At 44.5% G+C, this 144,179-nt stretch overlaps 1 protein-coding gene and 1 non-coding gene across 3 annotated transcripts; both read right to left on the bottom strand.

Moving 5' to 3' along the window:
* Nucleotides 1-47,278: 47,278 nt before the first annotated feature.
* On the bottom strand, nucleotides 47,279-122,084 carry St8sia2 (ST8 alpha-N-acetyl-neuraminide alpha-2,8-sialyltransferase 2). Of its 2 annotated transcripts, XM_076848824.1 has the most exons (6): nucleotides 121,987-122,084; nucleotides 85,079-85,141; nucleotides 81,193-81,321; nucleotides 77,308-77,565; nucleotides 71,280-71,573; nucleotides 47,279-47,564 (listed from the first exon to the last, which is right to left on the bottom strand). In XM_076848824.1, exons 1-6 carry the CDS (start codon nucleotides 122,082-122,084, stop codon nucleotides 47,279-47,281), a joined length of 1,128 nt encoding a protein of 375 aa, XP_076704939.1. The 2 variants fall into 2 exon arrangements, with proteins under 2 accessions (XP_076704939.1, XP_076704940.1); XM_076848825.1 differs by lacking the exon at nucleotides 85,079-85,141.
* Nucleotides 98,166-98,303, bottom strand: LOC143396198 (small nucleolar RNA U109). Its single transcript, XR_013091064.1, has one exon. It is a non-coding gene; the product is annotated as a small nucleolar RNA U109 (small nucleolar RNA).
* Nucleotides 122,085-144,179: the final 22,095 nt, after the last annotated feature.

Raw genomic sequence — 144,179 nt, 5'->3', positions numbered from 1 at the left:
GAGGCATCTGTGTGAGGTTTGCTGTGCCTGCTGCCATCCGAAATTAGTGTTCAACTGCTGGAGAAGCTCTGCCATTCTGATTAAGGCTAAGCTTTAACTTAGCCTAAGTGAAAGGACTGTGGACTTATTTAGCTGATTTTGACTTAGTGGGATTTTTCCTATGCCCATATCTGTTATTTCCTAATGCAGGCATTCTGCGAATAGAGGCCTAGGAGAACAATTGATACGTAGCTTAGCCTTGTTGCTGGGTCTCTGTTTTCCCAGTCTGCAGCCAGCGCCTTTCTTAAGACCATTTTTGTTTTACTTGTCATGGTCATTTGGAGTTACTAGATCTTTTGTTCACCAGAAAACTGAGATTCTGGCCATGGCCATTCCTGTGGGAACAACTTCTTGAGCAACTTAGAGTCTTCAGGAATGGGGTAGATTTTAGAGCTTTGGAAGTGTTTCCTGATGGAGGTGGGAGGGCTGGATTGCTCTGTGTGTTTAGTGGCTCTCCCAAGCCTCACAAAATCATTCTGCATGATGTAAAGCTGTCTCCATTTGCTACAGCAGGTTTAACATATGAGTCAAAGACACACACACACACACACACACACACACACACACACACACTGCTTCCCCAAGCCTGGTCCAGGCTTCTTTATTTAGCTCCAATCTTCTTTCTTTTTATTGTTTGCTACCTTTCTGCTACAAGGATCTTGGAAAAATTGTGAAATAAGGGATAATTTTCTTTCCAGCCTGTCTTTGCTATATCCCTTTTTTCTCATGGAAACTTTCTAAAATATTCTGTGTTGTCTTCCATTTCTGAGCACCTCCTATGCATCAGACTGGTAAGGAGACCCATGTTTGTGTTCAGACTCATTTTAATTCTCAGCGAACCTCTTGCTATTTTAAAGATGCGGGGAAAAGAGGCCAGGCTAGTTTCTTCCATGGTGAGAACCTGGATTTGACCCAGGTCTAAAGTCTGATCTGTACAGTGTCCCCTCGACCTGCCCTGTCTTCACCTCCTTCCATTACAAGAACCACCTTCTGCAGGCTATATTTGTCTAGCCATGATCATTATTGTTCTTGTTGATTTCCTATTCTGTGATTTTTCCCCATGGCAGACTGCTGCCTCTTTAAATCACAAATCCAATCACATCTCCCCGTGGTACAAAATTATTTCCGGTTTCCTCTTGCTTTCCTGACAGAACCTCAACCTGGCCTCTCGGGCTGGTGCAGGCTTTGCCAGCCACACCCCTCCATCGCAGTCTTCACCCTGCTCCCGGGAATTCCAACTCGCCCTGTGTCCTGCATGGAATCACTGGCCTCACCCAGCATTCTTTCCGTTCATTCTCTTTTTCCATCATTTCTTTGCACTTAATATTCTCACCTGCTTAAAGTGAGCATCTTTCTGCCCATCCTTAAATATTTCTCTGAAGAGGAACTCCTCTGTGAAGTCCTGGGTCACACTGCACAGGACCCTCTTATAGCAGGACAGCGGGCCTCTGCCCTGGGTTCAACAAGGGGAGACCCCTTCTCCAGGGGGCTCCTGCCCACCCAGCATCTGCACCCCTCGTCCAGACCCCAACTTGGGTATCAGGACCCAATAATTTCTTGCCCAGATGGCCCCAGCCTATTTTCAGGGCTTGAGGGGTTGGGCTGTGCCCCCTGAGGTCAGAAGGACAGCCAACTGGAGGGCATTTTGGGTACAGAAGGGTGGAGTGTGAATGGAGCTAGGACTTACAGACAATGCTGGACACTCACACATGGGGGTGGTCTTTTATTATGCCTTATGAAGTCAGGAATGGGATGGGGGATGGGGGAGGACAGAAAGGAGCCATGCTGGGGCCAAGAGCACTCCTTTCCTAGGCCCTATAGATCCACATAGCCTGTGCTGACCACTGTGCTTCCTTTTATTTTTCTTAAGAAAAAAATGCTGAGGCTTGAAGTGGAGCCCCTTATTGCAAGCCACATGGAGGTGTTCTGGAAGTCAGATGAGAGGTGAGAGCTAAGGCCAGGGAGTTCAACTTTGCTCAAGAAAGAGTTAAGTCTGGGGTGGAGGGTCAGTTCTGGGTCAGCTCAAATGCAAGGTCAGAGGACAGTGCCTTCAAATTATTGTCAACCCCTTGAAAAGAGAACTGTAAGTTGGGTTTCAGGAGGCTGTGGCAAGGGCCACATCCTTTCCAGGGCCCTGTTGGCGAGTGCTGTGCCATGGGAAGTCACATCCTTACCTGCCTTTGCTTGTTCCCTTGCCTGAGCTGTGCATCCCCCATCAACACACTCCGGCAGGGACAGAGGCAAGCTGGAATTTTCAAGAGCTAAGTGAACAGGGGCCTGAGTATGTGCCACAGAATCTGGAGATGTTTACTTGGAAGAGAGGACTCAAGGGGCAAGGTAATTATCTTCAAATCAATGTTATTTATAATTCATATAGTGAAATACTCTGTAAATAACTGGTCAAAGGCCCTGCCATGCGCTGTGAATTCAAAGAAGCAAGTTGCAGAATAGTGTGCTTAATGTATTCTTGTGTTTTGTTTAAAAGTGTTAACAAAGATATGTGTATGTGTTCATCTAACTGCCTGTCTGTCCATCTATTTGTCTGTCTATCTATCATCTACCTATTCTATATTCATATATTTATGTGTATGATTGGCTATCATGTGTCAGAGGTAGGACAGTTTAAAAACCTCAGTTTTTCAGTTTATGAAAATGAATTTGCATTCATCTCTATGTCCAAACTCAACTTAGAATAAGAGTTCCCATTTTCTATGAAGAAAATCTGAATCTTACTGCCACAGGGCATGCACTTATTTCCTTTCTGGCCTGATCTTTGATCCTTGGGGAAATGTTTATTGAAGGCTCTTACTTGACATTTTCTCCTCAGGAGGGGGCAGCTGACTGCAGGGGAAGGGTAATATCCTGGTGGAGGGGGGCAGCATGTCTGATTAAGGAACATCTCTGCTAGTACAGTACTACTAGATCTCCTCTTGCTGGTCTGGGGAGGGAGGCACCTACCCTCTTGTCCAGATGGGTCCGGTAATGGGGTCTGTCGCTGCACAGTGGTCTCTGCTAGGCAGAACTCATGTTTCCCTTGGGTCATGTTGGCTTTTGCTAGTTTCCTGGTGCAGATTCCTCTCAGAGGTTCAGACTTGGCTCCTTTTGGCCTCTGGCAGTATTGAATGAAGTACTACTAACCCTCTCTCATGTCCTGGCTGAGCACGGACCCCATTAGGGTAACGGGGAAGTGCTGGGTCCCTTTCCATGGGCCCTTGAACTTCAGGGAATTAATGATTATGATAACGTAGGGTACAGCAGCCAGCCCTCTCAGACATACTGTGGAGGGCCACTTTGGTGAGACTTCTGCCTTCAGGCACAAATTTCCTGTATTCAGAGTCACCCGTAGTTTCAAGGGAGGCATGGGTGAGAGACACATGGCTCTTACTTCCATTTCAAATCAATGACTCCTTGTCCCTGTCACAATTGTTATTGCTAAATATACAGTGTAGCACTGTATGAATTTATCACAATACACACAGGACATGTAGCTTGTTTCCTTTTCTTTCTTTCTTCACACACACACACACACACACACACACACACACACACACACACACTACAAACAGTACTTCTTGAACATTCTTGTGTCTCCTGGGGTATATTATGCAAGAGTTTCTCTAGAGTTGTTGTATAATAAAAAGAATTTGTCTGGCTTTTGTTCCTAGTTTCTGGCACAGAATGTCAAAAAATTATTGGAACTTCCCACTTGAAAGTGTCTTTGTTATGCTATTGAGGTGACTCAAGGTGGCTTAGGATGGGAACTGGCCATCAGAAAGACTAATGAGCTGTGACTTTCAGTAGCTTGAACTTTTGGGAGAAGGGAGGAGGCTGAAAACTGAATGCAATCACCTTGCCAGTGACTTAGTTAATCACAATTATTTAATAGAACCCCAATAAAAAATGAACGCTAGCCAGGCGCAGTTGGCGCGCCTGTAATCCCCACAGCTCTGGAGACTGAGGCAAGGGAATCGCGAGTTCAAAACCAGCCTCAGCAACTTAGTGAGGCCATGAGCAATTTAGTGAGACTCTTTTTCAAAATAAAAAATAAGAAAGGGCTAGGGATGTGGTTCAGTGGTTAAGAAGTGCCCCTGGTTCAATTTCCAGTACCAAAAAAAAAAAAAGGAAAGAAAGAAAGAAAAAACAAAAAGCAAAACTGAACACTGAGTGCAGCTGAACTTCCTGGTTGGTGAATACCTAGATTTGCTGGGGGAATGACATGCTCTGACCCACAGGGAGAGGGATAGGTGCTCTGAACCTGGGACTCTCCTAACCTCTCTCTTTGAGTATCATTTGCCATAGTTGTTAAGTATAGTACTTGCAGTGTATTCCGTAAGTCATTCTAGCAAATTACCACAACTGGGTATTGAGAATCCCCAAATTAATATCTAGTAGTTTGGTATCATGAATGGAGTTCCATGGTGGACTTTGCCCTTAGCCTGCGGGGTCTGCACTAACTCTGGGTGGGTAGCATCAGAATTGTATTGCAATATACTCAGCTGGGAGCAAACACAGTACCAGGGCATACTCTTAGGAGTGGAATTTCTGCCAAGATGTTTTCCAGATTGTGGGTCCAATTCATATCCTATAAGTGCAGTGGGGGGTTTAGTTATTCCTCACTCTTGACAAATGACGGACTCTCTAATTTGTGCCAATCTGCTGGGTTCCATTGTTCTTGTTTTTCTTCTTCCCTCACTGTGTTTTAATTTGAATTTCCATTTTTCCCCTAAAGAGCTTAAACTCCTTTTCATGTTTCTAGACTATTTTGTTTCTTCTTCTGTAAAATGCTTCTCTATTTGTTTTGCTCATTTTTCCTATTAGATTGTATTTTTCTTATTGATTACATATATATGATATTACTCTCTGTCTTGACTTGTCATTTTTATTTTGAAGAATTTTAATATAGTTATGTTTATTAATACTTTTCTTTGTGATTTAGGCTTTCTAGGTTTTGCATTAGAAATAAATCATTATCTTCAAGGCGTTAAAAACTGTTTTTGTTGTGTGTGTTTGTTTTGTTCTTAAAATCTTGCTTAAACTTTTAAACATATTTTAATGTTTCAACTACCTGCAATTTCTTTTCATATATGATGTGAGGTAAGAGCTCAGTTTCACTTTTTTCTACATAAATAACCAATCAGCCTAGTATAATTTATTTAATCCTCTTTTGCTATAGAAATGCTAGCTCTGTTATAAATACATTTTCTAGACATGAGAAGTTTTATTTCCAGCTCTCTCTTCTATTTTACTGGTCTATTTGTCCATTTTGTGCCAATACCATATTGCCTTCATTGTTCTTTTTGGTATCTGCTGAGACAAATTACTCTAAATCATTCTAATATCTTGATTATTCTGGGCCCTTTGTTCGTCTGAATATACATATTAGATTCAGCCACGCAAGTCCTATTAAAATACAACCTCTTGGAATTTTGATTAGAATTGTATTATAGCTGAAGGTCAATTTAGGGATAATTGCCATTATAAGACATTAATTGATATTAATATCAATCTATTAATATTGTATGCCTCTCTATCTGCTGAGGAATTTTTTAATAACTTTCAATGTAGGCCTTGTACAATTTTTATTGCATTCATTCTTAGATACTTTATATTGATCTCCATTGTACATAGTGTATTGTTCTAAATTGTACCATTCTGTCTTCAGTAGATACCCCCAAAGCCTCTTTGCCTCACAAATAGAACAACAGTGTACATCTCTGTGTATGTTTCTTGTAGACTTATATATGAGCATATCTGGAGTCCATATCCAGGACTGTGTGCTCACCGGGAATGCACATTCCCAATTTGATGAAGTCACCCACTGGCACTTCAGAACAGGTGTCTCCAGCAGGATGGAATTTTTGTGTCTCCACTTTTCCTCCAGCACTTGGGGTTAGCCACCTCCCTAATTTTTGCCAGTCTGAAAGGCGTAAAGTAATGTCTTTTGTTACTTCAGTTTGCTTTTAACAGGTCTGAGTATTTCTTCATATACATATTAGTTTCTGTTTTATTTTATTTTATTTTGTAAAGTGTTTATTAATATTTTTGTTTATTTTTGTTCTGTTTCTTCTTTCTGAGGTGCAGAAATCCATTATGTATTCTATTTTTTTTAATATTTATTTTTTTTTAGTTCTCGGCGGACACAACATCTTTGTTTGTATGTGGTGCTGAGGATCGGGCCGCACGCATGCCAGGCGAGCGTGCTACCGCTTGAGCCACATCTCCAGCCCCATTATGTATTCTAAATATTATTCCCTTGTCAATTTTAGTCATTGCAAATATCTTTTCCCAATATACCATTTTTATGTTAAGTTTGTTCGTGATGTCCTACATTGAACAGACATACTTTATTTTAAGGAAATCAGTTTTATCCCTTTGTTCTTTGGCCATATGATTTATGTTTTTGAGAATTAGTCTTGCAAAAATCTTTCCTTGCCCCATTTAAATCACACAAATATTCACTTGCAGTGGCAGGGGGTTGACATTATATCCATAATATCTTTCATATTCAGGTCTTTGATCCATCAGGAGCCCACTTTTGACAAAATTAAACAGGATCGTAACTGCCATCATGATAAAGATGTATAGAGCATTTCCACCCCCTCAAGAAGTTTCTCATGACTGTTTGCAACCAATTCCCTCTAGCTTCCCCACCGGTCCCTGGCAACCTTTGATCTATTTTCTGTTTTTATAGTTTTGCCTTTCCAGGATGTCACATAAATAGACTTATGTAGTCTGTAGCTTTTTGTGTCTGGCTTCTTTTATTTAGCATAGTGCTTTTGAGATTCATCCACACGGTTCCATTTATTTGTTATGGTTTTGATATGTGGTATCCCCCGACAAGCTCATTTGCTAGACAATGCACGGATGTTGGGAATTGTAACCTAATCAGTGGACTAATCCATTTGATGGATTAATAATCTGAATGAATTACTGGTTGGTAAGTGTAGGCAGGGGAGGCATGGCTGGAGGAAGTAGTTCACTGGGATTGTGCCATTAGAGATTAGATGTTTTAATTTGCTTCTCTCTCTCTCTCTCTCTCTCTCTCTCTCTCTCTCTCTCTCTCTCTCTCTCTCTCTCTGTTTCCTGGCTACCATGAGCTGAGCAGCTCTCCTCCAACATGTCCTTCCACCATGAAGTTTTGCCTTATCTTGAGCCTAGAGCAATGAAGTCAACAGACCATGGACTCTGAAACCATGAGCCCCAAATAAACTTTGCCTCTTCTAAGCTGTTCTTGTTGGATATTTTGGTCACAGCAACACAAAGTAGATTGACACAGCATTGGTAGTCCATTTCTTTTTATTGCTGAAAAGCAAACCATTTTATGGTTGAGTCAGAATTGTTTATCCCCTTAGCACTTGACAAACGTTTGTCTTTTTCTCTAGTTTTTAGTTATTATGACCAAAGCTACTATGAATATTTGCATACAGGTCTTTGAGTGAATGCATTTTTTATTTCTTTCAAATAAATATCTAGAAATGGGATTTCTAGGTTTCTGTATACTTACCTGTAATACACTACCAGAATGTTCTCCATAGTTGTCATACCATGTTGCACTGGTAGTGTATGAGAGCTTGACAGCACTTGAGAAAACTGTCAGTCTTTTTAGGTTATCCATGGAAGTAAGCATGTAGTATTTCTTTTTTGGGCACCGGGGATTGAATTCAGGGGCACTTGACCACTGAGGCACATCCCCAGCCCTATTTTGTATTTCACTTAGAGACAGGGCCTCACTGTGTTGCTTAGTGCCTCACTTTTGCTGATGACTTTGAACTCCTGCCTCAACATCCATCCCTGGGGGCATTTTCAATTTCAATTATTATATTTTTTCATTTCTGGAAGTTCTGTTCATTTTTTTTTCAAATCTACGTAGTTATTTTTAGATATGCATTCTCTTTACTCATTTTTTTCCTTTACTTCCCCCCCATTTGGACTTTACCTATTTATTTTTAATAGACTTCATTTCTTTTTTAGAGCAGCTTTAGATTCACAGCAAAAATAAGCAGAAGGTATGGAGCTGTCCCATATGCCCTCTGCTCTCACATGCAGAGTCTCATACTATCGGTGTTCTGTACCACAGTGTTACATGTGTTACAATCAATCTACCTTGACGTGTCATTATCACTTGAAGTCCATAGTTCATGTTAGGGTTCACTCTTGGCATAGTACATTCTATGGGTTTTAATAAATGTATAATGACATGTATCTGCCATTAGAGTGTCATGAAGAATACTATTTATCCTTCCCTTTCCCCAAATCCCTGGAAATCACTAATCTTTTTACTGTCTCCATAGTTTCATTTTTTTTCAAAATATCATAGTTAGAATCTCACTATATAACCTTTCAGATTGGCTTCTTTCACTTAGCAATCTGTATTTAATCTCCTTCACTTTAATACACATATAATAAACTTCCCTTATATTTTACGTTTTAGAACCCAGGAGCTATGGTATTTGCAGGTCTCATTCCACTATCTGTTTTTTCAGCTGCTCTGGTTCACAATTTCTTGTTGATTTTGAGCTCATGTAACTTGGCACTTTATCTGAAGGAATGCTTTGAGGGCTGGGTTGAGGATGACTTCCTTCAGATAGGAAAGGTGTTGTTTGCTGTCAGCTGTCCAGAGAATTACCAACCCACGACTATTTGAACTGCATTTCCACCTTGCTGTTTTTCAGATCAGCCAGTTAGTTTGAATTGGCTTGAACTTGAATGAATCTGACTTAAGATTACAAACTCTCAAGGGGGATTTTTTTCCTCTTCTATTCATCACAAATTAGTGAGTAGCTTTTAAGACAATATTTCTTGCAGTCCTGGAGAAGTGGGTTTGCTTCTAGATCAATCTCAGACTACGGGTTTAGTATTTAGAGTTTCAGCTTTCTGTTGTGGGGGGCGTCTCCTGTTATACTCTCCAATTTGACAGGGACCTGAGCTTTGCTTTGCCAACAGGAAAAACGAAGGAAGGAAGTGGAATTGGGCAGGCAACCAACATTCTCTACTATAAACACTATCTTAAATAAAAATCTCATTGAAGTTATGAATGGAAACACATCCCCAAAGTGAGGAAAAGCAAGGGCAAAGAAACAGGTATAAAATCCTTGCAGGTTTACCTGAAGACAGACTCTAAGGCACACACCTCTTCCTATATTAAGATTCACCCATCATTTTCTGAATATAGAAATGTTCCTTCTGTTTGTGGCAGCAAGCCTGCAGAGGTTAACTAGCATAGCATTTAATTTATACAGATAACAGATATTACTAGTGTATAGTAGAAATATGGCAGAAATGAACATACTCCAAGTCAGATGTAAGCAAACATATGGAAGTGTCAATTATTGCCAATGCAGAGACTGAAGGCTGTTTCACAGTAACAATACTCCATAAGCATCCTTGTGTTTATTTTTTTCCTGTCTATTTCAGTTCATTAGTATTGCTATAACAAATACCTGAGGATGGGTACTTTATAAATAAAATAAGTTTATTCATCTCACAGTTGTGGAGGCAGGAAAATTTAAGACCAGTTGGTCTTGTTTGTGATGGCTTCATATTATCTCATGATGATGGCACCATTAGGCAGGATTGGATGAGACAGGGAGAGAGGAGAGAGGAGAGAGAGGGGGCGGGGAGAGAAAGAGGGAGGAAGAGATATCACAGGGCAAGAGAGTGAGCTGAAGAAGCCAAACTTGCTAAGAACCCACTCTTAGGATAATCAATCTGATCCTATGAGACCTGACCCACTCATGCAAGGCAAGTATTAATTTTTGCCAAGGGTGACCCCTGAAATGACCTAATTGTTTCCTTCTAGGCCTCACTTCTTAAAGGTTCCAGAACCTTTAAGTATCATTACATTGGGCAGCAAGCCTCCAACACATGAACACTTAGGGGGCAAACTATATCTAAAACAGAGTGCTGTCTGATGAACTCATAAGGATAAATTACTGAAAACAGAATCACAGGGGGAAAATACATAATGATTTCAAATTTGGGGAGGTGTTGCCTAATTTTTCTTCAGTTGCTTTCTTATCACCAGAGCATGAGAGTTCTGTTTCTTCCATACCCAGGCCAATACTGGATATAATTAAAAAAATTTTTTTTGCAGTCTTTAAGTAATCTTACAAAAGTTCTCCTATATTAGTTTTAACTCTCATCTATGAATTTCCAATCAAATTCAATACTCAAACATCTACCAATTTCTCTTCTTTCAACTATTTTCTCTGTTCTCCCACTGGGGAAGATGGTGTTTGGGGATGAGGGAGAACATGCGTGATTTCATGGCAGAGAGAATAGTGACTAGACTATGGATGGAGCCCTTTGCCTCTGGATCCTTGGTGACTCCCCTGCAGAGGCTCTTTGTCCTGCCTGCTCGGTGAGCAGCCTATTTAAACCTGCTACTTTCTATTGTTGAAGTGAGGTCCAGTTATACCCCTGCCAGGGGTCCTGGCTAGGTCCCATCAAGGCTCTCTTTGTAGATCTTGAGTTTCAGCCATAGTTTCCATCTGGCTTCTGGCTCAGGCCATCCTCTTGCAACCTCAGCCTCTTGTGGCTCATCTTGTCCCTTATGGCTGATCTCTCACTGCAGGCCTGCTGACTCCCAGCATTTTACTACTTCCTGTAGTCCCCACTAGTAAGTGAGTGTGAGGATTCTGGCTGCCTTCTCATTGGGAAACATCCTGGAAGTGTCCCAAACTGTATACACTTGGGCATGTAGATAAACCGCTCATCACAGATATCCATCTCCAGACTTTCTTCTGTGAATATCTGTTCATGTTAGGATTCGGGTAGGGGGAACCTTCTTTCTCCTCTCTTCATGATTCCAAAAAGTGGGATTGCCATTACAGTAACACCCCATCCTTTCTCTATGCTCACTTAATTCTCTGAGGTTGAAAGGGGACTTGGAGAAAGAGAAGGAGCTGAATTTGTGAAGTTCAGAAGCTCCTCTTTACTGGGATACCAGAGAGTTGCCCTGGTGTTCCCTCCTGAGAGCTTTATAGGGACAGAATCTGGTAGTGGTGAGGGAGCCTGTGTTTGTCCAATGATGCCTATGAATCCAGTAGGTGAGGCAGTCCATAGTGGAATTCTGTATCGAAGCCAGTAGTATTCTCTCTCTCTCTCTCTCTCTCTCCTCCATATATTGTTTAATCCCCTAAGGATGGTCATGATGATATCTCAATGTTTCAGTGTTAAATCACTCTGCTTTGTAAACCTTCTTGTGTACATATGTCTTTTCTGCTTGTCTTCCAAACATTAGGATGAATTACTAGAAGCAGAATTGAAGGGTCAAATGTATGCTGATTTTAAGTTTGGAGAAATATTACCTAATTTTTTTCCAGTTACTCTCATTAGCACAGTGTGGGAGTTCCTTTTTTTCCATACTCAGATAATTAATTATAATTAATTTAAAAAAATCTCACTCATTTGCTAGCTGAAATATTGTTTTAATTTCCATTCATTTTATTACTAGTGAGGTTGAACATCCTCTTCAGTTTGTTTCTCTTTTTTTAATTTCTTTGTGCATGTTCTTTGCAAATTTTTCCATTAGCGTAGTTCCCCCGCCACCCAACCCCCCACCATTCCTTTATTTGTGAGAGCTATTTTTGTGTTAGGGAGCTCAATCCTTGGTTGAGATGATGGCAGATTGGTGTCATGATTGAGAGCTTGGGTTTTTTCCACATGTGAATCTGGACTAAGTTATTGAGATTCTTCACCTCTAAATTAGTTCATGTTTCACAGGTTTGAAGTGCCACTGCTTTCCTCTTCTACCCCCACCTCAACTCTACCCCTACAGTCACAGCTAGGAGAGGTAACATAGGTAGCAGCGCAGAGGACTGGATGGCAGTGTTAGTCAGCTTTTCCTTGCTGTGACCAAAATACCTGGCAAAAACAACTTAGAGGAGAAAAAGCTTATTTTGGTTCATGGTTCCAGAGGTTGAGTCCATGGTTGGCCAAGTCTATTGTTCTGGGCCCAAGGTGAGGCAGAACAGCATGGTGGAAGGGCATGGTAGAAGAGCACTGCTTCACTCATGACAGCCAGGAAGCAGAGAGAGGGAAGAGGGAAGGGGACACAGGGAAGAGGCACCCTTTCAGGGTATGCCACCAGTGACCCACCTACTCCAGCCACACCCCACCTACCACCCAGTCAGTAGTCAGTCCATTCAAGGTAGGATGGTTAAGATACAGCTCTTATAATCTAATCATCCAAATATTCTTGCATTAATGAGGGAGCTTTGGGGGGATACTTCATAACCAAACCATAACAATGACTCCACATAGTATCAACATATCCAAAGAAGGAAGGAATCATAAGGGAAGAACCAGTCAATGTTTTGGAGGACAGATGTATAGCGAGAAGATTAGGAGCCTCTGCTCTACTCTGTGTAATCAGGGAGATAGATGAACTAAACAAAAATTTCTGCAAGGAATTTTTTTTTTTCCTGGAGGTTATATCTTCCCTTTGCTAACGCTGACTTATTTCCCTCATCCTCTTCCAGAGCAATTTCTAAATATGGTTATTTTTCTGAGGCTTGACTCAGAGCTGTATTTCTTTCGTGTCTACCTCTGAGTGGCACTGGATTTAAAGAAGACTCAGTTGACCTGGCTGTTTGCCCAGATGGGGCATGTGAAGAAGGTGCACATGGCAAATGGGTTCCCTAATCTATTTTTAGTCTTTTACTGAGTGTATGAAATATTGTCTTACAGAAAAATGGCTTTAACTTTAATATTTACTATATTTATATTAGTTAGGATGCATTTATCTGTGGTGAAAACATAACACAGAGGGGCTTGAACTATTAAATGTCTTGGCCGTATCACATAAAGGAAGCCCGAGCAACTGGGGGAGCCTCAGACCAAGGGCTTGGATCTTGCCATGTTTCTAATCAGTGATATTTTAAGTCTGATTTCTCTCATAATTAGTGAATACCTTCCAGTAGTAGCCAGAACCTCATTCCCTCTTGTTCATGTTCAGGGAAGATGGAGAGAAAGTCTTTCTTTTAAAAGGACAAAATTTCCTTCCAAAGTTTTCCCATCAAATATTTTACCATGTCCCAGATAGGAAAGGTGTCCCATCTCTGAAGCTGTCTTAGCAAATAGGAGGGATTTTCTGCACTTGGCTTCTACTAGGGGTCCTCAAAGTGTGGTCTCTAGACCAACAGCATCAGCCCTTTGAAGAGAAAACTCTCAGGGCCCCATCTCAGACTTGAATCGGACACACTGGGATTTAGTACACCCTCCAGGTTCTTCTGATGAAACCTCTAATTTGAGATCTACTGGGTCAGGGTCCACCACTGGAGCTGGGTCAATTTATGCCCCTGGAGACACATGGGCTGCTGAAGGGAAGGATAGGCCCCTGAATAAAGCTGTTTCTGTTAGGAGGAAGAAAAGTTACCAATGATGTCCACTATGTGGGACAAATAATTCAAAGTCCTGATGACCCTTAACCCTTATTCTTTAAGTTGAATAATTAATGCATGCCTATGGTAAAAGTTTCTCATTATAGAAAGGTATAGATAGGCATACAATGCTCATGATTCTTTACTTGCTCTTTTCATTTAATATATCAGGGAGATGTTTTATGTCCACACCTATAAATCTCTTTCATCCTTTGGAATAGCTATTTTTCCATTTCATGAATGTTTCATAATTTATTCAATCAGTCTCCTGCTGATGGACATTTAGGCTGTTTCTAATCTTTTGCTAACATAAATAATACTGCAATGACAATTTGTGTCTGTCTATCTCTGTGTGGGGGCAGATATATAGAAATGGAATTTCCAGCTCAAAGGGAGGTCCATTTTAAATTTTAATCAATATTTGCAACTTGCCTCCCAATGTAGTGGTACCAGTTTACTGTCCTACCAAGAATGTATGAAAATTCTTGTTTCCTTATGCCGCGCACCTCTCCAACTGGGAGTACTACCATGCTTTTAGACCTTTGCTTATTTGATAAGGCAAAATATAATTATTTTAATATGCATTTATTCACCTGCCATTACAATTGACATATTCTTTCCTTGAAGGATTCTAGCTTCAGCATCAAGCAAAGCAATGTCCTCTCAACTCTAAGATGTTAAAGCAACATTCTAATACAACAGAAATTACACACAGCATCCCTGGAGAGAGAAAGAATGCCAAGGCTATTCCATTTGCAAAAAGGCGGCTTGTTCAGAGCTGTTCAGCACTGCGCCTGCACTTTTTGGGCACAGAGTGGCACACGCAATATTTTCTTCCCATCAGATGCCTGGTTAAAATGGTTGTTAACCCTTCCATGGAACAACTATGAATTGCTTCCAGTCCGAGAGATGTTTGCAGCTCCAGAGGGCCCAGGGCTCTGGGGCAACCATCCACAGGACACTCCCTCCCTCTCTGCTGTCACCTCTCATTCCTCCATAGGTACCTTCCAAATACCAGCTCCTCAGGGTCTTGTTAAGGTACTTTATCAATGGCCGTCTTTCTCAGCAGCGTGACCTTTAACTCAGCTTTGCTGTCACTACCTGACTTGGATAACCTCCAAAGGAAGGTTGCCATGGCGATCCTGCATTCAGCTCAACCAAATCTGGCATCTGTATCTTATTAAATGTTCCCTAAAAAGGAAATCACACCGTGACATGGAGGATGAGGGTCACTCGCGTGGAGCAACAATGTTCTCTGGTCCTCTCCCCCTCCAGCCTGTCACCAGTGGAGTCACTGTCCTGCTGGCTGCCCCTTTTCCTAATCTCAGTTGTCTTGGTAAGTGCTTACATTTTAGGAGGTCAGTGGGTGGGGGATGGCCATGACAAATGTCAATTTGCCTTTCAAAAGACTTTTTTATAGCTCAAATCTAACACTGCTGGCAAATGTCAGGAGTGGGTACATAATGAGGCCAAGTTAGAGACACTAATTGGAAGGTTATTCTTTTCTTCTCCTTTTTCTTTTTATTGTGATATTTCCCCCCTATCCTGGAGACACTGTTTTCACAGTGACTCTCATTAAATCTGAGCAGATAATCTCCTTTAAACTACAAATTCCTTGCTCTGGGAGAAGAGCTGGAATTCACAATAGCTGCTAGTGACTTTCAAGAGGGTGTTTTATAATAGGGGAGGGGAGGGGAGGGGGGATAGGAAGGGGATAGGAAAGGTAGTAAAATACAACAGACACTAGTATGGCAGTATGTATAAACGTGGGTGTGTAACCAATGTGATTCTGCAATCTGTACACGTGGGAAAAATGGGAGTTCACAACCCACTTGAATCAAATGTATGAAATATGATATGTCAAGAGCATTGTAATGTTTTGAACAACCAATTAAAAAAAAAAAGAGGGTGTTTTGTTTTTGCCCCTGGTTGGAAGAAGAGAGGAGAAAGTGAGGAATATGTGGCACTCACAGAGCCGGCAGGAGGGTGGATCAGGGTTCAAGTCCTCTGGCAATTGTCTAGGGAAAGGGAAGATTGGACACCCGAAGACGAAGATGCTCTTGGAAAGGACAAGTGCTGCCATTTATCCCATGGGAGTGTCAGTGGCCTTGGCCTCCAGAGGCAGAGGCCCCAAATCTGCCCTGAGTAGAGGGAAGGCCTGGTCCTCTGGCCAGCTATGGGAAAAGGGGATGTGGGTGGGGCAGGGGAGAGGGCTGTGCTGGGTGGGGAAGGGCGCCTCCCCTTCTTCTGGAAGGTCTTCCCCACTGTATTAGTCGCCTGGGTCTGGGGCTTCCATACACTGGGCTTTAAACAACAGATATTTATTTCTTCATAGTTCTGGAGGCTGAAGTCTGAGATCAAGGAGCCAAGAGGCGGAATTTCTCCAAGTCCTCTCTCCTCATCTCACAGATGTCATCTTCCCCCTGCCGCCTCCAGAGGTCTTCCTTGGGCATGTCTGTGTTCATTTTCTTATGATAAGGACATGGTCAGATTGGGTTACGGCCCACCCTGACCACCGTATCTTACCTTCATCCCCTTTTTAAAGACTCAACTTCCAAATATGGTGCCTGTTCCGAGGTTTTGAGAGCTAGGACTTCAACATATGAGCATTGGGGAAGCATGGTTCAACCTAGAATGCCTACCTGCTCCTGACCAGCCCTTTCTTCTGGGCCACTCTGGGTCTCTGTGCTGTGCCTGTGGAGGGAACAGCCCAAGTCCTGTTCTGGAAGGATGTCTTAGTGGTATGCAAACCCCAACAGTGTCTGGACCCCTGTTTTTCCTGGATGTCTGTTGCTGCCATGACAAGATGGTAGCAAAATTTGATGTTCAAGTAATACAAGAATCTGCTATTCAAAAATATAATGTTCTAATAAAACAATAAAAGCCTTTGGTTAGATGGTTCATTATGTTCAATCCTAGCCTCTTGATTTTTTTTTCTTTTAGTCACTTAGCAGAACCATAATTAATAATTGTCAATAGAATGATTAGTTTATGGAACATTTCACCACATAAGCTCCATTTGGGCAAGACGCAGGACTGTTTTCTTTATCCTGCAACCTGACCAACTCACACAAACACATTGTGAATAAATGAATTGATGTGCACTCTTATTTCTTCTTGTTAGAAAACGAATGACCATTACATCCATTACTCCTACAGGTCAGTGTCCAGGTTCCACATATACCCGGAATGTCCACCCATAAGCACTATTTAGAGCTCCACTACAGAGGGTCTTTCTCACCCAGTGGTCTGCCTTGACCCCAGAGTTAACACTGGTCCTTCCCTTTACTTCCTAAGAGACCGACACAAACGTTGATCCATTTTAAAAAAATTACCAAGGCTTGAAGGAATTATATTAAATAAATAAGACTTTAAAACTGACAATGGGATTATATTTCCCTCAGAGCTCATCAGACCTGTGGTCTAACAGCGCTGCCCCCTCCCATCTCATCAGTCTTTTTGCTGAGCCCTAGGCCTGCATCCATGTAACAAAACCTCGCCCTCCACAGACGGCCAGTGTCATGTTCTTGTGTCCTTACCCTAACCAACTCCTACACCCTCAATCCCCACCACCCTTGTCTGGGCCAGATTGAAGCTAGCAAAAGTTAGCTAACATCAACATCATCTTTGGAGAGAGGTTCCCTGACTCCTGTCACGATCTCCAGTGACATGATTAACTCTGAAGGTCTACACCCCAATGGTAGTATTTGCATCTGGATTATTCCTCAGGTGCAGCACTCTCCCAGCTTCAGGACACCTGCATGGGGACTTACTTTTGCAACCTGTAAAAGAGTCACCAGGGGAGTCTGTCCAGGCACAAGGGAGACAGCGTATGGCTTAAGAAATACCCCAGTTCCTGCCACAAAGCCTTTGGAAATAATGTTCCAGGCTTTTTCTTCTAGTCCTTAGTACCTTAGAAATAGTGGGGTTGATGTTGGAGATTCTGTTTTGTTAATGTCCTTCAACTAGACCAAGACATAAGGGACAGTGGACCAATTCCCAAAGCCTCAGCTTATACTAGAATGCTGTACAATTGTCCAGGGAGATGTGCCTTTGATGTTTACTTGGATGACTGCGGACACATCCTCCACCCTGAATGAAGACCACTAGCAGGCTATAGTGGAGTAGAAGGGAAAAGAGTGCCTCAACCCCAATTCCCTCTCTGGAACTCACAAACCCAGAACAAACTCAAGGCCCACTGAGTTGGGTAGTAAAGACGGGGATTCCCTGGGGCCTGGGTCATGAGACCTATGCCTCTGTGCTCAGGGGAGGGAGGGAGTCCTGAGATCCCTTCCTCTGGATGTGCCTGCCCAGGAAGAGGGCTGAGGAAGGCGGGGGTTGGTGGTGCAGTTGTCCTGATAGCACAAGTAGAGGAATGCTCTGTGTCCTTGGCTCTCCCCCTGTGTCAGGCTCTGCATGGGGGATTTCATGTAAATGCTCTCATTCAAATCTTACAGAATACCTGTGGGTTTGCACAGATCAGTGGGAGCTTCTGAAAGGTCCAGATCACACTAGTAGGTTGAGTTGCAGCCACCATTTGAACCTAGATGGCCTGGCTCCCAAACTTGCCCTCTCCATGACACTGGCCCATTCATCCCCACTCTCTACCCTAGGAGGCAGGGCCCTGGGAGAGAGCGCTCCTGTTTTGAAAAACTCACACCTAAGAAGACTGAAAAATAAGAAATCCCTCACAGGAACAGCAGCCACAACTCTAGTTCAGAGTTGATGGAGGAACCACAGGAGTCTTGGGACACTGTCCTGAGAACAGGGTGGAGGAAGGTACCACCCCTAGATTTTCCAGGATGTTCAGCCAATTGGCACAGAAATGCCTGGCGCTCTGGGGAAGGCCAGTTCTACTGCATGAAGCTCACTCTTTCAAAAAATACCCTTCTACCCATTCCAGCTCACACCCTGTCTTCTGGAGAGGAATCTGGGTTGTCTCCACCCTGATCTGACCACAGGCTTCCCTGTCTACAACCCACTCAAACTTGGATCACCTTTCAAACAGGGTGAAAACTAGTTTGGACTGCTGCTGTGGGGCCACCAAGAGGGTAATGTCCAGTTGACCATTTCCAATCCTTGATAATTCCTGCCTTCAGCTCTCCTAAACCACCATGATTATCCTGCACTCTGCAGCAATAACCCAGGGCATCAGAATAGGAACCAATGAGCAGTGATGACCGTCTTGGGGGGTGGGGTCCCATGGTGACTGCACTTTTGTAAAGAGCAAGAATCACAGACAGCATATTATGAAGACATTAAGAATAGAAACTGGAAGCTGGTATGATTACCCCCCGTCCCACCTCAAAGCTCCAGAAGAGCAGAATCAATAACTAGCCAGTGCAGACCCAGCAGGGGAGATCCAGGAAGGCTCTGGGGAAATGTTTGAGTTGACAGTTGACATCAAGGACCAGATGGCTTTCTAACCCCCATGCACTGGCGGCATGTAAGTCCCCAGGATTCAGCACAGCCACAGGGAGTTTTGGAGATTCTGAATTGACCAAGTTAGACTTTCCTTCAGTTCAGGATGGATGAGTGATGGCCCCAAACTGAGATAAACTTAGTTACAGAAATAAGAGGCAAGTTTTATTATTTGCACATGGAACAGGGGACTACGATTCGTGTCTGCTACACATGTTAAATGATTTAAAGGCCCTATTTTTCAGGCAGCAGGACTCTGGCTTGTTTGAAGATTGGATGTTGAAAAAAGGGCAGAAATTGGCTTTGGCTTAGGGAGTGGAGGGAGAGAGGATTTTATAGGGCAGGGACAGAGTGGGGACCCAGAGGGAACATGTCAGAGGGTGTTGTTTGGCTTTCTTGTCCAAGGAAGGAGGTAAGCAGACAGGGGTCAATGTCTCAGCATAAAACAAATTACCATGGACATTGGTTTCATAGCAAATTTTCTTTTAGAAGCAAGAGATGACTCTGAGCACGGGTAGCTGGGACTAACTCAGCACCATGTCTCCTACTTCACGTTGCTTCTTACTCTATATCCATGCCCCTGAAAGTCACTTCCACTGGCACTTGCTGGGTCAGCTGCTGACAAATTGTTCCACAATGAAGAACTCTGATGTGTGTGTGTTCTGAGACTGGGAACCTGAAATAAATTGTGCTAAGCCTCATACTGGGTGTTGAAATGAAGAAAGAGAAGGAACACCACACACACACACACACACACACACACACACACACATTCTTTATGATGTTCCAGCAAAGAAAGTACCTGATCCACCTTTTCAAGGAATCCACATTTTATTCTTTTACTGAGAATGGATACTGGAAAGCTAACCGTCATCTTTTAAGATTTTCTTTGTATTTTTACCCCTGTCTTAAAAGCAGCAGAAGTCACATAACAAACAGATGCAATAGCTTCCATGACCTTCAAATTCTTCAATAAACGAGGCACAATTGCCTTGCACACACCATGTGATCTGCTACAAAAGAAAGGCCACTCCTGACCCAAAGTTTCCAATAATACTTTCTCTTGGGAATGATTCAGGCTTGGGCTCCCTTGAACTCCACCTTCTATGATCATCTGAGATGTAGTTTGCTTAAGGTTTGCACTTATGAAAATGGCCCTTGTTAACAATATCCTGTCAGCTTCCCACGACAGTTCTGCCTCCTAAGAATAACTGAGGAGCATGTGGCCTTGACTCAGTCATCCAGGACCCTCACAGGAGGAAGTAAAAAGTGGGTCTAATGCAGCGGATTTCAAATGAGGATCTTTAGAGCTCTTACATTTCTTAGGCTCCTCAGGTTTTGTTCATAGAAGGAGAAAGAAACCATGAACCCCCATTCACTCTTTAAATGGAGAGGATTCTATTTGCCATTTTCATCTTTTTAGATGTGGCTAGTACAGTTTTGAAAAATCATGGACCAACTAACCAAGATTAGAACTAACAGTACTAAGAGTACTGAGCCTTCATTCCACAGGGAATATGAGGTGTTTGTGAAGTTTGGTCTTCATCACCTGTGTCTTGCTTGGCCTGGCATTTAATAAGGTGTAAAGGAAGCCGACGTGGAGATCATCTTTTTAGGGCCAGTCCCAGTCCAGTTGGGAGCAACCCTACTGAGATTTCATGCAGACTCCTGTCCTCTGCTTTGAATAAGGCTGGGACTGGAGAATAGCTGCTTTTCCTGTCAACTCTAGCTTGGGTTCACTAGTACTTCTAACCACAGGGTGGCCTGTCCCCTCGGGAGATGCAGCAGCTCAGATGGGCATTCATCATGGCAATGGAGCTACATTTTCCTCTGTAGTCTCAGCACATGCTTTGGGGCAAGAACACCGGTTTGCATCCTGGTCTGCTGCTTCTTGGCACCATGACTCTGGCAACTACTCTTTGTACTTCAGCTTCTTCATTGTAAAATGCAGAGGACAGCACCTACCTCCTAAAGAGATCATATGAATGGAACTGGATGATTCACACTTATTGTGTAGCATGATGCCTGCTGTAGGGCAGAGTTGGGCTGTGTCAAATTGCCACCACCATCACCACCATTATCATTAACTAGGGAGTGAGTAGGAGGTAGTTCAGTGATCAAGCACTAGGGGGTGCTGCACACGAGCCTCTGTGATATGCCAGGGAAATGTGGGACACTGAGGCACAGTGCAATTGTTCAAGGATGAACTCTTAAGTTCTCTTTCACTACACTCAGGAAGGGCCAGGTCTCCTGCCAACACAGAGTTCTTGGAAATTTACTATTTACTGAAAGGGCATGAAATTCTCTCCCACTCATAAGAAGACTGCATGGAGTCAGTTTTATGCAACCACGTCTTTTTGGGTTCTCTCTCCCATCCTGGACATGGACTGTTGAAGCAGGACCAGCTGTGGCTAGTGTTGTGAACTTCTTGAAGTCTGGTCCATTACAGAAGCAAAAATATTTAGTGGAGTTCTTGGAAGGAATGACTCCAAATAACTTAACAGAGAGTAGCTTGAAAGAAGGAAGAAAGGCATTTTGTTCCTTCAAAGAGACTATCAAATACTCAGTCCAAACACCCCCATAACTAATTCATTACTTTACACCAAGCAGACATCTTTTAAATTAGGCAGAATACAAATGAGTCTTGTTTTGTGCCATTAATTTCAATGGTTTTACACAAAATTGGAATCACTGGCTTTTCTTTTTCTTTGGAGGCAGACCAAATCAGGCTGAATCTACTTGCATTAAAAGCCATTCATGAGACCCAGCCAGCCCCATCTTGCAGATGGAACACCATATGTTTTGACTCACCCCTCATATGGAGCAGTAATATGAAATCCAGGAATAGAAAGCGGCATTTCTTTACCCCCGCCTTCCCGGTCACCTCTAACCCACAAGCACTTTCCATTATGGACAGAAGTAGCCAAGTTCATCAGAAAAAGATCCCGAAATGTGCTGAGAGTCTGAAGGGATGGGCATTGTTTTCTCTGCCCCCTTTCTAGACTCAAAGAACTTAAATGCAATCAGTTTTAAGACTTCAGTGCATCCACGATATGGCACTCAGAAGTATTCCATTTTCACTTTTCCAGGAATATGTTAGGCCTTTCGTCTCTAAAGCATGACATTTGACAGGGCTGGGAATGTAGCTCAGTGGTAGAGCACTTGCCTATCATGTGTGAGGCACTGGGTTTGATTCTCAGTAAATAAATAAATAAATAAAATAAAGGTCTGTCAACAACTAAAAAAAAAAAAAAAGGCATAACATTTGACTTTTTACAATGGTTGGGAGTTTCTAGAAGGAGTGAGCTAAGTGGTTTGGTCCATATAAAAGTTTTTGTACTTTGTTTATTGGGAAGACCTCAGAATGGAAAACTAGAATTATTGTGGTTTTGGAAAGACTCTGATGAATATGGAGTATGAGTCACATCAACAACTAGAATAAGGCTTCAGCGTTTGGAGAAACTTCATGAGAGGAATGGACCAAAGGTGATAGGTAAGAGCTCCTTTTCCCCTTTATTTAGTGTTTAGGGTGAAAGAACACTGAATGAGGAGTCTGGTCTTTTCTCTGCTGTTGACTTGCTGTGTGAGCTTGAACAACAAAGTTCCCCACCTGTAAAATATGGAAATTAGATGGAACTGGTGATGACCAGTAGAGCTCATCTCTCGTGCCATCTCACATTGCTGAGTACTGCTGAGGCTGGGCTCAGTGGGCAAGGTGGAGAGATGAAACAGAATGTTTGCCATGAAGTTGGAATCAGAGAACGGGTGTGCTTACCACTTATTTGGACTAGACTATCTCCCAGGTCCCTTCCAGCAACAACATTCTGTGACAATGATTTAGTGTGTTCATAATGATTTAGTGTGTTCATAAGAAACCTGGGCACTGTTTGGAAACCTCTTGCTGACTGAAGGACACCTTGGCTTCCAAACCATTCCTCAGAAAGCCCCTGTATAAACTCCCATATCCATTTGCCCGTTGCTGTGAAGTTCCCTGACTTGGGAATAGTTCTAGCAACAGACCACTGGGTGTCATGGAAACATGCTAATGTGGATTTCTGATTTTAATGGGATTGTAAACCAGAGGCAAGGGGGCAGATGATAGAATATAATCTTGATTTGCATTGCTGAGACCGGGCTCACCTCTTCTTCCACTTATTTATGTTTTAATCAGCCATAATTATGGCCCTTGAGTTATAAAATGTCTATTTTCTGGCACATTGGAGATTGAGCTCTAAGGAATCTTGGCCTCTGAGAATTTCTGACCCCTGTAGGAGGGCTTTCAAGCAAACTCCCTGAATTCTTACCTAAAACAGCATATTAAAATGGGACCTTCTGCCTGTTTTAGCTGAAATGCCCAAAGCCAAGAACAAAACAAGGATATCCAAGAATCCTCACGTGGAAATCAGACAGGGTTTAAAATAATTAAAATTGGAGACAAAGAGAATTTTGGAGGGACAGTTGTTGGTGTGTGATATGGTCCATCCCCTCCCCCCACCCACACACTATAGGGAAGGCAAGGCAAAAGTGACAGAAGCCATATGCCAGAAAAACTATTATCACCAGAAAAACTAGTCTTCTTTGGAATCAGGGGACACAATGTCCTGGGGCCTGACACATATCTGAGTTAGAGACAGGTTCTCAGAAGAAGCACCAGATGGGGAGAACTGGGGCTGCTGGGTGGTGATGCTGTGGGTTTCCTATGAATCAAATGGACCTGAGGAAGAGATCTGGCTGGCGATGCCTTGAAAGGGACTTTGCTCAAGAAGCACAACTGGAAAGGTGATGAGGATCTATCAGAGAGAGTCTCTAGAGGGTGACTTCTGGGTTCCCAGAGATTAACAATTGAAACTGTAAAGGACCAGTCAGAGGAGCTATCTGCCATGGCTAGGAAAGTAGGGGCAAAGAAGACGGAGACAGGAGGGGGCAAAGTTGAGTTTTCCCATTTCCCCTTTCTTCTCCACTCCCTCACACACAGGTTTGAAAACAGTAAAGATAATTCTTTTCTTTTTATCACTGCATAACATTTCATTGCATTGCTGTCTCACAATTTGCTTATTCATTCTCCTATAGATCAAGATGTGGATTGTTTCCAGTCTGGGGTTATTAGAGATTAAGCAGCTCTGTCTGAGCACTGGTGACAAGTCATTATGGGGACATATGTCTTCATTTCTCTTGATTAAATACCTAGGAGGAGAACTGAGGGCTCATAAAGTAACTGTAGGTTTAATGTATTCATCCAAAGACGATGCTGCTTTTTTTCCTTTCCTGTTTTATTCCATTTTAGTACATACACTCATAAAGTAAACTCTGCTTGGGTATTTTTGATTGTATGCTGTTCATTTTCTGGGAAACCTTATTTGTGGGGAATATTTTTTGGACTAGGATGAAACTGTCTTCCTTTGGAGAATATTTACTTTGGCTTTGCTGGGGCACTTGGGGCACCACCAGCCCAGGATCACTTTTAACTGCATTCATGGCTTGAGGTTGATTTTAGACCATCCATGTGATGCACATCTGGGCTAAAAATCTACATTTTTACAAGGCCAGCTTGTGGTCATGATTACTCAAAGAGGGCTTTGAGATTTTTATCCCTTATGCTTTGTGGAGTGCCAAAGCACCTCTCCTTGCAGGCCCTGGGCATGAGGGTAGGTGAAAGGAGCCTCGCTCCTCCTGCTTACCCCATCCTGGTGACCTCAGTGAAGCTCAGTTATACTTAGTTTGGCAAATAGCTTCAGGGTAAAAGTGACCTCAATTTACCTCCCTGTAGTTCTGCTTTTATTTAGGTTTTTAATTTATCTCCCTGGATTTCTGCTTTCATTTAGTATTTGGATGGAACATTCATTACTTTATTTTTTCAGTACCAGGGGCATTTAACTACTGAGCAACATCCCCAGCCCTTTTTACTTTTTATTTTGAAACAGGGTCTCGCTAAGTTGCTTAGGGCCCTGCTAAATTCCTGAGGCTGGCTTTAAACTTGCAATCCTCCTGTCTCAGTCTTCTGAGTCTCTGGGATTAAAGGCATGTGCTACCACACCTGGCTTTGTTACTTCTTATTAGTGTTTTTGTGAAGATGATTTTAAATTTTAATTAAGCATTTTTAGTTGGAAGAGGAAGGTTGACCCAAATCATTTCTGCCATATTTCCAGACAGAGAGGATGTAGGTCTATTTGCAGGGCCATTGGTGAACTTTTATGTTTTTTTAAATTTAAAACGTATTTTCTTCTATTCTGGAGAATTTTATTGAATTATCTATTTCATATTCTTTTCTATCTTCAATTTTCAATGTTGTCTTCGGAGCTACAATTATCTGGATGATGGGCCTATTGAGGCTTGAATTTTCTTATTTTGTGTCCTTTGCCCTGTTTGCTGAATTTCTCAATGTTCTTTTCAAATGCTTCTATTGAACTTTTGTTTTTTGCTAACATATTTTTAATTCTAAGAGCTCTTTTTCTCCATGGTTCTCTGAATGCACTTTTCTTCCTTCCAGCATTTTTGGTCTGAGTGATACATCTTCTCCCACTTCATTGAGATTGTTAGTAATATTTTTCCTTCTCTGGCTTAATCACTATTCCTTCAAGCTATCATCTTCTATTTGCTGTAGCTTATTTTTCACATTAGAAGTTTCTTCAGATGTCGGGTGACCCTTGAGTGCCCATATTTTAGCATTCTGCACCAAAATGGTAATGAAAAAGTCTGTGTGTGTGTGTGTGTGTGTGTGTGTGTGTGTGTGTGTATGTGTCTTTGTACTGGTCCATAGAAACCAGATTTATGCTTTGAAATAGTTCTTCAGTGGTTTAACATGATAAAAGTTAATTTCTTTTTTTAAAAAAATTTTATTTGTTCTTTTTTAGTAATACATGGCAGAATGTATTTTGACATATCATACGTACATGGGATATAACTTCCATTCTTGTGGTTGTACATGAAGTGGAGTTACACTGGTGATGTACTAATATATGAACATAAGAAAGTTATGTCTGATTCATTCTACTATCTTTCCTATTCCCATCCCTGCTCTTCCCGTTGTCTAATCCAGTGAACTTCTATTCCTATGCAACATATCCAGTGAGGGTTGCTTTAGAACTCTGCTCCACACTCTGCAACCCATATTCATGGAGGGGTTCCATCATTTCGTAGTTGTTTCCTGGGGATCATGTAGTCTCTTTGGGCACCTTCGTTGGGGCACAGAGTGGCGACAGTTGTGTGCTGGTTCCTGTGTTTGGGTCCAGTGCTATGCCACTTCTGCCTCCAGCCAATTGTCCAGATCTAGGTACAGTTAAGCTCTGCCTAACTGCAAGTGGACTGGAAAACGCGGGATAGCAGGTGGAATGCTTATGGCTGTGTTGCCTTTGCCACAAGGTTTTTGACTGTGGGCTACAGTATATACTCATCTGGCAGCCCTGGAGTAAGTACCTTTATGTTTTTTTTTTTTTTTTCCCCTCTTTAACGGGTTCAGATTCCCAACAGACGTATCTTCTAATCTCTTACCTAGGGGATGAGTCCTGGCAGCCAATGTTCTGAAAGCAAGACTGGAGCTGGGGTTAGTGGTGGGGCTGTCTCAGCAGGCAATTCACATATAGTCCCTCAGTACTGCTATTACTAGTCGGTACCCTGTCCTATACCTGCTCCCGGGGTCCTCGATTCCTGTATCCTCTCCAGGGTTAGGTATATGAAGAGTCATCATCCAGTTTCCCAGAGGGAAGAGGCAATCTGAGGGACTAATTGTTTCTTTGAAGTCTTTTTTTTTCTGTTTTTAGTCCCATTTACCGTCCTCACATTCACAGGCACCTGGTGCCACCTTCCCGCTGCCAGTTACAGTGCAGCCAAGTCAGTTCCCATTCGTCTACCCACCTTTCATCTTCCAAATATCTCTGCTTCTTCTCTCTTCCATTCTTTACGTGCCAGTGGATTTGTATCCTTTTTCGTCTTTTTAGTGTGATTTCTGGAGAAAGAAGAGGTAAATAAAATGCTTTCTATTCTCTTATTTATTCAGAAGATCTTTCTCCACACTTTCAAGAAAACTCTTATTGGATGGTTGTGCCTAGAATCTTACATACATATTATCATTCCAAGTTGTTTTCACTGGAACTTGGGATGGTTCTGTCCTGCTGCCACTAATGTAAAGTATATATATATATATATATATATATATATATATATATATATATATATATATTTTTTTTTTTTTTTTTTTTTTCTTACTCATTCTACATTTCTTCCCTTTGGTAAGGGTGATAAATAGAATTTTTGTAGATGGCAGAATGTAGTTCAAAGAAGTTTGATAGAATGGAACCATTAAGTACATGGAGAGAATTTTCTTTCTCACCATCTAAGAACAAAAATCTATCCACCAAATATGCTCTTAAGGCCTGGCACTTTTGTTCTGTAACTCTGGTATCATAAACCTTCAGAGTGTGATAGTGATAGAGTACCTTATTGTGAATTATCATGGACTTTCTCAACTAGAAGAGGCATAGTGTTTCCCAGGAAGAGCTCATAACAATTCCAGAGTGGAAATCACGTTGTTCTCAAATTCCTCAGGATTGGCAAGGACAATGGCAAGGACAACGGCTAAGTTCAAAGCAAGCAGGGCTCTTTTTTGTGACCCAGCTCTTGAAGGTTAGGGCCTTGCATGGTACATGCTATTTATTTTTTTCCTTTTATTGGTGCATTTTAACATACACAATGGTAGAATTTATTGTTACAAATTAATACATGTGTGTTGTTTTTAAATGATTTAGGTTTAAAGTCACCATCTGGAGTAGAGAGAAATGCAGAGAAAATCTCTCCCATGGGGGAGAGAATGTGGGACAAGCTCTGTTAGCATCTATGTTCTTGGTGTGAAGTTATAAGCATTGATACAGCACCAGTATTTAACTAGGTGTCTCTATGTTTTGATTTCTCCTTGCTTCCTCTAACAACTTTTTAAAAAATCAGTCTTAATTATTGTGATCTCAGTGTATTACTTTCTCCCTGTCCTCTATTGCCCCCATCTCCAGATATAATCCTGGATAGATCCTTCTTAGTCTGTTCTCTAAGAAAGCAAATTGTGAGGCATCCCACTATTTACCATGCTGTATTTTTTTCACCTGTCATTCATCTCTTACTCTTGTAGGAGAGGTTCTCATGTTTCATGCATTCTTCATGTCCAAGGACAAGGTAAGAATCCTGCCCTTATTCAGAATGGTAAACCAAAATCCTTGAAGATCATAGCAACTTTGGCGGGATACTGTTTTGTGACATCATGAGATGCTGAGACCCTGCTCCTCATGTCAAAAAAAGATCTTTTTCTCTATATACCAGAAAAAAAAATGCAGTGCTTTGCTAATCCAGCTTAGTGTCTGCAGACCTCCCAGTGATTTTCTCCTCAGCAACTCTTTTCTGACCATTTTGATTCCCACTAGACAGCGGCAAGATATTTCCATTGTCACTGACAAAAATCAGGTGAAAACTGCTCTATAATTCAATGACCTATGTAGTTGACATGAATCCTGGGAGAGTCCATAGTGGTTCCTGGAAGACTGGACTGGTGAATAGCATATCTTTCTCTATGTGCAGAAGTACCTGGAAAGTCAGTACACATGGCCACTAGGACTCTTCTGCTGAGAGCCACAGCCGAGTCGGAATGGCCTCTGGCATTTTGCCAGAAGTAATGGTTGAGAGGCGAGCCATTAAGATGATGCTGGATTGATTCAATTGTATATTAGAACTTTACTGTCTGCCTAGGGCGCCCACTACTTTGGAGTTCTCTAGAGGATTGCCTGGGGAGTTCGTGTTGGTTGGTGGAGAAGTTCCGGGAGAGGGAGTTCGGGTTGGTGTGTGCTGTGTCCTGGAGGAGCCGCGTGGGTGGCATTCGGGAGAGTTCCCGGGGTGTGTGCGTGGAGTGCTGTGGGAGTTCGGAAATAAAGTTTGTTCCTGCTTGAGTGGCTCGTGATTTGTGCCCAGCCAGACTGCAGCACTCTTCCTCTGAGCTCTTGCTCAAAAATGAACATGTTAATTTGAAAATAGGAAAAAAATAGGCTTTTGGAGAACTCCAGATAATTAGGGATAATCGAAGCTGGTGGAAAAGACATTGACAGCCAGCACTAGGACCATCAGGGGAAGAATACTGATGGGGGGTGGACAGAGGTACACGAAAATGCTATAAGGACAACTGAACTGACTACCCTTGGGTTGGGAGAAACGTGTTCCTGGAAAGTTTCTGAAGGTGGACTGCAAAAAAGGACATGCTAGGTCATGAAAGTTTATGTCCTAAACATCATATGAAGTAGGAGAATGTTGTGGAAAAAGCATGAACTTGGAAGGAAGTCAGACTAGTGGTCACTGAGTGGTTGCATGCCCTTGGAAAAATAACCTAATAAGTCTGAGCTCCCTTTCCTTATGTGAAAAACGTGGATGATATTCACGTTTGCTAACAGTGTTTGGAGAATTGTGGACCCCTGAGTGTTGAACTTAGGAAACTAACATTTATCCCAACTCCCATCAAAGCTGACTGCTATATTTGTGGGGCTGGAATTGTAAAAGATGCATTTCCTACCATCACTTACCAGCAGGATTCTGATTAAGATCTCACCAATGGGAAGGACTTGGGCAACAATTGAGAAGGTAAGAGAAAAACAGAAGCCACTGTTGCTCCTACAACATGGTGGGCAATCATGTGGGGCTTCAGGAAGCAGTAGATATGAGGCTTTACCCATGGCTAAGGGTTCTCCTGCTACCTACACTTGTCCTCCTTGGGGCAGTGGGGAACACAAATAAGTGGCAATTTCCTGAGGTATCTGTCCTTTCTAATTTTCTAGAAGTTGATGGTGTCTTACTTTTATTCTCTTAGCTCAATTAACATGCCTTATGTCTTTCATTCCCTGTTCTGCCTCTTTTCTTACTGAAATATTTCTGTTTTCCAGATTGACAACTTACTAACATATCTGAGTTTTAAAAATACAAAAACATTAGAATTAATACCTTAAGTCTTCTTAGTAATAATTAACAGGAACATTTGGAAGTCTGAAAGATGGACTCTGGGGGCTTCCATAGTAACACCTAGGTTAATTTGAGAATTGGGAGAACTTGACCCAGAGTTAGCCAAGAGAGCTTGAGGAGGAGAGGATGAGAAATGATAGGCATCTGGGGAAGAAATTAGATTTCAAAGTGACCCATCTTTCCCCACCTCTGGGCGAGAGATTCCTGACAACAGAATGATCTTGAGCAGAATAAGTTGAACAAAGAAAAATGTAACTCAAATGGGAAAATAATCTTCCTAATACTGATGCACATTAGACTGTAGGTGGAAAGGAGGTGATTGAAATAAAGAGATTCACTCCATAATAGACAGAAATGTACACATATAATCTACGGGTAGAGAAAGAAACCTGTAATCTCAGTGAAATGATAGCTTTTTAATATTTTACTGGACATACATCCTGACCCCTTTTAAATAATGTTATGTACACCACATTCAACTAACCTTTTTGGAGTTTGTTACATGGTATGATTTGTCTTCCCTTGATTTGCAGAGAAGCAAGAAGTCCTCCTCCTGTGCAGACCACAAGGCACTTCTCAGAGAAGGTCTTAGGGTGGACCCAGAAAGCCTATAATTTTAATACGTTCAGCAGTGAGATTGTCAATAGAGTTTTGCTTGTGCTGTGAGTGTTCCCTTGTCGCCACCTTTCATGCAGGTTTTAGATAAAGCACAAAACGCAAAACCTTATTTTAAACTCTGAGTCTGTTACCATTCTTCCCATAATCAATCCAAATAAGGGAGCAAGTATAAAGAGAATTTATGGAGCCATAGGGATGTATCTCTTTATTTTCTATGGATGGCTGCTCAGATTGGGGTGAAGAAAAGCAATGTCAGCATGAGGTACGTTGAGATGGTTCCTTCTGCTTGAGTTCTCACCTTCTTTTGAGGTTTACTTGCAATTCCTTCCTGCAGAAACTCCAGCTGGGGTGGAGTGAGTATATGTGGTACCTGAGAAGTTCATGTCTTTACCCACCTGGGTTGCCTAAGGAGAGATTCCTTTGGTGACACCTGAGATGAGCCAAGGATCAGTCACTCTGGGGTCCACTCAGTGGACTGAGGCAAGAAGGCTGGGAATGCCATGGTAGAGAACTTGCCTAGCATGCATGAGGCCCTGAGTTTGATTCCCTACCACTGCCACACCAAAAAAGAAAGAAAGAAAGAAAGAAAGAAAGAAAGAAAGAAAGAAAGAAGGAGGAGGAGGAGGAGGAGGAGGAGGAGGAAGAAGAGGAGGAGAGAACACATGAATGAAGACAGGCAGAATGAAATATGTAGTCTGTAGCTGAGAAAGAAGCACACTCAGGGCCCAAAGAAACAGGAGGCCCCCTTGAACAGACTCTGGGGACCTATGGTTGGGCCTGGCCTTTGTGTGTCTTTTATTTGTGACTTTGACTTCCCATCTCAGACTGCAGGTGATAACATAAGGTTTCCCTCTAACTCCAACTCTTTTTTACTGTTGGTGGATTTGATGAGAGAATTTGTTATTTTGAAGGCAGCACTCTGTATTTGTTTAGAAACTATTTAAAGGGTTTGTAAAGGTATAATGTTGTCCTTCTATATGTGAGGCCATAATTTTTTTCTGTTATGTTAGTAGAATTAAGAGTGTTTGCACCTAACAGAGGAAAAGGTAGGCTCAAATCTCCATCATGTCAGATTAGGCCCTGACTTCCTTAACAAGACTCCTATAGCGCAAGAAATAAAATCAAGAATCAATAAATGGGATGGATTCAAACTGAAAAGCTTTTTTCTCAGCAAAAGAAACAATCAACGAGGTGAAGAGAGAGCCTACATTTTGGGAGCAAATGTTTGCCACATGCGCTAATCTCCAGGATATATAAAGAATTAAAAAAACTTAACACCAAACACACACACACACACACACACACACACACATGACCCAATCAATAAATGGGCTGAACAAACACTTCTCAGAAGAAGATATACAATTGATCAACATATACGTGAAAAATGTTCAACATCTCTAGTAATTATAGAAATGCAAATCAAAACTACTTTAAGATTTCATCTCATACCAGTCAGAATGGCAGTTATCAAGAATATAAATGACAATAGTGTTGGTGAGGATGTGAGGGAAAAGGTACACTCAAACATTGCTGGTGGGACTGAAATTAGTGCAGCCAATATGGAAAGCAGTATGGAGATTCCTTGGAAAACTTGGAATGGAACCACCATTTGACCTAGCTATCCCTCTCCTTGGTCTATACCCAAAGGACTTAAAAACAGTATACTACAATGACACAGCTACATCAAAGTTTATATCAGCTCAATTCACAATAGCTAAACTGTGAAACCAACCTAGATGCCCTTCAGTAGATGAATGGATAAAAAACTGTGGTATATATATATATATATACACAGTGGAATATTATGCAGCATAGAAGAGATTAAAATTATGGCATTTTCAGGTAAATGGATGAAGTTGGAGAATATCATGTTAAGTGAAGTAAACCAATCTCCCAAAACCAAAGGCCAAATGTTCTTTCTGATAAGTGGATGCTGATCCATAAAGTGGGGTGGGGGTGGGGGTGAGGGTGAGCAGAGAATGGGGAAAACGGAGGAAGTGTGATTGGGCAAAGGGTAGGGAGGGGAAAGGAGGGGGTATGGGGGCAGAAAAAGGTGATGGAATGAGATGGTCATCATTACCCTAGGTACATGAATGACTGCACATACGGTGTGACTCCACATTGTGTACAACCAGAGAAATGAAAAGTTGTGCTGCAATTGTGTAAAGTGAGTCAAAATGCATTCGGCTGTCATATATACCTAATTAGAATAAATAAATAAATAAGAATTAAGAGTGTTAAAGCTGGATGCAGTGGCACATGCCTCTAATCCCAGTGGCTCCAGAGGCTCAGGCAGGATGATTGCAAGTTTGAGGCCAGTCTCAGCAACTTAGTGAGACCCTGCCTCAAAATAAAAAATAAAACTGGCTGAGATGTGACTCAGTGGTTAAATGCTCCTGGGTTCAATCCCTGGTACCACAAAGAAGAAGAAAAAAGAAAGAAAAGAAAGCAAGAAAAAGTGTTAAATAAATTAAGAGACTATGTATGTTTAATAAGGACTAGGATCTGGGGGCGGTAGCCCAGGCCCGTAATCCCAGCACCTCGGGAGGCTGAGGTAGGAGGATCACAAGTTCAAGCCAGACTCAGCAAAAGTGAGGCACTAAGCAATTTGGTGAGACACTTTCTCTAAATAAAAAATACAAAATAGGGCTGGGGATGTGGCTCAGTGGTTAAGTGCCTCTGAATTCAATCTCTGGTAACTCACTGCCTCCTCCCGCAAAAAAAAAAAAAAAAAAAAAAAGAATAAGGGCTAGGAGAAAGTGATGAGATTAGGAGGAGGGGGTCACAGAGCACAGCTACTGGTGAGGAAAGCTGAGCGCACAGGTGGACACTGACCCAGCAGAACAGAGGGTGTACCTGAGAACACACAGCAGCTCCCATCCCGTGTTACTCCAGTTGCCCTGGTTGGAGAAAGTGCAGGCTTCTGATCAATGGCAGAATGCGATAGGGAAAAGTCAAACCAAATAACTGGGGGGATTCAGAGCAGGATCCACAGAGCAGCCTCTGCTTTCACCCAGCTCCCCCTTTCTTTCCAGTCGACTCTCATTAGAGCACTTAGTAACTCCCCCTTCCCTGAGGCAGACCAGGAGAAAGCAGACATGCCCCTTGGTGGCCTACACCGTTGACAACAATCCTGAGAAACTGCAGCAATTCCTCAAAGACAGGTCTGGTGACTGGTATTACAGTGAGGAGAGATGAAAACAAGTCAAGGAAACTTAATGTGGAGAACTCAAGTCTTGCCAGCCATACCTGGGGGGGGCAGGGTGCATTGGAAAGAGGGCATGGGGGGCAGACAGTCTTGGACTGGAAGAAAACAAGCTGAGAATGGGAACCTCAGTGCACTCTGGGTGGCCACCTGTTTGTCTCTCCTTCACCCCTGACCCTGTTGGTAGCATGGTTGAGACCATTCTCAAAAAAACAAGGGTCTTGTGAATCCAGGTGTCCTCACCTGACATAGAGGGGAGATGGTGGTAAGATGGTGGCAAGCCTTGTTCCCTCGGCAACTTTTGTGTAGTGGTGGGAGTTGGCAACAGTGTGGTAGCCAGCAGCTTGAACACGTCCCCTGCCCTTTTGCCACCAAGGAAGGTGGATCCTTCCCAGGGAGTTTAGGCTTGAGAGTCAATGCCCAACTATCAAAATTCCACTTGTTCTTCAAGGCTGAGCTCATCTGTCACCTCTGTGAATCCTGCTCTGAATCCTCCCACTTACTTGGGTTGACATTTCCCTATTGCATTCTGCCATTGATTGTCCATAATGTCCCTCCCATTACACATAAACTTCTCAAGGCTGAGACTATGTCCCACAATGTCCCGAGAAGCCCCCAGTTCATTGCTGGCTCTCAGAGGTATCCACAAAGTAGGACAAATAAATGGAATCTGATGCTGTTGGATAAACCCATGGAGTCTTCTCCTTGCCCTGGGTGGCTTCCAGGTGGTGTACTTGTGTGTGTAGTACAGCCCAGAGCCCCTGAGCTGGAAGTCGCCAGACCTCAGGGATGGCGGGTGAAGGTCAGAGTGCACCAGCTTTCACTCTTTCTTTGCGGTCCCTGTGTCCACATGGGAAGGGAGAGCTGTCTGCACAGGCACATGGATTCAGTCTTAAGGCTTGTTTCAAAGTTCTACTTCCCATCCCAGTAGTAAAGATCATCACAGAGGGAATGGACAGGAGGAAGATTTCGTCCCCCCTCAAGAAACCCTGCTGTGGGTGAGTGGGAGAACTAGCAGCAAGGGAACCTTATTTACTAGAAATACAAATGCTTCCTCTCCTCTGTGAAGCTTCCCTTGAAGGGTTCTTTCTGGGGTGCCCTCCTACAAGTGGACTTCCTCGTTCCTCTCTCCCCCCCACCTCTGTGTGTGTGTGTGTCTGTGTGTGTGTGTGTGTGTCTTTGCTAATTTCTCTACAACAGCCCAATAGTGCTGTACCATATGTCTGCCCTCCTTCCTATTCTCATGGGCAATAAGCCATATGGAGGAAAGACAGGGTGTCTACATGTTATGACATCGAGTGGACACTCTTTGATAGTGAGTGGTTGAAGAGGTTCCATGGATGGAGAGTTTCTGTCCTCTTAAAATTTATATGTTGAAATCCTAACCCCCAATATAGTTATATTAGGAGGTGGGCCTATGGAAGATAATTAGGTCACGAGGGTGGAGCCTTCACCATGGGATTAATGCCTTTATAAGAAGATACCCAAGAGCTTGCCTCTCTCTCTGCTCTCTGCCTTATGAGGGCACATGGTAAACCATCTGCAAACCAAGAAGTGGGTCCAGACCAGACACTGGGTCTTCTGGCACATTGATTTTGTACTTCTAGTCTCTAAAACTATAAGAATTGAATGTTTGTTGCTTCAACCAAGTCTATGGTGTATATACATGTGTCTATATGTACACACACACACACACACACACATACACACACACACACACACACATTTAGGAGTGGAATACTGAGGATTGAACTCAGGGGCACTCAGCCACTAAGCCACCATCCCCACCCCTATTTTGTATTTTATTTGAAAACAGGGTATCATGAAGTTGCTTAATGCCTCACTTTTGCTGCGGCTGGCTTTGAACTCACAATCCTCCTGCCTTAGCCTCCTGAGCTGCTGGGATTACAGGCATGTGCTACCACACTCGGCTATAGTATATCTTTAATAGCAACCTGAACTAAGACCAAGGTGAATGAATGAATGGGTGAATGAATTTCAATTGCTGTGTAGATTAGGGAGACAATAAAGTCATAGAAGGAATTTTTGTCCTGAGTTTGACCCTTGCTCTGCTACTTATTAGCCATGTGACAAACCATGGGCCTTGTCCCTCATCCATACAATGGGAATAAATAATACCAACCTCAGAAGCCGGGTGAAGGAAGGAGACAATCTAGTCAGTGTACACTGCAGTGGCTGGCACATAACAGACAATAAATAGGAGGTACTGTGACAACTTAGGGTGTTGTAAGACACAAAGCCATTTGGGAAAAAGTACCTCTTCTGATAGGCAATGGGGGTGGATTTGGTGGTGCCAACCTTAAATTAGGAATGCCTCTATAGATTTCTATGATCCAACTGCAGCTCTCAGTTAGAGAGAGGCAGAGAAACATCTATTTTGTTCAGGCATGGAAACCAAGGCCTGGCAAATCCCTAGTTGAGTAGATGGAGAGAAATGACTTCAGGAAAGTGGGAAGCATTCATTCATTTCATTCATTATGAGGTACCTATTGCATGCCAAGCCTTGCCTAATTGCTTCCATGATAGTGAAGAAGGGCACAGGCTGACTCAGGTGGATACTTAACAAAACTCACTTCCTTAATCTGAGAGAGACCCAGAGGAGACATGAGTGAGTTGCTGTCATCTAATGCCTTCAGTTGATGCAATGATTTAAATGTGTCTCCAGAGTTCCTGTGTTGGAATTCCCAGAGCAACAGTGTTAGGAGGAGAAAACTACTAAATAGCAATTAGGTTATGAGGATGCTGCCCTTATGAGTGGATTAACGTTAATATTGTGTGATGGATTAGTTATTCCAAGAGTGTATTTGTGAAAAAAGCAAGTCCTCCTGCCTTGCTCTCATCCACTCTTGACCTTCTACCTTCTGCCATGGGATGATGCAGCCACAGAGGCCCTTGCTTAATGGGAGGGCCCCTTGATCTTGAACTTCCCAGATTCCAGAACAGTAAGAAAGACATCTATTATTTATAAATTACCTGGTCTCAGACATTCTATTACAGCAGCACCAAATGGATTAAGACAGTAGGTGAAGAAATAAGGTACTTTATCTGCTTTAAGCCCTGGAGTGTCTGAGCTAGACAGGCTTTCTTATTCCCAGTTTACCAATGAAGAAGGAGATAGGAGGTGCGTGGTTAGATCCTTGCTGCTCAGACAGCAAGGGAAGGGCTTAGGGCTTTTTAGTTCCCCCACTTTCCCTGATGTGGCAAAAGAGGCTGGAGATCACTTCCTTGCTGTGATGTTAGAGTCTGTAAACAAGTCTGGATGGCGCCTGGCATTTTGCCAGAGGGAATGGTTAATGTTAAGGTCTGTAAACAAGTCTGGATGGCGCCTGGCAAAATGCCAGAGGGAGTGGTTTGTGAAGTAATGCCAACAAGCCATTAAGTGTGGAGATTCCTTATTGATTGACTGCTGTATCTAGTTTATATTAATTAAGATAAGCTGTGTGGAATGTATAAATACCTCTGTTGTCCTACAATAAAAGGCTCTTACTCCTGCTGTATCAATCTACACAAGTTGCTCGTCACCCCCAGCCCCTGCCCCCCCGATTATTTTGCTGCAGCCGGACTGCGGCACTGTGACCCATTCTGGTACAAATACCTAAATTTGAGATAGGTTCTTGGAACAAGGGCCCTGAGTAGGACAGCTGCCTGCTCTTCGTTCATTTGTTCTGTACTCTGTTTCATTGATTTTTACTTCTTGTTTCCAGTATGGCTTCTCCCAGGGAGCAATTCCACATTTCCAGCAGCCTACTATTTGGCTTCCTCCCCCATCTTATCCCCAGACAATGGGCCAAGTGATCCCATGTGTGTGGAGGAGGATGTTCAGCTTCGGTTTTGGGTCAAGGATGTGTCCATGGAAAACAAGAAAGAAAAAACCAGTCATTTCTTCAGACATGGCTACCACAAAACACCCATGGCATGAGGTTTTGGTGTTCTGCTTTGTGGTCCAAACACCAAGACAGCCCTTGTTCTCTCTTGCTTTATGCCTAGAGGGCCTGGGAGCAGTAGCTGTAGCCAGAAAGCCTGGGACTGTGCAGCCCAAACCTACCACGGGTGCTGCTCTAATGAGCATTTCTTGTGGACCTGGGGGGACAGTGGGAGATGGGAGAGCTAGAAGCTGAGACTGGTGTGGGAACAGCAATGTGGGAACCAGTTGCATCACTCACTGGCCAAGGCTAATGCAGCCCCTGGTAGTGTGCTGGTCAAGGCTGAGCTTAGGAAATCCTTGTACCACTCTGGGACCCCAAGGGCTTGGGTTTAAATCCCAGCTCAATCTCTTCCTGTTTTTTTTTTGGGGGGGGGTGGAATTGGGCAAGTTAATTAACCTCACTGTCTCAGTTTCCTCATCTATGGAGTGGGAATAATAACAGCATCTAAATACAGAGGGTGGCTCAAGAGTAAGCGAGTGAGTTCCTGAGAGGCATTTAATCAGTGCTCAGTAAACAGGACCTGCTCCCTTCTGGTCCCCTACCATCCCTTTGTCTCCTGGTCGCCCTCCGGCCCTTCAGTGAGTGCCTCAACTATTATCCAAGGCAAACATTTACCTGTTGTCTGTCTTGACACACTGTCAGAAGATGCCTTTCCTTTTCATGCCTCCCACATTTTCACAATTGAATTTGCAATATGAACTCTCATGAGCTACACAGAACATCTGTTTTGGGTCAAGGATGTGTCCATGGAAAACAAGAAAGAAAAACCAGTCATTTCTTCAGACATGGCTACCACAAAACACCCATGACATGAGGTTTTGGTGTTCTGCCTTGTGGTCCAAACACCAAGACAGCCCTTGGTCTCCCTTGCTTTATGCCTAGAGGGCCTGGGAGCAGGGGTTAAGCCATGAAAAGAATTTAACAACCCAGAGGGTCCTGGTCATCAGAATAGACTGTGACTATAGGGCTGGAACAAGGGCACTCAGGGGGCTCAGAGATGTAGCTCTTGACAAACTGACAAGAGAACATCTTATCCGTTGGCATTGTTCCTCAGGTATGTTCTGGGTCTACATCGGTTCTGCCAATGGGAAGAGCCAAAGCAGAGCTTAGCCTGTGAGAAGTCTGGCCAGTAGGCAGGTGAGTCCCGTCCTCTTTCCTTCCCTGTGCGGGCTCACACAATGACCAGATGGCTGAGGGTTGATAAGTGGCCTTCAGAGGCTTGCAGGGTTAATAGTGTTAGTTTTGACATTAAACCATCCACTCATGAGCTTTGGCATCTTGAACAAGTTTTTAATATCTGAGAACCTTTATCTAATTTGTGTAAAGGGGGCAAGACAACACTCAGGGCTGTGGTTAAGGATAAGCGTTATTTAGAGCATCTCATGCAGGGTCCAGAACACGTGGCTTAGCTGAGAAAATGGGAGCAATTCCTGGTCCTCTTGACGAGATCCTGGTGTTCTTCCCACAAGGTGGGCTCTTCCCCACTCTGCAGGTCCATGGGGTGCAAGTCTTCCTTCAAGGTACTCATACGTCCATAGAGTTCACCCTCATCCCTTTGTTCACGCAACAGGAGTCTATTAATTGCCCACTGTGTGCCAGGTACAGTTCTACCGGCTGAAGAAGTCTTAGTGAACATGCTCCTCATGGTCCCTCACAAAGTTTGGAAGGAGAAGTAGGCAAGCTTTGGACAGGCCTTTCCTGCTTAGCCAGCACACAGCCGTCCAGAAGAGCAGCAGCAGCAAAACCCATCAGATAAAACAGGCCAAGTTTCAAATCAAGGAAGGAAAACTTCAGAAGCCAGAAACAAAAGATCTCATACCAGAGGCCCTGGAGGGGCTGCCTGTGGAAGACATTGCAGGGTTTCAGGAAGTGGGTGTGGGTTGTGTTTTCCAGCAAGGGCTGCCCCTGAGCGCCTTGTGGGAACTACAGGAGGTGCCCAAGCTGCACAGCAGACCAATCATATCAGAATTCCTAGGGGTGAGGCCCAGGTTTTAAAATTCTCGTGAGGCTTCCTGTTATGGTTTGGATGTGAGTTGTGCCCCTAAAGTTCACATATGAAACAGTGGGAGAAGGTATAGAGGAGAAATGATTGGATTGTAAGAGTTTTAACCAATCTGTGAATTAATCCTCTGATATGGATTGACTGAGTAGCAACTGAAGTGGTGGGGTGTGGCTGGAGGAGGTGGGAATTAGGCATGGCTTTCGGTACACATATTTGTATCTGGAGAATGGACTCTCTCTCTGCTTCCTGGTCACCACGATGTGAGCTGCCTCCCTTCGCCACCCTCTCCCGCCATGATGTTCAGCCTCATCTCAAGCTCTGAGGAATGGAGCCGGCTTTCTATGGACTAGACCTCTGAAACTGTGAGCCCTCAAATAAACTGTTCCTCCTCTATAATTTTGCTGGTTGGATCCTTTAGTCACAGTAGCAAAAAAGCTGAAGAAAACACTTCCAATGTACAATGGAGCTAGTAAAGGTCTTGTGGTGGGGTGGGGTTCTAATGGCTGCTCAGGTGGGAATGGAAAGGCAAGAGCCATAAACTTCTTTGAAGGGGGAAACTGGGAACTGGAAAAACTCTACCCATCAGCTTGGCTCAAGGGATGAAGGCACTATCCATCTACCTGGGGCTTCAGAGGAAAATATGTCACCTGTGAGAAGTTCAGAGCTGGTCTGTGCCACCGGAGAGTGCCAGGAAGTGGTCATGTGGCCAGCACCCAGGTAGAGACATCAGCAGTTATGCTGCAGGCTGGCAACTTCCACCACCCAGGGCACAGAGACCCTTATGGAAAACAACGCCCTCTGGAGCATTCTAGAAGGGCAGTGGAAAATAAACAAGAAAATAATTAAAGCCTATTTTTGCAATTGTTCTATTTTATTTTTAATTGTTGTTAATCTCCCACTACACTTCATTTACACAATGAATTTTATCATAGGTATGTAGGTATAAGAAAAAATAGTGTATATGAGGCCGGTACTATTTGTGAATTCAGGCATTCATTGAGGGTCTTGGTGTGTGTTCTTATACACAAGCTATGTGTGTGTGTGTGAGCTGGGGGGGGGTACAGTAGTTTATGAAGAGCACTTACCAGGATAAGGTGACATGCAATAGAAAGTGAATAGCTAAGGGAGACCAGAAGACTCTCCAGGAGGTGACATTCAATTTGAGGCTTCTAAGGAGGAGGAAGCAGCATGCAAGCAACAGAGGGGAAAACAGTGCAAGGGCCCTGACACCAGAATAATTCTGGAAAGTTCTTAATAAAACAGAAAGGTCTATGTGCTTGGAATGCAGTGAGTCAGAGGTGAGGAGAGCTCAAGACCTTTTAAGCAACATTAAGGTACTTGCAATTTTCTTCCTAGGGTGAAGGAAAGCTATTAATAGGTTTAACCAGGGCAATGACATGATCGATGTTGGATAAGCACAAGTCTGAAAACTCATAGCTGCACACATTTCATTTGCTCCATAGCCCTGAGCCTCTCCACACCTCCCCACCCCAATTCTCCAACCCATTCTTGATTTGCATTTTCACTTGCTCCCTGAAGGAGGTAGGTGGGTGTCTTCTCCATTTTACAGATGAAAAAATACTAGAATCAAGGGGCCTTATCCATGTCCCCTGGGCGCTAGAATGACAGGTTCTGGGTTATCTGGTACTTGTCCCGGAGCTCTTGTGCAGCATGTGGTGCTTATGAACACAATAGTCAGCCAAGCAACCCATCCTGTAGTTGTTACAGCAAGTTATATTCCTGCAGACCTTGGCCACTGGAACAAGAAAGCACAATCCTGTCTTTCCTAGAGCCAATGAGCTTGCCTCAGAGCGGCCGTCCTGCAATATCCACCCTCCATCAATAAGGGTTAATGATTCAGATGGTCCCTTCACCAACTCTGTCCAAAGGCTCTATCTTTACCGTCTCTTTTTAGTAAATGGAGGCACGTTAAACTTCACTGAAGGGTGCTCCTGCATCTGTCCCAACTTGACTCACCTGAATATGATGCAAACGAGCCTGCACCCTTCCTCATGGTAGGGGGCCCAATGTGCCTCACTTCTGGGCTGTCAAATTTTCTTTTAATTCCTCAAGGATTGGCTGTTCCTACGTGGTTCTAGGACAGTTTTGAAGAACTATCTTCAAATTTCATATTTGAAAATGTTCTCCTGGCTGGGGCAGTGGGGTCTTTCATGACATAGTTCTTGGAACCTCTTTGGAGCCCCATTTCCCATGCCAGTTTCTAGGGGAAGTTGGGGTGGCTGAGAAAGTGGTAAGGAAGATGTAGAAAGGCCACCAGAGCCCTTTAGTGTCCTGGTTGGGTGACTCTATTGGGCTTTGGCTAATGACAACTGGGGTGATTCTAGGCAAACTCTGATTGGGGACTGGATGGCTCAATGCACCATACATGGAAACTGCCCCACCACCTGGACTGCTGAGAATGGAAATTAAGCTACCCTCATCACAAAGCCCAAAGGCAACTATAACATTGCTTCTAGACAGTAACCATGGAAACCTCCTATTGTTGTGGATGGGCCACCACCAGAACAGAAGCCAGTCTGTTTTTTGCTTCCCTGAGGGATGGCATCAAGTGCCCACTTTCCCCAACCCCTGTCTTGTTTCCTTGTTGGCATTTCACAGCATTGTTCCAGGTCAGGGCTCAGGTGCCAGGAAGAAAGCCTGCAACTTGGTTGTCTGGGTTCCCCCTGCCAAGGAGAGCGCTTTGGGGAAGGGAGGGGACAGAATAGGAGGGAAGGTGGGAAGAGATGACATCAGCATGGCTGGGAGGGACAGCAGGCGGTGCAGGCTGTTGGTGTCATTGGGAATGCTATTAAGGGCATTCATGAAGCAGCAGGCACGTCTGGAGTCCCATCTGACCGGCATCAATAAACCACCCTGTTCTATTCATTCTGGAAGGGGCGCCTTAATTAGGCATGGAGAGATTTATCAAACAGCAGCCCCTCAGAGCTCTTGGTCTCGCTGCCATCTGGACAAATGGTTTCCTACTCTGTGACCGTGGCAGGAGGAATGATTGATGAGGTCCTACAGCTTCACCCCCCAGGCCTGAGAAAACCCAGATAACTTTCGTCCTTCTCAGAAAGGAGTAGATTCTGTTGTACTGATGGGTACAGGGGTTGGGGTTCACACTGAGGTTTGCCCTCAACCTGAGAAGGAGACACCCGTGGGCAGCCTGGCCTCTATTGAGGGTCAGTTTTCAGTTTGCAATGACTCAACCACAAGGTTTAACAGAAAAAGCCCTGGAGTGAGGGTAAGAAAACCTGGGTGAGAATTCTGCCAGTGAGGCAGGAGTCCCTAGCAGGTTTTTACTTTAATTTTATGATCTACATAATAGGGATAATTATTTCTGCTTTGGCCTGAATTGTATCATTCTTTGGGAGTTCTTATGGCAGTAAAATAACTTCATTAATTATAAAGGCCTCTACAGACATTCAGGATTTAATCCAACAAACATTTATTGAGCAACTGCTGTGTGCTAGGCACCACACCTGGTGCTGTGATGGAGTACTGATGAATAAAACAGTCCCTGCCCTTGGCGAGCTTACAGTCTAAGAACAGTCATAGGACAAGTGCACAAATAACTATAATACAAGGCAGAATATGGTAAGTGCCATGAGAAAGGTACAAATAAAGTGCTACGGTGGTTCAGCGGAGGGAGAGATCCCAGCGGTTGGTGGATCAGGGGCTTCATGAAAGATGTGGTCTCTGCGTGGGCCTCGGTAGGAACTCAAGAGCGGTCCAGGGGATGAGAGCTGCAAGACCAAAGGCACAGAGACAGGAAAGGCAGGTGTCCCTTCGAGGAACAACATCTTTTCTGGATTGGCGGATGTAGGGTGTAAAGGAAGAATGGAACCTTATCGAGTGGTCGGTAATATCAGGACAAAGACTTGCACGTTTGATTGTGGGCCAGGAGAACTTAGAAAGGATTGTTGAAGAGCTGGAGGTGGAAATCACTGGGCGTGCTCAGGAGGGACTGGAGAACATGGAAGCATGCACAGGGAAATGTGGGAGAGGAGGGGCTGGAAGATCCAAAGGACAGTTAAAGAGGTGAAGTTGATGCTAGTGAGAAGGAGTAAGAAGGGTATACGTGGAGGAGGAGTCAAAGATGATTTAGGGTCTCAGGCTGCATGGTTGAAGGAGTCATGGGTCTTCCAACAGAAAAAGGAGGGATCATGGAGGAAGGGGAGACAGAGATGACTCCCTTACTTCAGAACATGCTGAGTCAATCGTGCTGCTTCCAGAGCAGACAGGAGGAGTCAACAAGCTTCTCACACAGTAAGTATGGAGCTGGGGAGAGGGGCTGGGCTGTGGAGGGGAGTGGAGGGCAAGGCGCCTGGAGAGGGGTGATGGCTGGATCTAAAGGAAGGTGTGAGGCTGCTGATGGAGTGTTTAGGGGACCTGAGGGGAGGCTATCAGTACAAGGAATGTCTACACTGTGGCGCAAGGAGAAGAATGGTCAGATCTACCTTGATTGCTTTTTTTTTAGATCAACGTAGGAGTATCAATAAATAACTCATAAATATATAAATAAATACATAAATAAATGGTCAGGAAGGGTTGGGAAGTGAGGGGAAAAGCTACCAGAACATGGCATCTGCATCCTGGTCATTTTGATGCCAGGGACTATCCAGGAGGGGTCACTCTAGATTTTTTTTTTTTTTTGGTGAAAAGTGACCTTTCAAGTTGGCAACATGGAGGGTGCTGAGACATTGGCCTCAGAGTGGGCTAGATGTGGAAGGTGAGGCACACTGTCAGGAGGAAGGGCAGCAGTGGGTGCTGGAGGCCCTGCCCAGGTCTGGTGGTGAAGGGAGGTGAGTGAACAGGCTACAGGAGCCAGGATGTGTGCAATGATCACGTGCTGAGACATACAGGGGACAGAGATGGCAGAGAGGCGGGGAGCGGGTGAGAGAAAACACATCTGGCCAGAGGAGGAACCTTACTTCCTCAGAAATGTGAGGAAGAAGGTGAAGGGTGAGGGAAGAGCCCAAGAGATTTTGAGGACAGATCTCATTCAGAGGGCTCCATCTCTTCAGTAAAGGAGGAGGCTGAGTGTGGGGCTTGAGGCCAATGCAGAAAGTCTGAAGGGCCTCAGGTGGGTGATGGTGGGCACCTAGAGATGTGACTGAGCCAGCTGAGGATGATGGAAAGCCTGGCTGTAGCGACGAGGCAGCAGATCATGGTAAGGGGGACAGACTGTGACTCTCTGGGTCCACCCAAGGTGAGCCAGTCTGTGCCAGAGACTGCAGAGGAACCTTGGCTCCAAGTGAGCTTTAAATAGGCAGGAAGGACAGCCAGCCTCCTGGCTGTGCTTGCCCAGGTGGAAAAAGATGAGGAGAGAGGGAAAGCGATGTTCCCTGGCGCTCCTGTCACCACACAGCCAAAGCATTTTGGCAGCACAAGACTTGCTCTGTTAGGGAGCGGTACATGTGTGGATGGTCCTGGGGCCTCTAGTCTTTTTTTGGAAAGAACCTGTCTATGAGGTTCTCCAAAGGGCTCTGGCCCTCTAACTCTCCCGCAGACAGAGGCCACTGGCCTGGTGGACAGATCTCATGGCCAACTCTAGGATTTGACATCTGGGATCACCTGGGAACTTACCATGGAACGTTCTGGAATCTAAGGCCTTGGCTAACCCAAGGCTTGGCTGGTAATTCTACCTGCTCCCCGGGGCACTGTAAACTTTAGAAATTAAACGTTCTTCTAGGGCCTTTGAGAACCTCAAGACGAAAGGCTCTGGAGACGAGTAAATTATGATACTAATTATTTCCACTGCTCATGAGGAGGTTGAACCACTCAGTTCCCACCGAGGCCATTAGAGAGCTTGCCTTCTTAAATATTCATTTTATAATGCAAATCCCAAACTTCAGGCTTCAAGCAACAACAAGAACAAAGGGGACAAAAGCAGAGATGTATGGAGGCTGTCCTGGTTTCGGGCTGGAGTGTCTGTGTGTGGGTTAATGGTTTGGGTATCCTCCCCCACTTCCATTTGTTTCCCATCAGCCATTCTTTGCCATTGATTAATTATGTCCAGTCTCATATGCTTGGGAGCAGATCTTGATTACTTTCCTTAACTCTCTTCACCTTCAAGATAATGGTTTTTTACTTATCTTTCAAATATGTTTTAAAACACTGTTATTTATCAGGCGAGGGAATACATCTAACAAATCAAGCTGACTAATGCTTCTCTACGTGTGACCTGTGATTCCAGCCCCTAAATTATTGGCATGGAGCCCAGATTTCTCCAGGAGATTATGTCCAGCATTTGACTTTGGATTTTCATAAAAACAAAAGTCTTAAATGAGAATCTTAGCAAGAGGGAAAAAAAAAAAAGGATTTTGCAAAATTCCACCTTCACTGCCTCTGTGGGAAGAAGAAGGTGGTGGGTGTGGGGTGGACATTGGAACCTGTCCCTGCAGAGTTGAAAACCTCCTCCAAAAACCTCATGAGGAGCTCCGTGAGGGTGAGTATGACCATCAGGATGCGATAGTGGCAAGAAAGTGACATTGATACAGCCAGTCTGGCTGCAGGGGCCCTGCAGAGCGCAGGATGCAGACAGCAAATAAAGAGAGTGGCTGCAGAGACACGGGGCTGGAGGCTGCACATTCTTTCAGGTCTTACATTCTGGGGCTCTGTGAGGCCCCCAGAAAGGCAATCAGATATATTTTAAAAAGGATGACATTTATCTTGACAGTGCCCTTTCAAATTTTTTGTTGAGTCTCCCCTGGTGGCACAAGGGACATACAGTCTCTCGTGTGACATTCTAAGAGGGTGAGATGGAGGCTAACCTAGAAGGTAAAAATCCCATGGTGTCCTTCTTGGCAGACCTCAGTTGCTTCAAAAAACACCCAACACAATGACCACATTTTGGACACTCTTCCTCATTATTCTGAGGTGGAGCACGCCCTTGGAAGAGTTCTCAATTTTTCATAAGCATGATTTAGAGCACTCTACCTCTTTAGGGTCATCTGCCTGCTCCACCCGAGGTTCTTGGTGGTTCTTGCTTAGCCAGAATATGGACTGCCCATCGTGTCTCTTTTAGCCTTCTCTCCATAGCTGTGGAGGCCTGTCGGGGACATGTATGTCACCCATGGCTTGTCCCTTGGGCAATCAAACTCTAAGTTCATGAAGTATGGCCCTCAGCTCTGCTGTGGCCTCTGCTTGGCTTCTTTGTGCTCCTTTGCCCAGCTAAATTCTCTAACCGCTCCTCGGTGAACAGCACGGCTTTAGACTGGGTCAAACTGTCCTCTCTGGGTCTTGGCTACCCAGAATCCACATATCCCAGAGGTCCAGGCAGCTGACAATAGGTGGCTCTCCATTCATCCACGAGCCCAAAGATCCTCCCAACTGAGGAGGCAGGTTGTCATTCAAAGTCATGGGACCGGCTTCTTTGCATGTCAAGTCTTTCCGCCCCCAAAGATGGACTGAGTTTCAATCTGGTTCAGGTGGGTTCTCCACACCTTCTTCCTGTGGCTTATCTGCCTAATGCTAGATGAACACCACACAGTTATAAATACTCAGGTCAATATATATATGCAGGTACAGATATATATATTCTGGTCACTGTTTTACACTTTAACAAAGGAAACCACTAGCCTGCTTGTTCTATTGTTTGTGCCACCCGACTCCCATCTGCCTGTGGTGTAGCTGGCAGGAAATGTGAGCCACTGAGTCTCATGGGGTGCCCACCTTACGTGGCCCCGTCACACCGGCCGACAGTCAGTTTCAATGCCCCCTGCTCGTGCAGGTTCTTGAGGGCCTTGAATTCCAAGGGCATGGTGTGGGGGCTGGCCTGGGAGGTGTAGCCATATTTGAGGCTGTCATAGTAGTGGTACTTGACGGGGTTCTGGTTCTGATCCAGTGGAAAGGGCCAGAAGCCGTAGAGGTAGATCTGATTGCAGAAACGTGTGGCCAGAGTATACATCAAGAGGCCGGTGGTGGGTCTTTTGATGTGGACTTTGTTGGTCAGCCAGTATCTGAGGAAAAAAAAAAGTAAAAAAAAAAAAAAAAAAAAAAAAGTGAAAAAAAAAAGAAGTGTTAAAGAAATGTGAGTTTGCCCAAAGGTCAGATATTTTCTCTGATATGTGGAAGCTATCCACAATAAAGAGTGGCGGAGAAAAGAAATTCAGTGGAGTCGACAAAGGAGAAGGAAGGGAAGGGAGGGATGGGGTGGGAAAAGGAAAGACAGTGGAATGAATCTGACAGAACTTTCCTGTGTATATATATATGAATACACCACAATGAATCTCACCATCATGTACATCCACAAGAAATTAATTAAAAAATTAGGTAAATTGCAGAACCATCAATAGAGGGAAAGGAGTGGTGGTGGGGAGAAGAGGGGTACTAGGGTCATTATACAAGATACAGTCCATGCTTGTATAATTATGTCAAAATAGATTCCACTGTCACAGAACTAAAAAGAACCAATTTAAAAAAAAAAAAAGAAAGAAATGTGAGCTTGTGAATCATCTATTCCAGGAAGAGGGAAAATTTTATCCTGCCCAAAAGCCTGCCTCCTGTCACTCCAGAGACCAATCAAGTGATGGATCCCCAGTGGCCTTCTCAGGGGACTTACACTCACCATTGATCAAGCAACTGAACTGGGTGCTTCACACCCATGATTTTATGGTATCATAAAACAAGTGTGTCCTTAGTGCAGATGCAAAAAATGGGTCTCAGAGATTAAAAGTGGCTTACCCAAGGTCACACAGGTAAACCACCCACTTTGGCTTGAACTCAGGCCTGCCCACAGCTGAAAAGAAGATTGGCAACCTTTTTCTATAAAGGATCAGATGATAAATACCGAGCAGGCTGGGAGGAAGGAGGTCCAAAACTCGACAGTTCTGTCACTCACTGTCTGGGTGCCTCTGGGCCAGTCATTTCTCCTTGCTGGTCCTCGTGTTTCCCACTGATGTAATGACATGGTGCAGTCCCCATACCTCCAAGGCAACCTCTGGGTTCCAACATTCCAAGACAATCTAGAAGTTTCTCAAGAAGTGGGGAAACACCCATTCTGTCTGTCATCATCCTCTGTTTCTAGTTAAAGCTTCCATCCACCCTGGGCTGAATCTCTGCAAAAGCAATGCTCACACCCTGGCAGGAAGACTTTTTTGACCACAGATTCCTGAACACCATGTCCCTGGACCAGATGTGGTCCACGTTTTTCTGTCCTCAAACAACCTCCATGGGACTCCGTCCCACAGTCTCCCATCTGCCTCTGTAAGAAACATCTGTTCCTCAACCGAAGCAAAGGTCAATGCAGCTTCTGATGACAGTGCAGCCCAGAGATGCACGTAGTTTATAATCAAATGCTCCAATGAAATTCTTGCCGGAAGCGAAGGTGTGCTTGTCAAGAAACATTTACGTATTCTAAAAGATGAAACCATTTTGTATTATTCAGAGTATTTTTAGTTAAAGTGTTGGGATGGATGGGGAGGGGCACTTTCTCAGAAGTCCAAATTACCCCCCCCCCTTTTTTTTTCAAAATGGTTTTCTCTGCAGTTCAGAAAAGGGAGATCCCAAAACATTCCAGTGTTAATCTTAAATACTTTTTTTTTTTTTTGCTTAATTTTTTTAGAGGAAGCTAGCCATCTTTGAATCAGATGAGGTTTAGGATTCCTAATAATCCACATAATACTAGGTTAAATAAAATGCACTTTGAGGATCCCTACATTCACACTCACCCCTTCAACTCAACAGTGGGAGCCTCCTAGGTGACTACTTAGACAACTACGGTTGTTACACAATTCTGTCACTTGGAGATCACTTTCTTGTACTTCCTTTTATTTTATCTTAAGCCAAGAATTTCCTAGAGTCTAAATTTTCCAGCAGGGAATAAGATAGAAGGACAAAGGCAGAGAACAGGACAAAGACTCTAGTAACTGTAAACACAATGCAATGGGAATAGAACAGGAGTGAGTGTTTGTGGGCAGATCTCGTCATTTCTCCCTGCACCAATGAGAAGTTACTATGGAGGCAGCCCACCACTGCCATGTACCCTCTGCTAGTAGTCCTCCGAGTATTTGTCTCTGAAACTTCTCCCTGATCCAGGACTAATGCAAGTATCATAGCATAAACACAATCTCTTTAATAACTAGCCCCCTCCCACTCCAGTGTGACCTCACCCCACACTGTACCCACCTTCCCAGTATACATGGCACAGCTCCCCAAGACACTATGCTATAGCAACTCCACCTCTCAAGAATCACATTGAGACTCCTTTGTTCTTTTTCCCTGGTCTCTGGGCTGTACTAAGTGTGTCCCTCTGGGCACCTGCTGTCACTTGTGTACCAGTCTCTTCCTGGGGCAGTGGTTTCCTGGGGCTGCAGTGTGCATGTGTGCTTTTGTGCTTTTCTTGCTGTGCTGTGAGCTCCTGGCAGGTTCACTGACTTACTGTCTCTGTGTTAAGGGGCCCATGTTGGCTGAAGAAGTGAAGAGACCGCTGCCCCAGGAGATTTGGAGATTTCTCCTGGGCCTCCCCTGTCTAGGAGGATGGACAAGTCAAGCTCCCAGGTCATGCTTGGTGTTGGGTTGATGGGGCATCTGGTATCATCTGGCCCAACATCAGATAAGAGAACTTTCCCAGGATCCTGAGGTTGGGGAACTTCTGACCAGGTGGAGAATGGTGCATTCCCAAAGAATTACCATATTGTTAGAAGAACTGATTGTAGAAGGTGGGTGTTTTCAGATGTCTGCATTGTGAGCAGACTTTTGTGTAACTGCCCCACAGAGCAACTCAGCTCTGAGCTCTACAGAAGTTTTTAAATTCCTGGTTTGAAAGGTCCACTTCATGCCCACTTCTCCCTCTCCAAACCTTCTTAACTGTACTTCATGGTGACTCCCCTCCTTCCCTGCCACTCTCCTGAGGTCTGCTCCTACTTCAGTGACATCTCTCAGCATCTTACCCAGCACTTCACAGGGTATGTACACCACAGACAGAGGCTCCAGGCAGAACATAAGAACTGATTCCCAATTCATATTCCTTCTCCTTTGTGATTCAGTCCCCACAGATACATGGGTAGCCAGGAACATAGCTGGTCTAATGTGATGGTGCTGGGAGAGCCCCCTGTGGTCATCTGCTTAGTCACCAGCTAACAATCAGGAGCTGCCATGCTAGCTCTGGGATGCTGGATGCTGAGGCTGGGGCATACTGAATAAGGAGCCCTTCCTTAAGCCACCTCAGCACTCTATGCTCAGTGGGCTAAGTTGAGCTTGGGAGAACTCTGGGGAACAAAGGTGGGGGAATATAATGAAGAGAATTCCAGAAGAGCAGCAGCTGACGTTTGGATCCTCCCATACATCCTGGCAAAGAGCTCTTCCACCTTGCCTTACACACATCCAGTGAGGGGGAGCTCACCCCTCCTAAGCTAGTCTGTTGGATTTTCAGATCAAATGCCAAGGATCTCAACTTGGGCTGCAGTGGATCACCTGAAGCTTTGTTGGATGCCTGGATCCCACTCCCAGGTGCAGTCTGAACACTGGGATTTTTGCAATCTTCCATAGAAATCCGAACATGCAGTGGTAGCTAAGAATTCCTGCTCTGATTGGCTTCTTTCAGTTCACATAGGAAAAGGCAGGCGCTCCGGGTGAGTCAGCCAGATAAGATATAGGCTTCCCAACCTCTGCTTCTTGGGTATTTTTATTGTCATGTCATACCCCCATGGGATAGGGGGAGTGGTCAGGGTGGGGGTGAGGTGGCTGCAGATGCAGCTCATGCCATCCAGTGACAGGTGAGCCAACCAGTGGTGTCCCCACATGAACACTCACAGAGGCTTGCTCTCTGAGCACATTTGAAAGCTAACACCAGACAAATGCCATGCACTAGGGATTTGTGGTTTGTTTACTTTCTGACAGTGGGGTCTTAGCAGGGAAAGGCTTTCAGAAATGAATTTCTTTTTTGGGTCATCAACACTATATTCAGGAAGGGGAAGAGAAAAATTTAATCAGTGATATAACATCCAAGTGGCTCACAGGTGAATCTGAGGTGACAGAGATGTGTACTGGGCTCTCCCCTGGATTCCTTTCCTGACATGTCCCTTTGGTGAACTCTCTCCTATCCCCCCACCAAACTAAGCACATGCCTCCCATCTTCCTGGAAATCTCCCCTTTGTTCCACCCTCTCTTCCTCGGCTCATACTGTTTGTTAATTACCCCTACCTGATTGCCAGGACCTTTATTTCTGCTTCTCTGACTGTGCTTAATAACCTGGGCTGATAGTTCATTACCACATGGGTTGTGGTCTCCTATGTGAAAATACTGTGATCTTCCCCAGAATAGGGACCACAGGATTCAAATACATCCCACCCAGTGCATGCTCCTTCCAAAACCCTGTGGCAGAGACAGAAGCACCTGACAAATCCTCCCTCATCTCCTCTCTGCGTCATCTCCCAGCTGAGCTGGAAGCATGATCAATACAGCAATAACTGAGCTGGGGTCATGCGGTCTGTTCTGGCTTGAGGGCTGTGACAAGAGCAGGTTCTCCCACTTTGTCTTCCCCTGACCTGGAGAACTTTAAAGCCTTCTGCTAAGATGAGATGGCTTAAGAAGGATGAATCCTAGATCCTGGAATCGCCGATCAAAACAGAGCCCCTGACAATTCGCATCACACTTGGCGAGGGTGAGAAATAGACGGCTGTTGGGCTGAACCACTGGGGTTTAAGGGTTTGCTATTGCAGCCTAGCCTAGAATTGATTATCCTGAGTTCAGTTGGACTCAGCAAACATTTGAATCAAATGGAATTGGAAAGACACAGAAAAGAAAAAGGAAGCTAGTAGTGCATGCAGTTTTTAACTGTGACCAGCGGGGAGAGGAATAGAATGTCCAACCCCTCAGATCTGGTTCCACCCAGAATCACTAACTGGGAAAGGTTTTTAGAGCAAATGAGGTTCCAGAATGAATCAAGAGCTCAGTGGCTGTCAGGAGAGGGACCCACTTATTTCTTATTCTGCCTCCACGGGTAAACAAGAACTCCTGAGCGATGTCTGACAGGGACACAGGGGTGCCATTTAATGAGCAACTTGTAATAGAAACTGACTGAGTTATACAGGAACAAATCACTCTCGATTTCTTTTCTCTCTCCTCAGTCACTCTGGCCAATTTAGAGACTGTTTGTGTGGCTGACTTGTAGACTATTTCTTTCCTTAGGATAACAGCTGGGTGTTAAAACACAAACTAATTAATTTTGCCTTCCCAAATGAGGTTAGCTGGGTGCATCCGGAATGCCGTATTGACAATGCACCTTTAATATCCCAGTCTTGAGATTTTAATTAGAAGGCAAAGTAATCTCAAAGAAGGCAGTAATTATTTTTCAAATTGGCCACCCCAATTGCTGTGACGATTAAGCGCTGTATTTTATGAGCATGGACAGCAATCAATGAGGATTGCCAAAACTATCTCCAGAGCACATTCATCCATCTCCCTGGATTCCTGGGCTCAGTATGTGGTGAGAACAGAGGCTACCATTGTTGGAGAAAGAGACCAAGAGGACTTTCTCCAAAAAGTTGAGAACACCGTGAGACAGAGCTTAGATATCCTTAACGAACAGGAATGTCTCACAGAAGGTCACTCAGAGATGCTTTGTGTACAGGAGGTCACTCAGAGATGCTTTGTGTCAGCTCAGCGGCTTTCTCTCCTGTCTTCTGCCTCAGCAGCCTCAGGTTAGGGGCTCCATGATCTATTGCAATCCTATTCTTGGGAGCATTATTGAGGGCTCTGATGTGCTGTGGGATATCTCAGGGTGAATCTACCCAATTTTATAGTGATGGAGAGCTGAACCTTTATGTCTTAGAATTTGGGGTTCTTGTGGAGAGGTAGTGAAGCCATGGGGAGACTGGAGATTGATTTCTGGTCCCCAGGTGTCCAGGCTCACCTATGCCAATGCTCTCGCTCAAGTACACCAGTTAATCTCAGATATGACCATGCCACCCAAAGCTCCACAATGACTCCAGGAGTTTACAAGATAAAATTCAATAACATCAGCCAGGCTGGGGATGTCCTCAAGATCTGGGTCTGCAAATCTCTCCCACCACTGTCCCCAGTGCCCACAGAACTCGTTGGGTTATTCCAGGATACTTCCCCTGAGCTCTGGCTAGCAGTTCTTTACATGGTCTCAGCGGTGGGAAGCTAGAACCTACAGGAAGCTCTGGGACATCCCCGAAGGGTTTTTGTCCTGTATTCCCCATTTAAAGCATTCATCATGCCACATTCTAATTCGTTGCTTGCCTGTCTTTACTACACTTTAAAATTCTGTAAGAAGGTGGATTGACGACCTGTTTTTGTATAACCTTAGATCCTAAGGTTTGTATAACCTTAGATCCTAAGGTTTGTATAACCTTCATGCATAGGGCATGCATGAAGTGGGTGCTTTGCAGATCTTTAATGAAGCAATGAATGAAAACTGGCAAGCAGAGGCTGGAGGTTCACTCTGGAGGCAGAGCTAGGAATGGTGAGCAGGCCCAGCTTCATTCTCAACCCTTCTAGGCAGCCACCGGAGCTGCACATGTGAAGGGCAGGCAGACACCATCCAGACAGCAAGTTTGCTAAAAAAGAGGAAGAATACATGGTGCTGGTTATTCTAGGGGTTTCCTGCTGCTACTGGGTGGGTGCCTCAGTTGCTCATGCCCATGCATCACCGCTGGTCCTTGAGGCCCAGCAGATGACCTCGGGACCATTTGTTGGGAGCTTAAACTTCTTGGCTGAATTCTGGAGTTTAAATTGACGCCACTACAAACAAACAAATTATAGTTGGCCTCATTCAAAATCTAAGGGATCCAATTTCAAACGACCATCAGAGTCTGTTCACTAGATTGGCAACGTTAACAAATGCTGATATTGCATTTTGGAGAGGTGACAGAAAAACAGGTATTTTCAATGATCGTAGATGAAAGTGCAAATTGGTACCTATCTCTATAGAGGGCAATTTGGCAATGTCTATAATAATCAACAACTCCTGTATCCATCTCTACTTTTAAAAAAGGCACTTCTGAAGAGTGAGCCTAGAGAGGTATGTATGTCTGAGGTACCATCAAAAGAGTGAGTGATGTAACCTTGATTACAAGAGCAAAAGACTGGAAGCATCGTTAGCATCTTCCATGGCTTCTACTTATGCAAACCTCAATCCGGACACATGCTGGACTGCTAGGCTGTCGGGTAGCACAGTGAGGTGGTGTATGTTGACATGGAGTAATTTGCAGAATTTAGCAAAGTCCGGTGTAAAACATATTCCCTTATGTGCAAAATGGAATATTTCTGGAAGGGTACACACAGAGAAAACTGGCTTCACAGGTTGCATCTGTGAAGGGAGACCACCTAACCAGACTATTAGGGGTTGAATCATATCTCTGCCACTGGTAGAAATCCTAACTCCGAGAGGTATGGGGTGAAACTGGCTTTTTGACTTTAAATCCATTTATACAATTTGGGTTTTTCTGTGCATTGCTATTCAAATACACAATACACATCCATTAAAAATAAACAAATGCCAGTAGCTGTCTGTGCCTTTACACTATTGACATTGAGCCAGTTCTTCTCCAGGGAACATGTTTCCAGAAAGGCGAAACTCGTTCCCCTTACTCCCTGTCCAACAGAGAAGACTGGATCCAGCAAGAAGGCACCAGCCTTAGGATACACACTCTGGACAGTGAGGGGCATGCCTGGAGGGAGCCCTGCCAGCCCATGCTGGTCTCTTCCTTTACTCTTTGTCCCTTGCTTATTCTCTCCCTGGGCCTGCTCTCTGGCCCTCAGGTTTCTGCTTCCATTGACAGGCAGCAGGGCCTGCTCTAGAGCTCTGTCCTCTCCAGGCCTAGCAGGAGGCAAGCTGAAATTGTGCCATCCATCCTAAGGCAGAGGCTCAGCACTCCTGGTGCCCAATTAGGCACCAATTCACAGGCCTTGTGTGCCCCAGGCCAGCAGGCTGCTGTACTGCCAGAGGGGCGGCCCTTTCTGTGGGTTGCATCCTCCCTCCTTGTTGTAATTGAATTACAACCATTCACTACCAGCTGCTGACTGGTTTTCCACTTCCTGTGCCATTCTCAATTACCTTGCTGTCCTTCCCCTCTGTTGCTCTCCTGCCTTGCCAACAGCCAGCCAGAGCACTGGGTCACTCTGCAGGCCAGGGGCCCCCTGGGAGAGCTGCTCAGGGTAGGGCCCACTAAGGCGCCGAGGCTGAGCATGGCCAGCTGCCAGGCTTTGCTCCATGATCTCCATCTTGTAAGTGTCCTGGGAGGCAGAGACCTTCCTGGCACAGATGTGTTGAATCAAAGCAGCCTGGAATAAGAAGGGAGACCACCTAACCAGACTGTTAAGGGTTGAATCATATCTCTGCCACTGGTGGAAATCCTAACTCCCAGCATCTCAGAATGTGAGCTTAGACATGGCGACTTCACAGAGGTAGTCAAGTTAAAATTAGATGGACCTCAGGGTGTGCCTTAACCCACTCTGACTGATACCTCTATTAATGGGGAAGTTTGGTGACAGTTGGGTACACGGGGAGAATGCCATGCGAACAGGAAGATGGCCATCTACAGGCTATGGGACAAATCTGGGACAGATCCTTCCCTTAGGGCACTCTAAAGGGACGAATGCTGTGGATCCCTTAATTTTGAGTTTCCAGTTTCCAGATCTGTGAGACAAAATATGCCTGCACTTTAAGCACCCCGTCTGGTACTTTGCTAGGCAGCCCTAGCTCTCTCCATATGACTTGTATTTCCCTCTCCACAGCCCCGGTAAGGGGGATTCACTCCTGCCTGAGCATCTCTAAGGATGCTAAATTCATCACCTCTAAGAGAGACCAAGCTTGTCTCAGAGATCTTATGTGTTGGAATATTCTCTTCAATGTGCAGGCAGAATCTGGCTTCCTCTCCCAAGTCTATTTCTACACCTGGAGATTCACAAGCCAAATCTATCAATCCTTCAAGAACAGAAATTGTGTTTTTTTTGATTTTTGTATTTCCCCAGCACAGAACATCTTGGAGTCCTTAGATACCTAAGGAGTATTTGCTAAATGAAGGAAAATGGCTCTGATGTTCCTTAGAGACTTCGTCTCTCCCCAAATCTTTCAACTTTTCAATTTCTCTATTACTGTGGTTCCTTTCCAGCCTGATACCCAAAAGTAAATGTGATTCTCCAAGTGGGATCTGACCAGGCAGAATAACACAAGAGCTCCTAATCTCCCTGACTCTCAAAGATGTTACAGGTTCACTGTTGCAACCTAAGGCCACATTTTCCTTCAGAGCCACCACTCATCCACTGATGGTTGGTACTTTACATCCCTCTGTATTTGTACAGAGGGATGTAAAGAACCTAAGTAAAGAATTTTTAATTTGACCATATTAAATTTCCTCCTCTTATGTTGATAAGGACTTAGCTCTGAGACCCTGAATATTGAGAATTCCCCCTAAGTATTGCCATTGGTGAATTTGCTAAGCAGATCATTGATACTCTCACTTAAGTCAATCAACATTAGCCTAATAATTAGCATACTTTGGGCACCAGTGGTCAATAGGTAGTGGTCATTCTATCTGTCTAGTACACAAGAAGGAGGCATTGGTGGGAAGAACAGAGACCTCTGAAGCATATACATGTGGACTTGAATACCAGCTCCTTCCTCCTTATCATCTGCATGAACCTGGACAAGGAACCTGACATTTCCAAGTCTTAGTTTCCTTATGAGTGCAAAGGGGATGAAGCAGGAATATATCTTATAAGATTATTTTGAGAAGAAATCCATTCCCTGAATTGTCAATCAGGTCACAGTTCTCAAATTGCCCAAGAAATGCTTTACCAAAGTAATTGACTTTTATCCAGATGTAACATGACCACCCATGCTATGTGTATCTGTCTGCCACCCCCCTCACAGAGAGCACATCCTGCTTGTGATATTACTTCTCTGTCTTTGTGTTCATGAGCTATTGAATTGATAACCTTTTAAAACTCTGGCTTGGAGTAACATCAAGCTCACTGGTGTCCACGTTACCCCATGTTTAGAAAAAAATTGGAGCAAAGATTGCCCTTTTCCAGTGCTGTATGATCAGGAGAAGATCATGACCAGTGGTTCAGTGATCTGACTGAAGTTTTCTCTGGCATGTTAATTGGTCTTGATTTTATTGATAGCAGTTATACTGTAACTTATGCTAGGCATCAGAAATCATTTGGAAAGTCTGTTAAAACACAGATTGCTGTGCTCCAGCCCAGAGTTTCTGGCTCAGTAGGTCTGTGGTGGGCCTGAGAATCTGTATTTCTACCCAGGTCTTGCTGATTCTGCTGGTCTGGGGATCATATTGAGAACCACTTGTTTAGAGCAGCAAATTGAGACTGTAGGTAAAGATATCAAAGACCTCATTTCCCTTTCCAGGTAAAGGACCCACGCTTTATGATGAGATAGCAAATACGGAAAGGAATTGAGGCATTTACGTCTGTTCTTTGTAACCTCACCACTATTTGCACCTACGCTTTTGGTTCTTCTTACTTGAAACATGCATCCTTTTGTTTTTTCTTGATATTTTCATAAGTTCAAACCTACTCTGGCTTTGGCTTCCCTGACACTGTTCTTCCAGTGGGGAGGGATGGAGGAGAAAGGGAGAGAGAAAGGGGCTGGGGGAATGCCTCACTGACCTGTTTCCTCCACAAGTTCCACTGCCTCATTTGCACCACCTCCCAGCGGTTCACTCAGCTACAATGGACTAATCCACTGATGAGGTCAGAGACCTCATGATCCAATCACTTTTCAAAAGTTTTGCCTCTGGACATGCTGCCCCGGGACCAAGCCTTCAACACATGAGACTTTTAAGGACACTTCTGATCCTGATATTATGTCTTCCTGCAGGCTGGGGACATACCCTCAGTGACCTTACACTCAGCTGTCAGGCTCATATCCTGAGCCAATGACTTAAATGAGGGTATATGCATACAGGCAAATGGGTGGTGATCAGGAGCAAGAGAAGAGCCTGGGTCTGTCCCTTTCCAGATCTGGGAACTTGTATAAGTTACTCCCTGAGGCTCAGTTTTTCTATCTTTAAAATGGGGATAATGGTAGTAGTTCTTTCATTCCATGAGAAAACAGTTAGGCTGGGTTTGGCTCATCAGTATTTGCTATGGTAGCCTGTGCCCCCTTATATCTTTCCCTGTGTGTCCTATTTCAAACCCTCCATGGTGGCATTCAGAATGTGTAATTGCATGTCTGTTTTTTTTTCTTAAAAGATATCTTGGATGCAAAGAAAGCCAAGCAATCTGAGAGAGCAAAGTCAAAGGCCTGCTTGGTCAAGGGGCAAATGAGTTTTAACAAAATAGAGTAAAAACCCCAGTGCTGGTGTCTGGTGAGACCTTTCAGCTCGCCCTGCTGGGTGGGAACGCTGTCCCATGTTCTGAACAACTGCTGAGTCTCCATAGACCATTAATTTGCTACTAACAAGTGTGGCAACTCCCTGTCCACTAAGCTTCTGCACTCCCCACCGATCCAGAATGGTATATGTACAAGTTTGTGCTGCACCTGGTACTTTGAATGACAGTGAACACCACTCCATTCCTGGTCATTCTACTTACTGGTTGACTGACATCATACAAAACACCTAACTTGTCTAAGCACTAAGTTCTTCAATTGCAAGATGGAGATCCTAGGGTGCCTGAGAAGTCGATTTCATATGAGATTTTCATCAGCAAAACCAAGGGTTTAAATTTCTCCATATTCTCACTAATATTTTTTGTTGTCGTCATTGTCCTCCTCCTCCTCCTCCTTCTCCTCCTCCTTCTCCTCCTCCATATGAGCCATGCTGGTGGGCTTGAAGTGGCAGTATCCCATTGTGGTTTTACTTGTGTTTCCCTAAGGATCAGTGATGCTGAGCATCTTGTCATATGCTCATTAGCCACTTGTATATTTACTCTGGTAGAATCCTTTGGCATTTTTGAATTGGGTTATTTTTTCATTGTTGAACTGTTTGGGAATTCTTTACATATCCTGGATGTTAATCCTTTATCAAATATGTTATTTGTAAATATTTTTCCCCACTCTATAGATTTTCTTTTTACACTCTTGCTAAATTGTCTTTTATGCAAATGTTTGCAAATGCTTTACATTTTGATTTTGAATAATTTATCTATATTTTTATTATTGCCTGTGCTTTTGGTGTCAAACTTAGACTACTGCCAAACCCAAGGTGATGAAGATTTTCCTGTTTTCTTCTAAGAGTGAATTTTATCTAAGTGAAATGTACCCTAAAATTATTAATAGTAAATTTTATGTTTGGCATATTTTATCATGATAAAAATATTTATCTCCCCACAGATACCCAATAAACAAAGGGTTTGATGGGCAGTAGATTTTATTTATTTATTTATTTCCTTTATTAAATTATTTATTTATTCTTTTTTTTTTTTTTTTTTTTTTTTAAATTAATTTTTATTGTAGGTTGTTCAAAACATTACATAGTTCTTGATATATCATATTTCACACTTTGATTCAAGTGGGATATGCGCTCCCATTTTTATCCCATATACAGATTGCAGAATCACATCATTTGCACAACCATTGATTTACATATTGCCATTCTGGTGTCTGTTGTATTCTGCTGCCTTTCCTATCCTCTACTATCCCCCCTCCCCCCTCCCCTCCCCTCTTCTCTCTCTACCCCCTCTACTGTAATTCATTTCTCCCCCTTATATTTTTCCTCCTTTCCCCTCACTTCCTCTTGTATGTAATTTTGTATACCCCTGAGGGTCTCCTTCCATTTACATGCATTTTCCCTTCTCTCTCCCTTTCCCTCCCACCTCTCATCCCTGTTTAATGTTAATCTTCTTCTCATGCTCTTTGTCCCTACTCTGTTCTTAGCTACTCTCCTTATATCAAAGAAGACATTTGGCATTTGTTTTTAAGGGATTGGCTGGCTTCACTTAGCATAATCTGCTCTAATGCCATCCATTTCCCTCCAAATTCTATGATTTTGTCATTTCTTAATGCAGAGTAATACTCCATTGTGTATAAATGCCACATTTTTTTTATCCATTCGTCTATTGAAGGGCATCTAGGTTGGTTCCACAGTCTTGCTATTGTGAATTGTGCTGCTATGAACATGGATGTAGCAGTGTCCCTATAGTGTGCTCTTTTTAGGTCTTTAGGGAATAGACCGAGTAGGGGAATAGCTGGATCAAATGGTGGTTCCATTCCGAGCTTTCCAAGAAATCTCCATACTGCTTTCCAAATTGGCCGCACCAATTTGCAGTCCCACCAGCAATGTACAAGAGTACCCTTTTCCCCACATCCTCGCCAGCACTTGTTGCTGTTTGATTTCCTAATGGCTGCCAATCTTACTGGAGTGAGATGGTATCTTAGGGTGGTTTTGATTTGCATTTCTCTGACTGCTAGAGATGGTGAGCATTTTTTCATATACTTGTTGATTGATTGTATGTCCTCCTCTGAGAAATTTCTGTTCAGGTCCTTGGCCCATTTGTTGATTGGGTTATTCGTTATCTCATTGTCTAATTTTTTTAGTTCTTTGTATATTCTGGATATTAGGGCTCTGTCTGAAGTGTGAGGAGTAAAGATTTGTTCCCAGGACGTAGGCTCCCTATTTACCTCTCTTATTGTTTCTTTTGCTGAGAAAAAACTTTTTAGTTTGAGTAAGTCCCATTTGTTGATTCTAGTTATTAACTGTTGTGCTATGGGTGTCCTATTGAGGAATTTGGAGCCCGACCCCACAGTATGTAGATCATAGCCAACTTTTTCTTCTATCAGACGCCATGTCTCTGATTTGATATCAAGTTCCTTGATCCACTTTGAGTTAACTTTTGTGCATGGCGAGAGAAAGGGATTCAGTTTCATTTTGTTGCAAATGGATTTCCAGTTTTCCCAACACCATTTGTTGAAGATGCTATCCTTCTTCCATTGCATGCTTTTAGCCCCTTTATCGAATATAAGATAGTTGTAGTTTTGTGGATTGGTTTCTGTGTCCTCTATTCTGTACCATTGGTCCACCCGCCTGTTTTGGTACCAGTACCATGCTGTTTTTGTTACTATTGCTCTGTAGTATAGTTTGAAGTCTGGTATAGCTATACCGCCTGATTCACACTTCCTGCTTAGCATTGTTTTTGCTATTCTGGGTCTTTTATTTTTCCATATGAATTTCATGATTGCTTTCTCTATTTCTACAAGAAATGCCGTTGGGATTTTGATTGGCATTGCATTAAACCTATAGAGAACTTTTGGTAATATCGCCATTTTGATGATGTTACTTCTACCTATCCATGAACAGGGTATATTTTTCCATCTTCTAAGATCTTCTTCTATTTCTCTCTTTAGGGTTCTGTAGTTTTCATTGTATAAGTCTTTCACCTCTTTTGTTAGGTTGATTCCCAAGTATTTTATTTTTTTTGAGGATATTGTAAATGGGGTGGTTGTCCTCATTTCCATTTCAGAGGATTTGTCACTGATATACAGGAATGCCTTTGATTTATGCGTGTTGATTTTATAGCCTGCCACTTTGCTGAATTCATTTATTAGCTCTAATAGTTTCTTTGTAGACCCTTTTGGGTCTGCTAGGTATAGAATCATGTCATCTGCAAATAGTGATAATTTGAGTTCTTCTTTTCCTATTTTTATGCCTTTAATTTCTTTCGTCTGTCTAATTGCTCTGGCCAGTGATTCGAGAACTATGTTGAACAGAAGTGGTGAGAGAGGGCATCCCTGTCTTGTTCCAGATTTTAGAGGGAATGCCTTCAGTTTTTCTCCATTCAGAATGATGCTAGCCTGAGGCTTGGCATAGATTGCTTTTACAATATTGAGGTATGTTCCTGTTATCCCTATTTTTTCTAGAGTTTTGAACATAAAGGGATGCTGTACTTTGTCGAATGCTTTTTCCGCATCTATCGAGATGATCATATGGTTCTTATTTTTAAGCCTATTGATGTGGTGAATAACATTTATTGATTTCCGTATATTGAACCAGCCTTGCATCCCTGGGATAAATCCTACCTGATCATGGTGCACAATTTTTTTGATATGTTTTTGTATCCGGTTCGCCAGAAGTTTATTGAGGATTTTTGCATCTAGGTTCATTAGAGATATTGGTCTGTAGTTTTCTTTCTTTGTAGTGTCTTTGTCTGGTTTAGGAATCAGGGTGATGTTGGCCTCATAGAATGAATTTGGTAGTTCTCCCTCTTTTTCTATTTCCTGAAATAGCTTGAGAAGTATTGGTATTAGTTCCTCTTTAAAGGTTTTGTAAAACTCTGCTGTATACCCATCCGGTCCTGGGCTTTTCTTAGTTGGTAGTCTTTTGATGGTATCTTCTATTTCCTCAATTGATATTGGTCTGTTTAGGTTGTCAATATCCTCCTGACTCAATCTGGGCAAATCATATGACTTAAGAAATTTATCGATGCCTTCACTATCTTCTATTTTATTGGAGTATAAGGATTCAAAATAGTTTCTGATAATCTTCTGTATTTCTGAAGTGTCTGTTGTGATATTGCCTTTTTCATCCCGTATGCTGGTAATTTGAGTTCTCTCTCTTCTTCTCTTCGTTAACGCGGCTAAGGGTCTGTCGATTTTATTTATTTTTTCAAAGAACCAACTTTTAGTTTTGTCAATTTTTTCAATTGTTTCTTTTGTTTCAATTTCATTAATTTCAGCTCTGATTTTAATTATTTCTTGTCTTCTACTTCTTTTGCTGTTGTTTTGCTCTTCTTTTTCTAGGATTCTGAGTTGAAGTATTAGATCATTTATTTGTTGGTTTTTTCTTTTTCTAAGGAATGAACTCCAAGCAATAAATTTTCCCCTTAGAACTGCTTTCAATGTGTCCCATAGATTCCGATATGTTGTGTCTGTGTTTTCATTTATCTCTAAGAATTTTTTAATTTCCTCCTTGATGTCTTCTATAACCCATTGATCATTCAGTAACCTATTGTTCATTCTCCAGGTGATGCATGATTTTTCCTTACTTCTTTTATCGTTAATTTTCAATTTCATTCCATTATGGTCAGATAAGATGCATGGTATTATCTCTACTCCTTTATATTGTCTAAGAGTTGTCCTGTGACATAATATATGATCTATTTTTGAGAAGGATCCATGTGCTGCTGAGAAAAAAGTGTAACTGCTTGATGTTGGGTGGTATATTCTATATATGTCAATTAAGTCTAGGTTATTAATTGTGTTATTGAGCTCTACAGTTTCCTTATTCAACTTTTGTTTGGAAGATCTGTCCAGTGGTGAGAGAGGTGTGTTGAAGTCTCCCATGATTATTGTATGGTGGTCTATTAGACTCTTGAACTTGAGAAGAGTTTGTTTGATGAACATAGCTGCACCATTGTTTGGGGCATATATATTTATGATTGTTATGTCTTGTTGGTGTATGGTTCCCTTAAGAAGTATGTAGTGTCCCTCTTCATCCCTTTTGATTAACTTTGGCTTGAAATCTATTTTATTTGATATGAGTATGGACACTCCTGCTTGTTTCCGAAGTCCATATGAGTGATATGATTTTTCCCAACCTTTCACCTTCAGTCTATGTATGTCTTTTCCTATCAAATGTGTCTCCTGAAGGCAGCATATTGTTGGGTCTTGTTTTGTGATCCATTCTACTAGCCTGTGTCTCTTAATTGGTGAGTTTAAGCCATTAACATTTAGGGTTATTATTGAGATATGGGTTGTTCTTCCAGCCATATTTGTTTATTTATGTTACTAAACATGGTTTGTTTCCTCTTTGATTATTCCCCCCCCCCTTTACTGTACTACCTCCCGCTGTTGGTTTTCATTGATATTTTCCATTTCCTCTTCCTGTAATATTTTGCCAAGGATGTTTTGAAGAGATGGTTTTCTAGCTGCAAATTCTTTTAACTTTTGTTTATCATGGAAGGTTTTAATTTCATCTTCCATCCTGAAGCTTAATTTCGCGGGATACACAATTCTTGGTTGGAACCCCTTTTCTTTCAGTGTTTGAAATATGTTATTCCAGGATCTTCTAGCTTTGAGAGTCTGTGTTGAAAGATCAGCTGTTATCCTGATTGGTTTACCCCTAAATGTAATCTGCTTCCTTTCTCTTGTAGCTTTTAAAATTCTCTCCTTATTCTGTATGTTGGGCATCTTCATTATAATGTGTCTAGGTGTGGATCTCTTATGATTTTGCACATTCGGCGTCCTGTAGGCTTCTAGGATTTGGGATTCTGACTCATTCTTCAAGTCTGGGAAGTTTTCTCGTATTATTTCGTTGAATAGATTGCTCATTCCTTTGGTATGGACCTCAGTACCTTCCTGTATCCCAATAACTCTTAAGTTTGGTCTCTTTATGTTATCCCATATTTCTTGAATGTTCTGCTCATGGTTTCTTAACAGCTTTGCTGAGCTGTCTATGTTCTTCTCCAGTTGAAATACTTTGTCTTCATTGTCTGATGTTCTATCTTCTAAGTGTTCTACTCTGCTGGTAGTATTCTCAATTGAGTTTTTAAGTTGGTTTATTGTTTCCTGCATTTCCAGGATTTCTGTTTGTTTGTTTTTTATAACCTCTATCTCCCTGTATAACTGATCTTTTACTTCTTGGATTTGTTTATGTAATTGATTGTCAAAGTGGTCGAAGTGGTCTTTCATTGACTGATTTTGCTGTCTAATGTCTTCCTTGAGACTCCAGATCATCTGAAGCATGTATATCCTGAATTCTTTATCTGACATCCCATCTGCTGCAGAAATTACCTCTTCTAAAGTTGAGTTGACCTGCATTGCTTGTGGTCCTTTCTTTCCTTGTCTTTTCATATTGATCGCGTTTCTTTCTGCTTGGTGAAACTGTTGTGTTATTGATTTTTCCCCCTATATATTTATATTGCTCTTGTATAGCTGCAAAGTCTCCCTCGCAGGCTTTGGCGGTGGTTCTTCCCCTCCTCCAATTGAGGCAATGTGCCTACCACGCCGGGAGGCCGCTGTGCCTGTACTTTCGATGGGCCTGTTCTTTCGGTGGTCACAGGTCCGTCTACCTTGCAGGCGTGAGCAGTGGCTTTGCCCCTCCGCTGGCCACTAGGCCTGTTCTGTCTGTTGGTTGCAGGTCTGTCTACCTAAAAGGCGCTGTTGGCGGCTCTGCCCCTCCCCCAACTGGGGCAATGTATCTGGCGGGCCACTGGGCCTGTTTTGTCAGTGGTCACGGTTCCGCCTACCTTGCACGTGCGTGGAGCAGCTGTGTCCCTCCGAGAGTTGCTGGGCCTAACCTGCCAATGGGTGTCAAGTGCACCTACCTTGCAGGCCCGGGGGTAGCTCTGCCGCTCCGCTGGTTGCTGGGCCTGATATGCTGGTGAGACGCAGGTTTGCCTACCTTGCAGGCACCTGGCGGCTCTGCCCCTCCCCCAACCGGGGCGGGGCGATGTGTCTGGCCGTCCTCTGAGCCTGTTCTGTTGGTGGTCAGGGTACTGCCTACCTAGCAGGCTCGTGGGGCAGTTGTGCCCCTCCGCAGTTTGTTGGGCCTGACCTGCTGGTGTGTGGCAAGTGCGCCTTCCTTGCAGGCCCGGGGGTGGCTCTGCCGCTCCGCGGTTGCTGGGCCTGATCTGTTGGTGAGTCGCAGGTCTGTGTAACTTGCAGGCGCCCAGCGGCTCTGCCCCTCCCCCAACTGGGGCGGGGCGATGTGTCTGGCCGGCCTCTGGGCCTGTTCTCTTGGTAGTCAGGGTTCTGCCTACCTAGCAGGCTCGTGGGGCAGCTGTGCCCCTCCGCAATTTGTTGGGCCTGACCTGCCAGTGGGTGGCAAGTGCCCCTACCTTGCAGGCCCGGGGTGGCTCTGCTGCTCCGCGGTTGCTGGGTCTGATCAGCTGGTGATTCGCAGGTCTGCGTAACTTGCAGGCGCCCGGCGGCTCTGCCCCTCCCCCAACCTGAGCGATGTGTCTGGCAGTCCACTGGACCTGTTTTGTCGGTGGTCACAGTTCTGCCTACCTTGCACACACGTGGAGCAGCTGTTTCATTAGTGCCTGGGCACACTCTCCTTGTTTGCCTCCCTCAGGCCCTTAGTTTGTAGAGCTTGGTGCTGAGCACCCCCAGCAAACTTGCTTACCTTCTGGTAGCCACGCCCCCGTATCTGATGCAAGAGACCTCAGTTGTCAGCACCGGTGGGAGCTGTAGCCGTGAGTCCCATGCCAAGGCGAGTCGGTGCAAGAGACCTCAGTTGTCAGCACTGGTGGGAGCGGTAGCTGGGAGTCCCGCGCCGCGCGGTTCCCGCCGGCTCCTGTGCCAGCACCGCCGCGGCTCCCACTGGCTCCCACGCCGCTGCTGCGGCTCCCGCGGGTTCCGGCCGGCTCCCGTGCCGCTGCCCCGGCTGCCACCGGCTCCCTCGCCGCAGTCCCAGCTCCCGCCGGCTCCCTCACCGCAGCCGCCGCTGCCGCCGTCTCCCTCGCCGCAGCCGCCGCTGCCGCCGGCTCCCTCGCCGCAGCCGCCTCTGCCGCCGGCTCCGTTGCCGAAGCCGCAGCTCCCGCCGGCTCCGTGCCGCCCTCGGTCTGGCTATTGCGCTCACAGGAGAGCTGGGAGGGGCCCTTAAGTTTTCCCCGCTGATCTATAGCTGAAAGAGCTGTGATCCTATTTATTTATTCTAATTTGTTATATATGATGGTAGAATGAAATTCATTTGGGCAGTAGATTTTAAATAAAAAAAGAAGATCATTCTGCAAACTAGAGCTCATTCATGAAACTTCAGGCTGAAGAACCTGTGACTGACAAGTTTGACTTAGTGGATTGCTCGGACTCCTCTAGGGTATGGTATCAACGTAGGCCTAACTACACTTTGCTTCTTGTGGCTCCACTGCCTGCCTAGTTCTGCCTTGTGAATCCACAGGATAAATCCAATCCCTTTTCCAAGTAGTAACTCTCCAAGTGGTTGGTGGCAGCTGCCATGATCACAGAAGTCATGCTGTTTGATCACATGCTTCCCTGTGTAGAATGGGACATGCATTCTGAGGAAGGCGGGCTTCCCAGGAAAGAGACAAAGAAAGCAGGGCTTGGGGCTGGGAAGACAGGTGATACAACCAAGCAACAAACGGAGCTGGGATTTGAACCTTTTGGAGGTGTTCCTAGAGCAAAGGCTGTATTTTAGATGCCAGGCAATGCTGCCTCTTGGCCAGGTCCCAGTTTCCCCCTTAGCCTTCTTCTCCACAATCCCTTGGTCTTTTCTTATATGGCTTTTTTCTATATCCTCTCCAGTCTATTCCCTCATTTGCAGTGAATATCAGGCCAGGCCCCACTAAGGCAGAGCCAAGCCCTTTTCCTTATTACACATAGGCCCACTTTTCATGGATGCCCTATTGGACTTAGCATTCTACAAGGTCCAGTGGCCCCACAGAGGGGGAGGATCATTAGAGGAAATCCATTCCAAGGCCCTAGCAGACTCCTTTTCCCTACCCCCATCATTTGCTAAAAGCAGGGGCTGGCCCCACCTGTCTCTCTTGTAGTATCCTCCCAGGAGTTCCCGCAGAGGAAGATATTGCAATCTCAGGATTAACAGCCTGTTTGTTTAAAAGGCTTATTACTGGTTCTTAATGCTATTTTGACAGATGAAAGTGAGTCAATTAGAGCTGGAAATAGCTCTGGCTGCTTAGGTTTCTTCCAGGTGGCTGCCCATTCCCGATCCATGGAACTTTTTCTCTCTTCACCAAAGAGAGGTTCTTTTGCTTCTGTTATCCCTTTGACCCCCCAAAACCACTCAAGAGTTTCCTTCTTCTGCAAAGAAATGCTGTTGAAATCATGGATGAGGGCTGCTGTGACAGACCCTCTCTGTGACAGGGTCAAAGTGAAAAAATGCTGATGGGAGCCCTGACAGGTCAACCTCCGGGGTAAGGAATATGAATGGCCTGTGTTTTTAGGTATCACTCTGGGTCCATCAGCCACAAATGCAGGTGCCCTGTATTGAATATCTTTTTAGGGTCTTTGGAACAATGGGTTCCCTGTGTCAACTCCCACCAAAATGCATCCAATGTTGGTCACAGGCTTGGGTACCTCAGAGTCAGCATCTTTATGAGGGCAAGAGTCTTTTGTGGGTGCCTCACAGGGTTTCCCAGAGTTTTGCTAAGGCCCCAGTGAAGGGCATGCCAATGCCTCCTGGTTGATAAGGAGTCGTACAGTAGACTTTGCCATGTCCCTGGAGCAAAGGTGTGATCTCCCATGTGGTTTGTTGGACAATTGGGTACAGGATAAGTGGTCAGAGTATTTGTAAAAGGCACCTCAAATTTATGCCCAAGAAAGAACTCTTCCTTAATGCTCCCAAACATACACTGACTTCTCTGGGTTCTCTTATGGAATATAATGCCACTATCAAACTGTTTGCTCACACTTAAATCCTAAATCATCCTGGATTCTTCTCTTTAGTTCATGCATAAAGGTCCTTAAATAGAAGGCATCCCGTCCCTCCACATTACAGAACAAATTGGACCAAACTGATATACAGCCCATGCTACCATTCTCGTCTAAGGCATACCTATTTTCTGTCTGAGCTATCACAACAGCTCTCCAACACCTATTCCAGTTTTCACTATTGCAAGAAAGATCTTCTAAAGACATAAGTCAGATCTCCTCTACAACTTCCATGGCTGCTCCTAAACATTTAGAGTCAAGACCAAACTCCTTACCATGACCCACAATGCTAAATGTCTTCTAGTCTGTCTCTCTTGCCAATATCATTTCCTATCTTTTTCTCCTTGCTCACTCTGCTTCAACCACATGTGTATTTTTGCTGCTCCTTGAATATATATTCCCTGGGTCCTCTGCACTTGAGAATCTTCCTTCTATCTGGAAGGTTCTTTCCCAGAACTGTATGTGGCTACTGTCATCTCATTCCTCAAATCTTAGCTCAAACCAACTTTATTCCAGAGAAAACCTTTCTGATAGCACTCTCTGTAAGTATCCTATTTATTTGCCTATCTATCATTTATCTTTCTCCATCAAAAATTTTGGGTGCTAATGAGATTAAGAATTTTATTTTTCACTATTGAGTTACACTATCTAGACTAGGATATTGCACATAACAATCACTCAATAAATGGTGCTTATATTTTAAATATGCTCATGAATCGTTTGGTACTCTCCCATTGAGAGGTGGGGTCTGTGCCCACTCCACTTGACTCCGGACCTCCTTAGTGACTGGTTGTCTAGTAGAGTATGATAGAAGTAACACTATGTGGTCTTACAAGGACAATCAGTATCTGCCTTGGTCTCTGGACCATTTGTACTAAAGCCTGAGTCTCCATATAAGTAGTCCTACTGCTCTGAGGCCATCATGCTGTGAGGAAGCTCAATCTAGCCCATGTAAAAAGGCCACATTGAGAATCCCTGAGATTATATGAAGAGAGAGATGCAATCAGTCCCAGCTGTTCCAGTCCCCACTGTTCTACTGCCATCTACTATCTGACTGTTAACTGCAGAGACCTTGACAAGAACCATCAGCTAAGCCATTCCTGAATTTCTGATAATAGAAATTGTGAAAAATACCAAAAATAATGCTATTTTTCAAGTCATTAAGTTTTGAGGTGATTTATTTCATTGTAATAGAAGACTAGAACAGAGAGAATGGTTGCTTAACATCCAACTATTCTCTGTGGCTGCTATAATGTGTACTATTCCTAACCAATTTACTGGTCCAAGTGCCTAGGCAGTCTATGCCAGGTCTCATGGATGGGAGAAAAGAAATGAGAAGTTGAGAATTACTACTTGTTTGGCTGAACTTTGAAGAGCCTCATCTGGGTGACCATGAGTCTCTTTACAGGAATAGTTCAGAACCTTCCCAACATTCTCTGGCTTTCTTAATTCTTCAAGTCCTTTTCTAGAATTAGACACCTAGTCCTAACCCAGAGAACCCCTACTTGATTATTATTATTTTTAATTTTTTTTTAGTCGTAGCTGGACATAATACCTTTATTTTTAATTTATTTTTATGTGGCGCTGAGGATTGAACCCAGTGCCTCACAGGTGCTAGGCAAGCGCTCTACCACTGAGCCACAAACCCAGGCCCACTACTCGGTTATTTATATCAATCTTGCTCAAAACTCTTATACCTCTTCCTATTTCTTTCTGATTTCCTCGGTGAAGTTTGTCCCTTGTTTCAGAGAGAGGAGCTGGTGGACCAAATTATATCCCATCAGACCCTCTTTTGATCTTTTAGCTTAATAAGCAGGAAATGTTCTGCACAGTCAGAGAATATTACACAGGGAAGTAGAGGTGATGACCACGGACAATGATACTGGAGATAGCACTGAGTGTTTCTTCCATCATGGTACACTAAGCGTTTCCCAAATACTATCTCATTTAGTCTCCACATCCTTCCAATGTAACCATCCCATCCCTATTTTACTAATGAAGAAACTAGAGACATTTAGGTGACATATTTGAAGCCAATTCCATTTGATCCTGATTTCCGGAGAAATCACCTACCTGGGATGGCAAATATTTGATACACTAGCCACTTTCTCCCTTCCCAGGTTCGTGGCATCTGGTCCCACAGAACCTCTAGATCATTCTTACCATAGCTCTCCAAGTAGGTACGACCAATTGGTCAAAACTGACATGCCGGATAAGACCCTTTTGCTACCTCCCCAATTTCTCAAGGAAAAGGGACCCAGAAAGGTCAAGTGACTTTCTAAGGTCATCCAGCTAATGGTTGGTAGTGCTGGGATGGAAATGCACTTGAGAAAGGAATATCGCCTACAAGGTATGTCCCATATTTAGTGACAGCCCCCTGCGCAGGGAGATCGCTCACCCGCGGACAGCGTGCAGCAGGCGCAGCGAGGGGTACGCAGTACGCACGTTGACGTGGTGCTTCAGGATGAGCTCGTTGACCCACTCCACACGCTCCTTGCCACCCCTGGCCATGAAGGCAGGGATCCACAGGATGCTGCCATTGAGGCTGTGCAGTCGCTGCAGCAGCTTCTCCCGCCACGTGGCATTGACCAAGTCCTCAAAGGCCCGCTGGATGACCGAGGGGTTCATGGTAACCAGGTCGGTCTTGAGTCCTACATCCCGGGCATACTCCTGCACCGGAGCCAGGTTGCACCTGAGGAGGAAAAAGGCAACAGGGTCCTTTTAGAAAAGGTGAACCCTATTGTTACATGTAACCTTTTTAATTGTTTCCCTCTCCTTGCTTCAAACTCATCACCAAAGATAAACCCAGGGCATCTCCCTGAATGACGGACTTCTTTTGTTATCCTTATCCTCCTCCTTCCACAAATGTTTATTAAGCCTCTACCACATAGTTAGTAATTTACTAGGCCCTGGGGACACAAAGTACCTCCATTCTGGAGTTCAGGATCTAGGAGAGGAAGAAAGGGGCAAGAGAGGCAGCCCTCATATGCAAGATTAAAATGCTGTTGGCAAGTTGACCTGCTTGCAGGTGGCAGAGGGCGGGCTCTGAAGGCAGACACCCAGGTATAAAACTCAGCTCTGACGTTCTCTACCTGTGATTCTGGGCAATGTACTCATCTCTCTGTGCTTCCTGAGGGCTATGCAGGAGATCAGAACAGCAGCCCCACAGGGATTATTTCAGTTACACATACCCAGTGCCTAGACCACAGCTGGGCCACACTAAGAGGCCCATGACTTCATCATTCTTACAGGGAGGAGAAGAAGTAGTAGGGGCTGATGACTGAGGGAGTCTAGAAGGATGAGCGGAAATCCAGTGGTAGACATGGAACAGGAAGAGAGTCTTTCTCCAATTTGCTAAAACAGAAGAATCACCTTGGGTACTGGTTAAAAGTACAGATTCCTCAGGTCCCTTAGCTAGAGAGCCATTCAGCTGGTTCCAGAGCTTAAGAATTCACACACAAACACACACACACACACACACACACACACACACACACACACACTCTTTTTGCAGAGGGTGTGAAATAGCCTGAATGTTCAGAGGAAGGCAAGTGATTTGGTCTAACTGGGGCAAGTCATGTGAAGGAGATGGGGCTAGAGAGACATGCTAGACATGTGAGATATCGAAAGGCCTATGTGTCAAAGTCTTCGTTCAGAAGGAAACAGAGACTACTAAAGGTTCTCGAACAGGAGAGTGATATGGGCACATTTGTATTAGGCAACAAACAAAAAAACAAAGTTGTAGGATTTACTGGAGGGAAGGAGTTGGGTATCAGAGGATGAAATAAGAGGTCACTGAAATTGCTCATGAATTGGTCAGGCTGCCAGGATGGACAGCCTCTATTTAACTAGGGACTATCTTGGGGGCCTCTCCCATCCTCAAGGGTTCTGGTTTATATGAGCATACTTGGGCTTCCTGACTGTACCAAGGACCTATGGAAGGCAGCAGGGGGCGCTGCTGGGGAGCCTTCCATGCTGCCTGGGATTTGATGGAGGAAATAAGCTTGAGAAATTAGAATGAGTATGTATGGAACCCAGGTTGTGAAGATGTGAAGACTGGGGGCTATATGCCGTCGCCAGATGATGAAATCCAGAAAGACACTATTTACTCCTGGCTTTAAGCAAGGACTTTTCTTCTGCAACTGGGTAGAAAAAGTAGAACAATTAGAAAGAAAATGAACATTATGGAGCCCCTGGTGTGTGCCAGCCACTTGGCTAGTCATCAACAGAGATCAGTTCATTGTACTGTGACCCATTTTTAGTCACCCTCTTTTTACAGATGAGCAAACTGAGGCACAGAGTGTTCCAATTAAGTTGCCTAAAGTCCCAGGGTTAGTAAGGGAACCACCAGGATTCGAACTCAGTTGTGTCTGATTCCAAAGCCTGTATAACTCTTTCCAACTGAGCCCCACCCCCTCCATTCCTGCCCTCAGGCCTTGCTATCTCTGATTGTAGTTAAATATTGCAAGGAAATAGAATTGCTGGAGGATACCTTCAGGAGCCCCTGCCACAGGCTGCAGAGATTGGAGTATTATTGCCAGCACATTATCCAGTCTGGGGCCACCTTGGTCTTAGTTACCTATTGGCCTTAAGCTGTACTGAGCCAGGATTCCCAAACCTTCCCTGATGGCTGGGGCCTCCTCCAGACCAACCTCCAGTTCATAAGAGCAGGGCCAGGTGGACTCAGTGAAGTTGAGACTTACTGAAGTCAACTGAGGCCAGTAGGAGCTGCGGGGAGGCAAAGAAGGAAGCAGACAGCAGTGTGGTATGCCATCCTCTGGAAGGTGCTATGAAACACGGAGGCACACAGGCTCCTGCTCACAGTGGAGGCTGGGAGGTCCAGGCTATTCCAGTGACCAAGTCTCAGTGAGGATGCCTGGGGGCTTGGGGGCAGGGGGCAGCTGTGCCCTAAATGGATGCTTTAGGTGTACTTCTTCCCCACCAGGTATAAACTGCTTCATTTATGGAGAAAGGGCAGAGTCAGGAAGGGCTTACACCTGGTCTAGGCTCTCTTCTGTCCAAAGAGAATTCTGGGTGGGCTGTGAGAGGGCTTGGTTCTGGGCAGAAAAGGAGTGAACCTTTTCCAGAAACAACCATATTCATAGGTCTACACTGAGCCATCTGCAGAGTGAGGGAGGCAGGTGTGTGGGCTCTGAAGCCAGACTTCCTGGTCCATGGCCTGGCCTTGGCCCTCACAAGCTATGTGCCTCTGGGCTTTCTGTGCCTCAGTTTCTTCTCTACAAATTGGGGATAAAATAAAATATGCCTGTTCTGCAAGAACTAAATAAGATAATACTGGTGAAGTGTGTAGAACAGCACATGGTACATGCTAAGTGCCCAGTGAATGTTCAGGGGTGATCTGAAAGGTTATTTATCTGTGAAAGGCCATTTGCTGGTAGGATTCTCCCTGTGGAGGGGCTGTGCTTGTGTGTGCACATGTGAGCACACAATGAATTCTTGATCCCTAAACTTCTGGGAACTCCCCCTGCACACATGGCCCTGAGTCAGCCATGGCCTCCTCACCCTGGCACTGCAGACTCCTGTCATTCTCCTAGGACCAGCCCTCCTGCCCAGCCTGTCTCAGCAGCACCTCGTGCAGCCTGTGCTTGCTCAAGTCGTTGCCTCCCTGATCCCTGAACCTGTCTTTCTGCCTCCATGATTTTCTTCATGGCCTTCCTTTCTCCTCCCCACTTTCGTTGGTCCAAGTCGGCCACACTCAAATGCCACGTCTTCCAGAAGCCCAGGAGGTGCCATGTTTTGCAAGCTCATTGTGTTTATGTGCTCTGTGTCTCACCAGAACCCCCAGCTCATGTTTCCCATTCAGTTTTCTTAAAGGGAGTAAGGTTCTATGTGTCTTTGAGACTCTCACACAAAGGAGGGACCCAGGGTAGACTGATTTAATTGAAGACTCAGATTAACATGGACAGAGACATCTCCATCAGGACTGTCATGGCGCCTGTCATCTTGGCAGAACCACGGGGAGCTTATTGGAATAGCAGAGTCTCATCCATGTCAACCACATGCAGGCCCTCCCCTGTGCTGCACACAGCCTTGGTCTGGACATAGCTAGCTGGGTGCAGTGGTGCACACCTTCAATCCCAGGAGGATCACGAGTTCAAAACCAGCCTCAGCAAAAGTGAGGTGATAAGCAACTCAGTAAGATCCTGTCTCTAAATAAAATGCAAAATAGGACTGGGGATGTGGCTCAGTGGCTGAGTGCCCCTGAATTCAATCCCCAGTACCCCTCCAAAAAATAAGATGGCTTAGCTATTTTGCTTTGGAGGAGCTCACGGTCTAGGTGCATGCGTGTGGTGGAGACATAGGGTAGACAAAGAATTAACAATAAATGTGCCACACCACAACGGGACACGTTGTCTGAGGAATTTCCAAATGTCATCCCTTTAATGCTTACAACCTCATACTCTCTTGACTGTGTGTGTGTGGCAACAGAGCATGCTATGGCCCTAAGTGCAGGCTGCACACCAGCAGCAGTGACATCCTCTGGGAAGCTTGTTAAAAATGCAGAGCCTTAGTCCCCACCTCAGACCTGATGATTCAGACTTTTAATAAGCCAGGTGATGCACACACGTTCCCATTTGAAAAGCACTGGGCTAGAGCCTGGACAGGATTCATAATGGAAGAACTCAAAGCAAGCCCAGGCCACCCATTTTACAGACAGTTAAACTGAAGCCCCAAAAGACAATTCAAGTGATGTGCTCTGAGCCATGGGCATCAGAGCCAGAAACCACACTATTTACCGTGTGTGCCAAAGAGGATGCTGTGAGCCAAAATCAGTCATTGCCTCCTGAAATTCCTGAGGCAAGGTTTGGTGGAACACAGAAAGCTCGCTGTTGAAAGTCATTCTTCGTGGCAAAGAAAAGAGGCATGGCCTATATGTGTTCCACGAAACCAGCAAGGCCTCCCTCAAGCCTGCCCGGCACCTTGGAGGGCATCTGGCCTTACCAATAACACCCACCCCACTTTGTTCCTCTGGCCTCCAGTCAGACAGATCCACCATGCTTCCTTCCTGCCTTTCCTCTCCCCAACCAATCTTTACCCCTTTGTAAACTAGGGGCTGAGCCTTTGGTTATACCAGAGACAAAGAGACCTGCCGAAGATGAACAAAATGGAAGCCACTTTGGCTACCAGACTGCGTAGCTCTCCAGTCCTAGGGGATACTAAAGTAATTAGACCTGTTCCTTCCCATGTCCTTAGGTTCAAGGAATTCTATGATCAGATCATTTCCCAAAGTCCAGGGACAACACTTTCTTTGCATCAGGACAGTCCCAACAGAAATATGAGACACAGTGTGAGGTTCTTCCTGAGCCAGGAGCTATTTGGAATGAAATCCGAGGCTCCAAGTGCCCTACTTTTGACCAGGGGACAGCAAAGCCTTGTTTTCAAGTCTGAATGGGCTGGGGCCAGGTGTTCTTGGCCATGGGTCCAAACTGAGTCCAAACATCCCCAGAGATTGAAAAATGAGAACTGATATTTTAGAGAAAATCATGGTCAAGTACAAAATCCAAGTTACTCTGTCACTCCCTCACTTCAGACTTTGACTACAGCATGATGAAGTTACTAGCAGAGTGCCACCCTCCAGGACGCTACAAAGAGCTTTGCCAATTTGGACCAACAATCCAAGTCAGCCAGGAGATTTTCTTACTAACCTTTTGTGCCAGGCTCTGTTTAGAGGTTAACAAACTTTTTCTTGTAAAGGTGCTAGATAATAAATATTTTCAGCTTTGCAAGGTATACGCTCTCTGTGTTGCTTTAGCAACAACGCTTCAGCTCTGCCCAACTACTGAACTCTGCACCATGAAAAGAAAGCAGCCATTGACAATGTGAAAATGAGTCAGAGTGGCTGTGTTCCAATAAAACTTTATTTATAAAAATGGGGGTGGGGGCGGCAGGATGTGGTGGTACATAATTATTATCCCAGCGACTTGGGAGGTTGAGGCAGGAGGATCACAAGTTCAAAGCCAGCCTCAGCAATTTAGTAAGGCCCTAAATCACTCAGTGAGACCTTGTTTCTAAATAAAATACAAAAAAGGCTGGGGATGTGGCTCAGTGGTTCTGCATCCCTGGATTCAATCCCCAGTACCCCCCAAAAAAAATATTTAAAAAAAACAACAGGCAGTTTGCCTCCCACTGCTCTGGGTTAGTGATTCTCAACCTTGGCTGTGCACCAGAATCCCTGGAGCTCCCGTGGCCATACCGGCCCTGACTCCCTCATCCCCCAGATGATTTAATTGGTTGGAGGTACAGTCTGGACCCTGGAGATAAAGATCCTCAAGCAGCTCCCATGTGCATTCAAGGTTGAGAATAGGGACTAAGCCCACCAACGTGTCTTGTTTCAATCTTTTGGGACAACTGCAATGCTCAGCGTCAGTATACCTGCTGCTCTGGGCACCAGTGCAGGTGGTTACCTGATGACGAAGCTGTGCGTGTCAATCTCCTGCCCACAACCACTGTTCAGCAAGACCCCCGAGTTGCCCACAATGGCACAGGTCCGGAAGTGCTTGTTCTTCAGGGGCGAGGTTCTGGGGAGGAGCTCGTACAGGTTCTGGGACACGTTCATTGTACTGTCACGGTCAAAGATGTAATGAATAATGTCTCCGGGCTTCAGGGTCCCCTTGAGGACGGAAATATCCTTCTCAGCATCCAAGAACTTTAAAATTTGCTTCCTATGGAAACCAAACATGCATGAGGAAAGTCTCTATGTTGCTAGATGCACTTTGCCAAACCAGATTTTCCTGTCCTATGTCACTGTGTGGGGGCTGCTGCACCCCAGCAAGCAGGTAGAGAATAGCAAGAGTTCAGATACCCTCTAGGATGGGTTCCAGGACTGACAGAAGGCCCCAGGATAGAAGGAGGTCCACCATCCAGGCTTACGTATGGCACTGAATGTTCCTTGTCCCAGAAATGTTTTAGTTTGGGGTAAACTCAGACATCTGGCCCCCCTGCATCACACTCCTCTCAGAGGGATTCAGTGCCACCATGTGAGAGGGAGTCCTGAACTAGGGACATTAAGCCAGGATGACCCAGGCCTTCGATCCTCATTGGCTTATTTTCTTTCATGGGCAGAGAGGCCACATGGGGGTGAGTGGGAACATGGTACTAGGAGGGGTACCACCCCTTCCTCCTCTGAGACACTGAGGGGGTGGCTTGCCACTTTGCTGGCTCGTCCATTGTGTAGGGTGTGTCTCTGGCTCCCCCCACCTGAAACAGGGTTGGTGAGTCTCACCATCTCCCTGGTCCACAAAGGAGAAAGGCTCCTTTGTGGTGTTTCAGAACAAAGGTGATCAAAGGACAGCTCTCTAGTCCTGGGTACCTTTGACTTAGAAGGCAAGTTCCAGAATCATCTAGAAAAGCCCAAGAGAAGGGATGGGGTTGGATTAGGGAAAGAATGGGTGTCCTTATGGAATCCCCAGGGGACTTTTACTCAAAACACACAGCCTTCTTCCAGGATCCTGAGCATCCCAGCCAGCTGCCTAAATCACCCAATAAATCTTCAGAGATAATTCAAGCCATAAAGAGAAAGGAATTGGCTACTCAATGAATAAAATAAATTTCATCTCCTGGGGTGAGCCCCTATCTAGACAGACCCAGGGATGCTGGCCTCCCTTCCCAGAGAGCTCTGGAGGCACAGAATGCTCATGCTGTCTTCAAATGTGAGGATCTGCAGGATGGTTGCCCCGTTGTACAAATGGTGACGCTGGAGCCCAAGAGGCTGCTGGATTTGAGATGTGCACAGCCTGTGAGTATCACAGGAGGCTGTACGATCAGTCACTTGAGAACTATGGAAACTTGAGAAGCTCCAGCTGACACCTAAGACATCCTGATTCTGAGGGGGGCTGTGATTTGCCCAGGTTTGGGGGGCTCTCATATGGCCAAGGAGTACCTAAAACCCTTGGCCAGGCATAGCATTCTCCATTAACTTGTCTTTCCACATTTGTGACCCTGATCTCTTGCTATTATACAGGTGAAATCACCCTTGCTGAATAATTTGTTCCTTTTGATGGAAAACAGGTGCTATTTTTTTTTTAAACCAGGTTTACCAAGGATTATATAACTCGGCACATTCATATAGTTTGGAAATTACTAAAACCCTTGCAACTACTTACCCCAAAGTATTTAAAAGCAAAGAGAGTCCCTAGAAAGCCCATAAATAAATACCTCTGTGAGGGAATTAATTTCTAACTAATTATGAGAAATGACTATCAATTATTATGCATCATTGCAAATCACTTGCAGAATCTTTTATTATGAACAATTTTGGTGATTAACTGACTGAAACAGAGGGAGATTCTTTTTCCTTCTGGGTGAAAACACATTGTTCCTATGAAGGTAGCCGGGTATTCCCAGGATCCCCATGGAGGCCACCGTCTGGTCTTCAAAAGCAAAGTGCGAGAGCGTGGGTGGGCATGTGGGTTTGAGTGTGTGCATGTGTGTTTCTCTGCTCAGTGGCAAAAGGAAGGGCCAGAGAGAACTGCAGCTGGGGTTGTGCTGCCAGGGGAATTTCACTAACAGGTACAGCAGTGCTGTACACGGTGACCATTAGAAATAAATGTTCACCTCCTGACCCCAGGCACATGTGAGTGTGACCTACATTTGGAAATATCATTTTTGCAGATGTAATTAAATTAATGATCTGGAGATGAGATCACCCTGGATTACCCAGGTGGGCCCTAAATCCAATGGCAGTGTCCTATGGGAGACAGGAGAGGAGACGAAGCAGACCCTGTAAGGATGATCTCAGAGACTGGCATCTGCACCCCTGTTCTGTGACAACCCTCCAGTTTGCCCACAGTGAGCTGAAGCCCCCAGAAGATGGAAGAGGCAAGAGGAGGGGTCCCTCTCCTATAGCTCTTGGAGGGAATGTTCAGAATTTTGGCCTCCATTCCATGAGAGTCTAATTTCTGTAGTTTCCAACCATCAATTAATGGTAACTTGTTGTGGCTGTCAAAGGGAACTATGTGGTGGTCTTGCTGACTCCAGGTGCCCTGGTCACAGAGGGCAGACTGACAAGGCTGGAGGACCTCCCCACACAGCCTCCAAGGAGACACTGAAGAAGTGGGAGGCTGGCGGATGGTGGAGCCCAAGGACATCTCTTTTAGATGGATTCCCAGCTACCTGACCCATAGATCTCATTCCTCTCTATTACCATACCCCTCATGTCCTCAAACAAACCTCAAGAGCTAGGGAGTGGGGCACTTCCTACCTGAAGGAGCAACTCCCTGATGTGTGGCAACATTGCTGGTGCATCTTCTCCACTCCTTCCCCATGCTGATGGCCTGGATGGCCATCAGAGCTCTCCTTAGCTGGTCCTGGTTGTCCTTCACCTTCATCTCCATCTCTCTATTCCTCACCTCCTTGTTGGTGCTCCTGCAGCACCCAACACACACATCAGTCTTCAATACCTGTGCATGTGGGATGTGGCTTGGCACATTTGGAAAACTCCAAGTTGTCCTTCAAAGCCCAGTGCTCTAGACCAGCCTTTCCCGGCAGTCCTCTAAGACCCCTTGCAAAATGAAAACGGCTCCTCATTCCAACCTCCTTGTTTCCAACTGTTGCTAAGATGCAATACCACCGAATGAGTATGTCCTCCTCCTCTGCCCTGTCTTTGCTTCTTTTTGTGTTTCTCTGCCTAACACTTCTGATTCATGTCAGCACCTTGGGATGGCAACACAGTGCTTGGAAATAAATAGATTATACTGAATATTAATAAATATTAATTTGCTAGGTCAATCATGGCTACATCTAAACTAAGTGTCCAGAGATGTTGCAATTATAATTCTTCTCCACATTTCCTCAGTCCCACTCTCCGGGGAAACAGACTTCTGTTTTCAGGGTCAGGTGTCATGTCAGTTCCTGGTCTCTCAGCTAAGGGTTTTTATTTTCATGTTGTGGGAGAGGGGCAGGCTTTCAAGCCACAAGAACTACGGGAGGGAACAGCTCACCATGGGCAAGAGGAGGACAAACAGGGGTGCAGATGGCAGGCAGGCTGAAAGAGAAAGAGAGGCCACCTGTGGCCTCCATTTCCCAGGTGCTCTATGGCCCTAGCCTAAGCCAGGTATCTCAGCAGGGAGTTCCTGCCACCTCCTCTGCCCAATTTGCTATGTACACATGCCAGGTTGCTGGGCTCACTCTGGGTTTTATTTCCAATTGATTGTTTACAGATGAAGCTTGTCTCTGCAGGAGGTAAACATTTTACTTCTATTCTACTTCTTTAGATGATGGAGAGGGACAATTTGCAGGCTTGCACTGGAGAAGTCCAAGCCTGCCCCTGTCCTATAGGTAATTACCAGTACCTGATCCTCAGAGAGAGCGTCTGGTTGTGTCTCCATTTGGACGAAGCTGGCTGGATGTTGTGTTTAATGCTTTCATTACTTCTGTCAACGACAGCTGGAGATGAGGAGCCATTTATTACAACTTCGGCTCTGGAAAGAGGGAAAAAAAAATAAAGACGAAGGTAGACATGATCTGTTAGCATGCCAATGACAAGTCTAATAGTTTTGTTTTGCACGAGCTTGAATGTAAACTTCAGAAGAGCAAAATTGCAGTTATTACCTGAGAAGCGAAGGAAGTCTATTTATCTTCTAGAATGCACAAACTCTCTCCCTTGGGTATAACCTACATACATTCTTAGAGACAGGAAGGGGGGTGATAATACTATTTTTCTACCCCTCCACCCTCAATGTTTCCTCCCAGTGAAACCTGGCAGTCACACCAGAATAGTAATGTTTCCTATTTAAGCTATTGATAAGAAACTCCACAAGTAACAGTTCTATTAGCTGTAAAGCATCATACAATGGCTTGCAAACTCAATAAAGAGAAGACAAAAGCTTATGCCAGGACAAGGTCTCTGTAGACTGCGGCTTCTTCCTCCTCCCCCACATTCCCATCACTCTTTTGTTGACACAAGAAACATCTGCCGGTGACAGAGTTATTCATGCTGTGTGTCTCTCTGTCCTACTAGAATGCAAGCGGGGAATCTCTCGTACACATTCCTACATTCCCTCATGGTCTAACATAGCAGGTGCTCAATAAATAAGTGTTGAATTTGACTTTGAAATTGATCCTGGGGGAGCTTGGAGTGGATGAAGGAGCTGACTGGCTTTGTGTGCCAGGGATGGATCACAATTCTGGGTATAAACCATCTTTCCACCTGACTCAGTAACACTGGGCATTAGAGGACTCAACTTGAATTCAGAGACTTGAAATCTATGCTAGTAGGTTTCTAAGAAACTAGGCTACAATTATATCTTTAAAGGCAGCACGAAAGCCAGGCTGCCTTCTGCTGTATGCACGCAGATGCATTTGGGTCACATCCGAAGTTCCTTTTGTCTGGGCTGACAGCAGGTCCTCCCAGTTAGAATGATAAGTGGATTTGTGATGCTGAATTCTGGGACTTTAAAGAGTCTAAACCAAACATCTCTGTCCTTTCCAAGTTAAAAGAGATGAAATCCTGTTAGTGAGCTCTAAACCCAATGTTTCCTTTTCCTTTTTTTGCAGGTAGAGGAGAAATCCACATGGGGGTGTATATTGTCTCCCTCATTCCTCCCACTCACCCACCTCCATTCCTCAATACTCCTGTCTCCTCTGGATGCTACTACTCATCTCAGATCCAAATATATGTAAGTTTTCAGAGGACAGACAATGAAAGGCAGGTGGACTTCTAGCATGCAGTCTTAAAGGAGTCTATAAGAGGAAACAGAAAAGCTGACCCTTTGGAATTCTTACTGTTTTCATGAAAGAAAGCAGAGAGTAGAGTGGAAGGATTTCATAAGCTGTGTGACTATGGATAAATCACTTTACCGCTCTGAGCCATACTTTCCCTATTTATGGAAGGAGAGTGTAGAAGAGGAAACTATCCAGCCCTGAGGTTTTAGAGTTCTAAAAGGACCACTGGTATTCCCTGCATGTACCACTGGCTGCTCTCTTATGAGGCTTCAGGAGGAACTGGTATGGCTGCATCCTTTTGATACCGCCTACTTCTGTGACCACAGGCAGGGGCAATGACCTTGGGATTATGGGTTCAGCAGTTATATCCCAATACCCTAAGCTTTACCACAATTTACAGTAGTGTAAGTGACAAGAGATGCTGTAATGTTAGTGGTAAGGACTTGTTAGGACAAGCCTAAAGGGCTTGCTGATGCTCTCATAAGTGACCAGGGCCCAGCATCTCATGGCTTTAAGTAGATTCAGTCCTCGTGGTGCTCCCCAGAAACTGGGGCATATTGCAGGGGCCCAGTGTTGCTCAGGAAAGGGGCACCTGCAGAGGTAGGCTATTGCAGAGGTTTGCAGAGGGGATCTGCTCAGAGACTTCCAGAAGAGCTTTTCAGACGTATTTGAGACACACGGTGGTGAAAGCAGGAAAGGGGAAGAGATAAATGCTGCCCTGGAGAGCAGCCAAATCCTGTTTCTGTCCCTACTTTCTACTGTAACCTTGGACGGGACCTTGCATTGCTGCAAAATCTTACTGGACTTACTGGACCCTGGCTCTGTTGCTACCTGGCTGGAGGATGTGGGAAAGTCACTTTGGGTTTCTGGCCTCTGCCTTGTTATCTGTCTCACAAGGTATGGATCAGATATCCCCAGGGACTGCCTCTGTGAGGAGGTCTCGCGTGTTCTGTGTCATACAAACACGGCTGGACTGCAGAGCTGAAATATCCCACTTTAGTGCATGTGCCCTCCTGTTCTCAGTGCTCTCCCTGGTCCCCTATGTGGCACCTGGGGTATGTTTCAGCCTTAAGCTGTGTCACTGCCCAACTCCCAAAACACACCCTGAGTCACCTTTTTCTCACACCACAAACACACCCACAGTGATAATAACAAGCGTCATTGGAGTGTCTTCATAAACTCTTACATTCAATAGTTCTAATCCCTCCAAGGATGTACTGCATTATTATTCTATTTGCATGGCAAGCTGAGGTGCAGAAGGTGACACTACCTACCTGGGGCCCTAGCTAGCAAACTCAGGAGCTGAATCCAGGGCTACCTGGCTTCCAAGACAGTTCCCACCTCTCCCACTCAATAAGCCCAAACCTCCGCAAGTCACCATGGGGGCTCGGGCTTGAGGGGAAGGATCTTGTTTCTCCCAAAGGGGGCATCTTTCCACAGTGGAACAGAGAGGAATTTGGGCACGCATGGCCTTGCACTTTATTTCTGTAATATTTGCATGGTCGCTTCAAGTGGTCAAGAGGTCACTGGAGATCTAGAAGCAACAATGTCAAGGACAAAAGGGGCAGTTTCTGAAGTCAGTCACACAAGGTCAGGGACAGATGTACTTGACAGGTCTCTTAAGATCAAAAGACCCAAGAAAAAATATGGAAAGGCAAATAACAAACTTGTCTTCTGAATAATATGACCTCACATTCCAGCATGAACAAAATAAGACATTTAGAAACAAGACAAAAACTTCAGTTCGAGCAGCGGCCTTTGTTTATGTCAAGTATCTTGGCACTTCCTCCATTGCTCCTTCAGCGTGGGCTTCTGAGACTGAAGGTCAGAGGTATGGGGCACTTGTCATTGGTGGAGAAGGGGACTTAGAAGCACAGTGCAATCACAGCCAGTGGCAGTCCTGGGTCTGTTGGCTTGCAAATTATCTGCATGCTCCCCTGCATCAGTCTGTGACCTAGTCAAGCTCTGTCCCCAAGGCTTCCAATGTAGCATCATCACATCACATAAGATAATAAAGCTCTTTCAGAATTCAGAGGGCACCTTCAATGACCAGGGTTAACATTACTGAGTTGACTCCCTACATATTTTAAGGGGTCTCAGCAAAGTTCTTGAATGTGTTATTTCCATCTTAACCTCCTGAACAAGCCATCTACCACGATAAAACTGGGTTAAAGTCCTGGTTTCCTTCAGGGTCACCTTCACCGCTCAGCAAAAAATGCAAGTTTCAAGTAAGTTCATGGGTGGCCCAAGCTCTACAAAGTAGGTAGGCTCTTCTCCAGAAAGTAACTCTTAGCCATCTGCGTTTCCATCTCTACAGCCTCTGGACCTTAGACCATTTCATGTGATCTTTCATCGACAGCTTCCCCCGAAAAGTGATTAGGGAAATGCAAAACCAAAGTGAAATGAAACAGATCTATTTGCTAAGTAAGAAGGGCACCATCCAGCAAAGAGGAGAAGCAGATTAATAGCTGCCTTACAGCAAAAACAAATGAACACAAAATCTAATTTACAAACCTATTAGATTTGCTATGTAAGCTGTTCACAGCTGATCTGATTGTACCTCTGCCTCCAGAATTCCTGCAAGACAAAGGAAATGCATTATTTATAAACCCAGTTCTTCCTTGCAAAGCCCTCTTCAATCACCAGGAGACCCCACAACTCACCTGGAGGGCTACAGAGGGAGAACGAGATCTCATTCCAGACTCTCCAGAATGGGCAACATCCTGGTCCCAGCCATAGCCCAGCGGGTGGGCCTCCCAGCTCCTCCCCTGCTTCCCATTTGAACCCTTAGAATTAGCACCAAAGTTCTCATTTGAGATTCCCATTTGAGTCTGGAAATAAACCCCATTGGAGTTGGTCTCCCCTGGTTAATCACAGAGGACAGCAGGATTCAGCATGACTCAGTGTCTGTTTTAACATGACTTAGCCTTTGCTCTTGCATGGTGCAGCCTCTATTCTAGTGCTACTAAGCACGCTTCAACACCTGCTTTAACTTGACTCTACATCTGTTTTAGCATGACTCAGCTCCTGCCCACTGTTACTTTCATTCATACGTGGTAAGATGTCTACCACAAATGCCATAACTTTATTCTCTTTTATTGCTGAGTAATATTCCATTGTGTATATATGCCATATTTTTTTTATCCATTCCTCTACTGAAGGGCATCTAGGTTGGTTCCACAGTTTAGCTATTGTGAATTGTGCTGCTATAAACATTGATGTGGCTGAGTCCCTGTAGTATGCTATTTTTAAGTCCTTTGGGTATAGACCAAGGGGTGGAATAACTGGGTCAAACAGTGGATCCATTCCCAGTTTTCCAAGGAATCTCCATACTGCTTTCCACATTGGCTGCACCAATTTGCAGTCTCACCAGCAATGTCTGAGTATACCTTTTTTTCCCCAATTCCTCACCTACACTTATTGTTGTTCGTCTTCATAAGAGCTGCCATCCTGACTGGAGTGAGATGACATCTTAGAGTAGTTTTGATGTGCATTTCTCTAATTGCTAGAGATGATGAACATTTTTTCATATATTTGTTGATTGATTGAATATCCTCTTCTGAGAAGTGTCTGTTCAGGTCCTTGGCCCATTTATTGATTGGGTTATTTGTTTTTTTGGTGCTTAGCTTTTTGAATTCTTTATATAACCTAGAGATTAGTGATCTATCTGATGTGTGAGGAGTAAAAATTTGTTCCCAAGATGTAGGCTTGGTGACTGACTCATAGTGGGGTAGGGAGGGGAAGCATGGGAGGAATAGATGAACTCTAGATAGGGCAGAGGGGTGGGAGGGGAAGAGAGGAGACAAGGGGTTAGCAATGATGGTGGAATGTGATGGACATCATTATCCAAAATACATGTATGAAGACATGAGTTGGTGTGAACATAATTTATATACAAACAGAGATTTGAAAAATTGTGCTCTATATGTGTAATAAGAATTATAAGCATTCTGCTGTTATGTATTTAAAAATAAAATCAATTGAAAAAAGAAATAAGATTTCTAGAAAGGCTTTCTGATATGCAAGAAGGAATGGTAAGTGAAATATTGAGAAGTGTGTGAGTAAATAAAAATAGTGTTGACTAAAGAAAAAAAAAAAAAGATGTCTACCACATTCTCTCCGAACCTGAGACACCAGAACTTCAACAGAGGCAGCAAGATTAACTCAACAGTTTAAAGATTAACTCAATAACCAACTGTAACAACAATTTGCTTTGTGGTAGCTGGATAAATAATGTTAATGGTGTCACTTTGCAAGGGGTTGGGGGCAGGTGGAAGGTGGGGAGGGAGTCCTTTATTCTTTCCTTTGGTGGAGAAGGTTTTGGAGGAAAAGTGTTCTAAGGCCCTTTCCAGTCCCACCTTCTATTTAACTCTGACAAATTCCACTGCCTGACACACAGTTTCATCACCACACTTTGCTATCATGCAGGTGCAGGGCAGATGAATGTACGTGTCCCGGGACCTCACTTTGTGTCCTGCATGTGTTTTAGAAAAGTTGTATGTAAGACGAATTATTTTTAATAATTAAAAAACATTTCCCACCAATTTACAGAGTGTGTGGTTTGGGGAAATACTTTGTAGTTTTCTCATTTTTTAAAGGTCTATTTAGCCTTTCAGTCAAGGTATTGATGTGGTCCAAAGAAACAATTATAATCCCTCGGAAGCCATGCATTTGTAGGAACTCTATGATTAAATGAGAATTCTTTGGGGCAAAGTTAAGGTCTAGTTACACTGATTTTGAGTCTGGATTTTTCTAGCTGTTTTCCTTAGAATTAGGGTATATATATATATATATATATATATATATATATATATATATATATATATGAGTGTATGTGTGTGTGTTTACATATGTGTGTATTTTCTGGATATATTGAAATGTCTTTTCAACATTATTTGGCAACAGGCAATATCCTCCCATTTCACAGTCAGATGTCTGGACAACAGGACAGGGCTCACCATTGTCTTATTCTGGTGTCCCTTTAGGTTTTAAATTTTATCCCCCCAAATCTAGTTCTCAAAGACATAGTACCATTTTAATTTAACAGTCGCTACTCAGTTGATCTCTCTCCATTTCCCGTTGGGAGGTAGAGCTCTTGTACTGTCCAGTTGGAGTCTGGGAATGCTCAGCCAGTTCTGGTCCTTGTAACCAGAGTCCACGCAGCTTTGCTGGGTGTGCTGTCCCACAGGTCATCATCCTTTCACACCCAGCCACCCAACCCCATCCCTCAAAAATCAGCCCTCCTTGTAGAGATAACCTGCTAGGTCAGATATCAAGCTGAGTATAATAATTAAAAGCACAGTAATAGCCCAAGTCTAATGAAAGGTTAACGAGGCAAAAGAGATCACCCAGAAAAGCTACATTGAAGAATTGATATGTGATTAAAAAATCATTGTCAAAGAGAATTCTAATTACTGGTTCAGAGTAGCTGGTTAACAATCTGAGGTGAGATGGGAGGAAGTCAGTTTGGCCCCCTTCTCTAGACAGCATAACAAGCTTCAAAAGGAATTAGCCAATGTTTCCCAAACTTCAGTGATTCCCACATCCCTGTCACCAGCTTTCCCCATTTATCACCCACACACACTGTCAATGACTTAACTTTTAAAAAAGGCTCATCTTTAAAAACTTGCCCTTATCCTAAACAATTCCATCTGGGAAACACAGGTTTGACATCATGATTACATACTCATTTAAAAAACCCTCAAAAACCATTAATTCAAAAATATTTACCATGGAATTCCTAAAATCATCTACATTATCACAGAGAGTACCAGGAGTACTTGCACACCCTCGGGGGAAGGACTGGATTGAACAGTTTAGCATTTAAAGGAGGCAAACCATAAGAAATTAATAGAAAAAGAAGGATAATACTTATCGAGTCTCTGATGAAGGTTGATGAATGTATGTGAAAGACTTTTCTTTTTTTTTTTTTTAATTCAGAAGGATACAAAGAAATCATAGAGAATGGAGATAGATCTGATTTCATAAAAACCTAAAACTGCTTATTCAAAAAGCAAACCTCAACAAGCCCAGCTCAGTGATTCTTCCCAAATCTAGGAGTGCTCCAGGTGGGGACAACACTGCACCCAACTGAATTTTTAAAAATCATTCATTTTATAAAAGTTTCTTGATGAATACCCCATTTGGGACTCTAGCAAAGCTGGACACATACAGGTTTTGCTCTCATGCAGTGCAGCTTTAAGAGATGATACAAAGATCCATTCTTCTTGTTTTTGAGTCAGTTCCCCATTTGGCCTCACTAAGGAATAATCGACAAATAGAAATTAAATATACAGTCAGCCCTCCAAATCCATGGCTTCAACCAACTTCACATCAAAAAAAATTTTTTTAAATTGCTTCTGTACTGAACACGTACAGACTTTTTTCTTGTCATTATTCCCTAAACAATACAACATAACAACTACCAACATAACATTTCCATTAGATTAGGTATTCAAAGGTGAGATGACCTCAAGTATTTCAAAGGATGTGTGTAGGTTATATGCAAATACTGCACCATTTTATGCAAGGGACTTGAGCATCCCTGGATTTTTGTATCTGCAGGGGGTCCTGCAATTAATCACCCACAGATACTAAGGACTCCGTGCATTTATGATTTACAATGTGATGTTTTGATATATGTATACGTTGTGAAATGATTAAGCTAATTAACATATCCATCATCTGACTTGTCATTCTTTTTTTTTTTTAGTGTGGTGAGAACACCGAAGATCCACCTGATTGCATTTCTCAAGTATGCAATACAGTGTTATTCACTATGGTCACCACATTGTACATGAGATCTCTAGAACTTATTCATCCCAAGACTGAAATTTTGCACCCTTGGACCAACATTTCCCCTCCCCTGCCCCAAGCCCCTGTCACCCAAATTTAGAGGGAACCAGATGCCCTGATAACACCTGGCTCCTCTCTTTCTCTTTTCCTGCCTCTAGTCCGGGTCCAGAAGAACGCTGAAGCCTGCTGACTTGGGCATCACAAATCCCTATATTTTTTATATCCTGTATTTTCACCAGTGCAGGGGTTTCCAACTTTACCTCTATCAATATTTGGGTCAGGGTTGGGACTGAGGGTGCTATCTGTGTGCTGTAGGATACTCGGAAGCATCCCGCCTCATCCACTGAGTACCATGGGCAGCCCACAGTGTGACGATGAAAATTACCTCCACACATCACCAGTGTCCCCTGGGACAGTGGGGGAAATGGCCTTCAATTGAGGACCTTTCCTCTGACTTTTGTTTTTCATCTAGTGCCTCTCAGAAGACGAATCCCCCATTCCACCCTGCTGGCCAGCTTATCCATAGCACCATTCCCAAACCCAGTCCCTGCACCTCCCTAACATCCACCCTGAGTTTCAGTTTTCAGCTACTTTTCCCTTCTCCTCCCAGAGCACTCAACTCTGTTACAGCATTTGTCACCTTTTTTTTCATATTTAACTATTTCACAACCCACAGATTTAAAGAAATCTTGTCCTTTTCACAGTCTAAATGCCTCCTCTTATGGTTAAGAGAGTACCGATGGAGGCCTGGGTTTGTATGCCAGCGTCAGCTGCTCCATCCACAGGGTAACTGTTGACAGCAGGATTCACTATGTCTCTTATTTTTTGTGTTCTGATGCATTGAATCTGGGGCCTTGCTGACCCTGGAAGGATTGCTAGGGTTAGCCAAGTCCTGGAAACAGTAAAGGACTGGCCTGGGAGTGTGTCTTTCCAATTCAAATCTGCCAAGCCACAGCCCACCAACTCATTTATTGGGCTGTCTCTCAGGGCCACTATTCTCCTTCTTTAATCACCGCAAGGCAAGATTCCAGGCAACGAGGGACAGCCCCCACACCCCAGAACCCATTAGAATTATTCCAACTAGCCAAACCTAAGTCTGCTTACCCTCCCTTGCCCGTTTCTTCCTATGGAAACCTCAAAACCTCAGTAAAGGGTCCCGTCAGTTTTCCCCTCTCCCTCTGCCTCCTGATCTACCCTGGTCTTCCCTGTGTGCCCCCGCCATGACTTGGTATGCTGTCCCCCTCCTCCAGGGGTCCGGGAGTATAACAAACCATTTTTTTCAATGGCAGTCATCTCTTGATTTATTGGCCTTCCCACACCTAAATAATAATGAAACCTACATTAAAACGGGGCAGGACCCTGTCTTGTTCACTTTTGTAGTTTGCACAATGCACATGACCTGGTCCAACTGGGGCTCTGTGGATCCAGTCAAACTTCAACCTTAAATGAGGGCTTTCTGGAGTCTTCCCTGAAGTTAGCATCCCTGTTCCTGTAGGTTCATGAAGTCTGTGGCGTGATGATAGGATGGGGAAGACCATCTTTCAAAGAAAGACTGCAGAAGTTTGGCTCTAGAATGAATCACATGACTTGACAAGGGATCTTTTTTTTTTTTTTTTACTAATTAGATTTTTGTCTCAAATGTTATTAAAATAAGCTGCTACCTGCTTGGTTGAGTGACAGAAGATGATCAGGTGAGAAAAATCTGCTAAAGATAATTTGCAAAGTGCTGGAATCATACAAACACAGATGCTTAGATCATCCAAATGAGAAAATATATAGGAAAGCATTTTGCACACTATAAAGAACTCCATAAAACAAGGTCTAATATTAGTAATAACAACTGTCCATTTGACCCTTCTACAATATTTTCAGCCATAGTGATGACAGAGGTTGACCACTTTAAAGGTCTCTATTTTATAAAGTCAATTTCTTTCCTATCACAGACACGACAGTCCTTCCTAGTAGAGTGTATACTGTAAACTAAGGCAATAAATAAGAGCAGTATGATAGCAAAACATAACACCATGCACAGCTGGATCTGTTTTTTTGTGGAAAGCAATTAGCAAACCTGAAAACTGGTTAGCTCTTCATCCGAGCCCAACTGGTTTTTTAAATTCTTATTTTGCCTGTTACTATTTTAATTGACAAATTCTAAGTGTATGCATTTGTGGGGTACAATGTGTTTTTCTCATCCAAGTCCACCACGCAAAATTGTGTGCAGGCAAGGTAAAGCGCACCGTCTCGCTGTGTTAGAGTTCCCCACGTTTGCAGTCTCTCACTGGAGAGTCGGGCTCAGAAAATGTACTTTCAGGAGCTGACAGCTTTAATTAAGAGTCTGGACCCAACTTAAACACTTGATTAGTCTTGAGAGTAGGAGATTAAACTAAAGCACAATTCATGGATTTGCAGATGGTTCTTCCTTCACATTTTTTGGAAGATACTGAATGCTATTTTTCTAATTTGTGCATAAAAACCACTGCCTGCAAAGACACCAGAAACACTATAAGTATATGGCCTCATGTGGTAGGGAGAAAAGTACCCACTTGATGATTTGGGGTGAATCTCATGAACTGAGCGAGGGTTAGGAGTTTTGTTTCAAAGCGTTTGTCCCCCAATTTTTTATTGTGGTAAAATACACACAAAATTTACCATTGTAGCTTTTTTTTTTTTCTCAATAATTACTGGGGATTGAACCCAGGGGTGCTTTACCACTGAGCTACACCCCCAGCCCTTTTAAACTTTGAGACAAAGGTCTCACTAAGTTGCTGAGGTTTTTGCTAAATTACCAAGGCTGACCTTGAACTTGTGATCCTTCGGCCTCACCAACCTGAGCTGCTGGGGTTACAGGCATGCACCCACATGGCTGGCTCTATTCTAACCATTTTTAAGAGTGCTGTTCAGTAGTATAAATATATTCATATTGTGCAGCAATTACCATGATTCCTCTCCAGAACTTTTTCATCATCCAAACAGAAACTCTGAACTCATCAAGCAACTCCCTGCCCCGTTACCTCAGTTTCATTCTCTCTTTACCTTTATGAATTTGCTTATCCGAGAATTTTTTGGGGGGGGTTACCAGGGATTGCACCCAGGGGCACTCAAGCACTGAGCCACATCTCCAGCCCAATTCTTGTATTTTATTAGAGACAGGGACTCACTGAATTACTTAGCGCCTTGCCGTTGCTGAGGCTGGCTTTGAACTTGCTTTGAACTTTGATACTCCTATCTCAGCCTGGGATTACAGGTGTGCACCACCACACCCGACCTTATTCTAGATATTTTACATGGGTAGAATCACACAGTCTTTGTTCCTTTGCATCTGGCTTCTTTCACTTAATGTCACGTTTTCAAGTTCACTCACATAGCTTGGATCAGAAGGCTGGCATTTGATGAGACAGGTGTGAGAGGCAGAACATCATGTTCTTTGGAGGGAAAAGCACTCCCTACTCCCTGCAGGTTGGTGTCCAGAGCTAAAGACCTGTGATTTGAAGGGAGAAGAGGGCCCAATATTTGACCAGTATGTGGTGGCTCAGGGGATCCTTGCCCAGAGCTCATCTGGCTAGAAGCTTTCTCAATTTGTTGCCAGCAAATTGAGCTCCGCTGCCCATCTCCTCCTGCCTTTGAGGAGCTGCGTGTCCTTGCTCAGATGAGCACGAGGCCTCAGCCTTTGGCAATGATGACTTCATCACCCACTGTGAGTGAGAGGCGGTGGGCATGAGTCCTCCCCTGTAATCTTTGCAGTTCCTTCTGGGTTGGTCCCAGAGAGACAATGACTGACCTCATGGTCTGATCAGCACTAATGGAGACTTTCTTCTAAACCTCCCAGCCATCCTGGCGCAAGGAATTTTCGATGGTTACTGCTGGGTAGTCCTTGATGGAAGCCTTGCATTTTTCTACCAGGTGGGCTATGGTGATGTGATTGCTGGGGTGATTCGGAGACCTGAAGTTCAAGGTCATATTTTCCAAAGACCTGGAGAAACTCTAAGACCTGGAGGATTGTGCCCATGCTGTTCACCACCTTAAGTGTACCTGTCCTTGCCAATCACATTCCATGGCACCTCTAAGACTCTGCATCCTCTAGGGGAGGAGTTGGCTAACTTTTCTTCTAAAGAGCCAAACAGTAAGTATTTTAGGCTTCTATAAAGCCAAGAGGAAAAACTGAAGATATCATGCATTCCTTAAGTAATAAGAAAGAAACATTTCTACAAATGTTTTATTGATGATATTAAAAAATATGATAATAATTCTATCTAATTTTTTTCATACATAAAAAATTTCATGAGGTTTATAATGAGAAGAATGCAATTTCTTTTTTGTGGGGTAAGATTTTGATAATTGGGGTTCTGAGTTGGTATTCCTGTCATGATGATGGAAATGTGGGCTCAATCTTCTGCTAAGCCTTCCTTTGATTCAGAGATACTGTTATCTTCTCTCCTGTCAACTCTCTGGAATGTGTTATCCAAATATTTTTCGGAACTTATGTTCTACCTTTATGGTGTTGAGAACCTTTCATATGGGAAAGTAGGTTAATAGAGCAAGCTCTGAGATAAGATGCTCTGAGTCTGAAATCTTCCCCAAATAATTACTAGTTGATAATCTTAGCTTATTACTTATCCTATCTGGATAAGCTTACATTTGTTTATTCCTCTATAGAATGAGTAATAGCATCAATTTCCCAGGGTTGTTGGAAAGATTACATGCGCGAATAAATGCAAAAATTTAGAACAGTTGGTTGTACCACATGTTGCAAATCACTAGATGTTAAAAGTTCTTTTTTTTTTTTTTTTCATTTTTTGCCTTGAGGACCACATGATAACAGGCAGGTGGCTGGGTGTGACCTTTGAGCTACAGAATGTTGCTTACCCTGTTCTAGAATGTGAGGAGAAAGATGCCCCTTTGTGCTCCATAAAGAAGTCATGTTAGCCTTATTTTCCTTATGGTTAAGCATGGCTTTCCTAAAGTCTCAGCTCCAACAGGGAGGACCATGAGCTCCTGCCCTACCAGCTCATCACCACCATGAGAACCATCATGGAGAATATTGAAGGTTGGTTCTCGATGGTCACTTCTGTATCACCAGAGGACCCAACATGACAGCACGGGGGCTCCCTTTACAATGGCCTCAGTTTTACAAGGAACAAGTGACACTTCTAGTATGTTTTTTGCACCAAATGTAGGCTTCTTATCTGTGCTACCCAAGCCAATGCTTTCCTCCCGTTCCAAACATGCAACTTCTTGCCCATCAGGTTAGACCTAATAGATTCCCTGCCATGCACAAAAGAATTTAGGACACTGGTTCGTATATTGCAAGTCGTATCCTTGTGTTGATGCTCTTGAACCTCATCGATACTGAGGTACTGCTGGCCTTGGTGGCTCTGGAGATGAGGATAGTTTTCAGCCTCGACAGTGGTGTCTCCATGACAGCTGAAATCTCTGGCACTGGGAGGGTACTGCAGAGGCCAACAGGAGTGTTAAGTCAGCAAGCTCAGGCTGTCTTTCATATCCCAGAGCTCTCCTTATCGACTGCTCAGCACTTTTCTTGCTTTCACTTAAATACTAGCTTCATTTGATTTGTCCATTTGCTTTGATTTTACCCAACTTTTGCTTGTTAATCAGCTTTCGTTGGTGTACAAAAAGGTGCCAGTTCACTCTTGGCTCTCTCCTTTGCTCAACTTCAGAAAACATCCCCTAGAACCTAGAGCTTTGATGATGTTCCAGTCAATTTTCCTAGTCTTTACATAAAAGTACTTACAGGCATCTGCACATCAAAATGCAAGTAAACAAGTCACTCAGATGCCAAGAATTTCCCACCATCCTTATTCCTGATCTTTCCTCTTTCTCATCATGAAACTGTGGGTCACTTATAACCAGAGGGTCCACAATATAATTTTTTTAATCCAAATGAGAACACTTTCAGAGTAAATGGAGGTACTGACCAGGGAAGATACATTAGCTGGCGCTATTAATTCACATAAGGCTTGTCCTCCGATTTACATTCCTGTCTCTTATAAAGGAGACAGACTTTACATACAGACATTGAAGATTATGCTGCATTCTAAAATCCCTACCATTCAAAAACCCAGAAACGGAAGCAGGTGATCCATATGTATGCTGTTGACTGAGCTGGAGCTGGTGAGAAGCGGGAAGAGAAGTCGACTTCTAAAGATGTTCATGACCATGGAGACTTTTCTTAGTCCTCCTGCTCTATGGCGAGCCAAGGCCTATTGTGTGCGTCCTGGTGTCCTGGTCCTCACCTGCAACAGGTGGTCCTTACCCTCAGATACTACTGTCCCATGCATTCAGCTTCACTACCAACCACAGAGACTGCAACCAAGCATAGTCTGGGGTCCTGCTCATCCCAGTATTGCCACAAAGGCATATTTCCTGCACAGTCCATGTGCTCTAAAGAGTTACAAAATGAAGACATGCATCAAAAAAGTTGAAGGTATCCCTCTTCTGTAGAAAGAGGACTCCACTTCCTGGAAGCATGGCTTAGAGGGGACTGAGGGGAAGCCTGCTGCTCCACCTGCTGCTCACCCACTCACACCCAGGCAACCTCCAGATTCAGGACCTTTGTACTCGCTGTTCCCTATCTGCAGAATGTCTGTCCCTCAGGTAACTCCATGGAATGCTGTTCTTCCTACAAATCTCTGTGCAAATGTCACCTTTTGGCAGGCGGGGGCGGGCAGTTTTCGGAACCTCCATTTAAAATAGCCTCGATGTAGCCTGACCACTGAGGCTCTCCCCTACCAGACTCCCAGCTTTAATCTTGTCATAAGTGTATTCATTTATTAAAGGCACTGTCAGACTCTGCCACTAGAATGTAAGCTTTATGATGAACTCACGGACCTGTCTTGTGGCTGCCATCCCCAGTGTTGGGCACAGTATCTCTAGGGGTCAATAAATATTTGTTCATAGGACTCAGCCTCCCGCCTTTCTCTTGTTACAATGAAGACACCAGCTGTCCTCTTATCCAACGCAAGTGACTGCTTGTGTTCTGAATTATGTCCCGTCTTGCCTTTTGAGACTCTCATTATTGGCCACATTTTCTCTCTTCCATGTCTTCAACAGCTTTCTTTAGCTATGTAATAATTCTAATATCTACCCTGGGACTAATGTAACTTGGGCTACATTAGTAGGCTCCACACATTTCACATGAGTTCATTTGTACCTTGCAGTTGTCCTGAGGGGCAGGAATGATTATCCATTTCTACATATGAAGGAACTGAGGTTCAGGGCAGGTGAAAAATTTTCCTGGGTCCACAGAGCCACTGAGAAGGTCCACCAGGACTTGCACCTGGTAGGCTGACTGAAGAGCTCAGATCTTAATTATTATGCCGTGCTGCCGGCTCACATTCAGAGCATTTAAATATATGTTTGTCCAATATTATCTCAATTTTAAGCAACAATAATAAATAATAATAATAAATACTATTCATAATACTGATATTATTAATTTCTATTAATATTCCCCTCAGTTATTTCTCTCTCTCACCAGCCCGTTTGAAACATGTCTACACTGGTCATCTGTTTCTTCACTCCATCCTCTACTTGTTCCTCTCCAATCTGGTTTGTGTCCCCATCACTCCGTCCAAGGAGCTCTGGTATGACACTCTGCCATGGCATTTCTCAGTTGCTATCTTATTTGAACCCCATCAGTGTTCAGCAATGGTGGCCACTTCCTTCTTCCTGGATCTGGGTCTGGTGTGTACCTTCTCCCTGGATCACCACATGGCCCTGGGCAGAGCTTCTCCACTTTAAGACTAGGGAGGCAAATCCCTGGTGAGAACTCTGTGGAGGGAACCTGCTATTGTGAAGAGACATGATGATAATCCCAAGTAAAAGGATGGGTTGAGTTTACAGGGTATCAAGATTCCTTCTGGCTCAGAAATCCATTATTTTTAATCATCTCTTCGAAACATTTTAAGGGTCCACTTACAATGACATAAAAATAACTCCTTGATTCTTTTGGTTCCCCTGGTGGAAGTTTCCACAATTAAAATCTTTATACTCACATCCATAAGATTTTGTTCAGTATTACCTTCTATAGTTTTTTCTTTTAAAGTGATAGTTTAATAAAATTTCCAAGTAGAAAACATTGTCATAATTTTTTATGTATTTCCAAACTAAATTGTCTCCTTCCTGCCACCAAGGTTTACTTCCTGAGAGTGATGCCTAAATTATCCCAGGTGACAAGCCTTATTCCAGACAAGCATGTGAAGGAGAGGCAGATTCCAACAGACCAATTAAAATATCAATGACTACTTCATTCGCCTGAGCCCTACCATGTGTCAGGCACTGTGCCAGAGGGCTGATATATTAGTGTTCTTATTTCTTATTCTGTTTTATACACAAGACACTCAAGGCTCATAAAGGTTATGGAATTTTCCAGGGTCACCCCACAAGTAAACCCACAGAACAGGGATTCAGATGGTGATCCAAAGATGGCCAAACCTCGTGTGCCTGCAGAAGGCTGTCCCTGCACCTGCCTTTAACCCATGGCAGTTAAGAATTTAATAGACAGTAAAGGGCATACCAAACAATCAATAGGAAGCAAAGGTTACTCAACAAATAAGTTGTGAGACAGTTGGTTAGCTAATTGAGAAAATATTCAAGTTAGACTCTCTACGTACATCACACCAATAAGGTTAAAACATGGCCCAGACATTAAAAGCTATATTTTGGAACAGTTTCATATGAAAATTCACTGACTCTTCCATTGCCCAGTTATTTAGTCTCCATTAATGACAGTCACTGGGCCTCTTGCTGCATATGCAGCATGAACCTCGACTGTCATTTTCCCCTTTTTTATTGTAGAAGAAGTATACTGCCACAAAACCTTAACTGAAAGGTTGGCAGCCCTGAGAACTTCTCATTTCATTCCTGTTGTCTAGTATGGATAAATCATGCTCTTTCAAGAGATACAGAATGCCTGTCCAACACGCCATGCTCTGCTCTTGAACCTGCCTGGCGGGGACTTGAAAGGCCTCTGCATTCAACCTTGCTTTCTTCCTTCCTTTTTGTTCCCTTCTTGATGGACCTGCATTCAGACACAGCATCCCTATTAACGTCAGCTGTAGTCTTTCATGAGAAAATTCCTGGAGGGTACCTGGGCTGGAGAAAACTTTGAAGTTGCTTTTCTTCCGTGTGTTTGATGTGTCTCCTTCACGACCATGGCTGGTCATAAGGAAATGGCCACGTGTTCTGCTTTGGTGGCCATTATGATCACTATTCAGGGAGACTCAGTGTCAGAAAAAAGGAGGATGGGCAGGACTATCAGTTAGGAGACTGGAGTTCTGGTTCCTGATAGGCTCCGGTCTTGCTGCTCTGGACCTCTCTCAGTCTTGTAAATGGAGACCTTGCAGTAGGACTAAATTGAGATGCCCCAGACAGATGCCTTTATGGTTTGGCTATGAGGTGTCCCTCCAAAACTCCTGTGTTGATGCAGGAATGTTCAGAGGTGAAACAACTGGACTGTGAGAGCTGCAATCTAATCAGTTCATCCCAGTGTGAGAAAACTGACTGGGTGGTACCTGCAGGCAAATGGGGCATGGCTGGAGAAGATGGGTCACTCGGGGCATGCCCTGGAAGGATACATCTTTCCTGAGGTCCCTTCACCCTCCTCTCCCTCCTTTCTGGTCAGCCATGAACAGAGAAGCACTCCTGCACCATGCCTTTCCTCCATGATATTCTTTCTCACTCGGGGCCAATGGACTCAGCCAACCATGGACTGAACCTTTGAACCATGAGCAAAATAAACTTTCCCTCCTCTAAGTTGTTCTTCTCAGATATTTTGGCCACAGAGATACAAAGTTGAATCATACAGATGTGCATGTCATTTGCAGTGTTGCTGAAGGTGACACTACAGCCCAAACAAACCAGTTGCTGCCTGTGGAGCCTGACCAATCCTCTTGGAACAGCGGTCCCTGGGGAGGTTGCTTTTCAACAGTGCAGACATTTAGGGAGACATCAGAAGTCATGGAGGAAAGAAAATGGTGAGGGTTAGCCATGGTAAAACCATGCTTCCTGATGCTCCGCTGATTTCTCAGATGGTGTTCTGGGGATCCTGCCTAGAAGGGAGTCTGCCAGAGAATAACCTTGTGCATTTTACTTTCTTCACATGAGAGGCACATCTGAAAGCCACATGGCCGAGAGATAGGCCAAGCATGCCCACAGTCCACAAGGTTGTGCAGGACAGAACCCCAATGGGACCCTCATGTAGAGACCCTTGCAGTGGGATCTGGTCCCTTCCTGAGCAGGTCCAACCACAGGCTGGCTTCAGGTCAAGTCTTTGCTCTGTCAATGAACTGAGACCCCCAAACTATCCTTTAGGCCATAGACTTCTTCCTCCTTCATCCTAGAGTGATATTTTCTCCAGATTTTCTTTGAACTTCTCTCTCCCCTTGTTCCCATCCTTTCCCCTGGATATTGGGGTTGCTCCAAATGCTGCCTTATATGGTTGGGATGTTAAACCCCAACTTCCATTGTCCATTTATATGCTGGTGACTCTCTGATTCACCCCTGCATACCTCATTCCTAACACCCTGGCTGTCCCCATCTCTCTTTCCTGCTCTCATCTGGTGTTCTTGCAGAGGGTGGCACCCCCAACTAGATCTTTCAGAAACAGGGCTCTGTCTATGCTCCCCTCTGCCCCTTAGCATGCTTCCCCTCTGAGGGTCCCCCACCTTCAGATTTGAGCTCCTATATCTGAGGAGAGCAATTGCTGGTGTCCCCACCCCTCCCCCTGGGTTGCCGCTGTGGCCTGCATCTTCTGCCCCTGTGCACGGGCCGCTTGTCTGCCAGCCCCTCCCATGTAGGACCCTGCTTTCTGCAATGCAGAGTGTACATGACTCTCCCTCCTTTAAACTCTTCAATCTTCCCTCGTGGGTCCCCCTAGCTTTCAAAATCTAGTTCAGATTCCTCCTGAGCACAGAAGACCCTTTCTAAGCTGCCTGTCTGTCCTCCTCATCTTCTTCTTCTCCACCTGCTAACTCTGCAAAGCAACGAGCAGTTTCTGGAACATGAGTCAGTTTACAAGGTTGTGCCTTTGAAAACCAAGTCCTCTCTCAGGAATTCCCTACTCTATTTTTCATTTAGTGAAGTAAGAGTTTATAAACAGCTAGCCTCAGGTCTTATCTGACCTAAAAATGTATTTGGGGGCTTACATTGTTTTAACCTTTTAAAAATCAGAGGTCAACTTAAAATACCTTAATTTCTGACTTCTTTTTACAGTCAGAAAATCTAGCAACACTGAACCATAGTAATTGCTGGAGTAGAGAAGTGGCTATGTCCTCTGGTTGACAGGTATATGCTGCATTTCCTACAGTCCACCCCACTCCTATTGCCTTATACTGAAATACTTATGTAAGTGGGCTTGCCTGAAGGCATCCGAGTTTGAGATCGCTGGACTCATTCTTATCAGGCAGCAAAACTCAGCTCATGTCACCTTCTGCATAAACATATCTGGCTCAGGAGCCTCTCCCCTGTGAGGTTCAGGCAGGACTGAGGATGCAACAAGGATACTAGTTTCTTGTTCCTTCTCAGTGATGAGAGGCTTACTGATAAAATCAAGCACGTGCAGAAGGCAGTACACCCAGGGACACAGTCAATTTTCCTGTAATGTCAGAAAATAAAAATGCTGGAAAAGAAAATTCAGGAGTTTTGTGCTTCCTAAGAGACCATGTGAGGTTCCTCTCTTTAGATGGACTTTCCAATTAACCAACTGATACTCTAGGAAAAGGAAGGCAGCCTGACTCGGGAAGGATGCTTCTTTGCAGGTGTCAGTCATCCACCTCAGCTCTCCCATTCCATGTTCTGTAAAATTCTGAGGCTCTGGGAGAAACTGGGGTTGGAAAGGGCTTCTGATCTTAGGGTCCTCACTGTGAGCTGCTTCCTGTTTGCCTTGGGGGGAATCCAGAGAGGGAACTCAGTGTAGAAATAAATGAACTCCAATCATGTCCATTAAGGGTATGAAAAATGACTTCACCTAACAAACATGACTATAGCTTGCAGCAGCAGGTAGGATGGGGAGGGGACTGGCTCAGAGAGAATGGGGACTCCCAAGCCTTGGGCAGGTTGATGCCAGAATCACAAGTCTGAGTGAGGACTTAAGAAAGACTCTGCTTGGATGGACAAAGCCAAGAAAGGGACGGTCATAGGTTCCCACCACCTGAGCCCTTAGCCTGGGGCAGTCGTCATGGGTTTCCTCCTCCGCCCCCCTTCACAGCATTCTTATTCCTCCTATTCCAGTGAGACAGGTTAAAAATATCCAAGGATTTATAGCAAGGAGGACTCTGGAGGCAGAATTGGAACTTGGCTGTCTGACAGACAGTCTCCAAATGGTGAACTAGGTCAAAGGTGGTGGTGGGGGGGTCATCAGAACCAGAACTGGGTCAAAACTGAGGCAGTGTGAGAAGCAGACTGAGAAGTCAGAGGGCAGAGCCAGCCTATGTCACTTCACCTGACTCCATACATATGCCAGAAGCCAAAGATAAGCCACGTCAAGGCAAGGTGCGTGCGTCAGAACCAGGGGTTGTCCCCTCCGACTTGATTCCTGTGCCCTGCTGCTTGGGGGTTCTGGACTATGCTTTGAATATTTCCAGCAGATTCTGACAGGATGTTCAAACTGTGCAGAAGGCTGGGAGGCTGGTTCCTGTTCTAAATATCCACAGGTGAGAGGTACAAAGGTGGAATGAACAGGTAGTCCCTGTTTCCTCTGCTTTTCCTGTTGCCCTGAGAGTCAGCACAGATCCCCCGGGTGGGCTGGGCCTGAAGGGGGTATCAAAGTCAGAGGCCTTACTTTAGTCGGCTTTTTAGCCACTGTGACCAAAAGACCTGAAAAGAATGATTTTAGAGGAGAAAAAGTTTATTTGGGGCTCATGGTTTCAGAGGTCTCAGTCCAAAGACAACCAATTCCGTTGCTCTGTGCCTTAGGTGAGGGAGAACATCATGGCAGAAGAGTGTGGTAGAGGAAAGTGGGCAGGACATGGCCACCAGGAAGCTCAGCTCCCAAAATACATACTCCAAAGGCATGCCCCCAATGAACTCCCTCCTCCAGCCACATCCTACCGGCCTACAGTAACCGCCTATTAGGGAATTAATGCTCTGATTATATTAAGGCTCTCATAAACCAATAACTTCACCTCTAATTTCCTTGCATTGCCAAACACATGAGCTTTTGGGGGACACCTCACATCTAACCCATAAAAGGCCTCTTAGCTTCCAGGGTCTGGGCTGGACTCTAGGCATAATGGCTCAAGGTATCATTGAAGGTTTCATATCCAGAGCGGCTTCAGAGCTTCATCCTCTTCTCAGATCTCCTTCCATCCACCAGTTCTCTGTAGAAAATTTCAGGAAAGAAGGCTGGAGTGAAGCCAGAGAGGTGAGGGGCTGCCATTCTTTGGAGTTTAAAATTATCCAGAAGCAAGGAGAATTCTTATCCTGCTGACTTCTCCACCTGAACATAGCGGACTGCAAAAGGATGAGAGATTTAACCCTGCTTTGCCGGACAGATAATATGTTCCTGTAAAAACCCTGGCATGGGGTGGACTTCACACAGGCACATTTGAAGCAGGTGGTGCTTTGGGACAATGTGGGGCAAAGATGGAAGGAAACCACCCACCACTTGGTGGGGGAGGGGAGAATGAGATCCCCTTTCCCCACTCTGTTTTCTTGACAGAAATGCCCCTTTGATACAATACTGTTAAAAAAAAATGAGGTAGCAAAAAAGAACAAGCGCTTTGGTGTGATCCCTAGTGCCACCTCAACAAACAGTGTGCAAAGAGGAGTTTCCTTACTCCTTAAAATGAGTAAACTGTGAAAAGTGAGAGGTGATGAATACAGCTTGGCAGGTGCTATTCTGATCTTAAGTGTATTTTTGATTATTGTTCTTATTAAAACTCTCAGTTACAGCTGAGTTTCTCTTTCTTCCCTTATTTTTGATCCAATTAATGTGCACTGACTGAGTACCTACTGTGTGATAGGCAGTAAACTGGGCACAGGGGTCACAGTGGGGATGCAGACAGTGTCCTGTTTAAAGAGGCTAAAAATTGAATTTGGAAACAGGACACGCACACTCGTGTGTACACACACGTGTGCACTTGCACACACAAGGACAAAAACTCTAGCAAGGAACAGAACTATAAATACCTACCCACCTACCCATTCCTTGGGTGGTGCTAAGAAGAAAACACATGGGAGCAGTGAGAGGAGACAGATAACACGCCAAGGGCATGCTCAGGAATGAAGCAGAAGGGCTCTTTTAGGAGGTGGCATTTGTCAGAACTCTAAAGGATGATGGGGAGCCAGCCTTCCAAAGCACCATGGGAAGAGCCTCAGGCAGAGGGCTTTGCAGGGCCACTACCTGAAGGCAAGCGGGAGCCAGATGGATTGGTGGATCCCAATCCTTCTTTCTTTAAAATTCATGGTATTTCTGGCCTCTCCATACCCCATACTATTCTCATTGTCTGTTTTAGTGAGCTTTTTATCAACATACCTGACAAAAACAAAGTAGAGGAGGAAAGGTTGACTTTGGCTCACAGTTTTGGAGGTCTCAGTCTATAGATGGTCAATGCCTTAGCTCTGGGCCCAATGTAGGCAGAACATCATGGCAGAAGGGCATGGCGGAGGGGCAGGGTAGAGGAAAGCTACTGGGGACATGGCAACAAAGAAGCAGAGAGAAGCTCACCAGGACAAAATATAAACCCCAAAGGCATGCTCCTAGTACCTACCTCCACCAGCCATACCCTACCCACCTACAGTTACTGCCCAGTGAATCCACATTAGTGGATTAATCCATGGATTAGGTCACAACTCCCATAATCTAATCATTTTACCTCTGAATGTTCTTGGGTTTTCTCACACGGGGAGCTTCCTGGGGATACTACATATCCGAACCTTAACAGTATCTGAACCTTTATTCCTCCTCATCCCCATCCTACCCCTGTTCATTGGTCCCATTTTGCTTTCAAGATTGTGGATTTGCTGGAGAACCTCTCCCCTTCCCCTGCTCTCCCTTGTGGTTTTCTTTACCTTATTTTTACAAATAAATTCTTGTATTAGCAGAATATTCTCTGGCCTGCCTCCACCCCTGACTTGCATCTCCTTCAGTTCAGACTATTCTCATTGTCCTCCTTGATCCAGGACCTATCTTTATTATTTCATCTCACCTCAACATTCTAAAGAAAGAGGTCTCCCAAATAGCACCAGGAACTAGCCGAGTATCGAGCTCAATGATCCTTGAGCATCCTCCTTGAGGGCCTGCCTGCCAGGAGCACTCGCCTTTCTTGCTCCCAGCTCTGGCCTCTCACTTCTTTAACTACCCTTCTCCATAGTTTCTGCTTCCAACTCTTTGAATGACAGCAAACAAGACCAAGGCGTAACATCGAAGCTTTTGCTATTATAGGGACTTTGTCTACATTAACTGCTTCAACAACTATCTCTCCAAAAAGTGGCTTCGGGAATTCAGGCATTATTGACAGTCCCAAGAGTGTTGGAGGGTTGCCATTCTTTTGTGTAACCACAGTACCCTAACTCTCTCTGCCTTTCCATTGATGGATACCACACTGGCCCAGACTCTGGGTGGTGTGGGTGGTCTTCCTAGTTACTGCCCTTACCAGTAACTTGAGCCTTTTCTGCTCATGGCTTATTCAAATCATTTCTAGGGTTCAAATTGTCCATAGCAGCTTGTCTTAAGCACACATTGCTTCCCTTAAGAATCTTTTCAAATTTATGAATCTTCTAATGCATAAACTAGAAGAAAAATGCCTATAGTTTCCAAGAGTTCAGGGATCACCTGAAACTTCATTAGAGACCATTTAGAAGTCTTCACACCCAAAGTTAAACCAAAAACATCTCCCCAAATCCAAGCTTTTTAGCCCCTGACATCCTGGCTTGGAGTCCTCTTCCTCTCTTCTTTTCCTCCACCTCAAGGTCCTTTCAAACCTCTCTTGCCACAAACACAAGAGCAGCTCCCTGTCCACAGGGAATTCCTTGGTTCTGGTCATTCTTCCTACCTGGATCACCAGCTTCATTCTTTTCCCAGATAAGTCCTTGGACCCTTTCTTCAACTCCCAGCCTGATTTCACCTATTCTAGAAGTATCCCTGTAGTTCAAAGTCCCCAGTGGGGGCTCTTGCTTGGAGGGCCTGTAGTACAAATGGTCAGAACTCTGAGCACAAACTTATCATTTTTTGTCTTCATTAAATGGCAATTTCACACAGAGGCCGGGGACCACTACTAGGCTGACACACCAGACACACAAGATATTTGCTGGTGATGATGTACTTTCCTGATTGCTAAATGAACAAGGCTTCCCCAGGCACCAAGCTTAGTTATGTTTGATAATAGCTTTGCTGCATCTAGTTACGCACACTCATGTGCTTTTCTAAAACATGGTATATTGAGCATAATTTATCCAGAACACCAATCTTGCTGTAATATAATGATTCTCCAAGCAGTTCTCAGTGGTGGGGGAATAACAATGCTAGTGACCCCCCTCTTGCAAATTTATCAAGTGGTTTCACAGAGATGTGAGAATATCCTGACCTCAAGCAGATGTTCGGCATGTTTGTCTTTCCTCTTCACTTTTAGTACTCGGGTAGAGCAGGTGGTAGGTGAAAATAGACTAGTACCTATTTATTGCCCTGGTCTAAAATGACAGGGCAAGGAATTTAGAGGCATTGCAAGAGGATGAGTTATTTCCAAGGAATTTAGACCCCCACTCCACAGGGAGACTCACTGGGATGGTGACCCAGTGAAGAGGCATCAGAGCTGGAGAAGACCTGCGGCAATGTCTAAGCTGTGTTTTACAGATGGGGAAACTGAGGTCCAGAGAGGTAAGGGGCTGCTGACACTTTTGGTTGTGACAAGTCCACAACCAAAGCCCAGAGCTCTGTTCTCTCCCCTCCAGACACATACCTCACCATCACACAAAGACCCTGTCCCTTGGCAGACTGCCTTTTCCTCGAGCACCCCATCTGTGCAGCATCCGTCTTTGAGTGTCCCCAATCTCTAGCACAGGGCTTATGGGCACCTGTGTGTAGGGAAGCAGATGCTTATCACTCACACAACTTTGTCATGATGGCATGAAGCTCAGGGCAACTGTCACAGAAACCAGTGCTGGGAGCTCTCCTGACGCCTTCCTCCAGGGGCACCATGAGAGCCCTCTAAGACTGCTGCTTCCACACCTAATCAGGAACAAATTGGTTTTTCCAGTGGACTGGATCATGCCCCATTGTCTGTGCTGGTTTTGCTGAAATGTTGGTTTGGGAAATAGTTACTGAGCATTTACAGAAGCCAAGCACTGGATCTACAAAGATGAACAGGACAGAAACGGATCCTTCCCTTGTATAAAACCATCTAGTGGAAGATGGAGGGGGTGGGAGAGGGAGGGAGAGAGAATATGAAAACAAAAACAGCACCACTCATCCAGACAGAACGAGGCTAATCGCTAATCTCCACCTATTTCCAAGACAGAAAATAAAAACAACACTGCACAATGCAACTCTGATGAAGACTAAAAATCTAAAAGTCAACACATCTTACTTTATTTTATCTCAATTGATCTCAACTCCCAAATGTCTGAGCTTCAAAAGGTAAGATTAGGTACCATTAAGCCAGCCGGGCTAGCATTGATTTAAAAACCCTCTTCCATGCTACAGGACTGAGGAGGTTGCAGACCCTTATTAATCTCCCTGTTATCAGCTAGATCGCAGCCTGCCAGGAGCCAGCAAGCCTGATTCCCAATTCTGGCCACATCCCTCCAGTCCTCTGGTTTCTGTGTGTGAAGCCTGTATGTGATCATGAATCAGCCTGCCAGGAATACTTACTTAAACAGTGGGCTGGTCTTTCTTCAGGGAATTGGGGAAGGGAAAGTGGGCTCCATGTATAAATAAGACGGAACTCCATGGATCTCAAACCAGACCATTGCTGGGAGCCATACAATGCCCCATAACAATTTCCTCTCTTTGACCATGAAGAGAAATATGTAAATGATCCCCCAATATAAGGGGACTTTCTTAGCCTTCCTAAGGAACTAACTCTCTTTCTTTCCTAGCTCTTCCTCCTTTCTTTCCTTGGTTTTCTAAATGAGCATCTATTCTCTGCCTGCAAGGAACTGGAAGCCCAACATGGCACACATCTGAAATGGTACTAGCTCTCGGTGAGCTACAATCTAGTGGGCAGAAAGACCCCATGCAACAAATCAGTAGTGTCCAAAAGAAGGGTGGCACTCCAGAAGAATGTAAGATAGGGGTCTGACCTGGTGGTGTGGCAGGGTGTGGAGGTCCTTTTGGACCTAAATCATCCTTTCCTTTTGGCAGGATGATTTAGGCCCACTTGCCTCCTGGAGGGGTGTTGGCACACTCCATCTAAATTACCCACAAGATGGTTTCACTGGAGGATTCTTTTGTTGTATATTGAAAAATTTTCCAAAGAACAGTGATCAACCGATTCCGTAACTAGGTACCTTTTTGGAGGATTAACTCCAACAGTAATTCCACTCTCCACAGAAGTTTTGCAAGGAGTGTTAGGGCATTGCTACCATCAGAGTGGACAGGGTCCTGGGAAAAGAGATAGCCTGGCCCATCTGTGCATGAACTTCATTCATTTTCCCACTCTACCTTCCTGTGTTTTGCTAGCTCAACTTTATTGACTTAATACTTGTCTTTAAATTGACTCACTTAAAAACTTAAATTAATCTATCACAAAGGCATCTTTATATTACGACCATAAATAGAATACCAATATCCCTTGCCCTAAATAGAAGGTAATAGCAAGAATAAATACAATTAAATTCTTGGCTGCCAGCCTACCCAGAGGCTCCCTTTTTATCTGGAAGAGCAGATGGGTTTTAAAAGGCTCCCCTATACTCCTTCCATCTCCCCCAAAGGTCTCCCCACTCCATTACTTAGCTTTGCAGAACTGATGGTGGTCTGGGCAGGCCACCAGACCCACTCAGGAGCCCCCAGAAGTCTGAGGATCTGTTGTCGGGTGTGCCAACTGTGAAGTGAGGCCATTTACTGTGTGAATGATCACAGCCCAGCCGGCTCACAAGGATGTTTAATGACACAGCTGAGGAGTTCTTTGCTGCCCAGATTCTCTAGAAATTTCCATCAGGTGCTGCAAACCTGGGTCAAGGCTGTTTCTGGACACACTTCAGCCTCCTTAGACTCATTTAGTAAAAAAGTTCAACCCTTGGTTAAAATTTCTCCTTGTCTTATAAGCTCCATGGCTCTAGTCTCATTTTGGAGGATAAAGTTAGGGAGCAGATTAGTCTACATGGCTAAACCCCAGCATTTAGGAACACAGGCAGCTAGACCTCAAAAACATTCAGGAACTTTCTCTGGGGTTTATGAAGCAGTTTCTTTACCTAAGTCTTAGTTTGCCTGTCCATAAAAGGGGTTTCACACATTAAGAATAAATGTGTGAAAAAAAAAAACAGGTATGGTGGCACATATCTGTAATTCCAGCAATTTAGGAGGCTAAGGAAGGAGGATCATTAAGTTCAAGGTTAGCCTCAGAAACTTAGCAAGACACTGTCTCAAAATAAAAAACAGAAAGGACCGGGGGTGTGGCTCAGTGGTAAAGTGCCCCTGGGTTCAATCCCTAGTCCCTAAATAAATCAATGTGTGAAGTAATATCTGAAGAGCTCCCGAGGCACCCATGGGAACCCACACAGGCTGTAATAAGAGTGGTCATTCATTTTTCTGACATCCATTTGAGGGTCACTCGAGGACAACTCTGTGGTGGGCAGTGGAGATACAAGGACAAGTTTCCCCTGGTGAAAAGGGCCAGGGTCACTGACCGGGGCAGGGCTGCTGCTGAAGGCAGGGAAAGCGATCACCGTCATGTGTCATCTGATGATGGGGATCTGTCTCGAGAACGGCATCACCGGGAGGCTTTGTCACCATGCGAACATCGGCGCATGCGCACAGACCTTGATGGCGTAGCCCGCAGATGCTGTCTGTTCTAGTCTCTGGCTCCTAGGTTGCAAACCTGTACAGCATGCTACTGTCCTGAATGCTATCAGCAGCTGTGACTACGGTGTATATCTGAACATAGAAAAGGTATGCAAAAGATCTAGGTGAGAAGAATTTTTCAGCTTCTACAGTAATCTTTTTTTCCCACCATTGTCATCTTTTTTTTTTATTGGTTGTTCAAAACATTACAAAGCTCATGACATATCATCTTTCATACATTTGATTCAAGTGGGTTATGAACTCCCATTTTTACCCCAAATACAAGTTGCAGAATCGCATCGGTTACACATCCACATTTTTACATAATGCCATATTAGTAACTGTTGTATTCTACTATCTTTCCTATCCCCTACTATCCCCCGCTTCCCTCCCATCTTCCCTCTCTACCCCATCTGCTGTTATTCAATTCTCTCCCTTGTTTTTTTTTCTTTTTCCCCTTTCCCCTCACAAACTCTTATATGTAATTTTGTGTAACAATAAGGGTATCCTTCCATTTCCATACAGTTTCCCTTCTCTCTCCCTTTCCCTCCCACCACTGGTTTCTGTTTAATGTTAATCTTCTTCTCATGCTCTTTCTCCCTGCTCTGTTCTTAGTTGCTCTCCTTATATCAAAGATGACATTTGGCATTTGTTTTTTAGGGATTGGCTAGCTTCACTTAGCATAATCTGCTCTAATGCCATCCATTTCCCTGCAAATTCCATGATTTTGTCGTTTTTTAGTGCAGAGTAATACTCCATTGTGTATAAATGCCACATTTTTTTATCCATTCATCTATTGAAGGGCATCTAGGTTGATTCCAGAGTCTAGCTATTGTGAATTGTGCTGCTATGATCATTGATGTGGCAGTATCCCTATAGTAAGCTCTTTTAAGGTCCTCAGGGAATATCCGAGAAGGGCGATAGCTGGGTCAAATGGTGGTTCCATTCCCAGCTTTCCCAGGAATCTCCATACTGCTTTCCATATTGGCCGCACCAATTTGCAGTCCCACCAGCAATGTACTAGTGTACCCTTTTCCCCACATCCTCGCCAGCACTTATTGTTGTTTGACTTCATAATGGCTGCCAATCTTACTGGAGTGAGATGGTATCTTAGGGTGGTTTTGATTTGCATTTCTCTGATTGCTAGAGATGGTGAGCATTTTTCATGTACTTGTTGATTGATTGTATGTCCTCCTCTGAGAAGTGTCTGTTCAGGTCCTTGGCCCATTTGTTGATTGGGTTATTTGTTATCTTATTGTTTAATTTTTTGAGTTCTTTGTATATCCTGGATATTAGGACTCTATCTGAAGTGTGAGGGGTAAAAATTTGTTCCCAGGATGTAGGTTCCCTATTTACCTCTCTTATTGTTTCTCTTGCTGAGAAAAAACTTTTTAGTTTAAGTAAGTCCCATTTGTTTATTCTTGTTATTAACTCTTGGGCTATGGGCATCCTATTAAGGAATTTGGAGCCCGACCCCACAATATGTAGATGGGAGCCAACTTTTTCTTCTATCAAGCGGAGAGTCTCTGATTTAATACCAAGCTCTTTGATCCATTTTGAGTTAACTTTTGTGCATGGCGAGAGAAAGGGGTTCAGCTTCATTTTGTTGCATATGGATTTCCAGTTTTCCCAGCACCATTTGTTGAAGATGCTATCCTTCCTCCATTGCATGTTTTTAGCCCCTTTATCAAATATAAGAAAGTTGTAATTTTGTGGATTGGTCTCTGTGTCCTCTATTCTGTACCATTGGTCCACCCGTCTGTTTTGGTACCAGTACCATGCTGTTTTTGTTATTATTGCTCTGATTCTACAGTAATCTTATGGGAACACCATGGGGTATTCAGTATGGGGTTCAGGGAAACGTCGTATGTGGTGCCTGACTGTATTCCCGCCAGCAGGATGTGCATACCTCTTGCCTGGGATCTTGTTACAATGCAGCTTCTGACTCTGCAGGCCTTGGTCTGGGATAAGGCATGAGATCCAGCATGTCTACAAAACCACAGGACACCCATGCTGCTGGTCTGAGGACCACACTTTGAGTGAGAAACCTCTGTCCCAGTGGTCATCAAGGTGTGGCCCTCAAAAGGCCCAGCCATATTAGCATCACCTGGAACTTGTTCCAGATGCAAGTTCTAGGGGCGATTCTGGTGCTCTTTCTAGCTTGAGAGCCATCTTAGGGACTTCATACCTTTTGGAGTCCACCTCCCCTCCTCATTCCTGCCCTCTTACAGGAACTGTGCAGCTTGAACCTCAAAGGATCCCAGCTTTTCCCAGAATTAGCATCCTGAGATTCTCTTTTCAGGTTCAATCTTGAGCCCCAAATGGTTTTGAGGCTACCCTCTGTGGGTGACATGGAAAGGGACAGTGGGAAGGTAGACCTAGGGCGTGGAGGGTCTGGGCAGCACTGGCCTGGGCCTCCCTGTCTCCTCCCGCCTCATTCTGTGCTTTTAGGCTTTTATGAGAACTCGTGCTCCCTCAGCCCCACCAAATTTAAGCAGGCAGGCCAGCAATTACTTACAGAGTAACCACAAAAAAGTACACGTTTACACCTTCCACAGTCCTAAATCCCAGGTGATGGGTATTTGGGCCCTCTCCAGTAAGTGGATACAAACAACACAAAGTAACCGTGTTCTGTGTCTCTGTCACTCCCTCTTTGTCTCCCTCCATTCCCTCTCTACCATACTATTTTAAAAATTAAATAATACTCACATTGATGTTGCTTTGTTAAACCACAACGGTGCTCTCAAAATAAATCCACACATCTCGAGTGCCTGGTGGGCATTCTTCTGGCTGCTTTTCATTTGTGTGTGTGTTTTTAAAAACTGTGGCGAAATACACATGACTTAAAATCTGCTATCTTGCACATTATGAAGTGTGGGGTCCTGTGGAGTTAAGTACATGCATGTTGTTGTGTGGCCATGGCCACTATTCATCTCCAGAACTCTCTCCGTCTTGCAAAACTGAAGCTTTATACCCATTTAACACTAGCTCCCCAGCCCCTCTTCCCACCAGCCCTGGCAACCATCATTCCGTTTTCTGTCTCTGTGAATTTGACTCCTCTAGGTACCTCATGTAAGTGGAATGATATCTTATTTGTCCTTTGTGCCTGGCTTATTTCACTTAGCATAATGTCCTCAAGGCTCATCCCCGGTATAGCGTGTGTCAGAATCTCCTTCGTTTTTAAGGCTGAATAATAATCCATTGTATCTATAGACCACATTTCACTTACCCATTCATCCGTTAAAGGACGCTTGGGTTGCTCCCACCTTTTGGTCATCGTGAGTGATGCTGCTGTTGGAATCTCTGTTTTCAATTATTTTTGGATATATACCCAGAGGTAGGATTGCTGGGTTAAATGGTATATCAATTCTACACAGTTTTTTTTAAGGAACTATTTTCCAGAGTAGGACCATTTTATATTCCCATTATTTGTGTTTTATTGAATCCTCAGAGCACTGAGTTGGATACTATTAATCCATCACGCAGATTAGGAAACTGAGGTTCAGAAAGGTGAGATACACAAGGAGATTAGAGCTGTGATCTTCCAGTAGGAGCTCCCAGCTGCTCCAGAGGTGAGGTCCAATGTCCTGCATCATGAGCAGTGAGTAGGTTTCTAGGGAGAACTTAGTGCTCAGAGATGGAAGTCAGGCCTCAGGATGGCAGTGGGAAAGGCGTGTGTGAAGACCTGACTCATTCTGACACTGCTGAGGGTCAGAGCTGGGGAGGGCAGCACCGGCAGTCTGGAGGAGGGGCTGTGGGGACTGAGCTGGCTCTACCACCAAGGCTGGTCATATGGGTCCTTCTTTGGGAAGCTGTCTGCACACCCAGGCCCGGACAGAGCATGTTGGTAGCTTCTCTCTTGCCCTTCTCTTTGCCTCTCTTGGGAGCTAAACGTTTTGATTAGGGCACAGTTTGAGCATCATCCAGAATCCATTTAAAGTTAAGTCACTAAATTCGGGGAACCTCAGAGGTGCAGTAGGAGCAGTTCCTTTTCTGCTTATAGGAAAATAGCAAACAGAAGTCACTGCCCTATCCACTTACCAGCTCATTTTCTCTAGACATCTTCCGCCTCCCACCTTCATTTTTTAGGTATGCAGCATTTACCAAGAAAGAAGGTGTGAATTACACTGGGTATCACTCTTCTGAGTGCAGCCAATGTTCTCATTCTAGAAATCAGAGATGAGGAAACCTAACAGCGGGCACTTGTGCTTCACCGGCAGAGTCCAGGTTCGTCTGCCCTTTCCTCCCCATTGTGGCTGCCACTGGGTTGGGAGGCCATCTCTCCTCTGGGAGGCTTCTCTATAGTTTCTAACGTTCCAAGCATCGTTTTACAAGCTCTGTGTGGTACAGAGAATGGAACAGAATATAGGGAGTCCAGAGGGGCATCCAAAACCCTTCAGTACAAAAAGCGGTTAAGAGTAGTACGCCCTGGGCTGGCAAATCTGGTTGGAATCCCCACTCCTCCTTTACTAGCTGTGTGACCTTAGCAAGTCCTGGACCTCTCTGAGCTTCCATTTCCTAGTCTGCAAGTGGGCAAACAGTGTGGATGGCAGGATTAAGTGAAATGACTGGCGTGAGCTCTCAGCAGAATGTTGTCAGACTGTAGAAATGGGACCCCCCTGGATGAAGCCCATTCCCCACCCACGGGACTTCCTTCCTTTCTTCTTTCCTCACCAGGCTCCGCTGGCCTGGAGAAGCTGACAGCACTAGCCCTTCTGTTTTTCCCCAGAAAAATATTCCTCCAGGCCTTAATCATGTGTGCTGTTTTTCTCTTCTCTCAATGTGTGTCTTTCTCTCTGGTAATAAGATGGCCAAACAAATGCCACGCTCCAGAGCCACTCTGATGAGACTTGCTGGAGGCAAGGAGGTGGCTGGAGGAGAGGCAGGGGCAGAGTGGTGTCGCCCCCCCCCCCGCCATTCCACATTAAGGTGTTTCAGAACTGGCATCTCCAAATTGTATTGATCTTTCCAGCTGCCACATCCCATTACGGTCTGGCCTACTGTCCCTGAACTTCTCCTTCAGCTCTGCTGCATCCCAGATTCCTCTCTCCCAGGGACCACTGCATCTCCAAGGTTTATCTTTTGGAAATATGAGGCACTTATATTTTCCCTAGTGCATGTCACTTAATATATCATTTTTGGATAGTTCTCCTTGTTCTCTGGAGTCTTGGTTCAAATCCTAGTCCTGACCTTATTAGCTACTATAATTCTGGCCAAGTTATTTAACTGCTCTGTGCCTCAGTTTCCTCATCTGCATAATAGAGATAATAACCTCACTGGATTATTGGGAGGATTACAGGTACAAATATGGCTGAAGTGCTTAGAATATCATCAGGCACGGAGCAGACACAAAAATAACTTGTAATTCTCGCCTGGCATCAGCCTCCCTAGCAGAGAACTGTGAAGAGTGTGGCTGTGTCTCCCAAAGTGACCCTCTCAGTAGATCCTGTATACCCACACCTCAGACTATTAGATTTCAACAACCAGTAGCATTTCCAAAATCTTGGGACTGGGAGTCATGGGTTACCAACCTCTTCCGCCAAAGAAAAGTATGATAGATTAAAAGAAAGGTCATCATAGTATCCAAAAGGAAAGAAAGAACAATGTCTCAGAATATGACCGTTCTTCTCTGCAATGACAGCAAGTGACTAGGGTCTTGACTACATGGTGCTTTTTCTTCTTTCTTTCTCTTTTCCTTTTGGATCTCCACCTGTCTGCACATCAGCATTTGGGGGCCACTGACCTGGGGATCATTTCAGCCATCAACTGAGAGGCTTCAGAAGAATTGCGGCCCTGATCTTTAAGAAGGGACCAGGAAACAGAGCCAAGTCCTTCTGGGTTCCTCCAATCACAAGAAAGTGCTGGGGAAACCCCTTGACAGAGAGGAGTGTCACTGGAATAGCAGTGCACACCCACACAGCAAGGCGGGACCCTGGAATTCCCAAGGGAAGGAATCAGGCCCGAGTGCTCTCAATGTGTCCACTCCTGTGGTGACAGGGCCGCTGTTTTCTCTGGTTGGAGACCTTCTCCCAGCCCTACCGTGAAGTCAGTGACTGCTGAAGCTGAGAAAACGCTGGGACAAACAGGTCCTGTCAGGACACCCGGCCGCTTCCTAGCTGGGTGAGGAATTGCAGGCGACTGGGGAGAATTTAAAACCAGCCCAGCTGCCACCCAGGAGAGTGACTAATCTCAGCACTTAAGGACAAGCCTCAGCACCAGAGAGACAGCAAGCAAGCCCCAGACTGGCAGTCATCAGCCACAGGGGACCGTGCCTCACCCTGGTATGTGTCTCTGGAGGGACCTGTCCCCACTCCCTGGCAGGAGACAGCCACCTGACTCACCCGGCTGGCGGCGTTCATGTCCGGTGCACCCTGCCATCGGTCTGCCTGACTCATTTTTGTTTGAGGCAGCTGAGAGATCTGATCCTGTCGGGCTTATCTAGGATCCACATGGCTGCCCCAAGTCTTGACCCCCCTCATCACGATTCTCTGGTTTGACCAGTGTTTTAAAATAAAAACCCCACTTTGAAGTGTTTAATACAGAGCATCTCGTCTCAGAGATGACACATGTCCACTGCACCGCACTCTTTACCATGTCTCCATTTCCAGTCTCCTTCCTGGGGGCCCAGCCCAGAAACAGCTGGCCCCGAGTTCTGGTTTGCTCCAATGTTGGTATGGAAGCCCCTAAGATGATCAAGGCAGAGCTGGCACTTGCTCTCCTGGCAGAAGGAGAGGCCAGCCAGGGTGGCACGCTGGAGAGTGGCAGGGCCTGAAAGTGTTCTTTGGACAGCAAACGGCTGAGCAGAAGCTTGGAATCTGGGTTCCACATTCTTTGCCTTTTTATCTGAACTGGCAGTGGGCAAATATACCACTGGATGTTCCCCTTTTTCAAAGTAAAAAGGGGCTTTCCTGTCCATTGGCCTGCCCCCCAGCATTCCAAGACAGTGAACATTGCTGCAGCGAGGCTGTGTCTCTCATCTTGGACCCATGGGAAAAGCAGTGGCTTTCTGACCAAGCAGGGGCTGTTTGACTGTTAGTTGAATAATACGAACCTTTAGGGGCTGAGAGGCTGACTGGTTATTTTTTCTATACCCTAAGCCCTAGTTTGTTCATTCAAAAAATATTTTCTGTGCTTCATTGTGTAAACCATATACTCATCACCAGGGGATGGGGATTAGGATGAATAATTGCGGATTCCATAGGATGCTGGCATGATGTGATGCTAAGGGTGCACACAGGAGGGGTAATCAACTGTCCAAGGAAGGGATGGACAGGGAATGCTCTGCAGAGGAGGTGGTGCTAGACCTTAGTCCTGAAGGAGGAGACCAGTGTGGACAGGGTAAAGGGACCTGGGTTGGGGTGGGAATGGCAGAAAAAATAGTGTGCAAGGAAGGTATTTCAGAAAGGAGAATGAGCATGTGCAAAGGCACAGAGGTATGCAATCATGGTATTACCTGGAGAAGGGCACCTACTACTGAATGTGTAGAGCCCAGGGAGGCTAAAAGGAGAGCAGAGTGCTAGGTTATGGCTTTGTATGCCTGCTAACAGCAACGAGAGCCTTTCTAGAATTCTACTCTCTCTGAAAAGTATTCATAACTTGCAATTTACAACATTTTCAATTTGTAAAACCTAAACAAGTTTAAAACCTAGCAACCCTGCTTTACAGGGGAAAGAGGCCCTGAGTGCTGAATTGGTTTCTAAGATGGATATCTATTTACAATTTAAATTTGATGCTAGGAACAGTTGGCAACAAAGACTTGGAGCAAGTGAGTTAAAACCAGACCTTCTTTCTCTCCTATTTTATCCTCCAATCATGTTTGTATTGGAGTGAAGTACACCAAAATGGGGGAGAAAAAAAATGGGCTTCAAAAAAATTGAATTACCTTGAGCAGACATGTCTTCTCCTTGCAGAGGGCCCTGCTGCAACTGCTCAAGGTCATATTCTTTCTTATCCACCGGGACTCACCCACTAAGTGGTGCACCTCACCTCACTCTCAGCTGATGGCAGCAGTTGCCACTTGCTCATAGATGTAGTCACAGCTGATGATCAGAGCTAGTCCCTCTGATCTAGTACAGGGCTCCACATGCACTAGGATCCCTGGCTGCTAGATGGCATCAAATTTGACTGGTCAGATTCCTTTGTAACAGATGGGTGCCAGAGAGGAATCAGTTGTTAAAGATCTTCACTACCACCCATGCTCCAGGTGTCCAATCACATGGCATGTAGGGGTGTGAAGGCCTGTTCAACTGAAATCAGAATCAGGTTTGAAATGGAATGGGAGATTTCCCTCCTCCACAAGATTCTGCCTCCAGAATCCTGAACTGCCTGCAGAACTCCAAGGTTCTACTTGTGGGTCTGAGATACACAGGCCCACGGCAGGTGGCCTTGAATGGCAGGATGGGGTAAATGTCATTCTGTCCTCTAACAAGGTGCTGAATTTGGTTGAACCAGATGGACATCTTGGGATGACCAGTCCTGAGTTCTTGTTCAAGTCTCCTTTTTCATCCTCCCTCTTCCTAAGTTACTTAGGGGGGAATTATTAATGCTAGCCCTGCCTTTTAGGAAAACTCTGGGCCTTTGCAAGAATCCTGGGGAGGGAGTTAAGAATCCCAGGGGGAAAATGATTCAGAGGACCCAGCAGTCTAGTATGATGATCAAGGGGATGGGCTTTGATCTCTATTGAGCTAGGGGCAAACATTTGATTTATCCTAAGATAAAGAGAGGTGAAACAATCTCTCTGAGTCTCTGTTTTCTTATTGATAAACTGGGGATAGAAACAGTACTTAGTTTAAAGGGGTTTGGAGAGGATTCAGTTAATTAGCATTTCAAAGTAATTAGCACAGTGCCAGGCACACTGAGTTCGACAAATGGTAGTTTTTGGTGTCACTTGTTACTGGCCATTGCCTAAAGGATAAAACATGTTAGTGTCTATGAAGCACTTGGAATAGCTCTTGGCTCACAGCAAGCACTCAATTTGTGCTAACCATCATTATCACCTTCATCATTGTCATGATTGCTATTATTATTATTATTAGCTACTCCTTTCTTCTTTAACCAGAGTATTGAAATTCTTTTATGAATTTCACTATGGAAACTAGTGCATTGGGTTACAAAAGAAGAGACCTGTACAGACCTGCCTTGCAATCAGGGTGGGGTCTTGGATAAGTGATGTTACAGCTCAGGGTCAAGTAAACCCTAACTGATAATAAGGAGGGGAAGTTTCCTTAAGAGGAATCCTTCCTAGCCTAGGGAACTTTGAGTCTCAGCCTCGCTTCAGGAGGCTGTGTGTGCCCAACACAATACAAGATTCCGAGAAGATATTTATCCAACATTGAATGCCTTCTGTGTGCCAGTTCTGGGGATACCACGGTAACACAGTGACACTTGCTCATGAAGGTTAAACTCAAGACAAAAGCCCAGGGAACTACCAGAAGGACAGTTCAGCTTACAACTTGATCCAACTGATTCTAAAGTTGGGAGCCTGCATGTGTTGATCAGGGGCTGTTTCACCAAAGCCCCACCCAATTTCTGAATAAGAACTTGAATTTGCTTCCTGGCGCCCTAGCAGAACTCTCTGGGTGCTTTGCAGATAACTTGTCTTTCTACACTTCCCTTTCTCATTCATCCCAGCTGCATAACAGTAAGAAAATCAGAAGAGGAACTTTCAAAATAATCACTTAGGAAAAGAGATGTATCTCTCAGAAAAAGCTGCTCAAAGAAAGCCTTGCCCCTTGCCACACTGTATATGATTCCTTGGGCAGAACAGGACCTCTAGGGGCACCACATCAAAAGCCTCATTTTATAAGACAGGGAATCAAAAGCTTCAAAAAAAAAAAAAGTGGATCTCAGTTTTATTCCTCCAGACAATACATACATAATTTGCTTTCTTCTTTCACTTTTCATTCCTTAGTCTTTGGAAAATTTACCCCAAATCTGGATCCTTCTGTATTCCCTTCCTGCCTAATGGATCACAAGATTCCACTGTCCATTGTCTTCCCGAAACAGCCATTTATTTATTTATTTACTAATACTGTGAATTGAACCAATGGGTGCTCTACCACAGAGCTACATCCCCAGCCATCTCTTATGGAACCATAGTTGCCTTCTAGGGACTGACACTGGCAGGTAATTTGTAATGCTTCTAGCACAGATAAAGAGCAAATTGGGGAAAGGTGGGCAGGGTTGATGCAACACATTACAGACTTGAGTAGGATCCAAGGTCTCCTGGGAAGGCATATGGTGAAGAAGATAGAGCCCTGTGACACCCCTCAGTGGCCTTTGAGCCAGAGCACTTACTGGCACTGAGCCCCATTATTCAAAGTTAGGGTGATTCCAAGGATTAATTAAGTGGCTGTGTGCTAAACTGTATTGTAAGCAGAGAGAAGATGCTGGTGGATTCTCTCTCATCCACTGTCTCAAGTTCCTCTCCCAACCATGAAGAATCCCAAATGGGTCTTTTTCCCTCTGAATTAAACATAGGTACGACCAACTGTGGGTGGGACTTGTGTGTTGGTTCTAATCACATGACCTGTAGAGTACTGGCCCAAGGCATTAGGCTAGGAGAGGGTGGTGTCTCAGCCCTGGGTGATGACTGGCCAAGCCAAGAGTCAGCCTGTAGACTAGAGGCACCAGAGGGAAGGAAGACGCCAAAACTGACCTCCTTGGCAATTTTTCCCTAGGATCATACCAGGCAGGGGTAAGATAAAAAGAAGTAGGGACCGTCACATGAAACAAGTCCCAGGGGACACATTCATAGCAGAGGATCCCTGGGTTTAAAATATATGCTTTATATGCAAATGCCTTTCTTAGCCCAGGCCTTGGGGTTCATTCTTCCATACCCTACTAGAACAACTTGATGTGGAAATGGAGGCTTCACAATACATTTGGCAGGAAAGTGCAACTTAGGTGCAAAGTGATCTCCTGATGCATTTAAAAAATTAAAAGTCCTGGCATGTAGAAAGTATTGTATAAAAGTTCAGTAAATGGATAAGCAAGGAATGCCTGCATAAAAGTGGTACTTTCTATGTTTTCATAGCAGAACAATGGGCAGCTGCTGGTCTTTTCCTCTCACATGCTCAAATGTCAGGAGGAGATCTATGCCAGGTAAAGCCCACATCTCAGGCAGAGGCCAGGAAGCCGGGAGGAAGGACCTCTTTACTGCATCTTCTATGAGCTGGATCTTGACCCATTTCCTTTGGGGACCATGTTTTTGAGGTGAAAAGCTTGGGAAAAGTAACTTGTTTCTGTCTTCTTGTGGAAGCTGGTGGCATGTACAGTATTAACTGAACAACATTTGTGAAAGTTTTCAAAGCTCTTGGGGAAACCCAGGATGGAGAGGAGAAAGAGCCAGACAGAAGGGTTCCTGGGGCACAATGGAATCCACCGAAGGAATTGTGAGGTTGCAGGGATAGATAGGCAGAGGCAGGGAGAAAAGAGAGAGGCAAGTGGCGCCAGCCCCCAGGTTAGGGTCTTTGGGGGCCTTCGCATCTTGGCGTCAAGATGGCATATCCTTTTTGAGGTGCCTGACAGCGTGGCAGGCCCTGAATTCGTGTTGATAATGAATGAGATATCAAATGGGACAAAGGAGGGGAGCACGCGGTGCGGGACGCGATAGGAGCCTATCTAGGCACTAATCCCATAGAGGAAGGGACAGACCACCTTCCCAGGGATTACACTTTCTCCCTGTCATGTTGCCTCAGAACCTGGCTGGTTCCTCCCCTGTCCACCTCCCTTTGGGGGAACAAGAGGCTGCGGGGTGGGGCGCGACTCTCAGCCTTTGGGACACACCGGGTGCGGGTGCGTCCCGCGCTGCAAGTGCGCACTCCAGGAAGTCTCTAGCCAAGAGAAGCTGGGGGTCCCCACCTGTGAAGACAACGGGAGAGCCCAGAACAAGCCTGCGCTCCTGGGGGCCCTGAAGCCCACCGGGCGGCAGTACAGACTTTGCTGAAACGTCTGTCTCTGCGCTGCGAGCGCACGGCAACCCCAGGTCGCTGGGGGCTTCTTTGGGGTTGGCAGGCTGAGCTTCTAAAACCAGGCCTGGGTGGGGGTCTCATTCCAGCCCAACACACCCCATCTCCAGCGATGCCAGCCCCGACGCCCGGATCCAGGGGGGCGGGAGGTGCGTGTGTGTGCGTGTCCGTGTGTTCAGGGAACATTCCCCTTCCCGGGAGTGGGTGCAGGGCCCCCGCCCTCTGCTCTGGCCCGGGGATCACCTCCCCTCCGCTCAGACATCCCCGCGCGCCCCCTGCCCACTTTGCCAAGGCGAGAAAACGGCCGAGCCGGAGACAAAGAAACTCCTGCCTCCCTCTACTCTCGGCCCCTCCACCCGCCTGAGACACTCCCCGGCGCCCTCCCTCGACCCCGGCGACACTGCGCGCGGACACGCCGGGAAGGGGGCAGGGTGGGCGAGTCTGATTCCCCACGCGGGGAAGCTGGGGGCTGCCCGTGCATCCCGCCTGGGGACACCCCATGGCAGCCGCGCCCGCACCATCCGCTCCCCAAACCGTCCCGGGTCCCTGACAACACGAGCTCAGCCAAAATCGACCCCCGCCTCTCCAACTGAGGGACAGGGGGGCGCGGCGCACACAAAGCGGGATGTGGTGGGGGGCGAAAAGCACGGGGGAATAAAGATCCCGCCAGGGCTCGTGGCATGGGCCCGGGCGAAGCTATTTACCCGATTTCTTCTTCGATCTCGGAGATGTCTGCGAAGATGAGGAAGACCACGAGCAGGGTGAGCGCGGCCAGCATCCAGCTCCGGAACTGCAGCTGCATGGTGGGTTTACGCCCGCCGGGACCCACGCGGGCCGGCGCGATTCGCAGAGGCTGGAGGGCTCAGCGGCGGGCGCCAGAGCCTCCGCGCGCAACGCGCAGCGGGGCAGACACCCTGCGCTTCGGGCGAGTCCGGGCCGGCGGCGGCGGTGGCGGTGGCAGCGGCAGCGACAGACAGGGGTTGCTCAGGCGAGGCGAGCCCGCTCGCTCTCTCTCGGCTGCTGCCTGCCCCTCCCCTCCCCACCCCTCCCCTCCCTTTCCCCGCCCCGCGCCCCGCTCCGCGCGCAGTTTGACAGCTTTGCTCAGCGCCCCTGCTCGCCTCCTCCCACCAACTCCAACGTCCAGCCGCCTGCCTTTGCTTCTCCCGCCTGGCTTCTTTCAGCTCCCGAGGGCGCGAAGATACGGCCAGAGCCTGCCACTCCTGGCCTAGGAAGGCTGGGCTGGGGGCACCGAGTGTGATCGGGTACCGAGCGGAGCTCTGGGAAGAGCGCGCACCTCCCGGCGCACACTGCCGGCTGGCAAACGCCCTCCCTCGCCCGCTCTTTGTCCAACACCCTCGCTTCCTCTCAAAGTTTTCCCCGACACAAAGACCAACACCTGGGGACAGAACCCAGAGCGCAGCGAGGAGGCGGTTTCAACCAGGCAGATATTTCAGCAGTTGACGAATTAGGAGGAGAGGCGGAAGAAGGGAAGGAAGAAGAAATGTCCAAGACAGGCCAACTTCAACGGAGATGCAGATTGCAATATGTGGGCGTAGCGCTTAGTCTGCGAAAAGCCACCTCCTTTCCGCGGTCCTCTTCGTCCATTTAGAGACCCAAGACTGGATCTTGAGAGCTCTAAGTTGTCGAAGTCACTCAGTCATGGCTAGATCCCATGCTCCCGCTGGAGTGGTTGTTCCACCTGCAATGATGGACTCGGCGCCACCCTGCCTTGGCCATGGAGGTGCTGAGTCCAAGTAGGCTTCATCTCCACAGCTCTTGTTTTCTTCTAGTAAAATCAATAACTACCCCCCTCCCTGGAGTCCTATCTTGACCAAAAGGCCTTATAGAAAAATATGGCTCCCACAAGAGGTACTGCCTCCTTGCTGAACATTTTGCGCTTTCACAGCCTTAGACAGTTTAGCTCAAATTACATTTTGCACCAACCATTAGCCTGGAGTGGGAAGGGCCCAGTTAAATTTTTCTGGAATTAGATAATTCCCCTTTTCTCCCCTTGCACTAATTGTAACAATTCCTGAAATCAGGAAATGTAAGTTTCCAGAAATGATCATCTGGTTTGTGAAAGAGTCCTAAAGGTTTGAGTATGAGAAGACCCTGTTGGAGAAGCTATATGGAATGTCCTGTCTCAGAGCACCTGCAAAGGAAAGGGAGTGACACATTGATTGTGTCCTCAGGACAATTCAGAGAGGCTTGAGGAAGGGCTGGCAGCAGCCAAGTCTCTCCAGGATGACTATGGGAGAGGTAAAAGGCCCTTTTTGATTTCCCCAACAAAGTTCTGCCTGTGTTCAGAGTCCATGTTTCTCTTGGTATGTAAGAAGGATGAGCAAAAGGAAAGCTTCCAAGCTGGGGGGCTATTGGACTTTGTTACCACTGGGAGCCAAGATAAGCTCTCCCCTGCTTGGAAAGCAGAGTGGGAAAGCAGCATAGAGAAGTGAGGAAAGTTCTGTATTGGCCTCCTCTGAGTGCCAGGAGCAGATGTTTTTTTCCCTGAAAGAGAAGTGTACTAATTCCTACTACCTCACTTCATTTGCTTCCCATTCCCTAGCAAGTCTATGCACCTGTACTCCTTTTATAGCGAGCTTCTTCAGAGTGTCACATATTTGGGATGGGGAGAGACTTTGTGATATTGAGCACAATGTTGAATGCCATACTCCCTATCTGTTAGAAGCAGGGACAAAACCTCAAAAGTTTTCCCATGTGGTCCACTAACCATCCTGTCTCCTAGGTTTCTAAGTGCCTCGATCTTTTCCCTCTAACTTGCTTGATGGGTGGCTTAGGAGGTGTGACGTTCTTGTTATTTTGTCTTGCTTTTCTGAGACCAGTAGTTGGGAGGGTATGAACAGGGTATATCTGGTGTGCTGCTCAGTACTTCAACCACTCCTCCCCATTCACTCCAGGGCTCAGCGGTACTTAATGAGCAAGCACCAGCATCATGCCAGGGGATAGGTTCACTTAATTTTCTATCCTTTAGTAGCTCTCTATTCAGAAGGAAACCAGACATTCAAGTGCCTAATTATAACCTAAGATGTGATACAGTAGAGCTAGGATCTTCTGACTAGCTTTAATTGATGAAAAAGATCACCCAAAAGAGCAAGAAGAAACTAGCAGGCGGCTCTCTCCCCTAGTCTTTGCTTCTTCACCAGCTGTACTCAGAAAACATCATGGAGGTACTGCCACGATCGAAAATTCAACAAATCAGGTAAACCTCATTGCTATAACAGCAGAGACTATTTGCATTTTCTGTTAGGTGACCTATGCTCTCAGCCTAAGCTCAGAAGTGCTCCCCCTTTGCATCCACTTGGAAGAGTTATGAGTGGCCAGAAAATATTGGAAAGCTTGTATAAAGAAATTTCATCACTTAGAGAGAAATCCTTGTACCCAGATAACAGGGAAATATCCTTAAGTATATCTGCTGAGGAATAGAGTAGCCTTATTAACACAGAGGCTGTCCTTGGAGTGAGTTGTTGAAATTGGGACTTTACTTGAAGGGTGATGGAGGACCCCTGGGACCATTATCTATAAGGTTGGAATCTTCTTGGGCCAGCCACTTTATCAATGAACTGTGCACATCCACCACCCTGAAGACCAAGTTTGTTCCTGGAATATAGAACAGGGGAAGAAGGATTAACAGCAAACGTCAGGCTGCTGATGTAAACTGCCACATAGGCACAGGCTTGACTTGGCCACCCGATCCCCATCCTTCCTGACTCCTATGTTTAACCAAGTCCCTTTTCCTGCCTAGGATTTCCCAGGAAACTGGGGATCCCATAGTAATAATTTCTTTAGGTCAAGTCATTGAATGCATGGGTTAAAATGTAGTTCTATGGGAGTGGCAGCAAATTAAGCTCTTACCACCCATGAACATTTTAACACAAATTAATGGAGTATATTAGCTATTCAGGCAACTAATAAGAGCTGGAAGTTTGTCTTAATGAGGAATCAAGGAGCAGGAGGCTCCGCAGAAGCCTAAAAGGGCCCCATAGTGTCAATGCAAAGCAGTGGGACAGCCCTTTCTTGTCTTTGACACTGGCCGAGGGTGGCTTGTCCTTGTAGCTGCCAGCCTCAAGAAGGGGGACCTACCCAGAGCCTAAATTCATAGAAACTCCAAAACCCTCGCTACCATTTACACATCTAATTAACTCCCCCAACCCCACTCCAGCTAGAAAGAAATTTCACCCAAACCACTTCTCTTGGGAACAGTAAAATCTATACTAATAACACCTTGTCCAAGTTACTGGTTGGGGAGAAGGGGAAAGTCAGATGTGGGAAGGAGCATGCAGGGAAAGAACTAACATTTATGAGCACACACAATTGAAAGGCACCTTTTGGGGCTCTTTCTCTTATTTAGTCCTCTTGGCAATTCTTTCATATAGATACCACCATCTCCAACTTGCATTTGAGCAATCTGAGGCTCAGAGAGGTAAATTGCAGAAGGTAGCAGAGTTGGCAGAGAGAGAATTCTAATTCAAATGGACTCCCCTGGGCCCCAGCAAATCTGGGGTTCTGGGATTGTTGAGGTTCCCTCTGGCTCTCAGGGAAGTTTTAAATGGATTTGTAAGCAGACACTTCCTTAGATTCTTACTGTATTCCCTTAGTTCTGGCATATCAGGATTCAAGGAACAGATCTGTCTTCACTCACTGTACATCCTTCATCATTTTTGAGACCATAATCATAAATTTCCATTTATATCTTTTCACATGGAAAAGGCTAGTCCTTTCAATCAATTCAACCTTTTTTTAAAACCCCTCAAGAATAAATAATGATTATCCAAACTCCTGGCCTAGCACCTTTATAGTTAAATAACTACAAAGCAATAATGCTCTTGCTTTGTCATCAACTCAGAAGGAGATGTGTATATGTATTGGGGGAGGGTTGGATGGGAGCATCGTGGGAACAGGTAGAATGCCTTAGTTGGAATAGATTAATAGACCATTGTGTTTCTGCACCTCCAATAACTGAGAGAACCTGACTTTCCTTTTGAAATTTGTGCTAAAATTTGAGTGTTCTCACAAATGCAACATTTTCCCCTTCCAAATCAGAATCCGAGTAGTAACAATATGGAAAAGCAAAGGGGGCACATTTGCATTCCATTTGTGACTTTCATAAATAGCAAAATTGTAGTTTCACCAAAGAAAGAAAAGAATATACTCAGGCGATTGCTGTAAATGTTTCTGGGATTATCATCAGCAAGAGATGTTGGGAAGGATGTGGAGATGAGCACTATAGTGAGTTGGAGGGGAGAGGGTGAGGAGGGGAACAATTTTTTGTTTTCCTGGGATTTTGGTAAATTCTTCAGTTGGGATGAAAGTCAGTTTTGAATGAAATCATGAAGTCAGGTACCAGATTATAGAGAATAGAAGGAAATATCTTCTCACTGGGGCTTCAAAAAAAATCACTTGAGCTCTGAATTAGATTTTTTGCTTGCCCAACTTTGCTCAGAGTCCAGCATGATGCCATCTTATGAGGCAGCTGAGGAAGTTGGTGCCAAGTTGGCAATGGCCCTGGTTCTCAGTCTTGGGTAACTTCTCAGCCTGGGTCTGGACGATGGACCTTTGATTTTCAAAGCTGGAAGGGTTAGAACAGATCATGTTTTCACTTGACAAATATCGCCTCACCACTTATTTTGTATCTGGAATTATACAAGAGAGCTGAGATGTCGTGTTGAATGAGGCAGGTGGAGGAGCTCTCCTAGTGGAGCTTGGAGTCCAGTGGATTTTCCAGATGAAAAACCATGTGACCAAGAGTCCAGCAGATTTACACACAGTCTCACCTCAGATTTTAAGGTTGAGATCAGATAGCTCTCTGGCCTTCTGAGTTCTGTGTTAGCTTGCCCTCACCTATATGGTTTTATTTCATTTTTTCATGATATTTCAATGAACTTGGAAACTCCCAGGATCAAGATCTTTCTTTTTTGGTCCCACATTGTCTAGCATGGTAGCAACCCCATTCAGTATTTGTTCTCACTATGACCACTTTCGAGCTATTGCCATCATGGTACTGAAGGCAGAGCTGGGAAGAGATGTGAGAGGCACATTGTGATACAGCATTTCCACCATGTTCATACAGAAAATGGAAAAATCCCAAGAGCATAGATAATAGTAAATGGTCACAAAACAAAAATCAGGGAGCGATGAGTTCTATTTAATTGCCTTGTTTCTGATATAACATATTGAAGTGAAATTTTATCTGTTTTTATCTTTAAAATATATTTTTGTTCTTAATCATGACTGTGCTGAACGACTGGAATAAGCCATCTCTAGCATAACTGTGGTGACTGGTGGCAACAGGAAGTGGCCGCTGTCACAAAACCTTGGTGAGCATGCTTGATGAAATATCATCTCTAATGCAAACTCCAGATGGGTTAGTCCCCAAAGACATGACACCATTTATCAGAATGTCAACCTGCTGGCACGTTAGCACAAAACGCTAGACAAACAAGAGACTCCTTGGCTCCAAGTCAGTTTCTTATAAAATTTCCCTTGGAGAATTCTCTTCCACCTCTCTCCTGCCTCAGATGGAGCCTGCCTGGTTGTGCATCCCTTCCCAGTTCCCCCATCAGGTTTGACAAAGTAGACCTAGGAGAACTGCAGAAGGATCACAAAACCAGTAGGTTTGGCTACATGAGTATGTTAGTTTGGATTAGGTTTAACCAAAAGGGGCAGTCAACCCAAAAGACAAGTGACTTATTTCAAACAAAGTTCATCTCTTTCTTTTTAAAATTAATGCATTATAGTTACACATGATAGTGGGATTTATTTTTATATAAGCATACATGCATGGAATATAATTTGCTCCATTTCAGTCTTCAGTACCTCCTCTCTCCCTATCCTCCATCCTCCCTAAAGTTTATCTCTTTCTTGTGCAAGTCAACAAGCAGGCAGACAGTGCTGGCTGGCCATGATTTCCCCCCTGGAGTCCTTAGAAATTCAGGTCCTTCCATCTCTCCTTCCTACTACCCCTAAGATAAATCCCTTGTTTTCATGCCCCATTACATTCAGGTTGCAAGCAATAGACTGGGGTAAGAGCTAAAGAAGAAAGCGGTTGCAAGGGAAGCAGGAAACACAGCTTTATTCTGGGTTCCTATGCACTCAGCTGAGAATCTACAATGGAAGAAGAGAAGGCTAGATGTGAGGGACAGCTGGAGGGTCTGCCACAGTGGGAATGGAGAAGGCCAGCAGAGGTTTGTTCTCTCCCTTCTCAAGCTCTGCATGGCATATTCTCATTAGCCCTGCCTTATGACCGTGCATAGTAAGTATTGCCAAAAGTCACCCACCACAAATGACAGTTTGTGGCAACAAAGCTGTTTGTGTGGCTTGAGTTCCATAGCACTGTGTTTTCCTTTTTCTTAGAACTGGACTTTGCTACATTTATTTCTTGTTTTCACCCTAGGGAGGCAGTGTAGTTACCAAGAGCAAAGCTTCATGAGCATCTTATGGAAAAGGACCAGGCTTTGTTCTTTTTTCTTTGTTAATTTCCAGTTGATTGCAGACTAGTAAATGTCCTACTGCATGACTGGTGTCCAGTTCACATTCCCCATGTCAGTTGGACACTCTGAAGCCCTCATCATCAGTAGGAGTCACTGTGAATGCACACAGCTATGTGAAATTGCCACAAAACTTTCTTAATGCTTGCTCTCAATTTCTGTGTTTATCTAAACATGGACCAGTCACACACAGTTCCCAGACCAGTGCTGGGCCACGGACCACAATTTGAGAAGTTCTGGCTTGAGTTGGTTTTGAGATCATGCACATCAGGGTTCAGATATTAGCTTTACCTTTTGCTATTTGTATTCTGTCAATCTGTTTCAGTTTCTTTGGTATTAAATGGATATGATAATAATACTTAACTCATGGGCTTTAGTAAGAATGAACTTAGATAATATATCTAAAGTACTTATAATGCTAGCATAAACCAAGTGCTTATTACATGCAAACGTTTATTATTAAGGATAACACAAAAATATAAAATTTATACACACATACTCACGCATATATAATACTAATGGTGTTTATCTGTGGTAGTGAAATTTGAGCTGATCTTGACTTTTCTTCATACTTTCCTCTGTTTTATAAATTTTCTACAATGTTCATAAATTACTCTGTAATCAGGAAAAAAGCCATTAAAATTTGTTATGCCTATTTTCTCTGCACTGAATTTTTTTTTGGCACAGTTTAATATTCTTTCTCAATAACCCAATATAAACACACATATTTAGTAAAATTGGTTTTGCAAACAATTTCCAACCTTTCTTTGATGTTTTGTAAGCATCTACCTAACTTCATATTGCAATTTACAATGGAAGAAAACACAGTCTACACACTTGCCCCACTTGAGTCAGAAGCCCTGGACATGCTTCAGGGTTTCTCTCCTACACTCTCCTCATGAGGAGGGTGTAGGGAGTGTGAACTGGAAACCAGTCATGCAGTAGGACACGTACTAGTCTGCAATCAATCGTGAGTCCGCACCATTACCCCACCTGGACTTTTCTGTTGATTGCTCAGAAGCACAGGGAAGCCCTGGCTTTCAGAAAGCGGTGACTCGGGGAGAGGAGGTGTCCCAATTCCACCAGCAAACACAAGCAGAGGGGGTGCTGCTTCACGGTTGCTTAAACTCCACTGCTGGTGACCATGGACGACCACAGGCAAGATGTGTTACAATGAGGGTGGGCGAGGTGGGGAAAGAAACTTGTGGGCCATCATCAGGTCCTTCCTTTTCAAACCTTCACAGTTAAGAACTTGCAGAAAGCCAGCAGACATTGCACGATTGTCTTTGAAAATAATAATCCTCATCTTGAATACAGCTGCGAGACCACTGCATACTGTGTAATAACTTGGGTTTGTTTCTTTTCTTTCTTGTTGTTGTTGTTATTGTTTTCTGGAAGGAAATTGATTGAGATAAAAAAAGAAAGCAGTAATTTAAGTTTTCCCCAGATAGCTTTTTAGAGATTTGTAAAAATCCCAAATGTTTTCAGCTCTTATAAATTCGGAGAGAGCATTGTGACTACTAAACGTTGGTTTGGAAAGACTATCTTTATGACCTAGTACTGTAGCATGCTTTTGTGATACAAATGTTCTTTAGGGGACATTGGAATCCTACGTATAGCTGAAGCTTAGGTAAATGTTTACCAACAGAGAGATAATTTTGACAATTCTAAACGATGGTAAGAGATTTGTGGCTATGTATCTGCCTTTATGTCAACATGTTATTGGTAAGAGCTATGATTTATTCAATTCTGAATCCTTGGTCAGTAAAGGAGCCTCCAGTGTAGCCTTGATCCGATGGAGAAAATGCAAGTCCATTCTGTAGGTTTCTGGAAATTCACTGAGATGACAAGAGAGCTCTGGGTTGCCCTTTTGTTCTGAAAGCAGTTTAGTAAATTTCCCAGAGTGTCTCTGGGAAAAGCTGTGGCCTCGAGCCATCTGACATCACTGGGAGGTAGATTGGGTCCATCACGACAGCCCCTGTGAGCATCTAAGTTACTCACATGCTGAGTCAGAAATGTGAGAGGTTTTCCTGAGAGAGCAGAGATTGGCTCTGAGAAAGATGGGGGAGGCCAGTGCTATGGTTTGGATGAGGGTCTTCAAGGTCTGTGTTTTAAAAGTGTGGTCTTCAGGGCAGCAATATTGGGAAGTACTGTGGACCTTTCAGAGGTGGATCAGGTTCTTAGGTCATCGGAGGTGTTGCCTTTACAGGGGATTGTGGGACCCTGGTTCTCTCTTTCTCTCTCCTCTTCCAGGCTTGTGATGTGAGCAGTTTGCTCTGACACCTGCTTCCACCCTTGCCATTCAGTGCCCCTCACCAGAGACCCAAGCAAAAGGTTGCCCAATCTTGGACCGGAAGCTCCTGAACCATGAGCTAAATAAACCTTTTCTCTTCATAAGTTAATTGTCTCAGGTGTTCTGTTGTAGCAATATAAAAGTGATTGATACAGCCTGCTTGAGCTTTTTGTTTTCTTCCAAAGGGAAAATTCTAGAAATCTCAGAGATAGAAAGGCTCCATAGAGGGCCATTATACCCATCTGAATTCCTCCAAGATTTTTCGCCAAACTCTGTAAATTTTACCAGAGGGCCCCACTTGGTCGAGTCCACTGATGGAGCTTTAGGCGTGGACTTAGCTTCTTGGTTGTGTGGGAAGAAGTCAGAAGAAATGGAGAGTCATTGGCATCTGGAGAAGTTGGAAGACCTTCTTAATCAATATCCTTCCATCTCCCTTTTTCTCTTTGTGAATAATCCCCACATGGGCCATTGAGGATGAGTTTGGTCATAGAGTGGCCCTCTGTATCTGTTGGTTCCTTTTCTTGGCACCAACCAAATAGAGATAAAAATATTTGAAAAAAAAATTGTATCTGTGTTCAACATGTACAGACTTTTGGTTCCTTGACATTATTCCTTAAACAATACAGGATAACAACTATTTACATATCATTTGCATTGTATTTGGTATAAGTTAATCTAGAGATGATTGAAAGTGTATGGTGGAATGTGCCGAGATAATATGCCAATCATGTACCATTTTATATAAGGACTTGGGCATCTGCAGATTGTGGTATTCATGGGACTCCCGGACCCCTCCCCCATAGGCACCAAGGACAAATGTTATTTAGTTGGCAGGTTTTGAGGTATAAATACCGCATCTGGCATTTTATAAGGACCACCTACATTTCTAGCATTTTTATTCTACCTTCCTGACTGGATCGCTAACTTTCTAGCTCTCGTGTAGTTTGTAAAGCTTTTATTTTCTGTAGCCCAGCTCATTTCAAAGGATGACATTCACTAGTGGTTCAAGGCCTGGCAAGAGGGGAAGATGTGTTTCCTCCTCTGCTTTACCTTGTGTTTGCCAGCCTTGGTGAGGCAGGGACGCCTTCCTGCAGGAGTGCCTCACAGCTCAGACCGCAGCTGGCCTCTGGCAGGGGGGTGCCAACAAAGAAGAAAACAAAAGCAAGTCCGTGTTCATTTCAAGCTCCATTAGGGGCATGTGTTGGGTGAGGAAATCAATGGGAACAACGAAACTGGCAGGAAAAGAACTTCTTTGCCTCCATTTCTAGAAAGGAACTGACCACAAATAATGATGAGGCAGAAATCACTAAGCAGTACCCATTGTAAAAATAGATAAGTTGAAAGAAAAATCACATTCAACCAAATAATTTTTTTTTCAGTTGCTTCCAAAGTATAGAGGACAAAGATAACTGCCCCTTTGTTCCTTTTTTTTTTTCTTCTTCTTCTGGTGGCAAAATACCAGCTGGGACCTAGGATTACAGTACACAGCTAGCCACTGTGAGAGTGAGATGCTTTGAATGAAGGAATTACTGTTAGGAGGTTGTGCAACCATTTGAAAGGATAAACTCTTTTAAGTATCAATAACATTGATGATTCGCCATCATTTGGCAGGTAATAAAGGCCATTTTACAGTTTAGCCTTCAGAAATCAGTAAAGAAGAGATGGTTTTCTTAGAAAGTGATTGAATCAAAATTTATCTGTGTTCCCTGACAAAACGCAATGTATTGAGTATTTTGAGTGGAAATGTGGACAGTAGTATAGTTTGGATGTTTGTAAACAGTCTCAGCAGAATCGATTCTTACTCTGTGACTCTGTTCTCATGAAACTTGTGAATTTATGGGAAGTTATGAAAAAGGAAAGATTTTTTTTTTCAGCTATTTGGTTTCTTTAATAAGATTAATCCTGGCTGTTTTCATTTTCATTCATTTGATGAGCTTTTCCCTGCCTTTGTTGTCCTGGTGTAATAGCAGAGGTGGGCCACTAGGTGGCACTGTGCTAGTGGAGGGCCCTGGAAGAAGTGGATTCGCTGGGTTTAGCTGGTGTTAGGTAAATTCCTGGCCAGGGAACTGTCAAAGGAGAAAGTGGGAGAATGAGAATAAGAATTGGAAGAGAATAGGACCACCTGCAGGGCAAGGGGCTTGCATTTGTCTTATTGACTGACCTGAGTTAGACTCACAGAAGGCAGTTTCAATCACCTCATAATGGAAATAGAGATGAAAAGTGGGCATATGGTCTTTGGAACTCAGCATTCAAGGCAAACAAATCAAGGAGAAATGTATGGATTACCAAAAATTGGTTAGAAAATCCAGGTAATCTCTACAGAGAAATCCTTTCATTAATACTTCTTCTAGCCTTGGTGATGAAATTAAATTTGGGTATTTCTTCAAATAATCGATATTAAAAATTCATACCACATTGACACCAGGCACTGTTTCTGGTCTGGGCATAAAAGGCTCTTTTCTAGCTGTTTCGATTTAAAAGTTAAAAACCATAAATTGTCTATACTTTGCTCAGTTATCTTCATATGTAATGAGGCCAAGACTCTTTTTCCTTAGTGCCCTTGCCCCTCTCCAATGGCTGGTACATGAAATGGCAAATCCATTTCTTTCAGAGAGGAGAGGGAGGGTGATGTTAATATGGCATTTGTACCCTTGATGTTCATGCCCAACTATCAGGTGGTTATAAAATACCTTCCACTTTTGTGCCCTGCACTGTGCCCAGCACTCTGGTGGATTAAGAAATAAAAGCCATAGCTCTCCCCCAGGGTCTTTGCAAAAATAATTCCTGACTCGATATGGGGTGGCATTTGTCGCATGTTGCACAGAGATATAGCTGCACCCAACCCCTCATTAACTTAATGGATTCCTATAGTCAGTCCTCCGGGGATGAGGAGTTGAAACTCCGGAGATTTGCAGGAAGTGTGGGTGTATTTATAAATGTGCCTCCCATTACTCCAGGTTCTGAAAGCAAGAGAGCGCTCTCCTGAAACACTGAGAAAGTGAACAATGTGCTGAGGACCTGTCATCATTTGTTCATTCATTTATGCTTTTTATGACACCTAGTTCTGCTTCCCAAGAAGAGAAAGCTGATTCATGTGTATGCTCTTTGTCCATCTTGGCCTTCCCATTGGCCCATTTAGTCTGGCTTTTTTTTTTTTTTTTTAATTTTTTTGTAGTGAAGGTCACCTGCATGAGGCATTTGGCTTTGTTTAGGGGGAAGCTTTTTTCTGTGTTCAAAAGCAGTAAGTCTGTTTTTCACCAACCATCTCTCAAAAGTAATCATGGAACATAGACTCAGAGCCCAAATTTAATGTAAGACACAAAACCGTTTTCTTAGGCCAGCAATATGATTAAAAATGTTTTGGAGGAACTTTAGTGAGCCACAGACATTCCAATTCTTAACAGTGTCCACGGCTCCTATGTTTTATGTCCAGTTGGATTTACATACTTGTGATCTCTGGCTTCAGGGGTATCTAAGAAATGGATCAGCATGAAGTCAAAATATCTGTATTCCATGGAGAATGAGTTGGGACTTCTCATATAACAGATGTAAAATAAATGGGAATATATCCCACATTGTGTGCAGGAGGGTAAATTGGAACTTCTGTGGAGCGTGATTTAGCAGTATCATGGAGGCCTTGTTCCAGGGGGAACCCTTATGCAGGGTGAAACAGAAGCAGTGAGAACAGAATCATGCAGACCCTTGAAGGAGGTCTGCCCCTCCTGCTCATCCAGCATGCCCTGGCAGCAGAAATATGCTTCACCACTCCGAGGAGTTGGGGGCTCTTGCTAATCCGACAAGTGTCTTAAACAACGATCAATTAAAAATATTTCATAAAGTAGCAAGTCTTTGAAGAGAATGTGCCCTTCCTTCAACACGACAATTCCATCCACTCCTAAAGAAAGAGCTATGAGGGTGGAAATGTTTAGATACAAGGATATTCATAACAACATCATTTATAAAAATGAAAACTGAGAATACCCTAATGTCCAGCAATAAGGCTTCATGAATAAACCATATGACAGCTCTTCAGTGGAATACTATGTGGTCATTTCTTATTTGGGTAGAGAAGTCTTTTTTTTTATTTTAGTAAGTTGAAGATGATTCAACAGCAGTGTAATCCCATTTTTTTTCAGACACAAATATGTGCATATTGGTGTGGCAGGTGGCTTCTAAGATGGCACTCCATGAAGTCTGCCTCTTGGTATTCATAGCCCTACACAATCCTCATCTCTTGAGTAATTTGTTTCTAACCAATTGAATATAGCAATACTGGGGGAATGTCAACTCCATTCCTAGGTGAAATCGTGTGATTTTGTTATCAGACTCTCTCAATTGCCTTCTTTGTTGCTGGCTTTGTTGAAGCCAGCTTCCATGCAGAAAGGCCCACAGGGCAAGGAACTGGGAGTGGTCTCCAGCCAACAGCCATCAGGAAATTGAGGCTCTGAGATCCCGCCAGCAAATGCTGCGTGAGTTTGGGGGTGGATCCCTCCCTTCCCCACTTGTGCATTTGGACCAGACCCCAGTTCTAGCCAATACCTTGATTACACACACGTGAGAGTCCCTCAAGAAGAGAGTTAAACTTAGCTATGCCCCGATTCTTCACCCACAGAAACCATGATAATCAGTGCCTTATTTTAAGCTAGTTCAAGGTCATTTGTTACATAATAGGAAATAACTAATATCCAAGGCAAGAGGTCTCAAGGTATGTACTCCAAAGTGTCAGATGTCATGTCTGGATGGCATAAATGGAGCATTCTTAAAATGTTTGGGGACTACAGATCACTTAAATGTGGTACTGGCAGACTTTCATATTTATTCTGATGAAAAAATTGGGATTTTGACACTGTCATTGAATAAACAGAAGGGTGACTTAACAGTTTACAATTTATTTGGCTGATTTCTTATACTTATGACAGAGCTATCTTGTCTCCAAGACACACTCTATATTTGTGGTGCATGTGCATGGAGGGGGGATGTTGTGATTTGAGGTGACTTTAATCCACATTTTTTTTTTCTTTCTCTTTGCTGCAGGTTGGGTTCTCTGAGAGCTGACTATTGAACAGAGTTTGGATTACAACATGCTTGTTAAGGATCAGCACCTGTGAAAGAGAAGGGGCAGAAGCCGGATGGAGCAAGGGAGACTGAATTACAGTGCAGGCTGGATGAAGCCTCCTCTGCCTTTGTGTCCTGAGTGGCCTACTTCTGTGGCCCTGCTGTGTTCAGTCACTGGGCACGGGCTGCTCCCAGAAACTAAGTAACCTCTGGCTGGTCGCTCTCTGCCCCTGAGACAGACCTACAAGAGGTTGACCACTGGATGGTGTTTGCTGATTGCACCTCCTGCACTGGGCAGTGTGTCCTTCCTCGAATGGGATGTGGGCATACCACAGTAGAAGGGAAGGAATGAAAACAGGCCTGGGCTGAAGTTGCCCAATCACATAGGTAAGTCTTGAGTCTATTTGACCCACTGACCTTTTCCTCCATTGAGTAGGAAAGACCGGGTTTTTATACCCATCTGCAATGGTCACTGCAGGTGCATTGCCTCAGCAAGATCAAGCCCTTGGGTGAGGTCTTTCTCTGTGGTCAAAGCCAGCATGGCAGGAGCTGACTGCTGGGCATTGTCTTCTGACAGCACTCCCCACACTGGTCCTTCTTTCTGTGGGGATTTCAGGGGACATCTCTGGGCCCGCAGTACACTATTGGCACCTCTCAGATCCAGTTCTTCATATGTGTTCTGGAAGCAGCTTTTCTGAGATTCCAGTGAGTCTCCACCTTACCCTGGAGGAAATTTGTAAGAGGGATGTAAGAGAAACTAAAGTCTTTCCACGTTTCGTTACCCATCTCCATAGCTCTCAGAATTTTCTGTGAGCCAAACCTCCTTGGATAATGCTCCTACCCTGCTGCTTATATGAGTTCACATAATCATGTCCACCTGGTTTCCAGTGGTAAATCACTGCTCTCTGGCTTTTTATGATTCTGGTGCTGTCATCCTCCTTGCCCTCAGTAAGCCTAGTTCTAGAACAATCCCTCCTACCATCAGCCCTGGCTTGCAGAGGAGAGCTCCACCCCAATACCCACCTCTGATAAAATGCACCAGTTAAAGCATTTCTCTCACCAATAGGCCATCACAACTCATCAGGAATGAGACCCCTGCCTTGTGCCAGAGGCTGTCTATCCTCCACCAACCACAGTGACGGAATCCCTGCTGACAGCTGTCACCAAGGGAGCCTGCTCCCCAACCCTTTCTTGGACCACGCCCAGTCCAACCCAACTCCAGGTGACCAACACCTGTGAAAGGGAAGGACAGGCAAAGGATTAAGCAAAGAGACTACAGCTGGGATGCACTCATGTCAAGAGTTGGCCAAACTCCTGGGAAACTCTGGAGAGTTTGTGGCCCATCAGAGTTGTCCCTTATTGGGCTGAAATGGCCTGGCATCAGTGATGAGTCACTGGAATGGCTCCCCTTGAAAGGGCTTGCTCTTGGTTGAGTAGCCCTTAGGAACAAGGCAAATACTAAAGTCACCGGCAACTGGAGCCATCTGCTCAGTTCACCTCCAGCAGATGAAGCAACATGTATTTCCTTGAATGTTGATGTGGTTCTCATGTGGTCTGTTCCCGCCAACACTCATGTTGAAATCGAATTCTCAAGGTAGCAGTATTGGGAGGTAGGGGGCCCTTAAGAGGTGGTGAGGTCATTAAGAGGGATTAATGAATTCTTGCTCACTTTCAAGGGGCTGGATTCATAACCATGAAAGTACGGTGTTACCATGAGAGTGAGACTGGCTTTCTTGATTTGCTCTCTGGCTTCCTTTCTTGCCGTGTGATCTCTGGCACATACTGACTTGTTTTCTATTCTTTCACCTTGAGGCCCTCAGCAGAAGCCAATCAGATGCCAGTACCAGTGCTCCTGAATCTCTGGAACTGTGAGGTAAATAAACCAATTTTTCTTTATACATTATTCAGATTCCAGTATTTTGTTATAGCAACAGAAAATGGACTAAGACGGATGGGAATCTGAGTGGTGCATCACCATGCCATCACACTGCTGAAATGTAATTCCTCATTATTTTTTGCCTACAATGTTCATGTATCATTTTCCTAACTAAATACACAAAGAAAATAAGAAAAAAAAATCTATTTATTTGAGTGAAATTAAAATCAGACTACTCTTTCTTAGTTGGATTATTTGCTTCATGAGAGATTTGTTCTCATTTCTAGCATGTAAGGTAACATGGGTGATTTGAAGCATCTAGCTGGACCGGAGGTAAATTTGGTCAAACCAGTTGATCAGTAGATAATTTTGACACCTTTGTGGAAACCACTGATGCCTTTCGGCATCCTTTGGGCTGACTAAATCAAGTGCGTCTCACTGCCCACTGGATGAAACCAGATCTAATAATGACCAACCTGATGGTCTAGGCTCTACTAGGCAGTGTCCTCACATGGCCTTAGGGAAGACTGTGTGACAGACAGCTCACCACCCTCTCCTAGGGTGGTGTTGACTTGTCCGTGCCGTGCTCAGTTTGGAATGTTTTTTGGCTAGCTCAGACTTATGTCGCCACTGGATTTGATCCACTTACCCAAGTCCTGGTTTATTAACTTGGAACAATCAGAGGGAGAGTGTGTCAATTTCTTCTCCCTCTTATCTCTTTGAAGGTTCTCCTTCTGTGAAAATGCTTACGGGAGGAGATTAGTGGAAGGTTTTTGCTTTTGAAGATATAAAGACCAGCCTGGAGCCTCATTCCTGCTTCTGCCTAATGGCATCTCTTTTCCAATATGAAAAGCCACCTTTTGACAAGAGGCTTTGAGGAGCAACTAGAGAATTTAGTTTCTCTATAATAACTGGGGAAACAAACCAGACAAAAAGAAACACTTGAAAATTGTGGAGGGTCAGTTTGGGGGAATGGGAAGAGAGCATAGGCTTTGGTGACAGTCATGCTGAGGATTCGTGGGTTGAAATACCACGTCCTAGTATGAGACCTTGGCCAAGTTATAGAAACCCTCCATTAGTTCAGTTTTTCCCTCTAAATAAGATCCTGGTTGTGGCTCATTTCTTTGTTCCCATTCCTAGGAAGTATCCTGGAATGTACTGTGAATTCTCTGTCTTTCCTTTTTTATTTTTATGCTCATCCATTTCTTAACCACTTCCAACAGTTCAATCCCCACCTCTCCTCTGCAGTGGCTCCTATTGACCCTGACACTGGCTTCCTTCTTGTCAAAGATCCATCGTTGGGCTGGGGATGTGGCTCAAGCGGTAGCGTGCTCGCCTGGCATCCGTGCGGCCCAGGTTCGATCCTCAGCACCATATGCAAACAAAGATGTTGTGTCTGCCGAAAACTAAAAAATAAATATTTAAAAATTCTCTCTCTCTCTCTCTCAAAAAAAGAAAAAAGATCCATTTTTTTCCTATCTTTATCTCCTCCCAGCAGCATCTGACTCGCTCAGCCCCTTACCTGCTTCCTCTTTAAGTACTTCTACCTCCAGGCTCCCTGATGATGCCATCTCTTGGAAGGCTCTTTCTTTTCTGGGTCCTTGACCATTTGCTTGTTCTTGGCCAACCAGGGGCCAGAATTGGGTCTCTTACCACATTGTCTAGCTACACACTCCCTCTACTGGTGTTATCTTGGAGATCCAAGGCTTTCAATACTATCTATACCCATGTTGATCACTTTTGCATTTCGATCTCCTGCCTTAACCTTGCCCCTGAATTTCAGTCTCAGATATTCAGCTGCCTCCCTCTCATCTCCACTTGGATGTGTCAACTGCATCTCAAACTTAACTCATCATTTTCCGTATTGTGCTAGGTGGTCTGTTTGGCAAGTTAATACCATTCTTTCCTTTTATGCTTTGTACCTATTACAGAGGCTGGCAATCTGCCAATTATATTTCCCGGGACCCCTACTTATGGGTATCCAGTTTAATCCCACCAATAAGAAGCACTTGTATGCAATTTGTAGAGAACAAAAGAAGCAGAAGCCAAATACTTGCTACTCCTGGACTTTAACAAACAAGACATTCTTTTTTAGTGGTTTCTAGTACTTTTCTATGACTCATCTACCTCTGAAGGTCAAATTAGCCCAAGAGGCTCCTTGAACTTGTAACTTCCTTCCACTCAGAAAGGATGGGCACCAAGCTAGCAGTCACCTTCCCCTGACCTGTGCTCCTTCCCCATTTCAAATATTTTGTAAGCCCCCACTACCTTAAATCCTTTCTGACCTGCAATAAAATTATTTCATTTCTCATACCTCTTCTAAATCACCTGTCCTTAAATATTACCATGCATCAGAAATGGAAGAAATGGAAGTTTTGTTAAAACAGACTGCTGGATCTAGCCCCAGAGTTTCTAATGCGATATCTCTGGTGTGTGATCAGCTACTGCTCATGATGTTGGCCAAGGGGCTACACTTTGAGAACCACTAAGGTAAGACTTTGCCATCTCAGTTAATGGTACCATCTGTGTTTTTTCTTAGGTAAAAAACATCAAGTTTTTGATTCTTCTCTTTCCTTCACAGTCATGGCCAGGATATTGTTTATTCAGATGAAGAATCTGAATTTCAGGAAGTTTGGGTAACTTGGCCAAAGTCTTATACATGTAGGTGTTATTTCAACCCACTTTCCCCTGAGGCTGACTGTCACCAGAGCCTGTGTTGTTTCCTCCTGATAGACCCTCCACAATGTTCTAACTGGGAAAAAAGAGTTTGTATATGCATATCTTTATCAGTGAAGTTTGAAGAGGGGTCTCCAGCTTCATAAGTGAGGGACTGGTATGAGACAGTCCTGTAAGAGATCAGAAAGTCATTTGATTTAGGAAAGACTGGTAAAATCGCCAAGCAGGGCTGGGGTGCCTGTTTGAGACTCAAAGTTACAACTCAAAGTAAGTCTAGTCTGCACAGACGTGGGATTTTTCTCGAGCCATGTTTACATGGATCACTGAAGCTCTGGGATAAAGTCCCTGGAGTGGGATTGCTGAATCAGGGATTATGTCCATTTTATGTTGTGGTGGCCATTGCCAAGGAGCTGTGCCAATGTACTCTTCCATCAAAATGTTTGTTTATAATTGTTAATACAGCCTAATATCAAACGTGTTCATCTTTGCCATCTGCTAGGTGGGAAAAAAATAGTATTTTGTTGTTTCAATGCAAATTATTTCATTATGTGTGAGAGTGAACATCTTTTTCTGGGCTGATTCTGTGAACTGCCTATTCATGATGGGGACATCTTATGAGTTTTAGAATAGTCAGAGAAAAGAAAATATATTTTGTCCAAGCCACTGAGCAAAATATACAAATATTGAGAAGGAAGTTCAAATATGCTGGGGTTAGAGTTTGAACACTGGCATCAGAAGAGAGGCTTTCTGGAAAATACAGCTTCCTCTGTCCTGGCTTGAAGTGTTTCATCTGGGACCATCACTCTCCTTAGACACATCCTGGTCCCACCCCTGTGGTAGGTGCCATCCATTCAGAGACCTTTACCAGATTCCCAATTCCTACCACTGCAATCCTATGTCTAATTGCAAGTGAGATTTCACCTGTGACGCCGTCCTGGGGAAGCCCTGAAAAGGAAGGAAAAGCAAAGAATAAAAATGGAACAATCAAATAATTTCCCTTGCTCATAGGTGCAGTGGGAACTGTGTGTCAGAATTATGTATTTGGCAGCACAGAAATGATACTAATGAATGCAAAACTTATGAATCATATGCTTTTCAACCCACTGTACAACTCCTCAAGAGAAAATAAGACTCCTAAGTCTAGAAAAGTTGTCTAAACTGAGATCCACGGTGTATACATGCATACACAGTGCATTGTGTGTGTGTGTGTGTGTGTGTGTGCACACATGCATGCATGTGCACATACAGTGTACTTTTTCAAAATTTTAATCAGGGGTATGAAAGAAAGGAATCATTTGGACTTTTTAGGAAGCAGTGAATAAATAGGTTCTGTTGAAAGGAGTCTCAGGAGTCACTCTACACCCACACTTGGAGAGGTGGATGTGGCTCTGACCCTGGAGAGAGAGCACAGGGCATTGGGATTGATGCCAATGTAGACATAAAGAGAACCACAGTGATGGCATGGATGTGGCCCAAGGGTCCAGGCCTGGCCGAGGTAGGGGGGTCTTCACGTGGGACTGGAGCTGTGTTTTACATTAGGACTCCAGGAAGGCAGGGTGGAACACCACCCTGCAGGGGCCGTGGAGTGAGACCAGGTGAATGGTGTTGTGTGGAGTCCTGGCTGAGACTCTGGCGGTGAGGTCCAAGGGCAAGGGCTACCTGGAACGGGCAGTTCTACTTTTATTACCTGACGAGATTGTGCCCCTTCCTAAGAAGAAAAGTATTCTCTGCCAAAAGCATATTTGGGACACTTCTGAGGCACTTTCTCCATGTGGAGGTATTTCGTGTTCTTTAGCCCATGAAATTTTGACAGATACCTAATAAATCTCCCAATCTTCAGGTGACAAAATTGAGACTCAAAAAGGTTACGTGACCCTAGTTCGTGTGTGGCAAGGTTGGATGATGTGGACTGAATGTTTCATCCCTCAGATTTATGTACTGAAGTCCCAGCCTTATGGATGGAGTTAGGGGGTGGAGCCTGGGAAGGGGGGTGGTTAGGTTTAGATAAGGCTGGAGAGTGGGCCTTCACAAGGAGCCAGCACCATTACAATCAGACTCCAGTGAGCTTCCTCCTCTCTTTCCACCATGTGGAACACATTGGGAAGGTGGTTGTCTGCAAGCCAGGAAGAAAGAACACTCCCACCAGAACCCAACCATACTGGCCCCACAGACTTCAAGCCTCCAGAACTATGAGAAAATAAATTCCTCCTCTTAAACCCACCCAGTCTCTGAATACCATACGGCATAGTACGATAGTGTCAGCTGACTAAGACACTGGGTTGCAACCCACATCTATCAGAATGTAGCACCCTGACATTCTAGTGTACCCTGACATCTCTCCAGGGTGAGTTATGATTCCATTATGCTGTTCTGTTAAAATATCACACCATAATGGTAAAGTAACTCATGATGAAGCACATGCAAATTTCCATGAGAAGTCTACAAAGCTTCTGGGTGTTGCTTTTGGTGTTTAAACTTGTCATAAGGAAACTGTTCAAAGGGAGATGTTTAATTCCTTCCCTTTGAAAGAATGGAGCTCATACTCAGTGCATCCATCATCCTCAGAAGCCTATGCTCATGCCCTGGTCCTGGGTTCTATAAAACTCTGTTTCCTAACTGGCTATGTAGCTTAGAGGAGGAGCACTTGCCTAGCATTGCAAGGCCTTGGGTTTAGTCGTCAGTACTACCAAACACGATAAAACAAAACAAAATTCTGTCACATAGAAACTATAAAAAGGTCCTACACAGCAAGAATTTCCTTATACAGAGAAGCTGTTCTTTCACTATTCACCAACTTTTGCCTTTGAAAAATAGATTTGGTTGAAAGTGCCACAAGGCTTATTGTAAGTTGATCATAACATTTGTCAAAACATCTAAAAGCTAAGCCACATTGCCAGCTACTGAGGAACATGTCAGCTCCAAAACACCTATAAAAAATTGTTCCTGATTCTTTCCCTTGAAAGTAATAGGGGACTGAGACCAAGTTTATTCTCTTACTTTCTTTGGGAATGATCTTGGTTAGAGACTCTTGCCTGTCAGTCATCTCAGCCTTGAGAACTAACTCAGGGAAGTCTGGATGTAGGGGTTTTGGGCCCTTGACTAAACCCCGTTTTAGCTTTGTCACAACAGTGGCCAGTTCTCTCGCTGTTTTTCTGCTCTTCAATTTCTAACTTGATAGGCTGATTCTATTCTCTGCCCCAACTGTAGCCCTCCAGCCAATGTAAAACCAAATGAAGCTAAAGATCTCTCTCAGGAGCTTTCTTTTTGTAGGGAAAAGGGTTGATAACTTTCTTTTTGAACAAACATTGATTTTTTTTTTTGGAAGTGTAAAAATACCAAACATTTGGAAATCATTTTAAAAATATTTTTAAGTTATTTTTAAAAATCTGTTATTCAATGCAACTACTATATCATTTTACTTTTAAGATTCATGCTTTCAAGAAAAATATGTAAATCTTAATAAAGTACACATGCATGTTTGTATTTTAATTTTTA

Source organism: Callospermophilus lateralis, chromosome 3 (assembly GCF_048772815.1).
Source record: "Callospermophilus lateralis isolate mCalLat2 chromosome 3, mCalLat2.hap1, whole genome shotgun sequence".
Taxonomy (NCBI): Eukaryota; Metazoa; Chordata; class Mammalia; order Rodentia; family Sciuridae; genus Callospermophilus; species Callospermophilus lateralis.
The sequence above is the reverse complement of the archived record's forward strand: the minus strand, read 5'-3'. Positions and strand labels throughout refer to the sequence as shown.

What these genes read in the sequence shown, in the direction of transcription:
- St8sia2 (XM_076848824.1), bottom strand. Translation starts at nt 122,084, where the DNA reads ATGCAGCTGCAGTTCCGGAGCTGGATGCTGGCCGCGCTCACCCTGCTC. An exon ending in ACGCTCTCTCTGAGGATCAG is followed by an intron (nt 77,566 to 81,192) that starts GTACTGGTAATT and finishes TGGTTTCCATAG; the next exon opens with GAAGCAAATTTTAAAGTTCT. An exon ending in CTGCTGCACGCTGTCCGCGG is followed by an intron (nt 47,565 to 71,279) that starts GTGAGCGATCTC and finishes TTTTTTCCTCAG; the next exon opens with ATACTGGCTGACCAACAAAG.